Source organism: Vanessa cardui, chromosome 11, assembly GCF_905220365.1.
Source record: "Vanessa cardui chromosome 11, ilVanCard2.1, whole genome shotgun sequence".
Taxonomy (NCBI): domain Eukaryota; kingdom Metazoa; phylum Arthropoda; class Insecta; order Lepidoptera; family Nymphalidae; genus Vanessa; species Vanessa cardui.
This window is the reverse complement of record NC_061133.1, coordinates 14589264-14733442: the sequence shown is the minus strand read 5'-3', so window position 1 is coordinate 14733442 and position 144179 is coordinate 14589264. Positions and strand designations below refer to the sequence as shown.

Genomic DNA, 144179 nt, shown 5'->3' with positions numbered 1-144179 from the left:
TAAATTTTAAGATATTTAAGTATTTACTACATGTAATCTACACTGTTTATTCTATTTTATTTTCAAGTGTTTTCAAGTGTTTCAAGCGAACCAAGTTCCCTATTTCATTGGACCAAATTTGAAGAAATGCATGATGCATTTTTTTATGCATAAAACTTCTTTAGCCCTAAAATAGCCAGTGATACTTGTTAAAAAATAATTGGTAAGACGTAACTTTGAGTAATCATCTCCCATTGACAGGCCAGCTCTTAAAAAAATAATCAAATTATCTAACCTTTCGTATTATCTACGAAAATATAAAACATTGTCAGTTATATATACAAATGGAATGGTCTTTACGAGGCAATTCACTCATGTCAGCGGGGCGAACGAGTTGTTTTGCTAAATTTGTCCAAGGACTTGTACAAACACAATCTCATATGGCGAGGCGCGGAGTGTGGACGGCAAACATTTGCTCCACTTGACGCAACGGCCGTCAGCCGCGAACGCCGACCGCCGACCCCGACCGGCGCCCAGATAGACAGGCGGGCATCATGCTTGACCATTTAACCGACTCGGTTGAATTTGCACACAACACGGCTGTGTTGGGGAGCTTGTGTAATTAAGATTTGTACTAGGTTTCCCGTAAAGCGATTTGAGTTCGTTACTAATATTTATTATCTTGTATAGTTTTTATTGTTTTTATAATTTTTCTTGTATTGAAGAAATATGCTTTCTACATCATAAATAATTTTCTATAGGTATATATTGTTTACAGTTTAAACTTATAGAAATGCATAGTCAGTCAGCGGTTAGGTTAGGTTAGTTAGTTTTGTTCTTAGTTTGATTCAATCAGGATATCACCGTGAGCACCCTACAAAGGCTTTATTAGCAGTATCTTATTAAAATTCTACTACGTGTATTCTCCTATTCACATTGGAGTAGAGAATTGGAAAAGCTTTAAATCTCAATCTATAAGAAGTTCGTGAGCTAGAAAAAGGAGATTGGGACATTTATTAAGGCTCCTGTCTTTGTTTTGAATACACATTTACAAATCAGTCGAAAGCTCTTATGTAATAGAGAAACATAGTCGCGGTTTAACGAAGTGTATCGTGTAAGAGCATCGCGTTCCTCGTCCTCGTATGTGTTGTCGATATATTCGAATGAATGAATCGAATAAAGATAATCTTTCATAAGCCCCCGAGGGAGTCTTACACAACGGGAGTCTGACGAAACCCGAATAAAAAATAGGATTTATATTTTAGTTTACACAATAAGTCACTTTGTTACATACAAATATTTCGTATATATTTTTATTGACATATATATATATATATATTATATATATATATACACTATATTGTTCGAGAAACATTTAATAAAATATGATTAAAAACACAACGATTATTATCATTAATTACAAAATCAAGATTTATACAGTAACTAGTTTTAGTTCATATTTGTATATATTTAAGCATTTAATGTTGTTAATTCTTATGTTTATAGTTATATATTAAAAGTTATCAATATATTTTTGAACTTAATGTTAATAGTTCTTATGAAAATAAAAACAATATAGACATATGGTGATGGCGATGTATATTGTATAATTTACTTTGTGTAAACTTATAATATAAACAGTTATTTATATCGTGTACAAATTCAGCAATAAAACAATGTATTATAAGTCTATCATGAATTTTTATAGAGACGCGTGGCTGTTTAATATTTAAACTCGTTATTTGAAACTGTAAAACACACATCTCGAGTTTGTAAAATACAAAGTAGTTTAACGTTAGTAGTTCTAAGTATTAATCCTATGAGATTTGATGTAAGAGACATCGCTGTAGTGTTTTGAAGACTAAGTTTGCTTACAGCAATACTTGTCATAACACTGGATTACATAAAAAAAGTGAGATATGATTACCAAAAATAGGCTAACTAACTCACTAACTCACATACAGGCAATTCACAACAACAACAACAACCTGTAAATTTCCCACTGCTAGGTTAAGGCCTCCTCTCCTTTGAGGAGAAGGTTTGGAACATATTTAGGCAATTTACATATGCACACGACTATATTTTTTCGCTTGTAATAATAATAATTCGTGTGTTTACTTGGACATAATTTGACCATCGTTTTTGCTCTTTGGTTCCCGTAGAATTAGTCGTGATGAGGGCAAGAGACTTGATGAACTGACGCTGGTTTCCTGTAATGAGGACGAACTCTACTGTGGAACGCTCTATGCGTTGATACGTTGGCCCTGCCTCATATCAAAAACCACCACAGCAACAGCGTGAGAGAACAAACGATCCAAATTTTTCTTGCCTTATTCTAAGTTGTATCTTTTTTGTAAGATTTGGGCCTTGAAGTATTACTGCAAAAACATTCATTAAAAGTATAACCCCTCGACTTGGTGTCGTTGGTGGCAGGAGGACTGTTTGAATTTTGCCCCAGAGGGTCGGAATTGCGCTTCAACGGGAAGATTTTAGCATTCTGTCGCCATTCCACGTGGTCACGATTTGTACAGTGACTATTATTAAATTTTATCTTTCTCTCTGTAATCTTTCAATGGGCGTAACCTTTCAGTAACTTCTGTGATCATTCTGTGGTTTTGCTTATTGTTTTTATCATTATTATATAATGCCGCTTAGCTGAAAGAAAATTGTTTTTGATATTATTTCCTTGTTTTTTTGCGCAATTGGAACACTCACACACAGACTTAGTAAATTAGTAGGTTATTAAATGTGAGTCAAACTCGTATGCCAGTCTCGTTGTCACTTAAGGGAATTGAGCACTGGACCCTGTAGGTGCGGTCACTTCAAAGGAGCCGGGACGTATCTTCCCTTTTTGGTTTGATCTAATGAAATTGCTATTTCATTAACCCTCTAAACGGCTCTACATTAAAAGTCAAGTCCCAGATTTACATTTCGATAGATTTAAGCATTTAATGTTAAGATCTTAAAGACCCCAGTTGTATATACGAGTACATAAATGTTACGTTTAAATATTTGCATTTAAGAATGCATATGACTAATTTCATCTGTGTATCCACCAAACTGCATTTTAAGAGAATAATGGAATATGGTTCTCCTTTACAGACTTACAAATTAAATCAAAATTTACCTTATTCAAGTAGGCTTTTACAATTACATTACAGATATATATTATATAAAGAGTTTGTTCAGTTGAACAAGTTATTGCGTTTTAGATTAGAGCCAACATATTGAGAAACGTTAGTTTTATGAGGAGAGACTCCTCGCTGAACCTTACTATACTCGTTGATAGAGCTTAGCGCAAGCCTGTCTGGGTACCCAATATTCAATCATCACATGTTCTAACATTAAACAACAATACTATTGTGTTCTGGCTTAAAATATTGTCGTGTTCTGGTTTGAGATATGGTGCGTTAAGTCACGAGTTAGTTTATAAATAATATTTTACAACATGTTCTTTTTGGTGTACGTAAAAGTCGTGCAACTATAAATACATACGAAGTCATATCTGGTGTAGCGTTGTATATTTAATACATTAGTGGGAGTCGGCATACTTGAGTGAGTACTTAGCGTAGTAATAACAATAACATTCATCAAGATTACTCGGATTGATTTATAATGCCTAAGAATGTGGTGGAGTTAAACGAAGCTTTGTTTATACGTTTTCGCAGTTAAATTTTCATTAAGAGATCGATCAAACCGTTTCCTGTGGCTGGTAGGGCCGTTCGTAGCCGAATGATGCGATAGCGATATATTTAATCTTTTACTCAGAAAAAATATATTACGCGTCGTGTCGATGGCGACCAACATGACGAACATCACTTAAATATTAGAGTTTTGACGTTTACAGCACATTTTTTTATTCTTTCAATTTCTGTGATAATAGCCAGTGTAATTACAGGAACTTAAATTTGAAATGTTAATGTCATTCGAAATTAACAAATATCAGAAGCAAGTTTGCCCGGAGATCCTTATTAAAGTTCCGTGCCCCGTAAGGCCCGCCGCAAGGCTTCGTTGTTGTGCCTGATCTATCTCCGCCACGTCACATTACCGTCCCATCGGATTACGGGAGTGAGGCGATACTCAGTGGATCTGCCAAAACCTCGATCAATTTTTATTTGGTTGGCTTAGGTTTGCGTCAAGTAATCCCTCCTGTCTTGAATGTGGTGATCCTTTCGACACGGCGCGCTCTCTGATGGAGAGTGCTGCTTGGGGGCCCCGGTGCTTTTCCTTTGTGACTGTCATGGATGGAGATCTCTCGCTGCTAAGCTTGGTAAATGCCATACTCCGAAATTTGAGGAGCTGAAAGGAGATGGTCTCCTTCTATGACATCATCTTCATGTCGCAGAAGTAGACCGTGAGGATAGTAAGGAAGGATAAGTTTATGTGTATATGTAAGAGAGAAAAGTAAGGAATATGTAGTTAGCTGCTTGCTTAATTAAATTTTCTGTGACCTCATAACATTTGGGAAGCAAAGCGTTTAATACATCGCCGGTGTACTAAAGGTTGAATTTGAGGGCCCTCTCGAAGACCTGATTGTAAAATAAACAACCCAACCCGGTTAGCTATGTAGGGCAGAGTTCCATGGTGTCAGGGCTGACGGTAAATCAAACAGGATTAATGAGCCGTTGGATGAATAATCGTATTTGGAGGCGATGGAATATGCCACGCTGTCGCTTTCCAGAATGTTATGTTTGCCGCGATAGAATTCCCGCTGTCTCGACGGCTTTGATTGATCGCGCTTAGCCGTGCAGATGACGTATCTGCAAATTAATATTTTATAGCCAGCGTTTGTTGCGTCTTCAATTAATCTAAGCTTACGTAAATACTTAGATAATGCGCTCGTGGAGATGATGCTTCCGAGCTAATTAAACCTGTATTCGTTGTTTACATTTCCGTAAGAGAATTATGTAACTTTATTTGTAACTTACTATGTAACAAATTATGTTTAATACCTAAAGAATCCTCTTTAAAATTAAGCGATATAAATTTTGTTTCAATTGGAGAAAAGAATTTTTGTATGTTATCCCTTGACTGCTCAGCCGTAAATAAATGTGGTTCGGAGTATGGAATTACATCGAAGTAAATACAATTTTTCCTTACATTCGTAGAACGTTAAGGAAATAAAAAATAGGAAAATGAAATCATTAACAAAATATAAAAAAGAAATATAATTATTAGTTATTGTGCTATTGATTATATTAGTAAAAATGTACACCTTTTGATGGCTACTCGAAGAACCGGATATTATTTTTATATTCATTTTGACTTGAATTGCAAATCTATGTTTTGGAGCTGTCAGTTAATTTGCAAGTAGATAGCTGGAAGAAACACTTTTGAATAACGCTCTATAAAGTTATAATAACAGCGATCAAACTGAATCGTTTCTAGAATTTCTAGAGTTTCTAGAATTTTATGAAATATTTTTAAACCCCATTTCCAATATTAATAGAACGACAGTAATTTTTCTACCATCAATACTGTTACGCATGTTTTTCAGTACATCGTGTCTAAATTCATAAATAACTAATATATTTGCTCACATTTCGTTGTAAAAACTCTTCTTGCATCAAATAAATAAATAAATTAAAAGCAACGTCTTATAAAAGTTTAAAAAGATTAAAGTTACAATGTCGTTGAAATCTTCTAAGTTAGTCGTCGAGTTAATAATGACCGTCACACGCGGCTCAATTAGCTGCAAACTCACGGCAAACTCCAGTTGATACCGGCACTTGTGCAGTTACCAGACATTCGCTCCAACGTGTTGAGTCCCGAGATAGTGATTATGATGTCTTCTGAACTCTTTATAAAACTTTCTCGCGCGATACGTAACCCTATGGGACTGAAACAACTTGTAACACTATATATAACTTTAATGCTATCTCTCCCTTATTTACTATTTATTATAAGTTTTAAAATCTCGTGTGAAATGATCCAACTGACTATATAACAAAAAAACCTACTCCAATACACATTACACGTGAATCAATTATACTCACAAGAGTGAGTCCCGTGTATTACTCTCACTAGAAGTATAAACCATATATATACATATTCACATTGGCGCAAATAACAAAAAGACACAAGAGAGGTCTTCCGACACACATATATGTATATATATATATATATATATATATATATATATATATATATATATTATATATATATATATTTAGGTATAAATATATTTTTGCTAGTAACTTACATATTTTATTTCTAAATAGGTTTTTTTATATTTAGGTGGAAGTGTGATTGATTTATATTTTTCTTCTATTTGTTTTTTTGCTAAGATTTGTTATCATAAATGTTTGTTCCTCAAATAAATATTCTCACACCAAATAGCAATACGTTGTCTTACTTCCAATGGTCAGTAATATACATATTTCACCATTCACCAGTCACAGTACCAATATCTATATGGTACAAATAAGTAAAAAACTTTGATCTAGTTCACCATCTCAATTATGATGAATTTAATTTGTGTTTAACTAAGCACATGAGAAAACACTTGTTTGATTCAAACGATTTAACAATTAATTACACAATTACACTTGAACATTTTAATAACGACGACTTCCATGGTCGAGTGGTGTGTACACCGGTTTTCATGTGTACGCCACTCTGAGGTCCCGGGTTCGATTCCCGGCCGAGTCAATGTAGATTATGTTTTCAATGTTGTCTTGGGTCTGGGTGTATGTGGTACCGTCATTACTTCTGATTTTCCATAACACAAGTGCTTCAGCTACTTACATTGGGATCAGAGTAATGTATGTGATGTTGTCTCATATTTATTTATTTATTTATTTATAACGCACTCACACGTAAAACTTCCCGATGTATAAAACACATTTTATATATTATATTCGGCTTTTAACCGCAATCATAAAAAGTAAAATTTTGTTACGGATAATATTTATCATAAAAGTGACATTTATTTACAAAATAATAAACTCATAAAATACACGAACATGCAGTACATCTCGAATAATTAATATCTGTAGCGATTGTATTTTCATTCCATGTTATTTATTTTATCTTAGAAACGTATCTGAACAACGAACGAAAATATTTGCAACATTTGTATCGAATGCCCTGCGGCGATTATTTTAACAAATTACAGTGTGCGCTGCGTGTAATCTTTTATTTGATTTTAAATTTTCAATTAATAACATAAGCAATGTCGAGTATAAAGACATTTAAACTTTATGTAATGAAAGCAGATCCTCAATTATTTTATTCAATATTTGTATGGTTATTTTCTACGAACCGTGAAGAAGTACACAGATTTACTCCAAAGATCAGCGGCTTAATTCCAGTCATGGACCTCTGATTTTGTCTATATATTGATTGAGACAAGACGACGTTTTAAGTATACATTTTGTCTTTAAATTTAAATTTGATTGCCACTTCAGCAATAGCTTTAGTTCAATTTATTTATCGAAAAAAATATAATTTTTTAAATCAGTATTAATAATGAAACTTACAGTTATCATTCATTTTCTTAGTTGGAATTTCATCCAAGTTTCTTAACTAGTTTATCAACAAAAACCTAGAGAACGCCCCAGTAGAGGTGTCAAGGATCAAGAACATACTCAAGTGGTAACAAATGACAATCAGAGCCGACCCAATAGATGTGAGAGAGACTGCAACTTGGTATTTGAATAGTTTACAAATCCTACTACTATTATAAAGGCGAAAGTTTGTATGTATGGATGTTTGTTACTCTTTCACGTAAAAACTACTGAATGGATTTGAATGAAACTTTACCACAATATAGCTTATACATCAGAATAACACATAGGCTACAATTTTTGAGGTTTCTAATGTGAGGTCGTAAAAAAACACATTTTTTGCGCTTACATTGCAAACTCTGACTGAATCCTACAAGATAGATCAAAACAATGTACTACAGTATTGTACAACTTAAAAAGGTCTAAAAAAAAGTCCGTGATGGTATATGTTTATCATTTAGGAATAACCCACAATAACCATTTTTTATCCTTTACTTTGTACGAGAAATAATGGCTTATTTACGAAGCGATTTTAAGCGATTACTAGACTAGACGGGACGAACCTGAAGTCCACGCGAACGAAGTCGCGGGCAAAAGCTAGTACAAGATATTTTAATAAAATTATTCAAATACGCCGTGGGGTGAGTTGCAGAGTGCTAATAGAACAATAGTGATAAATATCGATGGCAGTATCACTCGGTTCGATATTGATGTTATTATAACATTAAACATGTTTGATGTTTGAATCAAATCTCAATGTTATTTATATGAAGTCAAAAGTGTAGCTAGTTACATACATTCGTTATGTTAGTCGGTTTCGGGAAACCGTATAAAACAACGTTTGCTGCTCAGTATGCGAGTCACAAATGGAACTTAACGCTGGAAACGATACGGGTGGCTGTTTCACTTAAATTCGACCTTGAAACATGAGACGACCTTCGTGGTCGAGTAGTGCGTACATCAGTTTTCATGGGTACACGACTCCGAGGTACTGGGTTCGATTCCCGGCCGAGTCGATGTAGAGAATTCATTAGTTTTTATGTTGTCTTGGGAAACACCCAGAGTGTTTGTGGTACCGTCGTTACTCCTTATTATCCATAATACAAGTGCTTTAGCTACTTACATTGGGATCAGAGTAATGTGATGTTGTCCAATATTTATTTATTTATTTAATATTCTCTCATTACGGCCGAAAACTGTGTCACTTAAAAAGTCGATCAACAGTCCGGGGAATAGTATAATGAACGATGACGATCACCCTTTCGTTAATTACTTTTCTAGCTCAAGTCTAATAAATGACTCATTCGCTCTTGTTGCTGAGTAAAGCAATTTATCTTAATCTACGGAGGTGTTACTAGCGCTTTATTATTTGTTATATATTTAGGCTGAGTGGCTGTCATATGTTCATATTGTTACTTCTGATTTATATTGTAACACATATTACAATACTGAGTTTCTTGACGGTTTCACTGGTAGAACCTGTTGCTATTTAAGCTTTATATTTAATTTAATACTGTAACATGACGTTTCAAGTGCATTTAGAAGAGCCTACTTGAATATAGAATATTTCGATTGTGATCCTTTTGCTTACAAGAGCTGTTCATGGTTTGATTTGTTTGAATTTGTCAGAACCGTCCGAGGTCCGCCAAGTTAGTAGCGGGGCGTTGTATCGATAGGATCCCACAACCTTTTCAATTCCTGTCGAAGATGTTCACGTGGTTTTAGTGTCTAAGAAGCATAACCTGTTTCAAAACAGATCAGTTACTTATTAGATGGTAAAGATATTTAAACTCAGCTACTTTTATATTTTTTAACAATTTGAGCACGAACTCTTTTTGTTTTCATGACGTTTTAAAAGATAGTCGGAGCTTGTACGTTACCCACGCCGTCAGCATAACAACTAACATTTAGAGATATATTTTGTATATTTCCAAAATGTGACGGTAATTTTTATCAATGTAAACCACAAAATTTGGTAATAAAATCCAAATAATTAGAACGCCAAATATTCTCGAAATTCTACTAAGAAATCTCTTACCTAAGTAAGATATTTTAATGTATCTCCGATGGTTCAGCCAATGGTTTGTTCACGGGAAAGATATTATTAGTAAATCCATTTTTTCGCATCAGTGACCTTGTGAAAAGTTATCCCTCTATTTTTGAAGGCATTTTTTTCCGATACAGTTATTTAATGTTTGTATTATTTCTTACGATCATTATTTAGTTTAGCTTCGAGTATCTAAAACTATAACAGACACTTTGATTTTGATATAGAAATATGTCGTTTCATTTCCACAAATATTGCACTTCCTTGCATCGCCTTCTTTGGTAAAATGATACTAGTTAATTTCTTCATATAGTATCAGAAATTAGATTCAAAAGGCATCTTGATAGAATTCATACAATCATTCACCAGAATTGGTGTCGTAGCTATTTTTCATTTTCATTTGTATAAACTTACTCGAGTTCCAATTTAAATTATTCTATAATCATATTCAGCATTCAGAAAAATGAACTTACTAAAAACCAATCCATTTTATAAGCTCTACGTGAGTCTTGAAACCCATAAGTCCTCAAAATCTGCAATAAAGCTGCTTAAATACTCCCAGATCCAAGTTAGATTCTTATTTAGAAAACATTACTTGGGTCTGAGAATATTTAAATCATTTTATTCCAGCAATAAATATTCTAAAGATTGTACTAAATACCCAAGATATCTTTGGTGGTAAGTTTTATAAAGACTTAGTCTTATTCAAACGAATTTTACACTCACGTAACACAGATAGTTATGTAGAGTCTAGAAAGTTGTCGTTAGTAGTTCTGAAATGCCTACTCGCGAATTTTCTGCGGTCACATACTTCGACTCAAGTAATCAAACTTTTAAACACGTGGGTGTGATATTAAAACTTTTGTATTACACTTACTGTCTACCACTATATCGGCCGCATCAACATTTGTGTTCGTTATCTACAGGCATTCCTTTCTCTAGTCACGTTTCGTCAATGCCAAATTTTTAATTAATATCAGTTCCATAGCTTTGTAATAAGCTAAATACACCAAATTTGTTTAAAATAATTTTATACCGTATCAATTAAGAGGAGATTTTTAATATAAGTTATTTATATAATGATACAGATCTCGAAACAGTGACCACTAATAAAATTAATAAAATTAATAAAATTGTATTGTAGGATTACAATAACTGCATCATTATGAAATATTTCGCATTACAAGTGTGTCAGGAATTACAATATAGGATGATTTTAAATTTCCTTTACACGAGCATTGATCTGTAAGATCGACGAAATACGTTTGGCTTGTTTTTATTTTTAAACGAAAAGCACTTTGTGCTCTTCGGTGGCTTCATGGTTCGTGGCCAACTTCAAATTAGATTGGCAGGAGCGTTTATGCACAAAACATGTAAAGGAAAGTTAAATATAAAATTACCTTGTAATATTAGAAAGTATCAGACCGTAATAAGGTTACTCGTGCCTGTCCCAAATTGGGCGCCAGTGGAAAAGTTCACTTTGAATTTTTTATTTTTATTATGGCATAGGTCTATGGTTATGGTAATGATTTTTCAACATATACTTTAAGGAGTTTTACAAGAAATTTTGGATTGTCATTTTACAGAACTATTAAAAGTAAACTACCCTCATTTTGGAATATAGATTCGTGAGATAGAAAAGTTGGCAAGAATCTCAGAAGTTACTCTTTCCCAAGATTTCGAATCGGTTCTACTCTTTAAGCAGTTCAAACGGAATTCGAAATTCAAGATTTCAACCGTCATATACAACATGTATAACATACAATAACATTCTTCACAGTAAGACAAAATTTCAATTTATTTGATCTCTCAATCTTTCGTTCGTATTCACGTGTTTATGAACTGCGATTGTCGGCTTTAATCTAATATTAGAGTATCGGTTGAATCGCGGTTCATTATATGCTTTACTGAAAGTGAATTCCGGTTATAGTTTACGAGGTGGAGAGCCTTTCTTATAGAAAGAGTTGTTTGTGCTCAATATTTATTAATAACTTTAATTTTACTATATAATGTAATCTTATTCCGTTACTCGATCGTAAGCCACATCGCTTTGATCTCGCGCTTAGCGATAATTTATAAACTCGCATCCTGACGAATTTAATTATAATCTATCCAGAGATTAACAGCTGAGTCATCTACATTCGCAAAAAACATCATCTATGAAATTTTATTTAGATTCGTTTCAATAACAGTGTTCTTCCCAAATGAAGTATTTAAAAATACTTTATGTTTACGCACGTCAAGTCTTCGTTATTCATAAGTGTAGGCATATTTATAAATGGATTTACTATTTGTTTTGTATTTTCTTATGATTTTCTTTATTAAGGCGAGTATTATGAGTAGTATCGGAAAATAGCAAACAAGTTAAATATTCCAGTTTTACTTGCGCTATAATTTTTGGGTATGTTGGCCGACTACGGATTAAATTTACTGCTATTCAATAGTGTAAAATGGCATCAGTAGTTACAGTGGTGAACTGGATGACGAGCTGCCCTATATTATATATATGTACAATGATATATACAAGTATTATATGTAACAACAAAAGAGGTGATTTCCAAGAAAAATAAACTTCGATACCAAAGTTATTTTTATTCCATAATATGTTTATTCATCGATGTCTACAAACATCAGCCTACGTCAGAGGGTGACGACTCAAGGAGTGGCAACAAACAACTCTACGCCGATCAGAAAATATAGCGCAGTGGACACTTGTGATTTAGGAATAATACGCCGCAGAGTGAAATGGCCCAGTGGTTAGAACGCGTGCATCTTAATCGATGATTGCGAGCTTGAATCCATACAAGCAACACTCAATTTTTATGCTTAATTTGTGTTTAAAATTTATCTCGTGCTCGGCGGTGAAGGAAAATATCATAAGGAAACCTGCATGTGTCTAATTTCATAGAAATTCTGCCACACGTGTATCCTACCAACCCGCATTGGAACAGCGTTGTGGAATATGTTCCAAACCTTCGGGAGAGGAGGACTTATCCCAGCAGTGGGAAATTTACAGGCCTGTTTTATTGTACGTCGCGGTTCGTGCTAAGATTCCGTAGAATAGGTTTTACAATTTCGTCAAAACCGTCTCGTCCGGTATCATGTCTGTCCAACACTTAAGTATTTTTTATTATTTTCTCCGACGGTTTCGATATGGTTGGACATAAAGATACAAGCTCACGGTATCCGGCGTTAGCAAAGCAAATTAATGTCATACATTTTTTTTTTCTGCTAAAAACCTGATGGACCCTATAAAGTTTTTACATTACCTATGCGTTATCAGGGTTGGGTGAGATATTATGTGCCTGTATCTGTGGAAGACATAAGATATATGATGTGTGGGTGGTATCTACTCAAACGCGGTTTAATAAAGGTCTACCACCAAGTTAATAACAAAACGAAACATAAGTATATATCAACATCTATAATTCTAGTCTATGGCAAAAAGTGGTCTGTTAATGCATGTATATTTATATTTTTGCGAAAAACAGTATTGATGGAATATTAAATAAGTACGTCGACGTTTGCGTGGTATTAAGTGGCTACCGTCGCCCATCGATAATAGCACTGCTATAGGTATGGACAACCACTCACGTCAGAACTGCTATCTCAGGTTCCGTAATTACAGCGGCACAATGTAACTTTAATCCGGAATAACAACGCTATTGAAATATAATTAATGAGAAGCTGTGTAATTGGTAAGAGATAGTCAGACGGCTGCACACCGGCGCCACGGGATGCCCTGATCGAATCACAACGAAACTATAGAAATTATTGTATACAGCAGAAACTACGGCTTTACCCGTACGAAATTTATAAAACATAAATTTCCAAACCCCGTTTGACCTTCGAGGAATTTCGTAAATAATGTCTTAATCTACACACTATAAGGACCGTACCTGCCAAATTTCAAATTTGTAGGTGTCATAGTTTCTGAGATTTCGCGATTAGTCAGTGAGGGGTTAGTTAAATAGTGTATATAGATTATACGTACTATTGACAAAAAACAAAATATTGAAAATAATTGACATTAAGATCTTAGCTACTGCTCTTCTTATTTACACATAACCTTCAAAAACGACCTCGACTAATAAATAAAAATTAAGCCAGGGCAGACAATGAAAAAACAGAGTTTATTAAGTTTAAGATTAAAGTTAATAAAGACTATTTATGTATAGAAAGGGCCCTTTCGTAGAAGTGTAGAATAAATACCTACTCAAGTAAATTAAATATTTGCACAAGAGAGGAAAGTGTTATAAAAATTGGCGAGATGTTGATCTACAGGTTGTTTTAATAAGACCCTTTGTTGAAACTTATTGTAAGAGCATTTACTCAATCGGCCAAAGAAAAGAATGTTTTTATCGTTTAAATATATTAAATTTATGTTGAATAAGTATCACCTAACAGTATTCCTCTTGATCTCTTTATTGCAAGAACACAACAAGATATTACACAATCATTTATTTATGGTAATCTGTTTTAGATGTAAATGCGAAAAAATATTTTTTATACTGTAGGTGGGAAACGAGCAGGAGGCTCCCGTGAATGAGGCTACCACCGCCTACGAACATTTTTAAATATGGAAACACAGGGGTGTTTCCAGGTGCGTGGTCTTTTCTAGAAGGTTATCATATCATATCGGTTCAAAACAACTGCGCGCAAAAACTCCACAGAAGGTAGGAGTTGTGTGAAGCAGAAAATTACCTAAAAATCGCGGTAATATGGACTTTCAGATATCTAAGTGGGAGGATCTTTGAATTTCCCTACTATGAATGGATATGAGAAAAAATATACGGGTCGAATTGAGAACACTCCTTTTTTTGAAGTCGCTTAAAAATGAAAGAAATGAAAAAACCATGACCTGAACCAAGCTGCAAACTTCTATACATAATACATTACATAGTTTTCCTTTATTTGTTAAAAATATATTGTAGTTAGTTTAGTAACAAATAAGACGAGTCGAGGCGGCTTTGTGGACACGAGAAACGTAATCGAGAATTGCCAATAGCGTTAAATAAATAAGCCTATTTAATTTTCTTACTTTTGTTTTATTTGTATTTGAGACAATCCGCATTGTAGTGCATTCTTTTATGTTATAGGTAAAAACGAGCTGGAGGCTCATCTGATGGAAAGTTATTGCCTTCGCCCATGGACATCTGCGACACCAGGGCTTTCAGGTGTGTTGCCGCTCTTTAAGGAAGGATTACGCTCTTTTCTTGAAGGTTCCCAATCCGTATAGGTTGGAAAAAACCGCCGGCCGGAGTGTTGCAATAGCTTTATATTTTTCTCTCGGCACAAGACTACTCGGGAGATTGACTATTATATTATTATTTTAATAGAAATAGGAAGGAAGGAATGGGAACGCTCCGTTGTCATGAGCGAACTACTAATGTTAGATGTTAATGGTTTAGTTTTACATAATTGAGATAGGTCAGAGACGATATTTGCATAGTTTGTCAATAACTACCCGCACTACTTACGATCAGGGCGACCACGAGGTATTTCAATTAAGCGATCCGTTTGTTATGAAATATTTGTGATACGGAGGATGAGTTGAAATTGAAGCTGAAGATATTTACTAACCGACTTCAGAAGCGTAGGAAGATTACAAGTATTCTAATGAGTTTTTTACGCTACACGATATTATCACTGATTGCTCAAAGATAGTTGATAGAATTGCTCGCTACGGCGGCGCCATTATCACAGCGAAGCAGGCCGAATTACATTTAATAACAATTTAATACAACAACAACAATAACAACAGCCTGTAAATTCCCACTGCTGGGCTCAAGGCCTCCTCTCCCTTTGAGGGGAAGGTTTGGAACATATTCCACCACGCTGTTCCATTGCGGGTTGGTGGAATACACATCTGTCAGATTTTTTATGAAATTTGTCATATGCAGGTTTCCTCACGATGTTTTCCTTTACCGCTGAGCACGAGATGAATTATAAAGACAAATTAAGCACATGAATCAGCGGTGCTTGCCTGGGTTTGAACCCGCAATCATCGGTTAAGATGCACGTGTTCTAACCACTGGGCCATCTCGACTCTTACAATTTAATACGTGTACTAAAATCAATATCAATAAAAGATTTGAATCAATACCATAATTAATGCAGTCAATTACTATCTCAAGAGCCTGGGAAGGCTCGTGTAGTGTAGCAATCGTATAACGCTATCGTAATAATATTAACTATTGTTGGTTATCGATGAATGGGGTAGATTTCTGGTCAAAGTAACTCACACGAATAATATTTGTTTCGGTCTGCGAGTTATTTTCAGTTCCGTCACGGTGCCACGAACATCGAACGGACGATCATATTTGTTATTACAAAGTTCCGACAATAATAGTTAGTCCCTCCATAGAAAAATGATTACTCTGTTTTTATGAATAGTTGGCATGTAATATAATTTATTATTATTTGAGAATAACAAATACTTCTATTAGTATTGATATCATTATTTAAAATCAGGTTTCTGCGACTATTTCCAACATGGTGAGTAGTACCTCGAAGCAGCGTGACATCAAAATTTATATTAATACTGTACAATATATGTATATATTTCTAAACCAAAATCGATTATTTGCAAACAATCTGTGACAGAACATTTTACGACGAGTCTAAACATGTCATTTGAATATAATAAAAAAAATCTAAAGTAAGTAAGAGTAAATTAAAGCTAAGAAGTTACATGAAAGCAATAATTAGTACGAGTTTTACATTAGTAAGGTGAGACGTGTCTCTAGAAACATCTGGAGGTAGTTTTACTATAAATTTTACATAGAAGATATTTATCATTGCTGCTATTCCTTTACCGCCAAGCACGATATGACAAAATGTAAATTAAGCACATGAAAATTCAATGACGGAAAAATGTTAAATATTTAAAGAAACATTTATAAAATTTTTATTTGATAAATTAAATATATCGCATATATATTATATTACCATTAACAATAATCACGAAAGTATTTTTACAAAATACTTTTTTCCTGAATTAGAACAGGAGATCGGAAAGGTACAGCTTAATAAACTAATCTAGTCATAATAATCTGACCTTGGAATCTTATAATTTTAAGACGAGAGAGATTGTAAAACGTATCAAAGGATGTAATTAAAAGGGCTTCGCCGTCCTTGTGTTACACGCCCACACCCACCCACACATACACACACGCGTTACAACTCTGCCTGTTAGGTAATTGGAAATGTAGGTGATTTTTTTGTAGACTACATAAATATATTTTGTAGACTACTATTAAAGATAAAAATATGAGTAGTTTATTTTAACCATAAGAGGACAAAAATCATAAACAAAATTTGACATCAAATTGATGCGATGTGATTGCTCGAGAGCCTGAATAATCTTTGTTACATATTCATTATGGGTTTGGGAAAAAATCGAGTATCGATCGTCGATGAAACTATTATTGGAACTAAGGAAGGAATGTCTACAAGTGAAAGTTTCTAAGGAAGTCCGCCATTTTTTAAGTTTAACATTTTACTTTATTTTTGAACTACTTATTAAAAATCTGTAGATAAGTGTAGCGTTTCTGGATATTTAAACTCTAAGGCGATAAATACACAAACCTGTTGTATACAAAAATGTTTTAAATTAACGTTATATTTTGAAATTATCGGTAATATATTCAACTTTCACATGAGCAAAGCCTGCGGCCACAGCTAGTTGAATATAAAGGCATTAAGTAAAAAACAGCTATTTTAATATTACAAATAGACACTCCAATTTTATTATATATATAGATTACGATTTATATATAGTATATCAACAATCAATAGGTAATAAGGTATAACAATAAATAATGAAAAAGAAAAGTTTCATTGCTCCAACTTTACACTCAACTGATACCAACTACCCGCTGGAAGCCCGTTATTATATTAATCTGTCCAAAAAGCATCGCTTATAGAAATAAAGTGCCGCATAATTTTCAAACTCATAACCTTAAGTATGTATTAAAATTTTATTACGGCTCGGGGATATCGATGTTAAAGGTTTCATACACTATTGACTATTTTCAATTTAGTGCAAATACTCTTGAGAATACGTATGAATTATTTTTATTTTTTTTTTGCAAATGGCTCGACCGACTGGCAAATGAACAATGGTACTATGGTAAACTAAATATTGGTTCTTTTAATAACTATAATAATCATAATCGTAATATAAATGCTAATAGAAATAAGTAGTAATATCATACGGTTAGTGCACCACTGTAAGCCCTTTCGTTACTGTGTTTTTATGTAAGTTATTTATTTATTTATTTAATAAGTACACTAACAATATACATATTAATTGATGGCTTACAAAACATACAAAAAAAGAAAAACAACTTCTGATATGTACATCGATTACAAGTGTACATAACATTCATAGTGTATCGTGTCAACATATTTGTTTAAAGTTGAAAATAAAACATATTATACAATTTAAAAAAAAATATGACCTATGCTATCGTCGTTTATAAACATAATAACTATAACTAAATAATATAACAGAAAAAAAAGAAAGAAAAAAAAACAGGAATGTAACGCACTATTTAGCTAACAAAAATTAATCCATGAGCTTTTTTTTAAAAGTAATGAAGCTATCATCAAAGATGTCAATGCCATGTATAACTTTTGTCAATTCATTATGTCGAGCACATATGCGCACTATGGGAGCCAGTTTTCCAAGACGAGTTTTCGTGATAGGAGTATGGAATATTTTTGTTATGTAACTTCGGGGATGTTTGCGAGGAACAGTAAGAGATATTCGATTTAAATGGTCGCAGCACTTAACCTTATTGTGTATAATTTTATGCAAAAAACATTGATCGAGAATATCCCGCCTATTTCGAAGAGACATTAATTTATATTCAGCTAGTCGCTGATTGTATGGCTGCCTGTGTGAGAAACCGCTGGCTTGGAAGGCCAAATGTCGAGTAAATGCACGTTGTATACCTCAACGCGTTGAGAGTTTGAGCTGTAAAAAGGATTCCAAATGACGCTGGCGAATTCAAGATGACTTCTTACGAAAGCGTTATATAAAATAATTTTAGTCCTGGAAGAAAATCCCTTAGTATTGCGTTTAATGAATCCCAAGAACTTTGCAGCTTTGTCAACAATATTGTTTATGTGTGATTTAAAATTTAACTTTTTGTCAATAGTAAATAAGTTATTGATTGGCACATGTTATCTTAAGCGTGAAGTGATTGCTTATAAGTTAAGTATAACTATAAATGCTATAACTTATGAAAAGTGAAGTAAATATCCCTGAGTAAGTTACCAAACAACACTTTGGGCTTCGCTACACGTTACACGAGAGAGTTTGACTTAAAATTAAACAAGTACAAAATTCTGCTAGGCTTCTAGCTTCATCAACCAAAGTATCAGGTTAATGGTAACATGTGTTAAACAGCTTGAGGAAATTTCTCACCATTAATGTTTCCCCGTAATTTGGGTTCTGACTTGGAATAATGCTGTACTTTTATTAAAAATACCTGGTATGGAGAGAAAGTAGATTATTTTGGATTAAACGATCTTTCTTGCCGGTCTTCATAGAAGTTTCTGCATTTATTGAAGCCCATAGAATTAGCCTTGATGATGGCAAGAGACTCATACCAAATTCGACGACTTAAGGGATCGGATAAGGATTCAAATGTTATGTGAATTTGTTATTTGTATTCATTGTAAATAATTTGTATGTAAATCAATATACACAACATCTAAGTAATTTTATAAAGTGTATTTATTGTATACTTTGTTAGCAGTCCAAGGAAGTAAATAAATATATAATGCCTATATTTGTATTTTCCATGTTACCTTTGGAAAACTAGCTTTCATAACAAAAACTGTGAATAAGCTAATCGTCCAGATCCTATTACAATCAGGATAGCTTTCGTTTTTGAATAGAGATGTTATGGCGAGCGCTCGACAACCGGTCGACAAAGCCCGACCTAATCGGCATTGTTAAAAAGAACGAATATGGGAACATATTTCCCAGATTCTGATACCTATTGTTATGGATTTGAATGCACATTATTACAGACTAATAATGTAAGATTTATGTGGACAATAATATGATTACTTTTTATTAAATAAGGTAGACAACCAAATTGACACGTTGAACCACAGGCTCTCTTAGTTGATTGATTGATTGTTTAATCAATCAATTGATGATAACATGTTTACATATATTATTGTATTAAACTGACAAATCAAATCAAATCAAATCAATTTTATTCAAGCAAACTTCACAATGAAGCGTTTTTGAATCGTCATTAATGAAATACTACCAAAACACATAACCTACATTTACGTTTGAAAGTTAAGGTTAAACAATTCAATATGAATAATTTTAGGTATACCAAAATATATATATTTTTAAGAATTCATTCAATAACAAACGTTTTAGTTTCTTAAATATTGTAGGGGTTTAAAAAGCCCCGGCAATCTGATGATAGTTATCATACGAGGTCTCAAAAGCCCCGAACCGCAATGAAAAAATAGAAAAAATAATGACGCTGTCAACGTCATACGCTACCTCTTAGATTAACGAGAAATTACAAAGACACCATAAATGCTTACGGAATAAACAGACAGCTATTGTTTTGGGAGACCGTTAAACACTATCTCTGTATCAAGTATCGCATAATCATATCGTAAAATATAAACTTGTTTTTGTCTAGATCTACTTAACGAGCCTCGACGTTGTAATTTCTGAGATCTGAAATTGACGCTAAATAATAATCTTATGAAATAACAACTTTCAATTTCCCTTTAAGAAATTTGTTTAACGAAGAAGAATTTCTGATAAAATAAACACACATTTATTTATAACAACGACTACTTATAAATATTTATTAAAGTTTTGGTTATTAAAAATATATCATTTGGCTCAAATTTCAAGTTCAAAGAATATATGTTAGGTTGGGATTTATTTACGGCACTGCTTGTGTAATATCCCCGGTAACACCTCCCTTATCCAGGATACCGCTATTCGTTGTTAGCATACAAATATTATTATTAAAATAATAATAAAGAAATAAAAAAATAATAAATACATTATGTTTTTTTTAAGAGATGCCTCTTGCGGGCCGACTTGGCGAGGGTGATTAGTGCAGCTCATTCTTGCTGTGCGTACTAGTCGTCTTCGCGTTTGGACTCCATTTCCACTTACCATCAGATGGAATGAAAAACATATCTAGGTATTTTTTACACTAAACTTTGTAGTAATGTATCGTAATTGGTAAAATGTTTATAGAATTATTCAACTCGTACTTCAAAAGACAGCGTTTTCCCGCATTATTTCCACTTTCATAAATGTACTTATAAAACTCGTGCTCCACGATGAATGAAAACATCGTGAGGAAACCTGCACGTGTCAATTGAAATGTGACGACATCGATATATATCAATTGGTACTCTCTGATTAGACATTCTACCAAACAACAATAGCTATAACTTAGTAGCTATTGTTGTCCGGTTTAAAGTATGAGCAAGTCAGAGTAAGCGGAGACACAAGGCATAAGATTTTAGTTTCCAAGGTTGTGTAGTGGCGCGTTGGAAAATAAGGAAATGGTTTATATTTCCTACAGCATCATTGTCTATGAACTCTGTTGATCACTCATCTTACACATTTAGGCATCTGTCAATTATATAAAAAAATTCTCTCCATATCGCCATCCATTCATTTTTTAAACGTTTTTTCTCATATTTGGTGGTGGGGCTTTGTGCAAGCCCGTCTAGGTAGGTACCACCCACTCATCAGATATTCTACCGCCAAACAACAGTACGCAGTATTGTTGTGTTCCGGTTTGAAGGGTGAGTGAGCTAGTGTAACTACAGGCACAAGGGACATAACATCTTAGTTCCCAAGGTTAGTGTCACATTGATGATGTAAGGAAAAGTTAATATTTCTTACTGCGTCATTGTCTATGGGTGATGATGACCACTTTTCATCAGGTGGCCCATATGCTCGCCTGCCAACATATAACATAAAAAAAAAATTGAAATGATTCGAGTACAGTGACATCGAGCATCAGTCGAAATGTACCTTTATACATATATTCGATCTGAAGCCTATCCATTCGGTGTTATGGCATTAATGTAAAATGAAGTAGATGTTCGCTAAACGCGTGAAGCGGCACAGTTGTATTCCCTCAATGTGTCGGTGCCGTGTCGGTCCGTCTGTCGGCTGTCGATCACACCCACACACGCACACACGCTCACGCACACGAGTCAGCACGTGCCTAATCTATATCTGACGTGGTTTATGTTGGTATCGCGTTGAATTATGGTGACGTTTAGAAATTGCTTGTTTTGTTTATTACGTTTGCTGATTTAACAAATGAGTAGCTATACTATATCTTATACGAGTATAACATAAACATTTTTGTTATTATTTTTGATTGTAATACGCTTTGTTGTGTTAAATAGAGTTTAAAATATGATTTCAGTTTCATTATTTTATACAGGGCCGTGTCTATGCATAAAATATTATTCATTAATTATATTTAACTCATTATTCACAAAAAAATCTAATACATATATTTTTTATATCATTCGTCTGTCAGGCTTTAGTAGATTGAAGTGGAAACTATGAAATATTTGTTAATAAGGCTTAAACCACGAGATAGCCCAATTCAAAGACAAATAAACAGTAAGTGTTACTGTGCTTGAGATTGTTAGTCATCTTGTACTACTATAGAGAAAAATATAGAGAGGAAATCTGCAAATTTCAGATTGTACCGTGTATAATTTAGTAGAATAATTACTCTTAAGAGGAGAGAGTTTTGTCGAGCAGTGTGATATACCAAGGGCTTATTTTAAGTGATTTTAATAACAATTATGTTTACTGCCCCAACCCAAGCGAAACCTCGATATTGTCGTCCTTAGAAGCCAGTCACTAGGCCGAGGCTAACATTTGGATATAACACGACGTCGCCGATATAAATATTCAAAGGATTGTCTTGTTTTATACTCGAGATGATTTAATTGTGACGATCACTTAGCAACGGGAAACCCATTTGCACACTTACCATCTTAAAGTAATGAAAGAAAAAATCTAAAAATACGCGACCGTTTAGGTAACTTATTGTTCTTGTTGTCTACTTTTATTAGTAAAAACTAGTAAAAATGTTTTCCTATTCTTAGATAACAAATAAAGTCTTCATTAAGTCCTTAAAACTGTAATTCTCAAAGATATCACTAATAGAATTGCTTTATAATCTTTTCATACACCACACAATGGAAAGAATAGGTTGGAGCCGATCAATGGGACGAGGCGGCACGTGCTGAGAATTCAAAAGAAAAATAATAAGACTGAAAAATGCATTGTTTGTGTATGACGAACGAATCAGTTATGGGTAATATTCGCCATTCGCTCATTGTATAAGACGTAGGCGAGCTACGGGGTACTGCTACGAGACCTCTACGAGTTGTGAATTGAGTTTGCAGTTTTGAGACTAGAGTCTCCAGTGTCAGTTTGCGCGGCGCGCTCTTGCAGTGAGGACGTGTATCTCGTCGGTGGAAGTGACTTGGAAACTTTCTCGACCTTAACATCGAGTCTTAGTTTATTTTAATGTTAATATTAGTTAAGTGCAAGTAACAGTTGCAGACATTATTGAATTAGTGCTATTGTATTATTATTAATAATAATATTTATCGGATTGTTCGAAACTAGTGTGTTGGAACATTTTGAAGAAATTCAAACGGTAAGTAATATTATTACTAAAAGAAATATATTTCATGAAACTTGTATAGTTGTACAATTACAAATAAGCTTACCTACTATTCGGTAGAGTAATCAACTTGTTTGAAGATGTAATGGATAGATAACACTTCAACTGATAAATATTTTATATGTTCCAAGCTACTGGTAAACAAAGGACTTAACATTAATTAGTATTTGAACATATATACTAGGCAGAAGCGAGGCAGGAACATCAAATATATTTTCTCTTATAATTCGGGTTTTTTCGAGTTTTCAAAGCCGAACGCCTGATCACAGTCGATTCGTCGGACCCAAATAATTTACATCAGCATTTCGATGTTCATTTTTATCGGTGATTGTGCAAAAAGATCCAGATCGGAACTCTGAAGTATTTCCTTAACTTTATTTCTCTCATATTTTGAAAAGTTTTGTGTGTCAGTTTTATGAACTTTGGATATGATTATACAGTTATATGTTTGGGCTCATTCGTGAGATCACGTGGATTTAAATAATAGATAATAGTGGAAATTAGAATCAGGAAGGTTAAAAAGTTCGGTGTTAAAAGTTCGGTAATTTATAGCATAATTATGTTTTCATTATAATAATGTCCAAGATGTTTAATCTTTTTAAACATATTCATATATAGACACCAGCTCGTTACGTTTTATTATACGTATAAAGTTTATTGCTAAGAGCGTGTAGTGAGGGGTCCACCTCTTAGTTTAATGGCTCTTGTGAGGAGAAATGTCATACTGAAATTGGTTTGTAAGTATTAATTGTATTAGCTTCAGACGGAAAATTTTAAATATCTTTTATATTGTCATTTAATAATAAAGATTTTTTTTACAATTTAAGCTTGTATTTATATTTTAAAAACATCCGTATTTGCTGGTCTTGTGTAGGAGAATCAAATATAAGCATAATAATTTGTAAATATGTATAATCGAACCAATATTGGATGTGTATTAATTATTAAGTCACACAAGACTTAGGAGAAAAAGCAGCAAAAATGCAGCAGGTTTTAATCAAAACATACTTTATTCAAGTTTGCTTTTACGAGCACTTTTCAATCCGACCGATACATACGTTTCTTTACGATATTTTTTATACTCTTTGCCGTCGACTAGGACATCAATTAATAAAAACAGAAAATGAAACTCGTGAAAACTCAACGTATTTTCCAGAATTATAAATCGCATTAATCGTGCTCTATCCACTGGGCCTTGGTGCTCATATAAGTCTATTATTGTTCTAAGTTTTGTATTTAATATGATTGACTTGTATTATTAATAGAACTTGTTATCTAATGTAAAATTTTCCTATTTGTCATTGTATTCGAGAAAATTCGAGATTCGTCGTTAAATCGTTTCATTCAGAACATTAACTTGAGAGAAGGCATGTCTCGCTGCTTGGCTAGTGTCTGCGTTTATACATTTTAACGTCAAGGTCGAACGCGAATAAACAATGCTGAATGCGAATAATAGCCTGTTGAAAGCCGCTCCTCCATTACTCACGCGTCCGCGACTTTGACTAAGAATAACCGCGATTTACCGAACTATGATTTATGACCACTTTAACATATAAAGCTATCGATGTAATCGCTAACTCGTTACTTTGAAATTGATGGTATTTAAAAAATTCATACGGACTTTCGACGAAAAGACTCGCCGTATGCGAGTTCTAACTGTTCAGATCTAGGTCGAAAATGTTTGTGTTCCTAGGAAATTTAATCTAATTGGCTTGCTGTATTGATAGTGTGGTCTATTAATAAATTGCTACGTCCGAATTTATGTGCGGTTAGAAAATAAATGGGAGCTAGATAACTTAATCCCACTCGTACCATAATCAACTACTAAACAGCAATAGCTTAGTGTCGTTTGTTCGGGTTTGCAGGATAAGCGAGCCAGTGTAACAGGTACAAGGGATGTAATATCTCAGCTTCCAGCGATATCGATGATGAGTGGTCAGTATTTATTTCAGCGCCAGTATCTGGGAGTTAGCATCAACGACCAGATGACTTACTTATTTTTCCACCTAGCTATATTATGAAAAAATAAAGTTATTTAATTTTACATAAAGCTAATATTTCGTCTTTAGAATAAAACCGTTCATCAAGTAACTTATCGAATGTAAAACTTTTATGTCAATAGAGTTATTAGTTTTTGCGTCAATCGTGTTCTCTCGTGTTCTTTACATTATTAGTATGTTACGCTAAAGTATCGCTTTAGACATTGTGAAAATGTTACGTACGTGTCATAGTATGAAATTAATTAAAAGTTTAAGGTATTTATTAAAATTATTTATGATAGATATACAATATTTCGTCATACGTATTTTATTTCAAGTGCATATAGTGTCACTAATTAGCTAAATAATTATGTAATTCAACTTAGAATTTAATTTTATTATTTACGTTTATTATAAAACATAAGTACGACTATGAGAGATTCTCATCATTCGCTCGAATATTTTCCCATTATAGTAGAGTTGGTGCCACGTGTAGCTGACCACATATCAGAAGCATAGTACGAAATGTGAAAGAAAAATTTAAAAAATGGAAACTTTATTTTATCTTGTTAAGGACAATAATTAATTTTTGAACAATTTTGAATCTTATGATGGTTAAATTCTTATCATAAAAGTAAAAAAGTAACAGCCTGTAAATTACTCACTCCCAGCAATCCTAAGGCCTCCTCTCCCATTAAGGAGCTTGGAGCATATTCCATCACGCTGTTCCAATGCGGGTTGTTGGAATGCATGTGCATGTGGTAGAAATCATCGATTAAGATGCGCGCATTCTTACCACTGGACCATCTCGGCTCATTCTTATCATATTATGCCGCTGTAATATTATTTGTCAAAATAAAGAACTGCAAACTATACTGATACTAATTAATCGTACGTTTGATTGTTTAGTTAAGTTTTCATATTAACGAATTGTTCACTCAAACGTGTAATGTATAATTAATAGTTTAAAAGAAGTTTGCGAAGATACGGGCAGACGTGAAAGAGACTTTGTTTTATACAATTTAAAGAAGATCGCGCTTAGTTCGGTAACTTTGATCGTTGTGTCACGCTGTCGACGCACTTCATTATTCTTAATATGAATACTTTCATAATATAACCTTGAGACGGTATGGAAACTACGGTATTAATGAATTTTACTTCATTTTCGTAACGAGGCGAGCTGAAATCAGGGCTGATCGTCGAGGCAGACGTTTCGGTTAGTAATGAATATTTACACGGTAAATCCGTCTGCATTTTGCGACACAGATTGTTAAAAACAACAATCATTTAAAAATATAAATGTGTCTGTTTCGAATTCCCGACGGTATCGCTTTTGTCTCTGATAACGGTATGCGGTTTGTTACCACGGACATCATACGAATAGATACGAATGTAAATTGGTTTAATATTTAAAACACCAGCTTATCAGAATATGTGAACATTTTTTTTGGTCAAGTACAAGGTATTTTTAATCGGTTTGAATTGTAATATTACTAAAATATGTATAGACTGCCTTCACCCTGTGGGTTCTCTTGCTACAGAATGCGCCACATTCCGTTTTCCTCGATGTTTTCGCACAGCAGAAATTAATACTGATATCATAATTTATTAAAAAAAAAAGAGAAAAAAAATTGTTCGAAGGCTCACCTGTAATAATTCACGTACTAATCAATGGGAAATCTCGGTGTAATTACAAATCTGATAAGTAAAGTTAGCATAATGTTAGTAGAGTCGTTACTGATTTCTCTTTACTGATTTCGCCCATCAAGGTGGGAAAATCTCGCAGGAGGCTACCTAAACGGATGACAAATGCACATTTGTAAAAGTGTGTATGCGATTATAAGTGGATATCTTTTGCCATACTCTTACGATCTCATTGCATGAAAAATCTGAGGCGATGAGAAAAAGTTCAGACTTAGCTTAAAGTGTTTTCTAAGGCACCACTCATGTTTAAAAAGCCCAACCTTTAATGGACCCGAATTGGAAATTGAGACTAAGACCTCGTATTCCATGCATTAATTGTAGCCAGGCCTGTGACGCACAATTAATGGAATAGTATAGTAAATATACCTATTATACAGCTCCCCTCCATCTCCATTCAACTCCTCGGCAGGAGGATAAAGTGGTCAATATATTCGAATTTGTAACTACATTTGAAGCGTCAATAAATAAATGCGCAATAGCGCAATGGTTTACAAGCCGTCTAGTGTTGTAAGAGCTGAGATGGCCCAGTGGTTAGAACGCGTGCATCTTAACCGATGATTGCGGGTTCAAACCCAGGCAAGCACCACTATATATATGTGCTTAATTGTGTTTATAATTCATCTCGTGCTCGGCGGTGAAGGAAAACATCGTGAGGAAACCTGCATGTGTCTAATTTCATCGAAATTCTGCCACATGTGCATTCCACCAACCCGCATTGGAACAGCGTGGTGGAATATGTTCCAAAACCCTCTCCTTAATGGCAGAGGAGGCCTTATCTCAGCAGTGGGAAATTTACAGGCTGTTACTTTACTTTACTTTACTTTACTAGTGTTGTAAAAGTCGTAGGATCGATCCTGACCATTCGATTCCTCAGGCTATTGTCGTACCCACTCCTAACACAAGTAATAAGCTTAAAAGGCTGGATTGGTATGTATATTAGTTATTCCTTAATTAATTTGTTGTATGTCATTGCTAGTGTTTTCAAAAAAAGACTAAGATAATTGTGCAATGAGTTTTTTTAAATACAAACTTCTACAAACAATAATTGTTTGGCGGCTATTTATATAATGACGAGGTTAGTGCATCAGTATTCATATGTTTGTGTTTAATTCCGGGATTCAGCTAACGTGCGGGCGGTTCTGCTCACATACTCCTTTTGTGTTCGTAATTGACAATTAGTCTGTCTTGATGTGCAACAAAATGCAATATCGTCTCACGAAGAGTGCAGCACATCACGAACATTTAGTATAATTATAGTTGTACTTTTGAATTGCAATAGTTTGCGTAATATTTTTTGCCAACTTTTCATATTATTTACGAGTACAAGCTATTCCCATGAAAATATTTTTACTGAAGGTAATAGTCATGAACGCTGGTCTTCGGTTGGTAGTGGAACGTTGGTTCGATGTGTAGTTTGTAAGCCTGTAGAATGATAACTTGCTAATAATTGATGAAGCTAAGAACATAGCAATAAAATCAATTGCCAGTAAACCTTACTTTGCAAAGCCTTGAATTTTTTATGTGATAGGTGGCACACGAGGCGGGAGGTGAACCTGTAAAGTGACGGTCACCGTCCCATCTGCAACACTAGAGGGCTTGCACGTACGTTACCGGCCTTTAGGGAAGGAGTACGCTCTTTTCTAGAAGGAAATTTCGGCACCAAAATTAAAAAACTATCTGATTGGGTATTAAATCGCTGATGCATCACCAACAGAGGGAACATGTGCTGTCTTATGCCTTTAGTTATATTGACTTACTCATCATTCGATGTTTCGCAACTACTCTAATTATAGTTGTTTAATAAAACCAAAAAACCAAGTAAAAACCAAATAGTCTGTCTATATTATGTAATTTTACATTTATAATTTTCACATAAGCATTTTACACCATATTGTATGTAATATGAAGTTACTAATTTTAATAACTGTTTATTAAAAAGCTCGCTATCTCTTTTACTCATACTGCATCCGTCTCTCCGCATCTTGAATGTTTCATTTCTCGTTTAGCTCACGAATTAGTAAGCGTAAAGGTCGTGAAGAGAACAAGATTATTTTAATAAAATTGTATATTTCTCCGAAATATTTTTTTATTAGTATTATATCCTACATTAATTTCATAAATTCTAATTTATTATTAAATGTATTTTCATAAAAATATATTCAAACATCCTTTAGGATAAAAACTACATTGAAATATAAATGTAAATAATAAATAATTTTGGATATGCACATGTGTAACCTTAACTAATTCTGTCTTAATGTTGTCTTAAGAAGAGGGCAAGTAAAGGTTTAAATATTGCAGTCAATGATAAATCCTTATTTTATCAGATTTCCAACCGGTAATGAAACTATCCGATAGGCGATATTGACTGTTGCGCTGGACACTTTTTCTTGCTTAAAGCTAATCTACCCTATTGTTACAGAAATAGAGCGTCACACAAGTGTATAAGTTAAGGCTGACTAGAAATGAAAAAAAAATTAAAAAATTTAAAGATTTTAAATCATTACGCAATTATTTATATTTAAAAATCGCTATTCTGATATTTTTCATCATTATCTCAACGTTGCAAATTTAGATATTACCTAGTGTATTTTTTAAGACTTTTAGAGAGTTTTGGTTCGATTGTTTTTAAGGGTTGGATATTTAATATTACTTCTTTAAAAAAAAATTGGTCGTATTTATACAATACTCTGATCTCTTAGTATTCATTGTAATTTTAACCTTTCATTGTCAAACAAAAACAAAAGAAAGGTAAACCAACAAGCGCAAGTAATCGTTGTTTAATACGTCCGTGACTTTCTTCCCAAATTTCAACACTATGCGTTAGATTATTCTGATCTGAGAGTGAGCGACAACCATGTGAATGTGAATTGATATTTTACGTTTCTTGATTGGCGCACCTTGATGGGACGACGTAAGAAATATTTTACACATTCTGCCTACTTGGTTAGGAATTACAACGGATACCATTTACCACTTGGTTTTCTCCCTGAAATAAACAAAGAATAATTCAAATAAATGTATTTATTCTGGCTGAATATGTGGTTCGAACTTTGCGCGCTACATGTAAATGTTACTGTTTAATATTTGTACGGCACAAAAGCCGCTTGAGTCACTTACACAAATAAGTTATGACCTCTATTGTCTGTTGGGTACAGAGCTTCGTTTTACCTAAAATGATTACAATAGTTATATAGTTTGCTAAGTATATTTTAACATACATTTACATAGTATGTTACAATATACTTAGTCAATTATATAGTTTAACATGCTCATTTGCGATTAAAGCTTATTAAATTATTCGTAAGCATCCGTATTTGGTAATTTTATCACAGATTTGGTGAAATTATATCAATTATATATTTAAATACGAATACCCTTTCACGTATGTAAGTTTAGATTCACAGATGTACTTTATAGATATAATAAATAACTTAACAATATTTACTTTTTAAATATATATTTCTATACTACATATTATAAAAGTAAGTAGAAAGTAACTCTGTCTATCTGTCTGACGCTCATTAACTGCCAAACTAATGAACTGAATGAGACAAAATTTGCTATTAAGCACACTTGAATCCCAAGTAAGGAAATAGGCCACTTTTCTCCCCAACATATGTAGACCAACCCCCTAAAATGCGCGCAAAGCCGAGAGTGACAACTAGTTCAAATATATTTGCTAAATGTATTTGGATATAGTCTTAAAATAAGTTTCTCAAAGAAGACGACGACTCAGGATATATTTTACACAAAGCTAATTAATTAGGTTGACTCTGGATTTGAAACTATGACTGTAGAACCTCAAGATCGGCGAATTTATAAGTTAGTCAAGAGAACAAAGAGAAATAGTTAAAATAAATTTATGCGAGTTTCAAGCCCTGTGTGAATTTCATAAGGTCATTAGAAGTGTCGGAGTCGCAAAATTCGAAAGTTCGATCTGAACCGATTAAAGCTCTCGTTATATCCGATTGCTTAGCGCTTATTTAGGGAATTGTTCGTAATCTTGAAAACTAATTGTTAGTATTTTCTAAAAGTTCTTTATTAAAGTTTGTTATTTTTAAAGTATGTAGCTTTGTAACAAAGCCATATTTATTTCATAGGCGAAATGAAATCAAGACATTCGTTTTGAAGACTTAAGGTCAATGGAAATGCGCTGCAGCGATGACTCGCGCGAACTGCGGGTTGAGTGACGACGTGTTTTGTGACATGAAACAAATGTATTAACCGATATTCCAGAATTTTTTAAAATTATATTTTCGCAGGAGGTAATGGCACTACCTCCTGCGAAATATATATATTTCATAAGTGCATTTATTTTAATTTTTTTTGAGGTACGTAGTAATATATATTTTACGAGCATAATAGGGTACCCTTAAGGAAACTTTAAATGGTATAAAGTTAAATATATTATAAATAGTATAATAGAGTGAGTAGATATATCTTGAATAAGAAGCCTACTCCCAGAAATGACGAGATAAATAAGCATGAAATAGACGCGGTCGTGATCGCAACTGCCCTTGGCTTAAAAACCGCACCGCGCTAATTGTCGCTACGCCCATTATGACGGCGGCGAGCGCAACGGGCCAGGCTGTTAGTTGTGCATCGTATGAGTGGCCGTTGCTATCGCTGTACCTACAACATGAATAGCTACATAAAGTTATTTGCTATCGGATTCGATCGAATAGACAGACATAAAAAGCTCTCCCATTTTGCAGGTAACCCCTGCATTTTGCCAGTTTTAGTGACCAAGTTTCTGAGTCGAACAAAAAAAAAAAAGGAAAAGAAAAATATGCACGATGTTTCGAATTGAATTCCTGCTCTGTTCTGTTTCCGTTGCCTCTTGCACCAGATATTTGCGGACGGATGAATTCCTCTAGGCTGTAGCTTTTTCAGTGTAGCCACGTGTATGAATATACCGAAAAATTCACCTGAAGCGCCTAGGTTATATGGTAAACTAGCACTGCGCCCTGGCTTCACACGGGTGCAATACTGATACTAAATATACTGCAGAATATCAATGTATAGAAAATTCGTAGCTTTGTTTAATTGGACAATACAATACAATACATACATACATACATTACTTTGATGTATCTTGTAGGATTAGAAACTTCTAAACTGTTTCTTTATGATATTTTCCATTATATAATACTATATACTTCCTCTCGAATTACCCATGTTTTAAAAATAAGCCGCAGATCTAAGCTTACATAGGGACGGACAGCGGTAAACTATTTTGTTTTATACTACGTAAGGATGAGTTATGTTGCTCATCGAATTGGGCACGCGTTAGCAACTAAACAATATTTTGGAGCCCGTCCCGTCTCTCTGTCCCAGTAAGGGTCGACATCAATTAAAGATTATTTATTTTTAATTATTATTATTATCTGAAAATAATTTTAATGTGGATTCTTGGCTTAGGATGTTCTTGTTTCCACTAATTTGGTCTTCATAGTATTTTATTGAAATCTGTAGGAAAGCTCGAGAGAGTAATAGTTATTTAATCGTAAGAGATGTCTGTATGTATTCGTAAGCGATACGTTGACAAATAGCTTTGAGTAGCGAACAGAATTGTGTTGTCTCGATCACGCTGACCACTTGCTCATGAAATAAAAATACGTACGTAAATAACGTAGAAGTTTCTTTTATGTTTTTAATGATTTTTTAAGTTTTTATCAAAAATATAAGGAAGTATATTTCGTTACCGAATCAAGTCTTGCAAATGCTTTCCTATCACTTTTAACTATCACGTTAACAGCTTACAAATTAGCATTATTAAAAAGAGCAGACAGTGTCACGAGACTTCTTAGTATATTAATTGTGTTGTCACGTGGCGCGCCCAACTTGTGGTCACGTGGCCGTCAGCAGCGGCGTCGGTACAATCACACGACGATAGCGGTAATTAAACGCGCATCGACCCCCTCCCGCCTCGCTGAATCGCCGCACCGCCGCGCCCCCTGAGGCTCGCCGCGCGTCACTCAGACATGCTCTAGTAATCTGTTAGCAAAACACTCACGGTACGTGTTTATTTATACTTTGTTCTCTTTAACAAACGCAGAAATTTGAAATAGTTTTTTTAGAAAGAGAAATTTTAACATTTATTGAGCTTCTTGTCGGTTCTCCTCGATAGAATCCATATTCATAATCGGCGACCACGCTTGACGATTCAAAAGCGTCGTGGTACGTTGTGGTAAGGCTTTCTTCTAGGTACTTCCATCGCCAAATAGATATCATGCAAAAGTATTATAGATATACATAAGATACATAATTATTTTAATAAAAATATTTTGATCTGCCATAAAAATGCTTGGATTTATACTTATGTGCCTAAGTAATATAAATAATTTCGCTAATTACGATTATTTTGCAAAAATCTATAGTATTTATAGCTACTATAGTATGTATACTATAAAATGTACACTAAGCTTATGCTAGCCATATAAGAAAATGACGTAAATATTTTTTAACTTACAGAGGCATTTTTAGAAGCTTAAACCATTGTTTTAGCACATACAGTTTAAGGAAATGGCTTAACAAAAGCCAGCACGCTTTGGTTTGATTGCGTGCGGTAACTAAGACTAGAGGTGCGATGGCGCATATCTTAAGACACGTAAATAGTTAATTATCACTATTATTTACAACTTCATAGACACAAACATTTTATAGAGCCTTATTTTAGCACGGTAAACTTAGACGCCATCTTAGATGTTTTATATGTATAAAGTATATTTACGAAATACGAAATACTACGGCGAGATAGAAATTTGATTAAAAATGTAATAAGGTATATACGATGGAATTCTACTATTTTTTTTACATTTATAAAGCACTAATTTTAAAACTTGCGTAGGCGTTGAGCCTCTTATGAGCATGTCTTATACCTAAAATCTTTAGTAGGTATTTTAGCTTAGAGACGTTTTTGAACTAAACCCTATATTGTACAATGAAATGCGGAGAAATTATATATGACATGAATAAACTATTAAATATCAAAATTTTAATGGAATAAGCTATGGCTGGCTTTCAATTTATTGAATTAATGAAATATTTTTATTTTATTATGAATATTATACTCGCATTGAAATGGTACCCTCGTTGTACGTTTGAATTGTATTGGTAATAGGAAACGGGCCTTGCAATGTGAACGTAACAAGTTCACACTTTTCACTGCACGGAAGCCTTTTTGTCTGTGAAAATAAAAATGAGTTGTGTCCAAAATATGAAATGTTACAACTCTGTTTTTTAACTAGCTGTTTCATACGGTATCAACCTCGTTAAACATCCTGCTCCGCCCTTTTGTGCTATAGCATGATTTTAACGTGCCTATAACCTTTCTCAACTATGCAGCTATTTCTGTCAGAAGTTAAGTGCATTCAAATAAAATTGTAAACAATCTCTTCGGTACATTATGTATTGAATCAAAAAGCGTCGAAATAAAAGGCCATCAATGAAATCCAAGTGGTCACCTCTTTTCATAGCCATGATAGTAGGTAATATATCAAATGAAACCCATCTGCTGAAACAAAAGAGGAAAGAAATGAACTTAATTAATAGGCCAAAAAAGCGCAGACATTTCTGAGCGACGTTTTAATTAAAATAACGAAGTGGAATCAAAGTATGATAAATATCAAACAAACGGACCGGTAATATTTGTCATACTCCGCGAATTAATTACAGCGGAGTTGATTAAGAGAGCCATTCCAACTGGACGACGTATCGTTACAGTAAATTATATTGATACAATGCTGCAAAGGCAGCTGCTAATTAATTATTTCTTTTTGGGCCTAGACGATGGTATTACCTTACATTCAAATGTTTTGTTATGGGATGGACTCTCGAATTATCACGATTTGTGTTGTGTCTCTTGCTTACAAGCTTAAAATAGAATTAATAAGGAGGAAAATATTGTGCACTATAGAAAAGAACGAAAAGCATGTGAGAAGGTAACAGGAATCATTAGAAGAATAAAAAAAATAAGGATTACGTTTTGATATAAGGAAACTAACCCAACACTCAAAAGGAATCAGCTGACTTCTTAACGCAAATTCTTTACCACGCTAACGCTAAATTAACCATAACTAATACCCCGAATCAAAGAAAACTAACAGGATTACAGAAGAATAGGTACAACTGCGAGCATCTGTTTACTTAAGAAGTGTGTCTAGGACTTGTTTTTTACTGGGCCCCCAAAATATCCCAGTGACGAAAGGTCTTATATGGCTAAGGAAAATTTAGGAATGTCGCTATAGTACATACTTTCACAAGTAAAGGATAATTGATAAAGATCAGTTTAAATAACTGGGAGCTTTTTTTATAATTAGTTCTACAGATATTTAGATCTGGTGTCAGCCCTTGAAATATGTTCGAGAAGCTGATGGTAAGATATTTTCTCTGGCACAGTATTAAAACTAGATGGAAATACATTACAAAATCATTCCACAGTATAAAACAAATTCGCTTACTGCTGTCTGTCCCTATGTATGCTTAGATCTTTAAAATTACGCAACGGATTTTGATCCGTTCTGGTTTAATAGATGGAGTATTTCGGGAGAAAGATTTTTGTATATAATATATGGACAATATAGTAAAGAAACAAGAAATTTTCTGTAGTATATTTAGTATCAGCAATGCACACGTGCGAAGCCGGGGCGCGTCGGTATTATTTGAATAAACGCGTGAATAAAAACCACATGGGGCTTAGGGCAATTTATTTAAGCTCATGTTTATAAAAGTCGCATGCCTGTTGCCGCTTTTTTTTATAATTACGATGAAATTAATTAGAAGTTGATTGTATGTAAGTGCATTAAAATTGTTGTAATTGTCGAGTTACGTGATTGGTCGCGTTCTAATGTGACCGGCCACACTCCACGGGTCGAGCTGTTATGGAATGTTAATTTTCAAAGTTTATCACAATGCACAAATAACACATACATGATTACTGAAAGTGTTTATAGACACTTGTTACAAGAAGGAACTTATTAGTATAATGTTTTTCAGTGTAATTTCATTAATATTTTTTCGTAGGTTTAAGATCCGATGAATTAATATGATTTTTTTTGTTATAAAAATGGGAATATTAAAATAGATAATAATAAAATATAAATTAATGGATTATTAAATAAATTTATTAAATTAATTAGTGTTCAACTGCGAATAGATATAACTGATTTTTTTTAAGTAAACTTTGTAGCTTGTTCGATAGAAATTTAAAGAATTCCACACGTAAAGGATAAGACGCAACACACTAGGTAAGTAGGAGGTTATGGTCTATTGATGTTTGACTTATTACCTCATATTTAATCTATTCCTAATTTAATTAATAAGTTTTATATCCGTCTCGAAGTTTGATATTCAAGATGTATCTTTTAATTAATTCATGTTGTATAATTTCTATTAAATCTTAATTTTTTTTTGCCATGAGGATGCCTAATGAAAAATATTAGCCATAGCGGCGGATTCCAAGGGAGAGTAATCTACTACTCTACAGAACAATTATGCTACTGAGAAATATTAAATAGGAAAACCAAACCTTTTTAGGTCGGTCGATATTTGGATTTTGAACCTAGGACCCTGAGATCCACAGCCTTTTTTGCAGTTAGATTAGCTGCTCTTTTAAGTTAAATGTTTTTCTCCCAAGCTAAAATGTAAAGAAAGCACATTTTAAAATTCTCATTTGCATACTTTGTATGACAAGATATTGAAAATGTTAGTAGTCTTTTCGTTCTATTAAAATTTTTGTTTATTAATCATTTCATTGTTGATTTCTGTAGTTTCAAAGGTATTGCTGATCGTTTTAACTGAAATTATTATTATTATTATTTTAAATGAATCCGAGGCAGAGAATTAAACACTAAGCTATATAAAAATATGTTTTCTTTATTTCAACGCTATTAACAATATTGAATAATAATAGTAGCTGGTAAAACAGGATTATAACTAAGTGTGTGTAACTATAATATGTTATGACACATACAATTATTGTACGTGTGATATGTCTCCGTTCGTGCAGCGTGTTATATAATACAAAACTAGTCTTTGTCGACTTCCCCCGCTTCTGAGGGAAATATAAATATATATAATTTTTAGAAGAAAGTCCATATGACTTTCATATTTTCAAACCCTGGGTCAGAACGCACACGCAGACCAGAGGGCGTATAGCGTCAGGGGCATGCAATCTGGATTCGTCGGTGGGAATTTAATCATGTAGGCGTTTCATCTCGCATGTTTATAAAAATATCACGTATTTTTAGACGTGAAACCCAATCTGAAAGCTTTTAACATATAACTATTCATTAATTTGTATCTATTTTTGTCAAAAAAATTAAAAACTTTTACAAAAGATATACTCTTTTCGAGATAAGATAGTTTAAACATTTATAAAAGAAATTTGTTTCGAATAAAACGAATGAAAAATCATCGCTAACGGTTCGTGTAAATATGTGTGAATATGTTAATATTATGTTAATTTTCGTTTTACAATATTATGAGAAGAAACCTATCGAGTTGCGGCTTTGAATATAGAATTATAGTTTTTAAAAATCCTTTGGAAAACGGCTTTGATATCAATTACTTCGTTCATTTTTACCAACGTGAGGATTCTCATGTCTTGTTTACGGCCTGACGAAGCACAGTACGCCCTCCGACGTAGACCTCTACTTGTATTAGACTTTTATTGCCGTATTTCTACTAAAATACCATGAAAATGCTACACTGACACAATCGGACTGCGCCAACGTTGTCGGAGGCACTTCCATTTTATGTGATATTTTTGTAGCAAGAATCAAATTTCCGTTGTGGACAAATCAAATATGTCGATTCGTCGCCGATAATCGCGGTGCGGTGTTACTGTTTATGTTCCTGGAGGATCTTGGAGCCATTCATTAGTTCGCAAAGAGCTAACTAAAGACTCTATTTCTACTCGGTGGACCACCTTCTAATCAGATATTCTACCGACAAATAGCAGTACTAAGTATTGCTGTATTTTAGTTTGAACGATGAGAGAGATACAAGGAACATAACGGGGAATGGGGATGAAAGAAATGGTGGTGACCACTTATCGTCAGATGGCCCATCTGCTCGCTCGCCTATCTATATCATGAAATACCAGTTCGATTTTTGTAACCACCGCGCCGTTCTTTGACCCGCATCGAAATGGCACGCTTAGGCGAATAGAGCTGCTAGCTAAAGTTGATCTTATCTGTGCCCGGCTTTTCACACGGAATGACATTCAATGCTATACGTAGATATTTCGTAATCTTGTTCAATGGTTTAGATAAGGAAGGATATCTTTTTTAATGTAGCGATTTAGTTTTCAATCCTTTTAGTGTTACCAATATTGGATATATTTAATCTCAAGTATTTATACAGTTTTGATACTAATATGATTGGGATATTTGCTAATTTATTTAAGCTGATTATGGCATTAATAGTAACAAACATACTTATTTATCAAAAGTATAACACCTCGCCTCATTGCCTCCACTGGTGACAGGAGCGCTGGTTCGTTTTTTGCCCAGAGGATCGGAATTGCGATTCAACGGGGAAATGCTGCTAGCATTCTTGCCACCAATCTACGCGGTCAAGATTTATACAGTAACTAGTTTTAGTTCATATATGTATATATATATTTCAGCATTTAATGTTGTTAATTCTTATGTTAATAAGTTATAATTTACAAAACAAAATACCTAGTTGCGTAAACGAGTAAAAATAATTCGCTCGATTTCACGTCATTCCTGTAGACGCATAGTCTAGAAAAGAGCTATTACCTGAGGATTTAATAACAGCTGAGAAATGCATACGTATGATAACGGGGCAGCTTCACGTAGATTAAACTCGCTGCCTTGAAGGAATGCATTAGAAAATTATCTCGCTCGTATAGACCGCATAACATTCGTCGTTAATTTACATGTATTATTCAACGATGAAATTGCGAACGCTATTTACAGTCTGATAGCGCAGGGAATATTCAATACGTATCTGTAAAAACAATTCTCTTAAACAAACTCTTAAACTGATAAGACTACTTTCAAATATAACATGTGTTTTTAGGGTTACGTAGTGAACTACAGAACCCTCGTTATTCATCGTGTCCGTTCGGCGGAGTGACGTCAGAAATATTTTGGTCGGGAAAACTATTTCGCCTGATGTTTTGATAAATTATTATTGTTAGACGTGAATTTAAATTTTGGCAAAGTTTAAAGGTCTCACTGTCAGGTTGCTTTTCCTCTGCAGTATAAATATATTCCACACGAGGTATATCTGCTGCTCGGTACATAATTACGTAACTTTAAAAACGAACAGTGCGCAGATAACTCATTTTTTTAATCCAGTTATTTTCGAGCAAAATAAAATTAAAATTAATATCTATAAATAAAATGGTTACTATTACTCTATATAAATATAAATCTGATTATTCATGATATAATAATCAAACTACGTACAGTACAGTGCCACCACCTCAAGGAACAAGAGCTGTCAGATACTTCGCCAAACCGTAAGTTAGACTCAACAAAGTAGGGAAAATACTGTCAGTATTATGTGGATTTCATTTCTAATATACTTTTATACTTTCTTTTAAATTTAATATAGAAAGGCATACTGACAAATAAAACACAATATTGTAGTTATCATCGCCAACAGACAATGTTGTTGTAAGAAATATTAACGATTCCTTACATTGCCTATGCGCCGTCTTAACAATTAAGACCTTATGTTCCTTGTTTCCTGTAGTTGCTCTGGTCACTACACGCACCTACGTACTGTTAGAATATACGATGAGTGGGTGGAACCCAAGCAAATATAAAATGAAATATTCTATTCGCCGTGGTGGGTTATATCGTAATTTTATATCAAATCATGCATTCATTGATAATATGGATCCTAAAAATAACGCAACAAAAACACACACATATATTCATATTCATTTGCTAAATATGAGTGTTATATTATTTATTTATATGAATCACTACATATTTTATTTAAATTATTAATACATTATCGGATACTGGGCTTAAACACCCTTTTTTTAGATTTGGTACAGACACCAAAACACAGAAGAAAAAGAAATGTGTAAAAAAATCATATTATTATAATATACTGTACTTGTCTCAACTATGAAAATAGGATTACATTTATCTCAGTATGTTAAAATAAGAACCATTAAATTCTTTTCTGATAAAATAAACATGATACTTAAAACATTTTGTTTTATACGTATCATGCGAAATATTATAAAGGTTGTCAAAGCTTTAAAACGCTCTTATACAAATACGGAGGATTAAGTGACACATTATAATGTTGCCATTTGATAACTTGTAATCCACTTTCGCTCGTAAGTGTATCTCCTCGACGCGGCCTTTTCAAGTTCGAAGGGTTTGTTAAGCAATCCGACGGAGACCCTTTACGGACCACATTCGATATTGCTTTGTGGTATTGCTCTACGGATTACCCTAATTTTACTTGTATGAATAGGACCGAGGCCAGTTACTGTCGGTCTACAAATCCTTATTGTGGTTCCGTCGAAAAACTTCGTCAGTCAAATTAATTCGACATCAATTACGTAATGTTGTATTTTGTGTTGTGGCAGTATTTAGTTTGAATTATTATTTTGATGAATGAAAAACCACAGGTATAATAAACAGGAATAATAAACTACAGGTAAAGAGTGTGTGTTTGTGAGCTGAGATGGCCCAATGGTTAGAACGCGTGCATCTTAACCGTTGATTTCGGTTTCAAACCCAGGCATGCTTGCCTGGGTTTGAAACCAAAATGTATTTGTGCTTAATTTGTGTTTATAATTCATCTCGTGCTCGACGGTGAAGGAAAACATCGTAAGGAAACCTGCGTGTGTCTAATTTCATCGAAATTCTGCCACATGTGTATTCCACCAACCCACATTGGAACAGCGTGGAGGAATATGTTCCAAATCATCTACTTAAAGGAAGAGGAGGCCGTTTCCCAGCAGTGGGAAATTTACAGCCTGTTACTTTACTAAAGAGTGAAAGATGCCTATTTTTAGAAGCATAAATATTTTCCCACGGTGTTTGCTAAGTCAAAGTAGCACTATCACATCACTTGTTTTACAGTTAAGCGAGGGTGATATTAGTATTTTAAATACAGCCAAAAAAATGTTTAAAATAAAAAAAATGCCTGTCCTTGAATTTGTTCCGAGACTTTCGTTTAAAGCAGATTTATATGTATCTTAAGGTTTTTCGTAGGGTTTTTACACGTAACAAAGTGAAGTTGGCATACAGGTATGGCATACACAAGGAAATACATCAGACGACGCGTTGCATTAAGAAGCTTAGAAGCAATGCGCTTATATTTGTAGCACTTAATATTATATAAAAGCAAATAAAATCTCGCTTTTAGGAAATTATACTGTGAGTCGTTTCTTTATACGAGAGAATTTTATTTGAGTTGAGAGCATCTTGCTGTAGAATGCTTCGCGGATGTAAGAAAAATGTACTCAAGTTTATATATTTTATTAAAGCAACGACAAATATATGCTGTGTCAGTATCGGTTTTAAAACTTTGCCGTTTTATGAATTAAAATAATTTGTAAAAAATACATTGGTAAATAGGCATTACAAGATAATACAGACGATAAAAAAGCGTAACCAGATAGGATATATTACAAAAATATATATAAATTTTACTAACATGACGTGAATTTTTAAATGTTGAATAAAATACTCTTTCTTGCCGGCCGATTCTTCTTGGTAGAATTTACTTTCCGAAACGTAGCTTCACTTAACATAATTTTTAAATGACAATTCACAAGTGCGTGTAAAAGCCTACTTGAATCTTTACATAGTATAAAACAAAGTCGCTTTCTCTGTCCCTATGTCCATTTGCACGCTTAAATCTTTAAAACTAAGCAACAGATTTTGATGCGGTTTTTTTTTAATAGATAGAGTAATTCGAGTAGAAGCTTTTTGTATATAATACATAGACAATAAAGTTAAATAACACTGATAATTTTAAAAGTTTCTAATGCGATGTCATAAATTTATAATTTTGTTGCGCTTATATTGTGTACGCCGGCTGAACCGTACTAGATAGATCAAAATAATGTACTACAGAATTGTACATCACATAAATGTCTACAAAAAAATCTGCAATGGCATATGTCTATCTCTTAAAGATAACCTACAATAAACATTTTTTTATCGTATATTTTTACGAGAAATAATGGCTTATTTTCGAAGCGATTATAAGCAATATAGCATTAATCCTTATCCATTGAAATACAATCATATGTTTCCGGATTCAACAAAAAGGATCTTGATAAATAAAATTATAGATGTCATGAACAATCTGCAGCCTATCGAGAACATCGTCGAAGAAGATGAAATAGATGATGAATATTATTTAAAATATTTTTTAATAATCTCGCATGATCTCGCATGATTCTTGATTTGTTCATTAATTGCAAAGTGAAAATTTAAAAATGTGTTTTGCTGTGACTAAGGTCCAGCGACCAAATTAACTGAGACGGCCCAATGTTTAGAACTGCTTAATTTGTGTTTATAATTCACCTCGAGCTCGACGGTGATGGAAAACATTGCGCTGAAACCTAAGTGTCTAATGTCGCAGCGTTGTGGAATATGCTCTAAAACCTTCTCCTCAAAGGCAGAAGAGGCAGAAGAGCACAGCAGTGGCAAATTTACAGGCTGTTAATGTAATGTCCAGCGTAGCAGGCGGGTAAAGCTAGAAATGTAATATTCTTTTTGTTTTTTATTTTGATTTTGGTGTATTTGACTTTTCGTACTTTTTTAAACAAGTTTAGCTGTTAACCACATGTAATAAATGTTGGTTTGTTACGACGGTGAACCGATTTCATACGATAGAATGCGATGCACTGACTGCAAAATTCGTGCCAAATCGGTCGAATACATACGGCTATGCGATCAGGGATCTCGTAAAAAATGCTGTCCGTTCCAAATTTTATAGCTTAGCTATTTATTTGAAAACATAAAATATTTAAGAATACGTCAATAAAGATTCATTTTCATAAATTATTTGAACAGTTTATTACCTATTTGTACTTGTGATATTTAACCGTTATTTTTGATTATTTATATTACTAATTAAAAATCAGTGAATGTGTATCATAAGTTTAAAATAATAACGACTGCATACATACAGGACTGAAGATATATTACTGTAATTATTATTGTATTTGTAACAAAACACGTATGTACTTAAGAGGGTTCGGAGAGCGCATTAATCAACGTCAGCTAATCTGACCGCGTCGGACGGACAGCAAACTTTCCTTTTGTGCCTCAAGTTAAGTCATTTTTCCACGAGACCGATGTGTGCTCCAAGTTTAGTTCTTAAGCTGAATGGGTACTGTTTGCACTTACTCATTAATTTTGTACAGCTCGTGTAATTAATTAAAAGAAAGGAATATTAGACTCGTTTTGGCTCTTGTTCATGGATAATATTTCCTGTGTAAGTCGACGTTAAGATCTCAGAACAACACTAGCGAATTCATTTGCTTCACAGTGTAGCGCGCGTCTGATTTCATTGAAGTTTTGCCACATACTCATCCACTTAACCGCATTAAAGCTATGTATAATATATTCTTAATTCCTTAGCTCAGCAGTGGGAGACTTACAAGCTATTTTAAACCACTATATGCTTTCGTTTGGATGTAGATTCAATTATAGGCATTGAACCATTCGGATTATATTGAAGAACATTTCAAGGTATTTTATATAAAAATACAGTTTACTTTACTACTTTACTACAATTACGAAATAAATAAAGTATCAACTGATCGCGCGTCGTGATATCTAATGAATGCTTCTCATCGGTAGGTACTAAAGCAAACCCCATGACCTCCTATGACCCGCGGTTGCATTTTAAACAGCTGATAGTTGACACGTAACTCTTTTTCTTGTTTTAAATTATCAAAGGAATACTATAAATAAAAATACACCCACGGAAATACTATAACTTTGAAGTAAAATAAATACAATATATTGTACAAGAATATTTGCAAAAATAGGCTTTAACTTGAGCTGTTATTATTTGTGTTTATAAATTGCTTCAGTGTCTTGTTCAGTTCTAAATGTGGATAAAATATATCCATAACAAAAAAAATAAACGAATTTAATCAATATTTCATAACTTCTCCGAGCGCTCCGTCACTGTTGGTTACCAGAGATTAAATTATTTTAAAAAGCAAGCTTATTTCATCTGTTTGTGAAATTAAATTTATCAAGCGCAGTTCGGGGCGGAATAATAAGACGAAATACAAGCGTATTATGCTAAACGATTGCAAAGCGTCGATATCAGCGCACCAGCACAATTACAAAGTGGTTGCTATCTAATCGCGCCATTACGTGATTACAGCTCATTACTCACTCGCCGCCCGTACTACCGACGTGTCGCCAACACAACTAGCAGGATAAACACCCACCGCACTGCTGCGAGGAACTTCTACTGTCGGCATGCGGCTTCAGTTTGAATGCACAAGGACTGCAGCGGTTTGCATACCACTCGCCTGCTACGGAACTATTCTTTAAGAACTATACTTACCGCTGAAATCGTGAACTGCCGAATAGCGTATCACTGTAAGTCGCTTTCAAACATTTTGCGAGTCAGATTTGAAGTGAGTATTTAGATTACAGCAGTTCAGTGCGCTTCCATAAGCCATCTGAAATATCGAAAACCAATTTATAGCTACGACATTTTGATACGTCTACTAAATTTTATAATTATTTTATTCACTGTCGCATATATTCTGAAATTTTAAGCTTGAGTGCGTTGGTTGCTATCGAGTTTATTGTTAATAATCTAACTGAACTAAATAGCAATTTTACTGCCCATTTTTTGATTTAACTCAGAAATCTTTTCACTGTAAACAAATACAATTAATGTCTATTTCTAATGTAAAAGTGTAATGGACGAGGTCTTCGGTTTTTGTCCACAGCGTCATGTGTACCCATTAGAGGACTTACAGGGAACAAATAAATAACTCGCTGCCGCCTCCTCCCATTACTAGAGCTAGCTTGATAAAGGAAATAAATAATAAAAATCGTTTCAATAGAAGGCAGTCTAATATTATTCATTTGCTTGGAATTTTCGTTATATTTCAATTAAAATACTCAGATAATTGACCTGGTGATATTGAAATACAAGTTTAAAATTATACCTAAGATCAAAATAGAATTTCAATTATGTATATTAAATAACATATTATATACGTCTAGCCACAAACACGAAGGTATAGTTTATTATTTAATATAAATTGAGTTGTAGGCTGATACTGATTACGGCTCGAAAATAATATTTTTTGCATATGTCACTTTGCCTTTCAAAATAATTTCAGTTCTGCTCTCTCCTTGTTCCCATATATATTCGTTTGGATGTAATGATCACAGGCATTTAAAGGCACGAAGCATTATAAATCAATGTTAGGTTCTGATACACCTTTTATTGATTACATTCGGTTCTACACATGATATTTATTTATCTTTATTACAAATTTGATTTTGTACAATCACTAAAACGATTTTTTATTCTATCTATAAAAGTAAAGTAAAGTAACAGCCTGCATATTTCCCACTGCTGGGATAGGATATATAGATATTTCCCACTCCTCTTCCATTAAGGAGAGGGTTTGGAACATATTCCACCACGCTGTTTCAATGCGAGTTGATGGAATGCGCATGTGACAGAAAGTCGATGAAATTAGACACATGCAACCTGCATGTGTCTAATCCTCACGATGTTTTCCTTTACCGCCGAGCACGAGATGAATTATAAACACAGATTAAGCACATACATACACATAGTGGTGCTTGCCTCATTCTATCTATGAGTACTTTAATTTATAACTATTCGCGTTACGTTGTTCAGAATAAACTCTACCTTTTTCCGTTCTCATCTCGTAAACGTTTCTCAGAGTATGATTAAGTTCATATGTATATATCAATTGTTTATACAATTTTAAATTCTTTATTCGCTCCTTATGCTGCAACACGAATAAAGAAAATTGTCGGGCGCCTCGAACTGAATGCGATATCGCAAGACACCGCAACTAACCGAACACAATCGCACTGCGTTGTAATATTTTAAATTCATAACGTGAATTGAGTTTATTTTCTTTTATCATTCATACGTGCCACTTATATCTATTATTTATATTTGATTGTAATATACGAATGGTAATTCAATTCAGAGTTCAAGTTCTGCTCGACTTATTTCCATTTATTAACGTGAAGTAGAATTGTGAAAATTGTGCTTTTTATAAATTAACAGTCCGACTTGGAACTTAACTCTGGTTGCAAATTAACTTCAAAGATATTTAATTAATTCATTAAGAGTCAATATTGATAACAGCATTAATATGATATTTTCTTTATTTTTGTATTGTAATAATATTGGCGTACCTATATTTCACATTGAAACATCTATACAATACTTTTTTATCCACATTGAGTCATATCAACAGAGAAAAGCTAAAAGTTATACGCTGAGTATTTTAGTATTCGTGAGATTCGATTTTAACATTGAGCAGTAGGTACTCAATTCAAAAGAACTTAGCATGTTTAGTTCAAAACAGTTAATGATTTTTAGAGTTTTATACTCAACATCGGAAAAAGATATAGAACCTCAATTCAATTCAATTCTTGGTTTAATGACTTTTAGTTGTGCCGGCAGGGCACAGATTATTTCGCCAATGTATACAGAACCTCTAGAAAGCAAGGAATGTAAGACAGCCAATTTAGTAACATTGGCCGTCAAAGTATCTAATAGAAAAAAAAAGCAATATCTACACCCCGTTCAAAATTGTACCATATTTGAATTTACGTTAAAAGAAATATCGCATTTAAACTATTTGTTTTACACTGTTTGTACAAACAAACCTATACCCAACAAACAATATCAAATTAATCTTCTAAATACGTTATTAGTTTCAACACAAACTTAGTTTTGAGCACTAAAGCACCCTTTTCGTATCGCTATAATAAATAGTAATCCATTAATCACATCGCTTCATCTGTCATTGTAGCATTAAGTGAAATACCATGTATTTTTTTACACGGGATCTTTAAAAGCAGCTGAAAATATTAGCGTGTGACATGGTTCCCTTTCCGGCCGTTAGTGGCTTTTTTACACATACTTTAGAATCATGTCAAATTTAACTTTCTACTTTATGTTATTGAGTTTTAAAATAAGTTTTATTTCGCTTCAGTTTTACGGTTTGTTTAAATTAACCGGAGATGGCCCAGTGGTTTATATCATCATCATCATTATCATCAGCCCGTTTTTGTCCACTGCTGGACATAGGCCTCTCCAAGTGCACGCCACTGTGGTCTTTCTCCGGCTACTCGCATCCAGCTCCTGCCTGCCGCCTTGCGTATATCGTCACTCCACCGTGCCTGAGGACGTCCTACACTACGTTTGCCGATACGCGGTCTCCACTCTAGAACACGTTTTCCCCAACGGTTGTCAGTTCTACGACAAATATGACCAGCCCACTGCCACTTCAGCTTACTAATCCGGTGGGCTATGTCGATGACTTGGGTTCTTTGACGGATCACCTCATTTCTGATGCGATCCCTCAAAGAAACGCCGAGCATAGCCCTTTCCTTAGCACGCTGAGCGACTTTAAGCTGGTGGACCAGCCTTGTCGTGAGTGTCCACGTTGGTTACCATTCATATTTACCACTCATGGTATTAGTGGTTAATATTCATGTGTTTAATTTGTGTATATAATCCATCTCGTGCTCGGCGGTGAAGGAAAACATAGTGAGGAATGTGTCTAATTTCATAGAAATTCTGCCACATGTGAATTCCACTTATCCCCATTGGAACAGCGTGAATGAATGGATGCTTGCCCAACTCGAGTTGAAATCAAAAATATCGGTCACACTTCATGTTAATACCGCTCAGCACGAACTATGTGATGATAATGGTGTTTTATTTTTGACCGTTTAAAGTAACGACGGACGTTCACAAGGGTAACCAGTTAAATTGATGTAATATATGTATGTGTGTGTATGTACGTAAGCACGCTCTAACAAAATCCGAAGGGTCAATAAATTTGACACAATTGGTAAGAGTTCAGACTTTTTGATACACGGCGGTTCGAACAGTGCCAACTTGACTTTAGACTATTCCTTAGATTTTTGTGATAGAAAAATTTACAAGAATTATTATTTAAAACATACCAACGTATAGAGGATGATTGTAAATACTAAAATATACTTCGTTGCTTTCATCTTTTATATTTGCATATTTTATACTTTATCATTAAAAAAATTTAATTATAAAAGCGTACATATTCCAATAAAATATATTTCGATTTTATTTGATAATAGAGTTCGATACACACCCCTATAATATCACTGATAGTTATTTATTTTATCCTCCACCTCCGACACTCCTGACATGCGATACGTCCCTCGTGTGCAGACGTCCTAAGACATATTGCACAAATGAAATCTCAAGGAAAGCGATAGAAAGTGCAAAGTTGGCTTCAATTCAAGCATTTACATTCTGACTTCAAAAGATTTGAAACAGATTTTCTGATCTGAAGAATTCGCGGTCTGCTTTGAATATATCGCGTTCGCTGAATTGTGTTTGAGCGATTGACAAACGCTAAGATCTATTCCATGTTGATCTCGCATAAAACTTTTGTGTATATTTTATTTAAAGTACTTTTACATGTAAATTATTATTATATTTAGTTTAAGATTATATACAGAGAAATAGTAGTATAGTTCTCGAAACATGTCGAACAACATTAAAAGCCTGTAATTTCTAAATGCTGGGCCATTGAGTAGAGACTTAAAGCATATTCCATCACAATGCTCCGATGTGGGTTGGTGGGTACACATATGACAGAATTTCATTAAAATGAGACACATGTAGGTTCCTTCACTATGTTTTCCTTCACCGCAGGGCACTAGACGTATTGTATACACAAATTAAGTGCATGAAAATTCAGCAGTGCTTGTCTGGCAAGCACCACTATAGGTACATATGGAACTGCGTGGTGGAGTATGTTCCAAACCCCTCTCTTTAATGGAAGAGGAGGCCTTAGCCCAGCAGTGGGTAATTTACAGGCTGTTACTTTACTTTACTTTTGCCTGGTTTTGAACCCGCAATCATCGGTTAAGATGCACGAGCTTTCACATATCTGTTCTCATGGATTATATTTGAATTTATTGCTTAATATATTTGTTCTGTTAAGGTTTTTTTTACAAGAGAACGTCATTACGTTGTCTTGTCAATGTCATCTAATGTATTATTTCGTTGTTTCTTGATAAATGGTAACAAAATTTCTGAGGATGTTCGATATTTACATGTAACAAGAGATGAATTATAATATAATCACACATAGATCTCAAAGCTAAGTGACGCGGTGATGACAACACTATTTCAATAGGAGCCAGCATTATAAGGTTAAGATTCACGTGTTGTAGCTTTGATTAAAGTCGCATAACACGAAAACAATAATACATCTTGAAGAGTAAACGTATAATTGTTAAAATAATTTCTTAATATATTCGTTATAAAGATTCCACTATGAGGATATTCGATCAGACAGCGATCGGTGGTCGGCGGCGTAGACGTTGGCAGCGCGCCATCGCTCGGCTCACTAATCTCCTCAGTCAGTTGTCATTAGCTCGGATAAACTGATCCCGATATTACAATCAATCACTGTTAAACGTTTGATTGCTAAACCTTCTCATGACCTGATTATTGTTGAATCGTTTGATGACTATTAAGCACATCAGAGAACATCGGTAATTAGCACGATTCACTTGAACTAATTCAAGTCTCAACCGACCATCGGCTTACAGGTCACTACATGATCTTAAAGTATCAGATTCGATCCTGTCGTCATAATTATCCGCCATTTTCTGCGTATTTAAAAGGTATAGACGAAAATTAAATCTTAATTTTATTTAAAACCAAAGACGCAATGCTGTTCTGCTCATGTAATAAATAAAACTAGTGCAATGCTGAGAAACCCCTTTTTTAACAACGAGCTCATATTTAATGTGTTCACAAAAACAAATAAACTAGATACGTACCAGTCGTCCAATCGTGTGTAAAAATTTCATCTGAATTGCTTCGGTGAGACTTGTTTAAAATCAGTCGCAAGATTTAAAGCACGCCATTAAGTACGTGCGTAGTTCGCAGGCGAGAATAACATCATTTTATTGGACTTTAACAGCGTATTCTATATTTTATCTCCTCTTTAAATCTTCAAAATACTATGACTTTATTTGTTGAAATTGTACCTCTCTATAATAATTAATTCATCTGTAAATTAAATAAATTAGTTTTCTGAAAGAGTTATTTTTTAAATGGTTAATAGTAATGCACGCGAGTTTCTTTTATTACATGTGTTATGTAAAGATATCGTATGAGTACACACATAAATGAAGCCTTCCGTTAAACGCTCCGGCGACTCTGGGTAAACACTCAAAAGAATTTACAGAACGAAGATCAGAAAACGTGAGTAACTTGTGTTTTGTATACGCAACACAAGATCTGTTTATCTCTAAATACCATAAAACAAAGTCGCTTCCCGCCGCTTACACGCTTAGATCTTTTAAAGTACGCAACAGATTTTAATGCGAAAAGTGATTTAAGTGTTAGGTTATTAACACATGTATATTACAGTAGAGAAAAGCGAATAATTTCAACTTTCCACGCCGGAATAAAGCCATGAACTTTTTATGTTTGTCTACAAACTAAAAGTTGTATATCTTTATAGTGCCTGTAATTTAAAATGTTAGGTCCCAAAGTTGGTGACATATTGACGATGAACTGAATGAATACCGGCCTTGTCATTATAGTGTAGACATGTACATATAATTACATATTATAAAACAAAGTCGCTTACCGCTACTTGTCCCTATCTATGCTTCGATCTTTAAAACTACGCTATGGATTTTGATGCTGTGTTTTTTCTAAATAAAGAATAAAGATATAGCATATTTCGTATCAGAATTGCACCCGGGCGAAACCGGAGTGGATCGCTAGTTGTATGTATTTGTTCTATCCCAAGGTATAAATCCCAGGTAGCAAGCTGGAGTTAGAAGATTGGCTGTGTAACACTTTCGTGCCTTTGAGAGCTCGTGAGGCCTAATCTCCCGGTCGTGTCGGGTGGCTTTACCGTCGGAATCTGACAACGAGGGAACGTAACCTCTTTCGGTATATCATCTGTGTTTACACAAACAGTGTAGAGCTTTAATATTTTGTCTAGTCTGTTCATAATGACTGCTATATCTGTATTGCGATATTTACCTTATAAATATGTTTAAAGTTTCTTGTTATATTTATAGAGGTAAACATTCAAATTATTTTTTAAATTAAAATGTTAAAAAAGAACATTAAGGTTACAGAATTATTATAGGTGTTTAAAAAATCATGGAGCAGAAATATACCGTGAGGTTACCCGCATGTGGCGGATAAGAACTACCATGTTTATCCACCAGCCTGCATTAGAGTAACTTGGTGGAGTCAATTCCAAACCTTCTCCTAAAAAACTAGAGGAGATCTGAGCAGCAGTGGTTCTTTACCTAAAAAAACAATTCTCGTCTCAAATTAAGTGTCGACGAAATGACGACTAAATTACATTTTAATTTTAAATTAGTCCATGACTTAAGGTTCGTAATGAAGCCTTATTATTAATGGCTACTAATTATTACATGATCTTCGGCGAAAGTGACGAAGTCAGAACGAACAGCGAACTCCTGTGTTAAGCAAAATATTATATTAGCTTCGGAATTCAACGGGAAAATATCGACTTTTAAAGTGTTTAATATTATTAAATACCTTCAGAAATTCTTTAGAGCACGATTTCGACACATTTTATAATACCTTATGGCTGTTCGTGGCATATTTGTATTGAAAGTTTTAATAACTTCCGTCTTATTTTTTGAGGAAATTGAAGATGAAACGAAATTTTGATATTGTATCGCGTTTATATTAAAACGGACTACAATTTAGTCTGCGTATTTTTATTTTTGACAAAAATTTGCAGTTACACAGATATCCATTAATAAATTGAATGAAATTTACAGATATAAATAGAATTTAATAATTCTACGAGGATATTATTTGTGTTTCATTTTACTCGCCGTTTTGATATGGGTCGCGTGCAAGAACAAAACTCCGGGGTCTGTTGCGGAGGCGGGGAAAAATGATTAAACGGCATACATATATCTATATGTCTACCGGATATATAGTATTCTCAATACTTGCCTACACGATGCTTGTCTGATAAGTAATATGTAAAGGTTTGGGAGAATTTTATGTACAATTGACCCTTCACAATGTCATCTAATCAGAACACTCGGGACAAAGGTGTCTCCTGTTGATCCTTGGCTTAACGAAAAGGAAAGCTACATTGCTCTTGTAGCAGCTTGTAGCAGCTTGTAGTAGAGTGTTCTAATTGAACATTTCCATTACGGTATAAGTATACATCATATTTAAAAAAAAGATTAAATAATCTCGCGTAACACAAGGGATAGGCCTTATTGTTTTCTCAATCCAAGGTCATTTCGGGTATTGGAGAGAACTTATCCACTCGACGTTTCGGAACAGTGTTAACTAAGGTATATTCTGGATCCGAAGATTCTATGTTAATAATAAAATATTTCCTAAAATCAGAGAGTGTTATCGCTGTAGAATTACTAAATAAAATAGTCTGACCAAGTTTGAATCGATCATATTTCAACATAGAACTAAAATAATTAGTTTATTTTATCCCTGACATGTGCAGCAAGGATGTATATACGTGTGTATGGCGTATCGTTCATTGCATTCATTTATTCGGCGGTCGTATGTCGCATAATCGATTCAACGCTTCGCTTCGATATTCCGATTTTATTTTTAAATGACTTGCAAACGAGCGATTTGTATTACTCGATAGATTTCTGCTCCATCACGCTGTATCTTTTTACCGATGGGGAGAATAATATTTTAGTGGCGAAAATGAAATGTATATTTCAGAGAGGAGTATTTATAACGTTATCATAAAAATGATAGTAATGTACTTTGGTATTGTTGAAGATTAATTAATTATAATGTCAGAAAATAATTGTGTTGTATAAAGAACAATATTTGAGTTAATATTAACAATTGCTGTGAATGAATTATATTTTTAATTTGTTGACGTTTATTTGACGGTAAGTCAGGTATCATTTGTTATTTTGAGGATTTTGCAAGAATGTATTCTGTTGTTGCGATATTATATATTACTATGTGTTTAACAAAAAGTACCTTCCTTATTAGTCTTTTCTCTAGACACACACACGTCAATTCTTCTATGTTTAAGTGACGTAACTTTTAAATGCCAATAACTTACTCTTGTATTATAGACACAGAATGTATATAAATGATTTTAAACGTTTTTTTTAGATTTAATAATAATTTAAAGACGTTAAATTAAATTGAATAATTTAGTAAGTAAATGTGAGTTAATATTAGTAATAAGTATAAAATCTTATTTTTTTAACCTATTTAATAAGACTATTTTGAGTAAAACATTTGTAAACTTAAACGTAAACTAAACTTATCTTTTTAGCTACCTACATTATTAATGCATAGAGATAATGATATAACAGTGCTTACATAGTTTTATCTGAATTTAACTTATTACGAATATAAAATTGAATTATTAGAGTCAAAACTACGAATAAAAGTATAAAGAAGCTTCAATGTAAGAATGCAGACTTCAAACTTTAACTTGTACTACTTCCTCAAATGATATTTTATTCCCAATACATAAATAAGTCTGTTAGTTTCTAAACGGGAACATTTGAGAAGTCTCATTGGCACGATTTAACTTCGATGTCGTATCAACAAATACATCTCAGGTTTTATACTTAGAACTGTTCCATAGTTCAATAAAAACTTTATGTAATAACTCAATATATAAAAAAAAAAAATTCTTATACCTGTATTATGTGTTACATAATATGATTTGAAATATCAAATTTGCAATTTGTGAGCTCTTAGTGATTCGACTAACTACAGTAACGGATCTTCCATAATTTCCATTTACAACGGACAATCTAAGTAAAAGTAAATACCACTTTCGCCATTTTTATCATACTCACATCTTTGTCACAGATATATTGACATACATCGTACTTTGTTAAATATTAATAACTTGTTTTTAAAGATCATTGGCTCATATCCGGCTTGAAGGACCTAAAATATATATTATATATAGTATAGTTTTTAATTATATCCGACTTAGTTTAGTTAGTTAGACACTAAACCTTTTACAAAACATTTGATAGGCTTTGATATTGATACTACAAATGACTATATATGTGAAACAAAAAATCTAATTCGTGAACCTAATTTATTCTATAGGTAGCGTACGTACTCACTTTAAACGTTCTGGATTCTTCATGACTCAAACAGTAGTAAACATATATTATTTTCGTAAAGACAATTATTTAAGAATCAAATTCAAAAGAATATGTCATCATAATGCTGAAACAATAAATTATGGTTAATAAATTCGTAATGTCAAAACTTAATGAATAAATTACACGGCGCTGCGCTGTCACATCCCGAATACGTAACTAGTTTTAAATAGACTAACAGAAGTACAGACATTTTATTCTCTTTAAACTTACCTCCACTGTGTGCCAACATATTTCATAAATCTTTGACAGTTGAAATTGATTTTTGGGCGGTGGGCGTCCTTTTTAAAGTTTTAAAAGAAACGGTGCGCCATTCTTGCTCTCTTGTGTACATAAATTGATTCAAAATCGTTTTATTATAAAGTAAATTTATAAAGTTTTTTATGGTATTTATTGATACTACGCACACTTTAAAAAGAAATACTTCTTTTTAGGAGAAGTTTTGGAGCTGATTCTATGACGGCCCTTTTAATGCAGGAAAGGATAAGAAGGTAGAGCTGAACCGCTGAAATGATCTTAAGTGATAAAGCAAAGTTTTTAATTTAAAGCTTATAACTCAAAGCTACCATTTATGGAAAAAACGTAGGCATTATGCATCAGCCCACAATTGCCCGCTTAGTTAGGTAAGTAAATGGGTGCTGTCTCTCGAGTTGAGCTAACACTGGTCACCTCCGCTGGGACCAGACAATAACGCAATATTAAGAAAATATTATCTGAATGAAACCGATATTATATATTTATAAATATTCAAATAAAATAAATGGTAAAAAGCCTATCTTTTGCAACATTAACAAAGGTCTTTAATAAAATGAATACTTTTAAAGAGTAATATTGTTTGTACTGAAGTAGTATATTTTCGCCGTATTTTTCGAATAAAAAGTCGATATAAATACACAATAAATCCCCAGTAGAAAGGTTTTTATCGCTACGAGCAGTCGAGGGGGATTGCATTAAATATAATATTGAAGAATACATTTCGTTACGAATATAATTGCCTACTTATCAGTAATTAAAACATTCATTTGATTTCATAAGGAATATATTAATTCTGACAATTTGTATTTTTTTAATTATTGCCTTTTTTCTGTAAGAAATATTAATTTCAAGCCTTAAATTGTCAAGCCTCACCAATCTCGGGGACTAAGATGTTATCTCCCTTGCTAGTTAGATCGGCGCGAGCAACAGAATACATATTACTTCAGCACACGATACTAAGTTTGGTGGTAGAATTAATACTGTGCGATATTTATATAGCCTATTATTAGGTATTCGTATAATTATATAAAATTTTCTTTAAAGATGATACTTTTAATTCGGGTTACTGATGGATTTATAAAGATCAAGGGAATAGATTGAGCTTTTTTAGGGCTAATATTTAAGGAGCATGTCTTCTTTGATTGGACAGAAAGACATACAAGGTTTTTCTATGCCATTATTGTTCGTAGAACAAAAAATAAATACTTAACTAAACCGATCCATTACACATTTATCATATGTGGTATTAATATTGCTACGAAGAATATATTCAGCTTGCATTGCTAATTTACGCTAATTAATACATTATGTTATGAAATCTGTCTCGAGAGGAATGAATTGAATTAACTCAGTGAGCAGGGCGTTACGGTGGCTTGTCAAGCGAGTTTAAAGTTCATCCTTTCGAGTTTCAGATGATTCTTCGTTATTAATAATTCTGGTATGCTGATTTTGATTAAGATGTATAAGTTTACAAATTGAATCTCTACCTGAACGAATAAATGCAAGGGGAGCTCCGATCATACGTGAAAACTTAAAAACTCACTTATATTAATACGATACTATTTTTGAGTCAATATCGCTCATTATATTCTGAAATTACACGATCGTGCTCGTATCGAGTTTCGACTTAGACTCGCTCTTAAAGAATGGCTCTATAGGACCAATTCTGAGCCAGTATTTATTGACAACTAAAATGTATAGCATTTTCATGCTTATGACATTTGGTATATGAATGAATTCCCTATAACAAGTATTGTATTTAAATTAGCAGTCATATGTGAGAAGTATGTTGTAAGTTAAAAGTTTGTTATAAATTAATTAAGGCCGTGCTAACTCTGCTGTGTAAAGTTATTGTATTACAACCGCACTTACCCATATTTTGTCGAAATGTATTAAAATAAGGACCTTTTAGGAAAATACTCGGATTTCTTGTATCCTTTTGATGTAGACTGTTACAAGAGATTGGAATTTGACCGATTATTAGGGCTATTTGTTGGCAGGGCTTTGTGTAAGCCCGGATAAGTACCGCCCACTCATCAGATATTAAAATAATCGCGGTAAACCGCAAACAGCGGTGCTTATTGTTATGTTCCGGTTTGAAGGGTAAGTGAGCCAGTGTAAGTGCAGACACAATGGACATAACATTAGCTCTCAAGGCTGGTGGCGGATTAGCGATGTAAGAACTGGCTAATATTTTATATGCCAATGTCCACTAAAAATTTTGATTTCATCAATCACGCTTAGATTTTTCCCACAAAAAAGTTAATAATTACATCCATAGATGAAGTCCATTCATACATCAGTCCATACTGATCCCCAAAGACTCATTGGTTGGAATACGTGAATTTTAACACCGGCTCTGGGTATCGCTTAACTTACTTTTGTAATTCATTTCGTGGTTGATGACGAGCCTGGCTGAGTTGGATTTAAATCTGCAACATAATATGTCTGCACATTCATCAAACCTTCTCATTACAAGGATATGTCTTTTCTCATAACTGGGATTATTAAAAGTTATATATATGTACTATACATATTTACTTTTCGACTTCGTGTACAATTTATTTAAAAGGTATTGTATTAAATAAGGGGCCACAAAAAGCCTTGGAATGTAACCGTTAGTTACAGTTTCGAACGTCTGGCCCGTTTCCAGCTTTAGGCCATTTTTTACGCAGCCGAGTTGGCCGTCTGCTTTTTTGTGATAGAGATTTATTGTAAATATATGGACATCCTATTGCCTCCAATTCGAATGAACAAGGTTGGAAACACGAAACACGTCCCAGAATGGCTTGGGGAATTAAATTTAAAATCGCCTTGCTAATATATAGAGCAGAACACTACCAACCTTCCTGGCATTGTGCCCCAAAGTATAAGCAATAATATGTAGTGTTTTATTATTTAAACTAAATACGTGTATAATTCTTTTTTAAATATTTGTATTTTAAAACCAGCTCAATAAATGACTTGCAATGAAATGCTCATACATATGATGACCAGTAAGCTGAACAATTAGATTACTGGACTAGACGTCATTATTTTGCAACAACAACAACTGAGTAATTCTTTGACGTGTACTTGTACTACCTCGTACTGTCCCATTATTATTATTATATATTACGTTATTAAGTAACTACAGGTTATCATAATAAGGATAATTTTGAATTGAAGAAATAGTAGCCAATCTTGTAGATCAGCTAACAGATGCACTTCTTCAATCACAGAACTCTTTCCAGGCATTCTTTCTACGGGACATGTATCCTACTAGTGACAGGGCACTTGACAGCCCTTTTTCTTCATAGAAAAAAATATTCACCTTAGTCTGGTTTGGTTTGACTATGGCACTGGAGACGATCTCCAATATTCAAAGGTTGTCATTAGAATCAGTTTATTATTATTGATTGCTCACATTAAGATGTCCCTCATTAACAAAAACATTTGGACATCGGGGAATCATATAATTTATCCCTCCGAACCTTGTTTTTCCACACACGCAGCTCCGACTGTCCTCATTAGAGGGGAAGTCTTGTATGAGAAGTTGTAAGGGTCCTCATTAGTAAGAATATCTCCGTTGTTTGGGTAAATACTTAATGTAAGTCGGTCATAAATTACTTTGTATTTCAAATTTCCTTTCGAAATTCCGTAAGTCATAGCTTCCCTAAATTTGTCTGAATGGAATTAATGGGCGGCTCGAGTGACCCTTTACGAGTCGACGCGTGTAATTGGTCACGTGACACTTCACGCGACTCACTCACCGGTTCCTTTATAACGCTTATACGCCCAATTCGGCCGAATATTCATATTTTTTTTCGCTTAGCTTTGAAGAACTAGTTCTTGACCAATAAAATGAAAATTAAAAAAGGAAAAATATATGTATATAAACACACATATGTACATATCCTGCTGAGTTTCTTTCGCCGGTTCTACGCAGGTTCGAGGAGTTAAATTCCGAAAAGGCGTTGGTAAATTTTTGACCATCAATAAGCAAGTGGAAACATTCTATATTGAATAATGATTATGTTTGCTTTTCCAAAGGACTGATATTCAGTGCAACTATTTATATTTGTTTTGTATTCTATTTATATTTATTTCGATTTATTATAATTATTTTCAATATCATCAATTACTGAATTCCAATATATCGTTGTCAGTTTTGCAAACACAATCACACGATGCTCGTTATTAAGTTCTACACGATTTAATTAATTAAATTTATATGAACTTGTCAAATATTGCATTTGTATTTTCAATCTAAACTGACAGTCGTTATGACTAATATTGACATTCGTGTACAGTGTCCGATATAATTAATTTAATCATAGCCGCCTACACATAATAATTTTAACGTTTGTATTGTATTAGATTGACGAGCAAATAGGACACCTGATGGTGAGTGACCCCTTTTTTTTCGGTGGAAAAACGCTTTATGCGCTTCCCCCACGTGTTGAAAAGTGGGGGGGGGGGGTACTCCCCGGTTTCCTGGACGCCGAGTGCGCCCAGGTCCACCGGGTTCACCCATTAAAAAACCAGCGGTACCCTCTCCGTCTTTCGGCGGGCACCACGGGATCGCTTACGCATGCTACCGTGACATGGTGAGTGACCCCTCCCACAAATACCGCCAAACTAAATATTTTGAGCCACTTTCTCCACTGTTAATGCAAAACCTCCTTATTCTTCAATAATTTCCAACTGTCTGTTTGTTTATGGAATAGGGTGCAAACTGCCAGTAGGCTTATCTCATGGAAAGTGACAAGTCATAATTACCGATAGACATTTGTAACACCTTTAGGTTGGTAAGCGCGTTGTTACGTCAGCTATTATGGAATCTGTAAAGGCAAATATGTTCAGAAAAACCGCTTGTGAAATATGTTTACATGGGGATTGTGCGAGTTGAAAAAGATAAATAAAGTAACTAAAATAATTTTGAACTACGCTACAGTTTATATATATATATATATATATATATATATATATATATATGCAGCTATACATATGTATCAACTGGAGCGTAAGTCGATATAGCTAGTATCATGTTTCTTCGTAAGTAAAACAAGGGAAAAGGGTGGTGGAATACTCAATCAATGTAGAAGCATTACACTTTCTTATTGATGGTCAAATTAAGCAGTATCACCGGTTCGGAAAAAGTAACACCCTGACCTGAGAAGAATCGGCGAAAGTAACTCAGCGGGTCTATAATAAACTCCAACCTTCCTCATTAAAACAAAAAGGAAGCAAAATCACAGCCGAATAAATAAATTACTATTAACTATTTCTAATAACAATGGTTGATAAAATAATTTCTCAATCCAAATGTTTTTGTTTAAAATAAACTTAGGTGATGTAATACAATTAAACTTTACCAATACAATTAGTAACGCGTTGTTATTTCAAAGTCCCTCAATTAAGAGTCCCTGTGAGTTGAAATTGTATTTTGTTAGTATTAATGACCACGACAACTGATTCATTTAATAACTCATTAGCGAAATTTATCATATTATGTTTAGTTAGTTTTTGAATCATTTGAATAGAATATACATATGTTGCGTTCAAATACGTTATTGATAAAAAGAGGAAATTCAAAACATCAACATGTAAATTAACAGCCTGTAAATTTCCCACTGCTGGACTAAGTTCTCCTCTCCCTTTGAGGTGGAGGTTTGGAACATATTCAACTACGCTGTTCTAATGCGGGTTGATGGAATACACATGTGGCAGCATTTCTATGAAATTAGACACATGCAGGTTTCCTCGCGATGTTTTTCTTCACCGCCTAGCACGAGATTAATTATAAACACACATGAGTATTTAGTGGTGGTTGCCTAGGTTTGAACCCGCAACCATCATTTAAGATGGAAGCGTTCTAACCACTGGGCAATCTCGGCTCAATTATCAGAGTATTCTGTGTAACTGAACAAAAGTTTTGTCATTCGTTTTGCCTCGAGTTAATAGTAGATTAAAAAAAATAATGCCAGACTAAGTACGTTATAAGTGAACATTGTTCGTCAGATTCAACCCTAAGACTATATAAATAAGACTCACTTTGTAGCAAAGTCGTGATTGCTTTTATTACGAGTTTTCCAGTTACAATATTAGCATCGGACTTGTTGACACCGGAAACGCAAACAAACCGACACACACTCGTTCAATATTTACATTACGCAAAAAATTTAGTTACGACTTGATTACATTTATGTTTTAATATTTGTACAATTATGTTATAATCTCTGTGACACTTATTTCACGATTGCATTATTTTTTTTAATAGATAGAGTAATTGAAGCGAAGAGTTTTTGTATATGATACATGTACAATAGTATAGAAACACTGATAATTTTAGTAGTTTCTGGGAATTGGAACTTTTGGGTTAATAAACTAGTTCCGTAAATACAAAAGATAATCTGTTTTCGAAAGGGCGAGTGAGACAGTTTAACTACACAAAAGACACCTTAGCTCACCAGGTTGGTGGCGTGTTCTTAATATAAAGATGGTGAAATTTTTTCATCTTCCTGACTATATAATGAAAATAAATTAAATTGCCTTTTTTTGGATTTACTAATTTCATTTAAAAGTGATATGTTTACATATGTATTCTATTCTTAACTAAATAATTGGATTAGTTCGTCATTATAACCTCAAGTGCAACAAAACTTTTTTGCAAATAATCTGAAAGGAATTGCAATGTACTAATTTAAAGAGTTCTTTACTGCCAGTTTCATTTCGACTTGTTTATTTGAATAAAAACTCTTTTAATTTGATTTACGCGTAAAGTGATAGCACATGGCATATACATCCTATGATAACGTGAAGGATTTTGTAGATCAATGTTTATGAGACTTTAAAGTGAGTACAGATTGATTTATGATCTGTGAAAATTATTCAGAACTACTTACGTATTCAGGGAGTCGCGCCGCTCTCTAATTACAATTTATTCATTAAGTTTTCACAACTACGTATTAATTAATTATTATTATCGTTTTTGGTGACCTAATTTCTTTTTTAGAACTTTTGACATTAAAAATGAAAAAAGTATATGTTTATTATATCTCTGGAATTTATTATGTAGAATATAATAAATATATTATGCAAGTATCGGGTGAAGTGAAGCGCGAAATCCGACGAGATAGGAATTTGTTGTCATAATAGCGAATTACTTGGAAAATACCATAAAGCCTTTTGGCAGCGTCGCCGCAGGGCGAAATTATGACTGACAGAAAGTAGATTGTGTCCGTATTTGCGGTCATCGTTGTGTACCGTTACATTTCTCACCCAATTAATCAGTCTCTATTGAGAAACGCCGCCGACTGTAATGCGTCCTGAAGAATATTACGTCACCGTCAACAAAAATTAAGTTCAATAGCATATAAATCAATTAGAGATTAGAAATCTATAAATATAATAAAGTTGGAGTGTCTGTTTGTAATATTAAAATAGCCCTTTTTTACTCAATGCATATCTATATATTAGGTTGGGGAAAAAGTCTTTTCGCATATAGTATGTATGAACTTGTAATAAAATCTCTTTGGCTATACCATTTGTATCTGGCTGGTTTTGGTATCATTAAAAAGTTTTAATTTTAAAGAAGGCACTTCCAAAATCAAATTAGGAATTTGTGTGATTTTCATTTGTTTTTGTTGTTATTAAAATGAGTGAATCTAAAGAAGAAATTCGATACATTTTAAAATTTTACTATAAAAAAGGTAAAAATGCAACTCAAGCCGCGAAAAAAATTTGTGATGTTTATGGACCTAATGCAGTATCTGTGAGAGTAGCGCAAGTTTGGTTTAAGCGTTTTCAAGCCGGAAATTTTGATATCAAAGATGCATCTCGCTCTGGTCGCCCTGTTACGGACAAAATTGATGCCATTTTTGAAAAAGTGGAGCAAGATCGGCATATTAGTAGTTACGATGTAGCTGAAGAACTGGCAATTGACCACAAAACGGTTTTGACTCATTTCAATAAAGCTGGGTACACAAAAAAGCTCGATATATGGGTGCCTCATGAACTCACTGAAAGAAACCTAATGAACCGTGTACTCATTTGTGATTCTTTATTACGACGTAATGAAACCGAACCATTTTTGAAGAAGCTGATAACTGGTGATGAAAAGTGGATCACATACGACAAGAACGTGCGAAAAAGATCGTGGTCAAAGGCCGGTCAAGCTTCACAGACTGTGGCAAAACCCGGATTAACTCGCAACAAGGTAATGCTGTGTGTATGGTGGGATTGGAAGGGCATCATTCATTATGAGCTGTTACCGCCCGGCAGGACCATCGATTCAGAACTGTATTGCGAACAATTGATGAGATTGAAGCAAGAAAATGAGAGAAAGCGCCCAGAATTGATCAACAGAAGGGGTGTGGTTTTTCACCATGACAACGCTAGACCTCACACATTTTTAGCCACTCAACAAAAATTACGAGAGTTTGGCTGGGAGGTATTAATGCATCCGCCGTATAGTCCTGACCTTGCACCTTCAGATTTTCATCTGTTTCGGTCTCTGCAGAATTCCTTAGGCAGTGTCAGGTTAACATCACGAGAGGACTGCCAAAACCACTTGTCGCAGTTTTTCGATCAGAAGCCCCAAAATTTTTACAGCAATGGCATCATGTCACTACCAACAAGATAGCAAAAAGTTATGGAACAAAATGGCACCTACATACTTTAGTCAAATGTAAATAAACTATAAAAAAAACTTTTTGAATTTTCATATAAAATACGAAGAAACTTTTTCCCCAACCTATTATACACGGTACGTATACCCAAAAATGATATTTTTATACAATTTTTGTCTGTCTGTCTGTTAGTTCCGGCTAATTTCTGGAACAGCTGGACCCATTTTGGCGGGACTTTCACTGGCAGATCACTGATAGAATAAGGAGTAACTTAAGCTACACAAATATTTTGTTTTGTTAAATTCAAACGCGTACAAGGTAGCGGGCACATCTAGTTGTAAATATGTCAGCCCTGGAATATTGATACCGTTTCTCAAAACATTGTTTATCTTTTTATTTTGTATATCAAAACGAGCTAAGAAGGCGTCATATTTTTAAAGCAATCTCTTACAGACAATTAATAAAGAAAATTGGTAGATCAAAATGTTTGAGCAGTCTCAGGTTTCACTTGATTGACTATCGAATAGGTTTCCAATTTATTACTTAAGAGATGTAATCGCGACTCCGTCTGCGTCTCAAGGGAATACCGTTTATTGATTATCTCTAGATCTATTTATTCACCTGAAATATCTGAATAAAAGTCTTTCAAACGTTATCTACATAAATCGTCAAGTTGCAGAGAAATAAATGGTAAGTTGCCGTCGGTTTCGTATACATTAAGAAACGTTGTTTAAAATTATATTAACAAGAAAATTAAAATCAAAAATCTAAATATACAAACAGGCTTTTACAAGAATTTCTGAATCGTCATTCTACCTAATCGTCTTAAACGTAAAGCTACCAACGGGTCGAAATGTAAATTTTACCGAGAAGATCCAGCAAGATACTCGGTAGTTACTATTTTCGAAGATTTGAAATACTATATAAAGATTTAATAACCTTCAATTGTAAAATGGTAAGCATGCTTGTCACGTACGTATTGATTTAATTTATTAACGTTTCTGAAACACTTAGCACCCGTTGACTAGCCTTCCTTGGTGACGCGACAGTTGGTTCACTTCACGCCCAGGGAATCAGAATTACGATTCAACAGTTCCCTGTTAAAGTATTTCCGTGCTGCTAGCATTCTTGCCGCCTTTCCACGCGATTACGATATTCACTCTAGGTATTTTGAATTGTATTTATTTATTTCAGTACCTAATGTAAACCACATTATGTATAAATGTTTGAACATTAAAAGTTATCAAACAAATATTGTGAATAAATAAAAAGGATGTATTTATTTAAATTAGGTTATAAAATTGATTTTAATAAAAATAAATTAAGGTATATATTGGTTTATAACACAAATGTGTATTTGACTGTTTAGAAGAGAGTATTCAGTTATTTTGTCTCAGTAGAAGTAGAGTCTCTTAATTGAAAGAGTACCATTTCATTTCATACAAATTGGAAATTTGACTTCATTTGTTCAACCAGATTGGCCTTAGGTTATGCTCATTAGTTTCAATTTTAGTAGATGGTATTTCCGCAGCTGTTGATTTAGTGTTGGAGAGTCTTTACATACTTAATATTTACAAATTACAGTAAATACTTGTTAATTTTTTTAAACTCATCTCATTTTTTCACTGCGAACGAGAGCAAACTCAAATTTATAACGTTTATAATTGTCAAATCTAGACGGAATGAACGCTACTAACACATTTAGTAGCGTTCATTGGTATACATCATATAAAGCTTTAGTCAGACGTAATTTAATTTCATCGATCGTGTATCACTAGTTAAATAGCGTTTAAAATGTCATATAAAAAACTTGATACACGGTATTTCTCTTGTTTTACAGGAGATAAAAATGAAGCTCTTAATGATGACAGAAATAACAATAATTTTTAAAATAGACTGAGAGAGATCCTTTTCATTTTGTTAAGAAATAAATGCATTGGATTAAAAAATATATATATTTATAAACGAAATATAAGAAACATAGTTTGCGTTTGCAATTCACACACAATAGAAACTTAATTTAATTAAATTAATATTATTTTGTATCTTTCTCGTGAAACATTAAGTTTCAAATCACGTCATGATTCTAAAGAATTTTCATTCCAAAACTTTTTATTAATATATTAAATGTAATTGATGAATAAATATGGAATCTCTCTTTTATCAAATATTTTAACTCAAGACCTAAGTATTACTACGAATATGACATATTTTTTAAATTGAAACATCTACCAAGTCTCGGAAAAACTTTATTTTATACGCTAATTGAATACCAATGCTAGTTTTTAAGTGTTTGGAGCGCTATTTAAACAGATCGAAGATGCAAATTCAATTTTTCTAAGAGCTCTATAACCGAGGCTTACTTTAACACAGGTTCAAAACTTTTTAAATCTTTATGTGTTGTATGTTTCTTATATGTATATATATATATATATATGACATATATACATATAAGAAACATACATCACACGATATCTCACGATTGTACACATTGGGCTGAAATAACCGCCTCTTAAAATTAAATCAATCATAGATGAAAGAATATGTAGAATTATACCGACTTTCTTGTCCCAGCTATTCTCTAGTCTGATATTTTATACTAAGTCCTTTTCAACCGACTTCAAAAAGGAGGAGGTTATCAATTCGTCTGTATTTTTTTTTTGTGTGTTTGTTACCTCATAACTTTTCACTGGGGAGACCGATTTTGATATTTTTTTTTTGTTTGAAAGGTAGTACTTCCCGTGGGGTCCTATTTTAATTTTATTTTTTTCCGATGATGGTATCCGTATGAAAACGACATAAGTCTTAAATTTGCATTATGTATATGCGCGACAAATAGGTGAATAACTGAAAATCACGTTAACCAATTTTGATAATTCTTTTTTTATTATAAAATATATACTTCAAGGGTAATTTGGTGAAAGTTTGGTAAGGTTCTGAGCATAGGATCCATGATAAAGTAACGGAACACAAACGGAAGGGAACGGAACAATTCTGAGGAGCACGTTAGCGATACACAGTCGAATCTTTTATTTATTGGTTATTTGGATATTTGAGTCACCTTCCGTTATGTGGTTATGTTTATGTAATTATCATAGTCGAATATTATAATCAACTAGCTACCCACCCCGGCTTCGCACGGGTGCAATACTGATACTAAATATACTACAGAATTTGTTCATTTACGACATTACATTGCAAACTTCTAAAATTAACAGTGTTTCTTTACTATATTGTTCATGTATTATTTATACAAACCTTCCCCTGGAATCACACTATCTATTAAAAAAAACCGCATCAAAATCCATTGCGTAAATTTAAAGATATAGGGACAGAGAAAGCGACTTTGTTTTATACTACGTAGTGATGGAACTCCTATACGGCTCACAGTTATGGTGCGATATGGCGCAGAATTTCTTACTATCTTTTATCAAATTTTGTGTATGTGATGTGATGTCATATAATGTACGACATATATTAGCTCTTTTTCAAAGTTTTTTTGTCGAAGTCGATTACAGCTCTTTCGAAGGATCTTTGTAGTTTATGCCGCATGACGTATTAGAGCCGCATTTTCGAAAGTCTATTTTTGCTTTATTCGCAAGTTTCCTTTGAAATTGTCCTCGAAGTAGTTTCTGTATCATATAAACGGAACGCTTAATCAATCCATATTAGGAAAAAATAGTTAGTCTGCATCAGCTTCACTTAAAATCAAAAAATAAATAAAATTTTAACAAAAAGAAAAACCGACTTCAAACAAAACACTATTTTAAAACAAATAAAAATGCACTAAAAAGTAATAAAAATAATTGCGTATTGAACATATTTTTTAGATTTTACGATTATATAATGTAGTTATAATTATTGCTATATTTGGAGTCGGTGTCAGCCAATCAAACCCTACAGTATATCTTACTTTAACAAATATGTTTTTTTACAAATTACCTTTTACACAATAATATACTGGATCAATCAAGGGGCTCGTATCGCTTCTTTCTTTTGATTGTTGGGGCAAGGGCACCGCGGCTGACACCGGCTCCAAATATACCAATAACTATAACTACGTTATATAACCGTAAATCGACTTTTAAGTAGTCTAATATTTTTCATTTCATTTTACTTAGGAGGACTCTAAAAATATGTTCAATACGCAATTATTTTTATTACTTTTTAGTGCATTTTTATTTGTTTTAAAATAGTGTTTTGTTTGAAGTCGGTTTTTCTTTTTGTTAAAATTTTTTGATAATCAAATGAATATTCATGCAACTCAAACATTGATTAATTTATGCTAATATGAGTTCTAAATACTTACATTAGTCATCTCTAACTAACACGTCTTGTAAGCACAAACGTGGGCCTTCGTTTAGTGACTAAGTGAATAGATACATACTCACAAGTTACAGTTACATACGTATATATGATATATATATTTATTTTATTTTCTTTATCAATTACAGGTACATTGAATCATCGCTATTAGAAAAATACGGAAAACTCTTCATGATTGGTGCAAATTAGGTAAGTAAATTACATTTAAATTTCACTCTTCGTCAGTCCTGACACGAGATGTACCAGTCCCTTTACCTACGGACGTAGACGTGAATAGAAAGGAAGAAAGAAATGTTTAATAGGACACGAGACACAATAAAAAGAATAAAAAGTAAAAAAAAAAAAAAAGAAATGCAACATAAAAAACATATAAATTAATTATAACTACTAACTTAATCAAAAAAAAACAACAAAACAAAACAATAATAATTACCGTGTCCTAAAAGGTGTACCATTCAGCTTCCAAGATGGCTTCCAAGAACCCTGATGAGAGAAAATGATTTTAAACGTAACATATTACCCATATTCCTATGGACCAAAGGAGCCGTTATAGATAATATTTTTATAGTGTAGTATATATATTAATTAACAAATACCACATCAAACTGACCACTACAACTTCATAAATAATTTAAATAAACATCTCAAATCATATTAAATGTATTCATAATTTAGTTATATCGATGGACAGACAGTAGTTTCTGATATTAAACACACCTACATAAAAATGAATGCTAAAAGAGGCTTAAAAATATCTGTATAAAAATAACCATATTGGAAAATACACATTTTATTTTAAATTTTTATTATTAATATTTATTTCTTTAAGCTTATTATAATTTTAAAAATAAATTTCACTCAAAAATACTTGATAGTTAGTTTACAATAATTACAATGAATACTTGAAATAATATTATGTATGTCGTCTGTTCCTTATTTGTAGTAACATGAAATGACAACGGAATTTAGAGCTCAATAATATAAAATATGAGAAGTACAAAGCAAAGGCAAAGGATTTAATCTAAATCAAAATTAGTTTTATTCGAGTGGTTTTGTAAAGTCATGCTCGAATCTTCCTAAACACGTGAAAAACCGTGACTGAATTATTAAGTTCGTAGGTGGTTCAAAAATCTCGTTTTATTTAATACAAAAGATAAAACTCACTGAGATTTATGTTTTTCCTATGTAATGGTATTTTTGTACTGATTTTCTGTATCCACTGTAGTTAGTGAGATACGAATATTTTTATTATTTATCTATATTTACAGTCAGGTTTTTGATTTGTTAATCAATTACATATCAATATTAGTTACTAGTGATCCGACCTAGATTCGCACGGGTAAAAATGGTTATGACTATTGTAGTGAACAAAAAAAATTTTTGGATCATTTCACACACCATCACACCGAATTTCACCTCTTTGTAATTTTAATATAGATTGAACTGCCAAACAGGATTACTCTTTATTCCAGTTTGAATAGTAAATATGTCAGCGTTATTAAACAAAACAGACAGCAGGAAATCCCATTAACACACAGTGCTGGACAAAGCCTCCTTACCTAGAATTTATTTAAATAGCTGTTCCGGTGTGGATACAGTGACAGATCATATTTATTATTACAGTGCGTTCAGGCAACAAGCTCCTAGGTTGTTTGTTGACCTTAAGCATGTCCGTCTGGGCAATTATTGGATCCACTCTTTTCATGATATTACTGTCACAGATTACTTCAAAGTGAGAGGAAAGATGTTACACTATTTTCAGAAGAAAATCTGCGAAAAATTATATAATTTTGGAGACTAATTAAGAGAGTTTAACTTCTCCTCATACATGAATTTGCATAGATAAAGATAAATGTTTAATGTAAAGATCTCAAAACGCACTGAAGCCGTGGAGTATTTCTAAATATATGCGTTTAAAAAAAAATGTTGATTGACGAGGTGTCCCAGTCGACGTCTCAGGTGCTTCATCATTTTGACGGACGACTTGACTCGCTGCGCTATTTATCTATTATTTATCCTCATTCAAATAAGTGACATCTTATAAATAACTTTCTTGTGTAATAACAATTTGTGTCTTAATTACATAGCGCAGTCGTATGAGCACGTGGATCTTAAACGATGAACCGGTTCGATCCCGGGCCAATGAAACGGAATAAAAACATCGTGTCGGAGTTGAAATAGCAGATTAGTGCAGAGCGGTTAAATAAGATACAAACCTTTTCAAATAGGATAAGATGTCCTCGCTTAGCTGTGACAAATTTACAGAAATAAAATTACCACGGAAGTCTGACTTACGTTTTATAAATAGAGAAATTTAAGACATTCTCAGAAAGTTTACACTTAAGACAAAAAAAATTAAATAGTATTGTTTAATTTTCACGTAAGATTTATGATTGAATGATTAATGTATCTTACATATGCTTCATGTCTAAGTCAAACCTGTGGTGATTTTAATTTCGCTCTGTAAATTCGTTATTTAAAAGTGCTATAGATCAGCACTTTTAAATTACAAATTTATTTATAATATAGAATACATCTGTATTAATATTATAAGTGTGGAAATAACGCTCTGCTTGTCTATCTGTCGTTCTTTCACGACCAAACCGCTGAACCGAATTTCATGAAATTTGGTACATAGGCTTCTTTTTGTCTAACATATGACAACCAACACCCTAAAACGCCAGCGAAGCCGCGGGCGAATACTAGTTACTGTATAAATGTAACACACAACAATGTAAGTAAATGTCTGTGTTAGAAGTAATCAATCAAAGTAAGCTTAGTTTAATGAAAAAAGCGCTGGAAAGAATAATTTGTCAGGATCAGTTTATTCTCAAAGTATATACATACTCCTTGGTAATACAGAGGAAATAGTGCATCAGCATGCCTCAGCAGGAATCCTGACGGATCCCGAAGTAGAGTGAGGTTTGGGTAAAGCTCTAAATCCGTCTGCTTAACAAGGGTATTTTAGTATAAAACCCTAATTACAGTTATTCTGTCTACATAACGATTCCTATCAATCTCAATCGCTGTTAAAGCGCTTTCGTTATAATTAGTGAAAAATATATTCTAAAATTAAAAGATTTTCTAGTGATAATAGATGGCGTTAGTAGTAAGTTAAATCGCACTATAATAATTGGGGTTCTTCGTGTAATAAGTTGAATAGAAGGTGAATTATTTTCTGTTTTTTTTTAGGAATAATTTAAAGTGTTGGTTTGCTTTTGTCAGATTTCAGATTTCGATTAGAGCTTTGGTTTCAATGTGACCAAGTGTTCAAAGAGACAAGTAGAGTCTTTATAATTGCAAAAACTCAAATACGTCCACTCTATACTCGAATAGTTCCGCGCCTCATTGGTCAATTTATTATAAGGAAATGATTAGGTTTGGTTTTGTTCGTATTCTATGCGTTCATGTTTTCATTCAATTAATCAATCAACTAAATAGAAATATTGTTCTTACTTTCAGTATGTTAAATGTATTAGTTATTTGAGGAAACTTATCTGATTATTGTTTATTTATACTATCTCAGTTCTATGTATTAGATGATTATTTATTTCCCAAATAAATAAGAATATTGGAAAAAGCAACAACTCAATTTCGTCGATCACAAACAATTGCTTATATCCTTTCACAAATAATATCAAATATTTAGATATAAGGCGATCAAACAAACGCAAATTGAATAAAGAAACGAAATGTCAGGCGTCTTATATTTGTTTTAAGTGGATAGAAATACGTGAGTTTGACTCTCTTGATAAAATACCTCTCATTAAAAATATAACGATATAACGAACTTCAGTAAAGACCAGAATCAATTTAAAATTCGATCGTATCATGTCAAGTTGTGTATCATATTTTTTGATTTATAAATACACTCTAATTGTTTCACGAGAAACTAAAGTAACTAGATGCTTTCATTCAGTTCTCAGAGTCTGCATAACTTACATCAACTTACCAATAATTCTTCTGTACAACAGATATTTATTAATTAAAAGAGTACTTTTTATAAAGAAACCCCTGGAGTTAGGCTCGGGTTCCATGATAGGACACTAATTACTGTAAATAACAGCATTGTAAATTTGTTTATATGAAAGAGCAACTATGCGAGTTTCTTGCCGTAGATGATAAAAAAGCATGGAATTAATACCTGTTGACTTCCAGGCAGGATATATTAATTTAATAATTGTATTAACTTAAAAATTAACTAACATGACTGTATTTTTTTAAATGTTGAAAAAGAGTAACTACTGAGTTTCTTGCCGGTTCTTCTCGGTAGAATCTACTTTCCGAACCGGTGGTAGCTTCACTTAATTGTTATATGACGATTCAAAAGTGCTTGTAAAAGCCCACTCAAACTCAAACTCAAACTCAAACTCAAACTCAAACTCAAACTTGATTTATTCTTCTCGCTAGAAGCTGCTTTCCGAAACCGTGGTAATATTTGATTATTGACGATTCAAAAACGTTTCATTGTAAAGTTTACTTGAATAAAATTTATTTGATTTGATTTGATATCTTTATTACCTTTTGAATGATGAGTGAGCCGGTGTAATTAGAGGTTCAAAGGTAATCACATCATAGATCAGATATTTTATATATTGTGCCGACATGTACGAGGAGGGATGATTATTCATAAGATACTTTTTTATTTTTGTTTAAACTACAATGGTAGTCTAAAAAATAATAAAAAAAATGTATAGACCGGTGCTTATAATATTAGTTATGTCAAGTGAAGAGTATTTTGCTTTTATTATAAATGTTATATGTTAGACTAATAAGTACAATAACTATGATGTGATTATATCAATACTACTACAGTACTACTATATATGTTCTGTTGCGATTTCACTTACGTTGTTTATCAATTAATATTCGATATGGTTCCGGAAGAATATTTATGTCGTCAAAAAATAATAATTCCTTGAGAAATAACCCACTTAAAACAATTTAATAACTATTTTTGGAATAAACCAAACACATCGCTTTGAAGAAACTATAAGTTTTTTTTCTTTTTAGAGACGAAATCGCTAACTAGACCTTCGTTCTAATAAAAACATGAAAAGAAAATGTGATTTTGATGTTTAATTCAAATGTATTTATTCAACATTGAAACTAACTTATTCATAGTCAGTCAAGTAAAAACTTACAATGATACTCAAAGAATAGTAATGTTCAATCACTAAACTTAAACTCGTTGTTAGCGCTTTTCGCTAGAAGCGTGCCGCAACACTTAGTCGGACTATTCTCAGAAAGAAGCATAAATCGCTTCAAAAACATTATTTACTTATAAAATATGTTGAAGAAGTTTTCTCATGAGTTTTGAATCACACAAATCCGCAATCCCAATTCCGAAATTTTAAAAACCTATTTCAATTTAAAAAGAACATTAAATATTTTCAGATAAATTAAAGACAATATTTGCAAACAAATTACAGCGTGATAATTATTAGCACGTGTTGTACCAACGCGCTTTTGCGCTGCATATCAATGCATATATTGTGTAGCAAAATTTTGCGTTAGGAATATTTGCGCACTTACATACAATTTGCTAACTCTTTCATATTAAATTTGTGCATTTACTTATCATTGTCAATAACAGAACTAATTACGGTTACGAACTTATTTATATGTAATTCTTATATCTCGTATTGTTGTCGAGTTATTTAAGTCGATCATTTAAAACTGAAAAAAGGAAGGACCCAAAATATCATATAGAAGTAGATATTTAATGGCAAGTTTAACACTTCTATATTTTCATTTAGTTTTCGTTCGGCTACAAGATATTTGACGCATTGTTACACTAATTTACAGCAGACTACATAGTCGTAATAAATTTGCCTTCAAAATTTTCATTTTTCATTTGTCTAAAAGGTAGCGAGGTAGTAAAAAGTTAGGTTCAAACCTATTTCAAGAGTGCAATTTTATGTTACCTTAACAAAATAATCCCTCATTTGATCGTGAAATATAAATGATAATGTTTCGCGACTTTACTTAATTTAATTAAAATCGAATAGCTTCCATATGCCACCAGACTGCAGACTAAAGGTTAGGTTAGATTATAACCTTTTTCGTATCGTGCTTTGTTAAATATTGAGTCAATAAAAATGAAATCATGCAAAGAGGTTCGAAGTACACATGAAACAAATCGAAGTATACCATTTTCCTAAGTCGAGTTTAATGATTTGACAAGATTTAATAATAAATGGATTTGTAGAAGTTAAATATATATAAGATCAATAAATTTGCTTATTTACAAACTTTTTTGCTGATGTTTCCCAGTGATTAGACCACATCAGTCTCAATCGAAGATTGCGATTCGAATTCAAACAGGGAATGAATTTGATAACTCTATTTTTATTATATTCGAAAGGAACTGCACCACATAAATGATATTATGATATTCTATTTGGTGTGTTACCATCAACTCGCACGGATCAAATCGGGTGAATCATCTGAACTGCGAAAGTTAAGAAATAGGCCTTTGTCCACTGGGACATGAAAATCCTGTGTAATAAATATTTACATACCTAATTATCGTCTAACAATAAGATGTACTCGCGAATAATAGATTGGAGCACAGTGTTTATTTTCATATAATACATTAAATATTGTTTGAAGGAAAGTTGGGATGTATAAAGCTCGTCGCTCGTTGGGCGCCTTTCATCGCGGAACAATGGGTAGTTTCTTAGAAGAACAATAATACTGAATACCCCGCAAGTTGTAAATCAATTCTGTCACGCGAATGAATGTTGTAACTTCTGTACACGCGAACGTGTCCGTTGATTACTCAAACAAATGACAGAAATTATCATTATATATTATCATTAAAGTATGAGAAAAATCTGCTGCTTGTAGTTATAGGTATTACTCAAAGAGAGTAAACTGTCTTCTGTACGCGAGCAGAGACTAGTAAGCGTATCGTGAAGCCACATTCACTTGGTATAAAATGTTTTCTCAGGCGGACCGGCGGTAGTTTTTACTTTGACTACAAAAGTGTCGTTGTCTTTATAAGATAATTATTATTTTTAGTTGCCTCAGTTGCCTAACAACATGTTTGTAAAATTTAAGACCTAAAGTCAGATTCTAATAGATACCAGTTGAGCTTTGCTTTGCTTGTATTGCTACGTTTCTGCTTAAAGAAACATTTTATATATAGTCAATGTAATATTTACATTTTATATTGCTATTGTCTACAGCTGAAGAGGACCACTTACAAATACGTCTTTCGAATTGCTCGAGTGCTTAAAATATATAAAATGTTGGGTAATAAAGTCTAAGATTGTAATCACTGAAATAAAGATATTTTTCTATTTATATCGTAACATGCCCTGAAGCTATAATATGTCCTACACACACTTGACGACATGAGAGAGAAAGAGAGAAAGATATACAGAGAGAAGCATATGAGTTGGTCCCATACCCTCAAGACATACCCTCAAGGCACACCAATAATACACACAACTCACGTTCTCAAATGGGTTTCACATTAAAGATATATTAAGAATTCACTTCCGAATGAATTCTATTTACAAAATATCCAAATTATGTTAAATAGTGTTTTTACATAAACTGGCTCGGTAGCGACAGCAACGCAAGGACGTGTTGCGCTTATCGAACGCAGACGATAACCCGCCTACGTTAGTCCTCTAATTAAATACACATGTGCGTTATCACCAGCGCCAAAACTCCACTAACATGGCCGATCAGCGTAATTACTGACCGTATATGGTCATCAGCTAAATATCATGGCTTCGATATAATTCACAATCTGATTCTGACAATATTCGTTATTTATTGTAAGGAGGCTGTTGACCGTTTTGGGAAGTAATAAATTTACCAGAAATCGGATAATGAATGGGTTTTATATGTTTACATCATAAAATAGTATAGTTTATGCTGCGTTTCATTGTATTGGATGTTAAAGTATGTACTGGTCAATATTGGTTGGCACGGTTGGCAGCAAAGCGGTGGGCTACTAGATAGTATAGTGCATAAATTGTGCCAATAGTCAGGATCAGACCAACGGCACTTTAATGCTATACGGCCGGAAAGACATCCATAGTACAACGCAAGAAATTGCATCTTCCAACTACTGAAATAATGAGAATAGCTTGAAAAATTAAACTTTTATTGGCACGATCCGAAAATTACACCTCGGGTAGTAAATAGTTAACTAGACCGAAGGGAAATAAGACCAGTTATTTTTATATCATAAACATCTTCCAGGTTTGTATTACGAGGAAAACAGAAATAAATGAAACCTTATGAGTGTCGTGAGACGAGGCCGATCGTTAAGTTGCGTATAAAAAATCTTATGATTAACTCTATTGATAGCATCGTGAGATAATATTATATATGATGTTTGCCTAATACGGCGAAATGGTCAATAGGACCGATTTCATGTGTTTTCATTAGTCGAGATAATATTCGTTGTTCCGTGTTAACGTTACTTATTCATCTTCTGGGGTCATTAAATGATCTGTCAACCTAAAATCTCTCTCAATAATTTCGTTACGCACTAATGTTTTTGTAGGCATAAGTTTATATATTATGTGCGTTTAAAGACAAGCAATATTATAAGGAGAATATTACTGTATGTATCATTATATTCCAGTTTTGTACAAAATATAAACAAATATTATTACAATAAATTGCTGTGGAGAAGCATGCTGGAACAAGCTCGAAACTATTCTTTTAAGGAGAGACTACTTCATTTGATTACAAACTACTATAACAGCATATGTCTAGTTGTACGTGTTTGTAACAATTCACATTGATGCATTTAGCCGTATAATGCGTACTTAACAAACATAACGCACTCGTAATAAACTAATGTCACAGTATTGCATTAACGACATTAACGTTCCATAAGTGTTGTTACTACGCCTCCATCGATCGTTTGTTTTTATTATCGCTCCTATCTGTATGCACTTAGGGCTTATAATCGGCTGCATCGACGGCAATATCGCTGCATATGACAACGGGGGTATTTGTTCGCGAGAGCCACAATTACTGCGGGACAATAACGTTCTAATTGTGTTTCCTATACAATATTCGCCTTCATTTGCCCCTCTTGTTGCCGCAGCGCGTCGTATTTCGCTAATAATGTAATCTAGCCTTTGATAATAGTGTTTTCTTGACAACGATTTCTTATGATATCGGCATGCGAGCCCCTGATTTATACGTAATATTTTTATATAGGATAAATTGTGCTTTAAATCTTATGTACATCACGCTGGGATGTTATTTTTAATTAATTTCTACTATTTTAATAAATATGCATTCGTTGTTAATATATTTTTTACCATCAATCAATAGACAGATATATTGGAGCCGTTAGTTACATCAACCAGCAACAATTTGAATTGCTGTCGAGCTAGTATTACAAACACAAAAATCTTCGTTTATTGACATAGTAAATAACAGCTACTATATAATATAGTATCGTTATGGTGTTATAATCATACGTCTAATTTGCTCTTCCCTTAATATAACGCATAAAAATCATTAACTCATCTTTTAGAACTGATAACAAAGAAAAATTGAATGGAGTCTTAGATACTAACAGCTCGTAATAATCAAAATATATTTATTGTTTTTATAAGCACCGTACTTTCAGTACTTAGAAATATTGAAAACATACTTTTATGCATCATTTTTAAAGCTCTACGTTGTGGCTATCACAGTACAGCTTTAAATGGATATTTTTATTGTATACTAATGTGAGGCAAATAAGAACAGCAAGCATTTTTCGCTATCGAGTTGGAAGAGAGCGTGGCTTAGAGTGCTAAAAATAAACGCATACAGAAGTATGTGACATGACAAAGGCTCCACTCTCAAACCTCTCGATGCTTCCCGAGCTGACGTCTGATACTTCGCGTCAGTATTTCCTTTGGAAAACGTTTGCGCTGTGTTCATACTTAGCATTACAAATGCAGGTTGTATTGATTTCAAATATTAATTTTGATACGAAATATTAATTCTGTAAAGAATCTAAATATGTAGGAAATGTTAAAATGAGCTATTTGTATAAATACATTTTATAAATTATTACAAATTTCTATTTAAATATTATTCATAAATTCAAAATTATGATTTATTTAATAAATGAACTAGCAATTGAGAATAATTATACACATATAATTATATATATTACATGGTAAAATAAATTTTAAGTTACTAGTTATAAACTAATTAAATCAAAAATGTTCATTGTTTCTTTTTAATATATTTCTACCTCATAAAATTTTATTATACAATCGAATTAATATAATACGTAAATGCAGAATTCGCAAAACCTTTTTACGATGCTAGTAATGCACTGCGCCAATCCCAATTATAAATGGTCCGTATAAAATGCTACTTTTCAGTAATAAGATTTATCGTAAAAACTTTAAGCTTCATTTCCCAAAAAAAGTCAACTTTGGCGCTCCAATATTCAGTCCTTCTTATTGGCGTAATGACTAGTTACTCCACGCGATTTTATCCGCATTGAACTGACGTGGGTCCTATGTAGGTCGAAGCGGGATGGTTTGTTTTTGGTATAGGTTGGCGGACGAGCATATGGGCCACCTGATGGTAACCATCCCTCATAGACAATGAAGCTGTAAGAAATATTAACTATTCCTTACAACGTCAATGTGACACCAACCTTGGGAACTAAGATGTTATGTTCCTTGTGCCTGTAGTTACACTGGCTCACTCACCCTTCAAACCGGAACACAACAATACTGAGTACTGTTATTTGGCGGTAGAATAACCGATGAGTAGGTGGTACCTACCCAAGCGGGCTTACACAAAGCCCTACCACCAAGTAGACGGCCTAAAGCCTATGTAAGTAAAATGTCTAGTATATCTTGAAAGTTGAAAGTCGGAGCTTTCAGGTGTTTAACATAAGTATATATAACTCTAACTAACTATTGCTATGATATATTTAAAGGTCAATGACCACAGATGAAGAATATTGTGTGACCAATAACTACGTGCAAAAGTATTCAGTATATATTTTAGAAAATATAAAAGTATGCCATAGTTAAGAGTCTATATACAAAACGCGAAGCTTGTAGGTAAGCTTGAAAAATAGCTTTATGTAAACATAGGCAAGGTCATGGACAGAATACGTAAGCAAAACGCGATTACCATTAAAATAATAAGTGTGTTCCAAGCTTTAATAATTTAATATCTCAAAGGAGCCATTCCGGTTAACCAGACTGACTATTAGTGCCACTTATTGAATAACATAATCAGCGTAATGGTAATTACACTGAGCACTCATGCGAGCGATACAACTATACGTATATACGTACATATACATTATACAGTAGATAACTATAAAGTGCTTATAATAAACAATAACGAATCCTTGTTTGTATATATTATGTTGTTTAAAAAAATCTGTAGGTATTTTATTTACATTCATCAATGAAAATGAACTATACTTAAAGATATTATCTGTAGCATTCACTAACATACAAATAGAACTAGCCTTAATACATACAACCATTGTCACTTTCGAACCAAAGAATTGCTTTAGGCTCGAAGCTTCATTGAAATCATCGTTTATTGTTCCAAGAACGCGTTTCATACACGTTGTGTAGAGTTAAACCATCACTGAAATTAAAATCGATATAAGTAATTCAACTTCAGATTTTTGTTTTTAACTATTGCGGTATATGATTTTGAATTTAACAACAATATCAAGAATACGCTATGATAATCATTGATTTATACACCATGTTTCGAGTACGGAAATATTCTTCCTTGAGACCTTCTCAGCGAGGTATTCTAAAATAAATCTCCGAACAGTTTTTCCTCTTTTAATTAACTTAAAAATTATGTCAAAGAAAAAACTATTTTTTTTTGCATAATATAATAATTAATGATTTTAGACTTTCAAACAAGAATAGGCTATTTTCGTGCAACCGTGAATGTTTCAACTATTAACTATTAATACATTCTTATAACTACCTCTAGTTGCTTTGATTTTTTATTTACTTGACTTTATGTTTTTAAATTATATTTTGAATATAAAAAATATATAAAAAGATTGTGGTTCCTCTTACAGTAATTGATAAAACCTTTTTTACTTCATTACAAAATCTTCAAGTGTTAACTGTCCGTACTAGTTCAGGTTATGTATTATATGGTCAGTCGTACATATAAGTTCGGTATGATATAAACTTAATAGTTGCTTTAACGCCCTGACAAATCTCACAATTATTAGTCTATACCCAAATTGTCTTTCAAACGTTTCTACTCTTTAATCTCATTCTCATAAATTATATAACTTTCTTAATTTCTTAGCTATTTCTCTATTATATATATAATTTCAGCCTTATACTAAACAGAATGAAGTACTTATTGTAAATGGGTCTCAATAAATCAGTATTTATTGGTTCCGTTGGATGCACTCCACGCGATATTTACTTTAAAATGTGTGTCGAGGCGTAACTGCTTTGCCAAATAGTTCTGGTCTTGCATTAAAATGATTGATCGCTATCGTGAATTGCAACGATTCTTTCTTTTCATATTCCAGTTATGTGGTTTTGTACAAGCAACTTCAGATTTCCTGTGTTTCATTTTTTAAAATATTCATTCAACTTTTTAGCGGTAGTTCTTGGATTATGGAAACAAATCAAGAGCCAATGATGCTAGCCAGGATTTGACGCAGTAATATTCATAGAGATACCCAAATTGTTGCCGCTTGGGTTTTTAAAAATAAATCTATACTAATATTATAATTGTAAAAGTAACACTGCCTGTTTGTCGCTCTTTCACGACCAAACCACTGAAACGAATTTGATGAAATTTGGTATGAAGCAAATATGAACTCTAAAAAAGGACATAGCCTACTATTTTTGCCTGACATATGACAACTAACACCCAAAAACGCAAATAAAGCCGCAGGCGACTACTAGTAACAAGTAATTAGTATATTGTGTGTCATTAAGTAACCGTAAAGTCCTGTAATGAACGAAACGAAAAAGGCATGAAGCACACGGACTTAAAATAGGCCGTGTCGTGCCGCGCTCCATAGACAGGCAATATAGTTTTTATAGTTTCACGAAAATGAGAGCAGCGCGTTTATAGCGCATTTATAGCGCTATGAACACTTAATTGTCAAACAAGAGCGATCGAAATGTAATGGAGTTACTTAATTAAGGCTCCGGACACACCTGCGTGGAACGGTATAAAGTCGGCAAACGACAGACCATTTGTAAAGATCAAGTCTAAACTATCCAGTGAGAAAAGTACATTATATAAACTTCGAAATCTCTTTGACTGCAGGTGTGGCCAGATCCTTACAAATGATTCTGTTATTTCTTTCGTCCTAAACTAATTTCAACATTTAATTTACTAATTATTAATAGACGACCTCCGTGGTCGAGTAGCGTGTACACCGGTTTTCATGGGTACGGTACTCCGAGGTACCGGGTTCGATTCCCGGCCGAGTCGATGTAGAAAAGTTCATAAGTTTTCCATGTTGTCTTGGGTCTGGGTGTTTGTGGTGCCGTACCATAACACAAGTGCATTAGCACACACAGCTACTTACATTGGGATCAGAGTAATTTATGTGATGTTGTCCAATATTTATAATTAAAAAAAAAAAAACGTAATACATATTTCACTATATCATTTATAATATAACTCTTATATCAGTTAAGAACAGCGATATTGACGCCTAGTTGTTGCATAGTTAGACTAGTGACTAGGTTAGAGGACCACAGTTAACGAAGTTTTGAGTTCGCTCTGCGGGTCTGGGTGGACTTTGTCAGGCATCCCGTAACAGAAAAATAACTTTCCTATTTATAAAATTAGTTATAATGTCATCATTTATTGAATCAAAGTAATAATCACTCAATAAATATGTATAATCATGAGTAAATTACGTGTAAATCCATCTTTTAACATTTATATTTTGTAACGGCTGCGCAAAAAAAACTAAACCAATATACATAAAACGTACGCCAGAATATGAAGCGCGTTTCGGAGAAGGTTTCAGTTTAATTAGTGTGTGTATAAGTGTAGCTACTTATTTTACACTAATGTTTCTGCGGACGCAATTTTTGCAGTTACATCTAATTTAAATTTAGACTACTAACATGACAAGCGTCAATGTCATGTACGTGAAATATAAATGTAGTGTCTGATGTTTCTTGCAGCGTCTATGAATTCAAATAGACCACTTCCTAGCTTCAAGACACGCTTCTATTCCGCACTCAGCTGCAACGACTCGACTGAGAACAACTTGTCTGTCGTGTGCCATTTGAGACGACCCGACACGTGCCGTTTGAAAATTGCTAAATAGGGAACAGTTTCACGAACACGCTTCCGAAACGCTTGCGTCATTTTTGAGTTTAATTACGTCACTGACATTAGTAGCGTCGGATCGTTATGGAATCATAATTGTTCTTTTGAAATTAATTAAATATAATTATATTTAAGTAGTCTCTGTGAAGTACTAACAAGAGTATTCTTTTTATATTTAGAATCTTTGATTAAGTTTTGTATACCCTGCAAGAATATCAATGAATACCATTTAGTCGATTTGGTCAAATGAGCCACTTGAAGGTAAGTGGTGACTATCTATAGACCTTATCTCTATATGAATTTTTAAACATTTCTTAATTAATCAATTAATATTTATTACATTACCAATCTTTACCTCTGATCTCTTACCATCAGGTAAACCATTTGCCAATCCGCCACCGCCATTTAAAATAGATAGATCATAATTCCTGCCAAGAATTACATAACAACAAGTACATAATCGTTACATTTGTATTTAGTGGTAGGTAATGTTCATATTATGGATTGTTAATAGTTTCAGAATGGATCGGAAGTACTGAACTAAAACTAGAACGGGCATAGATCCGTTCTAGTTTGATGCCTATGTTATACAGAGCATGTATAATTTATTTGTCGTTGTAGCGTCTTATATAAACTTCGTTATAGAGAAAACCGATGATCCAAACACTTGAAGACGTAGTCTGGAGACGCTGAAATTCATAAAAACTTTGTATCCGAGACTTGTAGGTCTTCCAAATGCCTACAGAAAAAAACTATACTAGCACACTTATATTGTAATTCGTAGTCGCTCGCAGCTTCACTCGCGTTAGAGTTTTTTTTTATGGAATAGTTTGGCGGACGAGCATATGGGCCACCCGATGGTAAGTGGTCACAATCACCCATAGACAATGACGCTGTAAGAAATATTAACTATTCCTTACATCGTCAATGTGCCACCAACCTTGGGAACTAAGATGCTATGTCCCTTGTGCCTGTAGTTACACTGGGAGAGTATTGACTGTCATGTGTTAGCGTATGTCCTGTCTTGGAGTACAAGTTTGCTCCATACCAAATTTCATCAAAATTGGTTCAGCGGTTTGGTCGTGAAAGAGCGACGTGCAGACGAGTTACTTACACATTTATAATATTAATTTAGATTATTGACATAAATGGAACTGCTGTTTATTTCTTTGTTAATATTGATGTATTACAAATACATAAGTATTTATTTATTCAAACAGATAAGCTGTATTTATATGTAATTATAGATATGCCCGCGACTCCTTGCGCGTTTCAATTGACACAGAAATATATTTTTTTAGTCTAAGATACTCCTCATTACGTTAACTTTCCATGCCAGTGAAAACCTTGTCAAAACGAGACCAGCTGTTTCAAAAATTATAAAAAAATATAAAAAAGGAAAAAAAATATTATTTTGGTATATGTAGCATATATAAATAAATATGCGTTTAGTAAAAAGAGATATTTTTGTTAGTATTACAAAAAGACATTCAAATTTTTTATTAATATAAAGTATTATCAGGTCAAGCTAATTTGTAACTCTGTGAAGGTTTGGAGTAGTTATACGAAATAGTTTAGTGGTTTAGGCGAAGAGAAATATACAGTCACTTGTGATATATAATCTGGACATAAACGAACAAATATTGACCGAATAGCGACTGATTAGTGCAGGTCACGTGCCTGTCTGCGACGGTGACGAAACGGCTTTGATTGCTAGCCTGGCCAATATTTGTTTGGCCATGGTATCTAGGTCTGATCTAAACCCAGTCTAGTTTACATGTATTTGAACATATATATCTATAACTGATATTATTATATCCGCTTTACTAGTATATTCAAGCTCCATTCTCAATAAATTAGCACTTGCATATTACTCTATGTAGGCTCTCTTATCAATTATGTAGATTATTGTTTTATTTATTTTTGTTTTTCTTCTTTAGGTATTGCATATTTTTCTATTTCTCATATTTATTGCTATATGGGAACGTATATAGTCCGAGCTCCTGTTAATAATATGAAATTGTAACTGTTAGCTGGTACCGGCTAAGACAGGCTTAACTTTTCGTGTTATAAATTTATTTTACAATTCGACGTTCTTCGAATCATGACTTAATCTTGACTGATTTGCAAAAATTTGGACTCTTTATTCTTTCATGGAGAAAGACTCATAGTATCAACTTTGTTGTAACTAGGTTAGCTAAAAGCACCTGAGGTTGAGTGCCCTCGAACATTCTATCATCACATTTGATAAATCAAATCAAAAACTAAATATTTCTGTTCAAGTAGGTTCATAAAATAACTTCTAAATCATCACGTTACAGGGTTGAATTAAATATAAAGATACCAAAATAATTCTACCGAGAAGAACCCACAGGAAACTCTCTAATTACTCTTTTCAACCACTTTACTATATAAATAGACGGGCACTATTATAAAAATAAGGTTAGTAGTAATGTCGTCCTGATCAATTTCATTCACGGCGCAAGACTTATTATAACACACAAGTCTGAGCGCAAACAAATTTACAGTCCGTATTCCGACCGGAAAGAATTCAGTCGCCCGACCAACAGCTTTATGTGCTTATCGAGGCACGGGGGTGTGCACGATTCCAACTTCCAGACTCACTGTTAATAAAATTATTTGGATCGAAAACCCAATAAATATTTTTCGGCTCGACTTGGTATTTCAACCCAGGACCTCGAGATCAGAGGCAGTCATTATATAAATATATCACAACTCACATATAAAATTATAAACATTCAATGCTTGCTATGAAAGTAGTTTCAGTATTCATTTAACATCATATCAACAAGAACACTATGGAATACTATTCACACACAAAAGAGAGCCCCTCCATTCTATTATCGGCGTGCATTAGTACGAGTGATGTTCATGCTTACAAATACGTCCTATTATACGCGAGATGAATGATGTAACAATAACGACGGAAAAAACCAAATTAGATTATATTAGTTAATGCACATTAAACGCGACGCGCTTTCGTTAATGAACAGCTCCATATTGTAATGTAATAAAGTAACGTTAGCTGATAGTCGACGCATAAAGATGAAAATATCCAGGCTTTATTAGTCTGACGGACCATTAAGAGATATGGCAAAAAGCCTTTCCATTCCGCCATCAGCAATCCATCCACATACAATGGTTAGGGTGGACAATATGACAAATGAGGATAGGCTCCGTAATGTCCGTTAGGACTCGCAGGTCATTAGCGTCGCGCCGCCACGCAGCAGGCTGATCTAACACACTCGTCGACTAGAGTGTATTATGTTTATGGACAATATTATGGAAATTGGGTACTTTTATTATAAAGCAAATTTAACTTTAATAATTTTAAATCTTGGTTCTTATGATTGTGCTCATCTAACCAACAGACAAATTCGATTAACAGGTACAAAGAAAACTATTGAAGTAGGCTTATAGAAACATTTTGGAATTGTATCAAAATTCTTCCGAGAAGAACAGAAACAAGTATAGAATTTTTCAAATCAATTATATCTCATGAAAAATAAAAGGATGAACATATAATCGTAATATTATACAGTTCAATTTATTCCCGAATTAATTTCAGCGAATACTAACGTGAAGCTCTTTTATCAACTTTGCAGGATTAAATTGAATAATAGTACCGCAATCAGCGCACGATAAAAAATATAAATGATGCAATCCAACCGGTATTATGTTATTTATTGTTATGACACAACGGAAACGATAAGATCATGCGAGCGATCATTCCGCTTATATACCCTAATATAATAGTATCCGCTAAAGTCACAGCAAATGCAAATATAAAATATAATTTGATAAGTTTTAAATGTGAAATTGTGCTGAAAATTAAATTTTGAGAGAAAAGTTTCCACGTACAGTTTTAAAACTGAAATGGATCGTTTTTGGTATTTCTTTATATTATATTTATGTGGATGGCCAAATTATATTTTCCATTTATCATCAAATATCTTACAGACATTACGCCAAGAAGCATGTGAATTAAGATGTTATGTTACATTATATAATTCATTCATTATACAATCTACGAATATTAACCCATAAAAAACTATATGTTTAAAACACTTACCATACATATAAGTCTTTGAAATGTAATAGTCGATTATATAAACCAGTTTTGATTTTAAGTTAGACAATCATATTATTACTTTCTATAATCATAATAAGATAACTTATTCAGGTATCGGTACCGTTCGTGTCTAAAACCGTCACAATTACATACAAATTATTTTTTGGATATATCTCATTCAATTGTCTATTGTGCAAGGGCAGAACCATCCTGTCATGTTAAGATCTACATCTAATGATTTAAGGAATGCCCTATTTCCTCGACCGCTTGCCGAAGTTATAAAATAATAAAAAGTCACTAAAAATTGAAGCCACGTGACAGACGTATTCTATCCATTCCTTGTAATCAATCGAAGCGACGCTTTTTCCATATCTGTAGGACATTGACTGTTTGTTACGTTTATCCATGACAGGAATACGAATGAAACATTTCATCGTGAAAAGTAAACACGTCTCAAACTAATCCCATACATCCAGACGGTCTATTGTTTGCGATAAATATTAACAAACTTAATCAAGTCCGTTTATTGAGCAATCTGTGTCATCTCACTCATCTTTATTAACGTCGCCCGCTGTCTTAGCCTTAATACTGACGTGATATTTTAAATCAATGTTTCATATGGAACATCTTTAGTCGATCGACTAAAGATGAAGTTTAGTAAGACGTTTTTAAGGCCAGTAAAGATTTTTAATCAAATTGACAAAACAAATTTAGATTCAATACAAGTTTGGAAGATTTCCAAATATAATTTGTCTTGCTTTAAAATAAGTTGGTCATCGCGCGAGTCTGCTATAAAAGATTTTTCATTGCTATTTCTAGCATAGTTAATAAAATCTCAAAATTGAAAACTGCATTCTTCCTGCATATGTGGACGAGCGTCTCTGAATTATAGTTAATTATTATTAATTCAGAGTGTACTAAGTTATTTTATTTTATTACAATATTATTTTCCTTATTTAAATAAACATACTAATCAAACTACAGAATTTTTGGGATTATTCGACCGACTTTTTTGCCAGTTCTTCTCGGTAGAATCTACATTCCGAACCAGTAGCTTCACTTAAAACAGTTTGTTAATCCAATCATATCCATCGGCCCATTTCTGGACATAGGCCTCTCCAATTGCACGCCACTGAGATCGTCGGTATTGGGTATTTTATAAAACCAAACTCAGCTCGATTAGATATAAATACATTTATTTAACATAATAGGTTCAATCGGCATAATTCCAAGTTGTACAATCAATTACCCTTAATTTTCATGATAACCCCGTTAAAAACCCCAGATTCTGACCACCGACCGCTCTCTTCTGTTTTTCTTTTTTTATTTCTCCTGTCACCTCACAATCTGTCCAGTCATCCAATTGGTCAGCCGATCAAAGTCGGCTTTCTTAGCCAGCCAACCACGACGCAACAGTGTTAGCATCTCTAAATCAGAATAACATAATTAAAATCATCACAGGTATGAGTAGCCCAAGAACGAGTTTGTTAAATGATGATTCAAAGGTGGTTGTAAAAGCCTACTTTAATAAAGCATATTCTAATTTTGAATATTATGCATTTTATATTCGTTTTTGAAAAAAATACGAAACTGATGTGTATTAATGTAATTGCTTTTGAGAAGCACAGCGGACGGAGCGCCTTCTACTTGACGACAGCGACGACGTTTGTTTAAGAGATCGATATAAAGAGGGAGGTTTATTTTGCTTTAATATTAAATTTAGTAGAAAACGAGACTATAAATATAAAATTAAATTCTATTAGTATCGCTAGTTAAACTGGATATATACTCGGTATAATCTAAAGTTGTAGAAGTGCAGTAATAAAGCGGTACGGTTAAAACACGATACCCGTAGATCCTGTTTACACAACGGGCGCGCGACTCTTTTAGTTTTCGGAGCAGATTAGTTTCCTTTGTTTCGCTACAGAGCGCATCGTCTTCTCGCAAAGTTTAGACTCCGCCGTCCGGAAAAAAGATATTAAATTTTATACGTCTTCCAGGCAGATGTGAAACTTTACCGAACAATGACTTCCTTATTATTTTCTAATGTACGTAAATAAGTCACCAATAACAAGCAACGCCTGACTTTTGATGTTCATACTTTGCTTTATAGGTAAGCTTGATTACCTCAGTTTAAGGTTGCTTTGGAACAGTATCGTCGATATGATATAAACGTGGTCCCATTCGATCGCTCAGCCAAGTTTACGAGTGCGGTCAGACCCCAGCTTTTCGTGATCTCGGAGCATTACGCTTGTGATTTTATGTTATAGTATATGTTATGTTGGATGCAACTTAGCTCAGGATTAAAATGGACGTTGGCTCTCGGCCAAAGGCTAATAGCGAAGTTAAACCGATAAATGCCTCACTATTTGGCAATGTTCAAGTCGAAAGCCTATTAGAGACGACTTCGGAATAGGTTCGCTTGAGATAGTTCTTATGTAAATTTATTTTAAGAAATATGCTAATTCAGTTTTGCTTTTACGAAATGTTGTTCTACTAAATTTATTTTACTATATTTTGCAGACCATTTTCAAAATTATATTGTGCTAGTGATGTAGATAATATTCAGGTTCGACAGGCTACGGGAACTGACTGCCAATTCAGTAGTGTGATGGTCAACACCTCTCAGGCTAAGCTTCCTATTTATATCGGAATAATATGGAGGTTTAAACTAAAGGAAAATCTGCAAAAATATTAGTTTAAAAACAAGCAATATAAAAATTGACAAATATTATTCGATAATGGAGATCAAACCGTGTATAATTTTACAGATTTATAAAATAAAAAGCTAAATTACTTATTTATGATAAGTCATGCCATCTTACAATTAAAGTGGTTTCCATATATATATATATATATATCACAAAAAATGTGATATACTCGCATATGGAAGGTATTGGTGCAAGCCCGTCTGGGTAGGATGTTATTAAATATTATTGAACATTCTACTGCTATACAGCTATACTAACTATTATTGTGGCCTCCTTTGTAGGGCTACACCTTACAAATAAGACCACATCAATACTAACCAATGTAACTGCACAAGGGACATAACGTCTTAGTTTCCAAGGTGGTAGTGTATTGGTGATATGAGATATGGCTAATATTTCTAGTACTTACCATCAAGTGGGTCATTTGGACAACACAAAAGAACTAGGGAGTATCTATATAATAAACAAATATATATGGAGATAAAGATATAGAGAAAATAGCTGCTCTGATCCCAAATATTTATGATGGTGTAAGATATAAATACGGCAGCTGTGTACAAAGGTGTGTCCACGAGCCATATATAATCTGATTTGTTTAATTAATATTAATTAACAGATTGGTAATTAATTAAGAAGCATTAAGCTTTGTTAGCAAGGGAAGTAAAAGCTGACAATTTATTGGTAGCTGTCTGGGGATCTATTCTTAGAATCCTTAAGATGTCCTCGTGTTTCATTTATACTAAATATAAATATACCTAAGTAAGATGACCTAGTCAACTGTAACGAGTAGTTTGTGTCACCCGAAAGTCCATTAAATACCTATATATAAGAAAATATTGATTACTTATAATATTAATATAATACTTTGAAAATATACATAATTATATGGATTAACCAAAATTGTTTATTCAAGTAGGCTCATCAAGAATAGGAAAATAATTGGAAACGTTATGTTACAGTGTTGAAATAAATATAAAGCCATACCATTAAAAACCTAAATTCCAATTTTCGTAGTGAATTCAAATTTACTGCATATAAAATTAAAACTATCTCCTTTATAAATATTAAATGGAAGTTTTGTGTATTTTCTATTTCGTTTTATGTGGAAAGTTGCTGTCCCTTTGAAAAATCTATTATGTGGCTGTTCTGTTTTATAGCAAGTCGCCCGAACAGCGAAATGAGATTCTCTTGATAAAACTTTATTAATCATAAAGTATACATCAAATAGTTTGGTAACATTATATATTCCAAAACACATCTTTACATTACTTCTACCCTTAGATTTCGTCGAATAGGAGTCCTTTAAAGTGGATTTACAAGACAATCTTTTCAACATAGATATCGTTTTGAGTTTTTTTTTTTTGTTATTCATGGACAAAGAAATATGAATTCTTGATTGGCTTGTGCACGGGTTTCCAAATAAAATAAACAAAAATGAAAACGCATGGATTGATTCCAACATACCGTGTCTCGAGCGTGAAAAATAACTTATTACAAAAAAATCCTGCCTTATTACTTTAAACATTATTCTTCAAATAATTTGTAATTATTACAGCCAAACCTTTGCCAAGTAGACGTTAGAATGTATATTTGATAAACCGCTGACTACATTTGAATCTGCTCTCTCGCTGGTCGCAAACAAAACGTTTATTTACATATCTTGGAATTTCTCGAGACCTATGCAGATTGTCTCGCGATGCTTCATTTCTCAGTTGAGTATTGGTAAACACAAAGTGCGCTTGAAAGTTAAAGATATTTTACTGAATGTTGATTGAATGCTAGAAGATGCTCGTAGCACTTAAATTTATTGCGTTCTTTTTAAACTTCAGGCATCTTATAAATTACGTAAGCAATTTTTGTCCCACTGATTATAGGATTATAGCTGCTCATAGAAGATCTGTTATAGTCTTTTTTTGAAGAAGAAGAACGCTATCGCTGTATAGAAATAAAAAAGCAAACAAATGTAAAACGTGTCAAGAGACATTGTTAATTTACAATGAAATGAAATCAAAACATAACCTGTCATAGGTTTTGATATTTGTAAAAATCAGTTGAACAAAAACTGTCAAACTCAAAAATCAAAATCAAAATATACTTTATTCAAGTGGGCTTTTACAAGCACTTTTGAATCGTCATTTAACAATTAAGTGAAGCTACCACCGGTTCGGAAAGTAGATTCTACCGAGAAGAACCGGCAAGAAACTTAGTAGTTACTATTTTTCAACATTTAAAAAAAATACAGTCATGTTAGTTAATATTGTATTAACTAACATGACTGTATTATATAAACATATAACGTAAATACTGTCAGACTACAATGGCATGTACGAATCGATATGTTCTGGTGAGAGTTTTGTGGAGGCCTAAAATATCGCTCTTGTTTATTAGTTTTGTAAATTAATGATACTTACAGTTTTCCACTTTGTAATGTACCCTCTACTGAGTATATAGACCTCGCAAACTATCTTTATTCTTTTATTAATTTAGCCATTTACCTAGTCCACTGGTGAGTGCCTGATGGGTATGCCTTACCCCAAATGTGATTACGCACTAGTTAGACCTCAGTATTGCTAGGCTTATAGCCTTAGAGACAGATATTGTCGATATAGGTATATACCGTCAATTCCGATAACATTCACAGTTATTAATCCATCCAATTCCATTTCACCAAGCAACCATTTGACATTATCATTTAAAACAAGTATTTGTTAGAGACCCTGAGCCCCAATAATTAGACCTGAATCTCAACTTTACATTTTAATTATTCGATTACTCTTTTATTATACCACACTCTGACATAGGAGTGTAAGCCGATAAAACACTAATAATCTGATCGAATTTCGATGTAATTTTGGGCTCACAAACTTATTTTAGAAGCTGAATTCTACGATTCGAGACACATCAAGTCAGGCGTTGCAATGAAATTATTTTATGTATAAATATTTCAGAATGTGGTCGGTACACACCGTACCAACTTCTTTGAATAACCCGGTAAGGTGGGTACTTTTGTAAATAGCTTTTTCTGAGTTTGAGTAAATGCCTTTGACTTGATTGGCCTATACAGTGTCGCCGGGTACAGGCAAGACGTCACTAAATCCCTCTTTGAAAAAGTTCACATATACAAAATGATGTTGAAGTTATGTGTATAACATACATATTAATGTTATAGTTCTATTCGGAAACTGATATATTAAGTATTAGCTGTAGTCCGCGGCTTACTAATATATATATATATATACCTAACTTCGTCAAAAACAGACGAATAAAGTTACTCTCCTATTGTAATATCAGTACAGATTGTGATGCAAAATCCAAAACTTGCTTCATATATAACTATGGGAGTATACCAAACTCCTAGCACATTTATAAAACATTTTATGAGTTATATGAGTACGAGGTCTTTGAACCTCTCTAAACAAACATTTCATTACATGATAATATCAAAGAAATTCTGTTTAATTTTAGTTTGCAATACTTTATTTACAAAACGTATAACAAATGCCGAGTAACAAAGCGAATATTTTCGCGTTTGAACGAAACTATTTGAGTATAAAAATGATATAAACTATTGCGCAACATAGTAAACTAACAGTCGGTAAATGTTTCAATCGCAGGTGGAGATGTCTTCTCTCGGGACATGAGTTTGTATAATTATTAAGACTACGTAAATCTAGAAAATTTGTTGTTGCATACTTTTTGATTTATAATTGTTATCCATATTTTTGAGGCATTATTTAAGGATAAGAAAAAAACGTATGTTTAGATGCACTTTTTTGCGTACGAATTTTAATTAGTAATTCTAATGCTATTATATTTTTCCGGGGTCCGTTACAGTAGATATTTTGTCGATACTAAAAAGTTACTAATTCAAATTGCCGTATCATTAAAAACACATTAAATGAAGAACCAGCAGTAAATTATTACGTAAGTCCTGTATGTCCTTTATTAATGAAAATACATATATTTAAATCTAAAATAATCATTCTTTATCAATATTTAGGAAATATATCTTTAAATATTACGCTTCTGCTGTTATTTTAAACATTTTTATTACTATAGGATTCGTAACGTGGAAACTATTTGTGGGCATATCAACAGCCGTCACGTATAGGTACTCCAGTAAAATTATAACACCTGCATCAAATTAAATTCTGGTACTAGTGTATCCTTAAATGCTAATGCTGGTTAGCATTGGAACAACTTGTGGAATTAGCTTCAAAACTTATTTTAGAGAGATAAATTTGGAAGCAAAGGTTGCCCAATCCCTTACTTTACAAGTAAATTTTAACCCAAATAAGTATATAGTCTTTATACCCTATTTTTCTCCTATCTAAGCATTCTTTTGAATGATTTTGTTCATAGGATCGGGTCATTGATAGATCTTAAGAATATCGTAAGCTACTACAAATCCCAGTGAATTTAATATAAGTAATTTACACGTGTTCTGAAAACACAAAACCATATCGTACAATAATAAATAGCTGTAGTACAAAAATGGGTGAAGCTGAAAACTTTCTCTTAACGGCTTTACTGTGGGATAAAAAGGCCACTCACATGAAATACGCCTAAAAATGCAAACTCGACGCGGTACTAAACATACGAAATTCACCATTCAACGCTGTTATCAAACAGAAATATGCCCTTTTGATTTGACGTTTGCGTCGATTTGCTTCACCTGTAGGTTTACGAGGCGATCTGGTCGGTCGTAAAGCACTAAAAATATTTGTGATAAAACTCACACCCGGCGTATTTATAGTTGCGGAGATAAGAGAAAAATAACGGCCGAAACTTTTGTTTTCGGTTGGTTATCAATGTTGCCATTCTGCGGAAAATGTTTCAGTTTTTTGGACTTCAAATTTATATAGAACCATTAGATTTATTTATAAAGATAAATTTTTTAAATAATTCCCATATTAAAGCGGAGAACTCTCTCATATTAAAGCGGATTCATCTTTATGAGTCACGTTTTATGCTCTTTTATTTATTTGTATGCAAAGTGAACAGTAAATAGATCATTTGATAGTAAGTGATCCCCGTCGACCACATACGTTGGCGGTAATAAATATTAGACGCCCTTAAATTTCTAATGCACAAGCAACCTTGCTAACTAAGATGTCAGTGAGTGAGCAGTGTCTAGTTACTAACTGTACAATCAACGGTCGCTTACTTTTAAAACTTACTCTTAAAGCAACTTTCTTTTAAAGCCCCTGGTTGGTTGCAGATGTCCATGGGCGGCGGTAAACACTTTCCATCAGGTGAGCCTCTTGCTCGTTTGTTCCCTATAACATAAAAAAACCCAAAGTGCAACTATTGATAGGTATTGTCATTTAGCAGTAAAATATGTATCTAATGGTCATAGAGTGGAGGAAAGTACATTTTGATTTTGATTTTGAATGAGTAGGTGGTACCTACCCAGACTTGGACAGAGCCCTCTCCCAATTAATACTTTATGAAAACGTGATCGTTTTTTGTGCTAATATTATTATTGTCTACAACAAAAGATTGGCTTGTCAAAAGTCTGCAGATCACTGAATACATTTTATTCTTGTTTTTGGCGACAATATCCCAAAGTTTGTAGTACTAAACTCTCGTACCTCGGACAAAACACAAAATCGTTGGTTCTGCCCGTTATCTCTTTCCCGTCTTGCCGTTCCTTCAGAGTATGACGGCAATTATACATGTAGATAGCATCTGTGTACACATTCGTTCCCTATAATATCTTCGACACAGTAAGGTAATGAGATTATGCCGTGGTCGGATAATAAAATTAGGTCAGGAAAATTGTATGTAGCTCGTATCTACAAATGATGTTACAGGTCGAGATACGTTTTTGTGCGTGGGTCTAATCTGATGTTATATAGTCACTAAAGATAACTTATTTAGAGGAAATATATTTCCTGATAAATATTATTATCATTAATTAATTGTGGACGGATGTTTCCTGAGAGAACAGTGACAGGACTGCCTATAAGTTATTCAAGCGTTGACACATTGACACTTCCAATATCAGGGAAATAATGACGACCTCCGTGGTCGAGTAGTGTGTATACCAGTTTTCATGGGTACGCCACTCTAAGGTCCCGGATTCGATTCCCGACCGAGCTAATGTAGAACTTTTAGTTTAGTTTTGTATGTGATGTTTTCTATTATTTATAAAAATGTTAAAGGCGGTGGACGATGATGAAGCAAAAAAACGACGCCAATATTCGACTACAAATTATACATATTGATGAAACACGGAACTTACGATAACAGTATGTATATCTTATTCGTCTGTTTATATAATATTAAAGAAATGACTTTTAATTTCTCTATATAGAAACGGATCTTGAAAAACATCAATCCCAATAATAGTTAATCAATAACCATGAGTCATTGTGTCACACGGGACAGGCAGTAAGTTGAGGGTAACCACGATAAAACCCCATAAAGGAATAGACATGCGATACACCGCTGAAATTACTCTCATGTAAATAAAACTTAAATGTATATTATATCAATAAACTTCAGCACTTAATGTTATTAGACAGCAGATGGCGTATAAAGCAGTAAAACACGGATACAATAACAGCCTGTAAATTTCCCACTGCTGGGCTAAGGCCTTGCGCTCTTCCCTTTGAGAAGAAGGTTTGGAACGGATTCCTCCAATGGGTTGGTGGAAAACACATCTGGCAGAATTTCTATGAAATTAGACACATAGAACTTTATAAACACAAATTAAGCAAACAAATTAAGCACATGTTATTCAGTGGTTTCAGTGGCTTGACTGGGTTTGAACCCGCAATCATCGATTAAGATACACGCGTTCTAACCACTGGACCATCTCGGCTCTTAAAACACGGATAAGCATTGTTTAAAAATAATCGATCAACTTGGCGTTCGATTACGCGAACGAGAGCTGATAAATTTGTTTATATTAGAACAGCGCCTGAACATGACCGCTGGGAATTCTTTAGCCAATGGTAACGAATTATTGTTTATATTATTGTTTCATATAAACACATACACTTTCAGGTATATCGGCCATATGGTAGGGCTATCGACTTTTACTTTTATTCTGGATTTAATTATTTGATGAATGAACAAATATACTTAAGCTTCTTTGTTAATTTTTAACCGACTTCAAGAAGGAGAGTTATCAACAACATGAATTAAAACTGTATTATATAATCGTAAATCGACTTTTAAATAGTCTAATATTTTTCATTTCTTTTACTTTGGAGAAATCTAAAAGATATTATGAATACTCAATTCTTATTATTAATTTTTAGTGTATATTAATTTTGTTTTGAGACAGTGTATTGTTTGAAGTCGATTTTTTATTGTTTATATTCAATTTGCTTGTTCATTATATCTAAAATGTCTTATTTCATTGGACTAGTTGCTAGTTTCCAAGCAGATTTTAAAGCCTGGTCTTATCCTGGGCGAGATAAAGAAGGGATTGGGTTTCTGTAATCACATATTATGTATATTCATTAGCATCTAGGAGCCTGGACGTCAGATGTTCATTCTCGTGCTTCAGAAAGCACAGCGTCATGTCGAATTTGCTGACCCATTAATGTGCACGAGGAAATACGAAATTAAGATTTGTTCATGCGTACACGTGCGCTATAATACGTTCAACGCAGTTAGTTATGCTACGTAGAGAACTGACGCCCTGAAGCTTATAATTATGGAAAATAAGGAACAAAGTATATCATTGTAATCTTAATCGTTGCGATAAACAAAACTAAACAAACGTCCTTAATTAAATTTTAAAATATTCAAACTACCCGAACAGGTCAAAACTCTACATGTAATAAAGAGCAGGCGTTGTAATTACGCTATTTATTTTAATTAAAAGCGGATGGCGCCTCGGATACAAACTAAAACGCGTTAATTACTCTGAAACGCTGAAACACTAGTCAGGTACCGTGTTACGTTACACGTGGACTTATTTATGACAGCAATCCTTGTTAGATTAATTAGCTTAAACTTCGTTAATGTGTTCATGGGTCAAAATGAATGAATGGAAATGTTAGAAACGTTTTCGTTTAAACGTTACGTTCACGTTGCGCTCAAATTTGGCATTGTTATTAATCCTGCAATTATTTTATTTTTTTAATTATTTAACCAAATCTTTCAATAGTTTTAATATTATGTTTTCCTAAAGGATTTTGGTTTCGGTAATTCGCACCGGATACCATTGGATTGTTTAGTAATTGATCTTAAAGGAAACAAATGTAATTATAGATTTAATGGACGTGAAATTTGAATCAGATAGTTTAATGGATTGTTTTCCTTTCAACAGTTAACAACAAAAGCGGATTAAATTTCCAGACATTATGATATCCTTCAGTTTCAGTTACAAGTCAAGCCAGCTATGCATGAAAAGCAGTAGAATATGATGTATTTTGTATTCAATTATGTATTCAATTTCGTAAGATATAGAAGATTGATTATTATTTAACGCAAATAACTTTATCTCGTGAAATCTACATAAAATAGATTTCATCGGCAGATTATAAACACAAAACTACTACTTTCAATAGTATAAGAGAAAGTTTACCCAAAACATATACATAAACTCCTACATACATACGAGTATGCATAGAATAATATGTAGATCAAAAACGTGCGCAAAGTCTTAAACAAAATATAGAATGATGAATAATTTCAATTTGAAAATGAATCTCTTCATAGTATAACACAATGTCATTGTCTGTATGCTTAGATATTTTAAACTACACAACGGATTTTAATGCGCTCTTCATAAACAAACAGATTCAAGAGTAGGTTTATATGTGTAATTAAAATATGAGTATTATAGTAAAGTTGAGAATTCCAATTATTCAGGTCAGAAAAACATGTATTTTCCATGTTATGTTTGTTCTTCAATTTAAGATCGTATGAAGCCGGGGTGGGATAAAATATCTGAATAAGATGGAAAACCAGATGAAATCTTACGAGTAGGCGGGTTACCATGGAAACGGATAAACGTGAAAAGCGATTTCGTTGAATACAATTTAAAATAAATTAATCTTACAAACAAATTCCTGTAAATTATATTATTGGAATAAAAATACGTTTATTTTACTTTGCTTATGTTTGAGGAAGCGCTTTTTAATTTGATTAATTGTAGGCAGCCAAATATTTGCTAAATTGTAAACAAGCGCTTTTTCATTACTAAAAGAAAGCTAAACAACTGTACGCAGTATTGTTGAGTTCCGGTTTAAAGGGTGAGTGAGCCAGTGAAACTACAGGCACAAGGGACATAGCATTTTAGTTCCCAATTTTATTACATGCACCTTATTCGGATTGCTTAATATTGGTTGATTCAGGATAAGCTCAGTTTTATTGATATATTGTGTATCGTGAAACACAATATACAACGAATATATATATACAAAAACAAAAGCCTATTATTATTGTTTTTTAAATAGATGTGCTCAATTTATTCTCAAAAAATGTATGACGGTTTAAACAACCATAACCATAGTAATTAATATTATTACTATCACAATTAATCAAACACAAAAACATTTATGAATTTTCTTACTCATTACAAATAATTATTTGCAGCGCACGGAATTCTGAGGGCTGAAAGTCTGGGCGACAAGTTAAGAAATCAGTGGACTATCCCGGGAACATCTAATAGCATCGCCTTGTCTGCGAGCTTGTTGATCTGCTACGGAACCCGAAACGCCTGAGATGGTAAGCAATGTTAACTGCATTCAATTTTAACTAATTTGTGCGAATAAATGTAGAGACCTTTAATTTGGTAGAACATATGCATTGTGTTATGCATATTATTACTATTAATTGCCAGTATATTTCGTATTCGCTTTTAAATTAGACTCTTGAAATGGTACGCGTGAATGTATATAAGCGCGATAGTCTTAGCTAAATAATGCTATACTCATACTCTTATATACATACAACAACAACAACAACAGCCTGTAAATTCCCACTTCTGGGCTAAAGGCCTCCTCTCCCTTTGAGGAGAAGGTTTGGAACATACTTCACCACGCTGTTCCAATGCGGGCCATCTCGACTTATATACATATACAAGTTTAAACATAATAATATCTACATCAACAGCGAACGTGAAAGACTAACCAAAATAAAGAATGTATCTAATTGAATCTATCACCCGAGTAAAAATTAACGGTGTAACATCATCAAATAATCGCGGTTCCATTAAGTCATTTCATAAGTAGGTCAGTTCTTTACAAGGCCTTACAGAAGTGCAAGCATTAAAATGTTTACCTGAGACAGTAAAAGGATATTACAGAGTTAGGGACGGCAGAGGCATCAAAGACTGACGTACGTTTGTTAAAAGCGGGTCGCGTAATAAAAATGCAGTAAAATAACGTCCCGCGTTTATAAAGAAACGTAACGTTGCTCTGTTTGCAATAAAATTGAAGTAAATGCACACAAATCTAAATGGTTTATGTCTTATGTGACAGTTATGGAACTTTTACATTGTACTCGTTTAGAAGAATGTAAAATAAAAACAATACTGTAAGAGATTGATATGCAATGATTGAATACTTTAAAAGTACGTCATAGTAAATTTATAATAACAATTAAATATCGTAATATTATATGTGTTCAATATTATTTAAAAAAAATGTTTAAATCACAATTTAATATATAATACGGGACACTATCAACAACTTAAAATTTAATTTAATTATGTATAAATAATATTTTAAAAATACTCGCAAGAGACTAATTGATAAAGCATATTTTTATTAACGTATTAATACGTTTTAAAAGATACATGATACATATTAATAGTATATATCTTACAAGCATAATTGTTTTTATTTAAATGACGTACATTTAGGTAAAAGTTCTAAAGTCATGCGTCTTCATCTATGTATAATCAACTTTCCAATCTGAGGGTTTTTTTTATTCAATTTAATTATCTAACACGATGAATCTTAAATTCTAAAACGAGTGTTACAAGATTACAAATTATTTTAAATTCGATTCGAAGTAATAATTAAAGAACAATATATATCATATTTCACAAATTGTTTCCAAAACCAAATAAGCAAGTGTTAGCATTATATGAATGTTGAAATAGTACTGTAGACTCACCACGTATGGACAGAATAATTCCAAACCTGTACCTGCCAATTGCAGAATATTCTAGATAGAAGGCGTCAGCCCTGTGGGAAATTATCAAACAGTAACTTACACGCGTGTAATAAACAATCACAAACATATATTTCCATCGACAATGAAACAAATTGTAATGTAAATAAGCCGAATAATTTTCCATTATTAATATGCATGATCTAACGTTAATACAATAAATAAATTATTCATAAACTATTTGAAATAGATGCGAACAAACATATTTGTAAATGTAATACAAGGAATATCACAGGGTCAGAGTAACAACAAAGTGTTTATGCGAGTTCACATTGGCACGTCGATACAACAGCGCGAGATCAGCACGGATACAACAATGGGTGACAATACAACAATGGATGTAAAAATAACTGAATGGGAATGTGTTTTGTGATAAAATGGGACCTTCAAGTGGGGAGCGGCATTGTGAGGCCGGCGTCATTATGCTCAGCGAAGAAAATACTCCCGTACATAATTTATGGTACATTTCAATTCACGAGCTGAGATGTCTCGGCAGTTGAACGCGAAGATCCGAAACGGTTCGTATTACATTGTCTGCGAAATTTAATTTAAATGAACATATTTAAATTTAATGAAATCTGTGTATGTCTAAATGTGTATTCGGTTCAGTTGAATACATTTATTGTTTGAAGATAATTAATATTCATTCATTGCTCTAGGAAAGCCAATATTACCCCGAGATTGGAACACCTCTATTAATCTATAAATATGAACTCGAATCTCACCGCAGAACGCGAAGGTGAAATATTATATTATTATATGATTATAATTAAATTGATAGCATACACGAAAGGCTTGGATTCGACATAGCGCATCACAACAAGTCCATTGCCTACATTTCTCGAATGAAATTCGAACCGATTGGAGCCGAAGATTGCGACTTCAAATCCAGAAAAATCCTTTGAATTTTCATGTACTTATACTTATGTTCGTACTGATACCCATTGTATCTGTACAGTAAGATAAGAAAAGAAGATATTTCCTTTTTTCATTTACATTTAAATTTAAATTAATGAATACCATTCAGAACTAAATGATCTTAAAATAAGTTAATTTAAATGATACGCAAGTCGTAATTATCAGTTTTTTATAGTTTTAAATATTTAAGTGTTTGTACACATTTCATTAGGACTAGATGAAAGTTACTCTAGCTGTGTATCTGTATGTCTGTTGCACGAAAAATGACCACCACCACCACTAAACTGAAAGCATTAACTCCAAAGGAGGCCATAGGCTTATTTTCGTACTTTTTTGCCTTCCTTCAAACGAAGTCGCGAGCGAATTATCTTATAGATTTAATTTTTTTAATCCTTCACAATAATCATCTTAAATCAATTATTCCATTGTCAAGGGTGTCGTATTAATACTAAGCTTAAGTCGACTGTATCTATGCTTATCACGTGGCTGTCTTTATAAGCGTAATCAATATTCCATTGAAATTTTCACTTAGTTACTTCGTTCGAATACATACTATCATAAATACTAATAAATATTAAAAAACAAATGTACTGAACCCTCAAGAAAAGATTACGAATCGCAGTTGCTAATAAAATAAAAGCTTATAAAAACTTGTGTAGTAATAATGAAGTAATTGATTCATTTTATGTTATGAATGAATTTATAGACCGTAAATGATTACGTAACTTCAACGATCCTACTTCTCCTCTAACTTTTTAGTCTGTGTTTTACAATCTTGTTTACGAAAGAGTATTTTATGCATTGAGAAGAAAAAAAAGTTACTTGTTTATTTCAAGCTAAATTCGTCCCGAATAGCGTTGAGAATACATATGATCTTTACAGCCTCTTACGTGCTTCGACACAAATCTATAGAGTACTTAAGTGTTAATACTGACTTGGGAAAACTTTTCCATATTTACTTAGCAGTAAAGTTACAGTCGGTAAATCTGTAGAGAAGCAGGAGAAGTTTTGGAGCTTATTCCACCACGCTGCTTCTATGTTGATAAACATATATGTATATTTGCAGATATATATTTTGACTTGGCCAAACCCATGTAAATAATACCCTAAACCGACTAATCATAAAAAAAATAATGTATCTAAGTAGTTGGGTAAGACCTTCCTTCTGGGAGGAGGAGGGTTGAAATATTTTAAAGATATTTTTTAAAGAGCAATACTATATTTCCAAATTGATTACAACTCAGATGCTTTCCAATTGTTTCATCGGCTGAACTGACGAAGTCTATAAAAATATGTTTGTAAAAAAGTAAAAGAAACGGCCTGTAAATTTCCCACTGCTGTGATAACGCCTCCTCTTCCATTAAGGAGAGGTTTTGGAACATATTCCACCACGCTCTTCCAATGCGGGTTGGTGAAATGCACATGTGGCAGAATTTCTATGAAAATAGACACATGCAGGCTTCCTCACGATGTTTGCCTTCAACGCCGAGCACGAGATGAGTTATAAACACAAATTAAGCACATATTTATATAGTGGTGCTTACCTGGGTTTGAACCCGCAATCATCGGTTAAGATGCACGCGTTCTAACCACTGGGCCCTCAGCTCTATAGGATAAAAATATGTTTGTAGTAAATGGTTATATTTATGCGAATATTTCGTTGCAATTATTCAATTAATATTATAAATTCGTCAGTTACTATTTTTGTATCTGTATATCTTACACAAATAACTATTCATATGTTAATTTTCAAATTTAATCCACAATTTATGTCACTAGACTCAAAGATACTTTATATAAATTGAAAGTTGTATCGCTAAAAAAATACACGGCCATTTTTGCTTCGGCTGAGTGTTTTCTGTGAAAGAAATCGTATTACATAGATGTAGAGCAGCAGCTAGTTTAAAATTTACAGAAACTGCATTCGTTCAAGGAAAATAAATATTAAAACATTTTAGAATTAAAAGCTAGAGATCTCAACGCAGTTAGATATTCTTTATAGGTCCTCAAAACGATTGTATGATTCCGTCTATATTAGTATGATTTTAGATCATTTTCCATATTCATTTAATATTGAAATAAATGCAGTGATGAGAAGCTCCTTACACGGTAATTACAGCACTAACCGGTTGAATTCGAGATGCTTCGCCGATATAATTTAAACTTCCAGAATGCAAGTCTTGCGTTTCACCTCACATTCAGTTTATTCAATAGATTTGTGTAACCGTTATTTTGTCAGGCCGGAGTTCAAAGGTCATCAGCGTACTCGTGTCTCGGAGATAACAAAAAGTGTCCTGCGTGCTCTCCGATCGTTCGGATAGCGGGGCCATCAGATTATGAGGTTGACAAATTAAAGAGTACTTGTATGTTATAGCGAGCAGTTGTAGACTAACATATCTCTAACGTGGCTCCTCTTATATTAGTATCTGGAAAAGCATAATTCGAGACAATTTCAAATGCTAATACAATATAGATATAAACTGTCAAGTAGGCTCTTAAGTAAAATTACTCTTGGATTGTCTTGATACAAGACGCAATTGTATGTACGTCTAGTATCGGATCGGAAGATTCTACCGAGTAGAGTCCTGGTAAGTACTCAGTAATCATTTTTTACTTAATTAAAATGTACATAATATGTATACTTCCTTTTACATAAAAGGAAAGATATAAACTCGGTAACGAAATCACCGAATACAAATTTACGATTTCTCACCATATATTCTAAAATAAAAAGTACGATTTCTTTTTTAATATTTTACCACGAGTATTAGTGAGATTTCGTTACAGAATACACTCTTATATTATATACTATACAAACAGAGTAATCTCAGTATACAATAAAACTGGAAATTTACTCATACAATTATAGTAAAACAGAATAAACACACGCGTTAACTAAAATAAGAATGTTAATTTGCATAGCTAACAAAAATAAGCTCGAGTAATACAGATAAACTTATGTATGAATTTATTAATAGCGTTTTGCTGAATGCTATTATTAGATCATTAAACATTCATGATGTGTTTACGTTCGTCCATTGTAACCGCGGCGAGGCTCGCGCCAGCATAAACATTGAGACGAGCTCCATACCGCTGACCGCGGAAAACGCACATCACTTCGCTACATACTGTACTCATGTGCAATTGTATATCAACAGTGTTCACCCTGGCTGAATTCGACCATAATAATTAAAGGGAAACTTTTTTATATGCTATCAAAAATAAACTATTCTTATAAAAGAATGATAGTTGATAAACAAAGGTACAGAAAAGTTTTGACTTTTACTTAATAATCTAATCTATATATAGTAATATAATATTATGAATGTGAAAGTAACTCTGTCTGTCTGTCTGCCTGTTGTTTTTTCACGAACAAACCGCTCAATTGAATGTGATGAAATTTGGTATGAAGCAAACTTGAACTGTAAGAAAGGACATAGGCTTTTTGCCTAACACATGACAACTAACACCCTACAGCGCAAACAAAGTCGCGGGCGAAAACTAGTAAAAAGATATTATAGTACCTAAGGCGTTTTCAGACGAGGCTTAATCACCTTTACACAAAAGAAGAACTAAAAGGATCACACTGCACAATCACTTCTACCAAAGAACAGTAAGCTAAACTTAAGCATTTGTTACATACTACACGATCTGATTCTACATGTATGACATATCTTAGAAAATAAATGCATGATTGTTCAAAATTTATAGCAACGAAATCTTAAAGTAAAAGTTTGTAAACATCCTATAACTCGATTAATCCTCTTCACGTTCTGAGCAATCTGATGTGTTCCTTCAATGATGAGGAGATGAATTATAAGAACTCTTTAAACCAATGATCGTAATCTTAGTTTGTGATGGGCGTGTTTATCTATTATCACAATTAGTCACTTTGCAACATGATTTATATTATCTATTAAGGATCTCTTTTCAACCAAAACCGCCTGACTGACCAATAGCTTGTGGTGAATATTTTGTCCTAGACTACTTAAATGTGAAATGTCATTATAATTGGTTTGTGGTTTAATTGTCACGTGAACACTAACAAACGCATAGATTTACGATATGTTTTAATGACATATTATTGACCAATTGTAACCATAACGGTCACGCTCAAGATAAACTAGTCACTTGACTAACCGCTTAAGATATATTGTTTTTCACAAGCACTTGTGCATTCTTTATTTCTTTAATCTGAATTTGATACGTAAATAGTTGACATGTCGGAATAACAGCTTTAAGTGCTTTCCGAGTTAGAGTACAAACAGTACCAAGTTTCAGACTTCGAGCTGATACTGAGAATGTCTTGATACAAAAACTTGATAACATTTTATCGGTCCGACTTGATTGATCTCTCGGATCTACAACTGAGCCAATAAACCAACGAGATAATCAATTACTGTTATATTGAAACTAATACTTGCAAAGATAAAACAAATAAAAAAATATTTATCTAGTAATTACATAAAACAAGGGCACGTACGTGTAACGCGTGGGAGAAGAACTTTATGCTCTAGAAAACGGTTAATTTAAATTTAAGTCTCATCGCAAAAGTTTACACTTCAAATGAACATCTTACAGCGTCATCTTAACGCCCTCAAGACTATTATAAAAATAAAACACATAAGCTTGTTTTAATTTAACGTGTCTACTACATTTTTGTTTAAAGTCGGTTTTTATGTTGCCACATTAATTTCACTTCCTTGAAGATACATGTAAAAAGTTTAGATGGCTTCTCGAGATTTAAGTTCGTAATCTCAGCTGTTGACAAAAATAAATCTTGGGACGTAATTTATCTAAGATGTTTGAACGGCCTGTCTCAGTCCAAATTTCCTTCCGTATCCGAACTTGTTTTGACGTTGAAGTCATTATTTTATGTCCACCTTATTTGTTTATTCAAGAGAAGCGCTTCGCTTAAAATAAAATCGCCTGCTTGTCGAATACACGAGGTTAAAGTATGCGCGTCGGGAACGTGAGGCATTAGAGACGCACGCCGTCGGAGCGCCTGACTTGATGATGAGCAACGATATTATCGATAAAGTTCTTTGATTTGTTTTAATTCTACGAGAATTTTAATTTTTTTTTATGGTATTGGTTGGTGGACTAGCAGATGGGCCACCTGATGGTCACCATTACCCACAGACAATGACGCTGTAAGGAATATTAACTATTCCTTACAGCGTCAATGTGCCATCAACCTTGGGAACTAAGTTGTTATGTCCCTTGTGTCTGCAGTTACACTGGCTCACTCACCCTTCAAACCGGAACACAACAATACTGAGTACTGTTATTTGGCGGTAGAATAACTGATGAGTGGGTGGTACCTACCCAGACAGGCTTGCACAAAGCCCTACCACCAAGTAAAATAAATAAAATACTTGGTATTCATTTATTTTATGATTGTATTTATAAAGTTCTTAAGCAACAACAATGCTCTACTTTAAACAATATATATCGTTTTGCGTGGTTTCCTAAACATTCCTTCTTCTTAAGAGGAATGGAAGCATAGTTCAGCAAGGTTATTTAAATGTTTTTTTGAGCAATAATGATGTAAAATGTAAGAGGCACTCTTATATGATACGACACTGCTATGTGACTGTTATATTTGTAACACTAATCGTTTCGGACATTCCAAACGCAATACATTTACAATAACATTTTGAAAACGTTAAATAACAATAATGCTATTCACATTTTATTTTATGAAGTATTTATGACGGGATTACTATTATAAATATGATAATAAAACTTTATGATCGACGTTTATAATTTTTTAAAGCAAAGTCGCACCTGTTTCTGTCTGTTTCTTCATCAGAATCACTCGACTGATTTTGTTAATATTTTCACTGATTGAAAGGGCAATAAACGGGAAATTATTTACATTTTATAAAGGTCTGTATATGTATATTGTACTAGCAGTAATGAGTGTGTTGGTGATTAAACCAAAAATATATTTTTACTCGCTTACATTTTTAGCGCTAACTAAACTTTACAAGATGCGTCAAAATAATATACTAGATAATTGTAGTAGTAGAAAAGTTTTTGATATTGTCTCTATATTGTAAGGCATGTATGAAATATCATAATCGCGTTTATCGTCAATTACCGATTAGTCAAATCGTTTTTATATTATTTTTTTACTAACTGCACTTCCTTTATAGATTAATGAATAGTCGCGCGGAGCCGGGGGGTTCCTTGGTAATAAAATAAAATACACTTTTCATAAATTATTTACGAAGAGACATCTTTAAAATGTAATTTATATAAATTGCTTTGTATTTGAGAGTGTGTTTAATAGTATTTTTTAGCCAACACGAAAATACGAGTGTTGTGGAACGTAATTTCATATGTTTAAGTGTAAAAAAAAGTAATATACATACGAAAATATTTCTTCTTTACGCGTCGCCTTGCAAAAATTCATAACATAAATAGCGACACGTAAAAACTGCTCACAGCCGGCACTTCTGTTTTTATTAACAGAGCTACGTTCTCCATTATTCCTCACAGTTTCCACCTTTGTGTAGCGAGGCGGGCGCCACCGACAGCTTTAATTTTAGATTGTCTAAATATATGGTTCTAGTTTTTAATATTTTCAGCGAATGTCTGTGTTTAGTGTATTATAGAGCGCTTATTATATTTGATATATACGACAATCTAAGCAATTTAAATCTTGCTTCGTGCCAGCTGTTTTTAATTCGCATTGCTTTAGCGCCTTGACTCATAGTGTTTGTTTTTTTCTTCTATTACTTTGAGCGAGCGCCGAGTTACATTTTTGTCTGATTTTACTTTTATTAATTAATATATAGTAGTAGTTTAAGTTTGCTTTATGACTAATTTCATCAAATTCGGTTCTTAACCATTAACATGGTTACCTATGTTTATTTTGTTATAGCGGGATTACTAACTTATTTTTTTAATAAAATCCAAATCATATTTATGACATCAGAATGTTTGTAGAATACACAATAACTTAGCGCGACTGAGTTTGAACCTGCTATTAAAATTTACGTTTTCTAACTCAGTAGTTAAAACCCTTTTAGTCCCTTTTAATAAAAACCTCTTACTAATATATATTTTTTTATTTAATTATATAAAAAAAAAAACTATAATATAATTAGACGATATACACTTATGAATATTGAATGCCCAAGATTGAGGTCACAGTAAAAAATTGCGTGTAAGATTGTATTATTTTTTGAACTTAACAATATTGACGGAACAGTTTATAAGTAACAAGTATTTGACCTTAAACAAGAAACAATAAATTTCGTTGATAAGGCACGGTGCTACTTCCAAACTAGATTAAATTTTCGTCCAAGTTCCCGTCACGCTGTTAATTGGCCGGTGGGGAGACAAACGATGATCGTGAATTTTATATTAAAGACGTTAATATAATCTACAAATTGTCTTGAGACAAAGTGAAAACATCTTGAGATGATCTTGTCATTTTTAAAATTAAGTAACAGCCTGTAAATTTCCCACTGCTGGGCTAATGGCCTCCTCTCCCATTAAGGAGAGGGTTTGGAAAATATTCCACCACGCTGTTCCATTGCGGGTTGGTGGAATGCACATGTGGCAGAATTTCAATGAAATTAGACACATGCAGGTTTCCTTACGATGTTTTCCTTCACCGCCGAACACGAGATGAATTATAAACAGAAATTAAGCACAATTATAATGGTGCTTGCCTGGGTTTGAACCCGAAATCATCGGTTAAGATGCACGTATTCTAACCATTGGGCAATCTCGGCATATTGTCATTTTTACTTCGAGTAAATAAAAACATGATTTTAAATGATCTGAGATAGAAATACACGTCAAATTGCTTCTTAGTTTATTGCTAACTATACTCCCCACAGCAACTCGAATAATAATACATACGATCGTCATTTATAGCATATATCACATGATCATTTTAATTTGATCGTCAACTCAACCAAGAGGAACAGTCTTCCATCTATTACTATAAAACACATGTCGGTATGTGAATAAAATATTATTTATAAAGAAAAAGGTTAGATAAGATAAAATATCAGTATAAAAAAACAATACTTGAAGCATTACAATTATGATTAAAAATAAAATGTACCCACATTTACGAAATCTGAATCGCTCGACAAAAGTAATATGCGTTGAAACGATTCGTTTTCGAATTCAAAGGAACACGATTTGTATTATTTAAAATTTAAAAATACAACTCTCTAACAATGCAAAAAAGAATTCTTGTGTAAAATGAAAAAAAATACGGTAAAAAAATATTCTAGTTACGAGCGCAAAGTCATTATTTGTTTAACACCGTCCGGGAAGCGAGTCAATTCGGGCGAACAATCAGCCGGACTTAGGGCTATCAACTCTCTAAATTTCCTAAAACCATGTATCGTAGAGATTTTCTTAAGAAAGTATAAGATATCTTAAACATCGAAAATTCTACAAATAATTACTCACATATTGTAGTCATATCATTGATTAAAATAATAATAAGAATGTTACGGAGCTTTATAAGAACAATATATTCAAAAACAGCGCATGTACTTTTTTCTCCCTGAAGATTCCCGCCCCTTCCAAAAAGACGTAAAAGCCTATGGGACAAATAAATAGAATGAAAAATATTATAAATTACTATTTACTTGATATATTAGACTTAATATGAAAAGGTTATATATAAGAATAGTTTAGCTCAACTAAAGTCATCTAATAAGTCGTACGCATAAGCCTCCAGCTATGTGACTAGCTATTTCGTTAATTAAGATGCTAGAACATCTATCTAATTGGAGAAAAGCCAATCCAAGACACTCTTATCTGAGGAGATAAACTACACAACATGCTCGAAGTAGAGAAAACCTGGGCAATTATTTTAAAAATATACTTTTAGTGTATGTTTTTTATAAGATAGATCTTAAAAGTAGGTAGGAGCTTATTTGTTACTTCAATAATTAAAATGTTATGTGATGTTATTTTATTTTCGATCTAATCTTATTTTTCGATGTCGTCGTTTCTAATACTCGATAGCAGCCCTAACAGAACCAAAGTGAAATTGTTCATTTAATAAATTCAGCTTTAATTAGTTCAGAATAATTTAAAACACGGAAAAATGATTTCAATCATTTCCGAACAAATTTTGGAAATCTTATATTGTTTTGTGTGTCACTGTACGAGTAGAGATACGTTTATTTTGTACATTTATATTTTATTATTCATTACATAGTATTAGTAGTTATTAGTAGTCATTACAAAGTCTTTCAAGCTTCTGTATGTATACTTAGATCCTTAAAATGACACAACGTATTTTGTTGCGGTTTTCTTTACTAGATAGAGAGATTAGAGAGGAAGGTTTTTGTATATAATACATATACCTACCTACTGATAATTTAAGAAATTTTTAATGTCATGAAGTAAATAAACAAATTCTGTAGCATATTTAGTATCAGCATTGCACCCGTGCGAAGTTAGAGTACGTCGCTAGCAAAAATATAATAAAATAATCATATTTTAGATATATGTATGAGAATTCGTGTCGTAAAATATAAACAGAAGCATTTAAAAGTAAAGATATATTTTTAATAACGACTGCCAATAGCAAGTAATTAAAGCTGGTACGACGCTGTCGCTAATAAGAACATCGATATAATAAAACTTTTCTCCAACGGAGACTCCGCTTGTCTATTAGAATTAGAAAAATCAGATTATCCTTTTGTACGGAATCAGTTGGCAGCGTATTGACAATAGTATCGTTCTATTGTGTTGCACTTAGTGGGGCGTGCGTGGACGGAAGAACAAAATGGCGGTTCGTTCTTACTAATTGCTTTGTGGAAATACTCGGGGATAGTATTTGTAGAGTGAAATGGATTTAAAATAAGTACATTTTAGTTTTATTTCTTGTAATAATATTTACGTAAGTGCTTGTAAGTTTCCACTGATCATGTTATGCCAAATACAAAATAGCTTTAAAAAAAAGAGGCATTATTGTTTTCAAGTGACACAGTAAGTGATAAGGTTTGCGTTGCCTAATTTAGCCTTATGTAATAACTCAACTACGCGGTATCCACGCAGGCTCTCATCAACAGATCCAACGTAATTACAAAACAAAAGTAGATTATTATTCTATTATTTATTTATTATAAATAAGATGTAGTCATATGTTGTATAGATATATTTATATAACATGTATTACAATTTAAATTTTTGCAGTTAATGAAGCGAACAAAAACAAAAAATAAAACGCGAAAAATGGCACGAACACAAAATACTGCGGAGCTGTCTACAACTAAGTCAGAATTTTTAATTGGACTGTCACCTTTCGTATAAGTATTATCTTTGTTGATAATAAATACACGTGGGAAGGCTTGAGTGGAGTCCCAAAGAGTCCCAGATCAGAGCGTGGATCGCTTGCCCTTTCTAGGCAAAGTTATCGGCACGACCTACCAAGCGTATGCAACTTAATTTTCAGTGACCACATTTTTCTCTATTAGCCTAAGTGCAGCTGTGGTGCATTTACAGACTCTTTACTTTTAACTGTTAGTAAGAGTGAAATGCAAAATGGGATAAAAATATACTATCATCATTTTCCTGCCCTTATCCCAATTTTTTCTTCTATTTCTTATTTCATACAATCCATCTTTCGTATCTTTGGTCGTCCCGTAGACCTTCCTTACAACATGTTCCTTAAAGATATGCAATATTGATTCTAATTTAAAGCTTAACTTGTATTTATTGATACATTTGTACACACTAAGTATTTCTTATAAGTCCACTAAATGACCATTGGCGGTTCTTTAATTAACCGTCTAGACAGGTGAAAAATTCCGTCACTTGCTTGAAAAATATTTCCAAGAGAATCCAATTAATACCTAACTGAATACCTATATCTTCATACCAATCTATTTAATTCATACTTATATCACAATGTTGCAGAAAATACTAAGGAAAATGATACTAAATAATACTTAATAAGCTCTTATTAATGAATATAATACTTACATATATTATTTCCTATGTTAAAATTATACCGTCGGCACTTATTGTACTTAGACGTTAATTCCTTTATTATTTTACCACAGCGACTTACGTTTATTTAACTGCCATGTTTTAATATTAAAGAAAACATAATTAGGAACACTTTTTTATTTGCTATAGTTAGGCGGTAGGAAGTAGGTTACTTAATGGTCACTACATAGACACTCCTTGTAGAATCATTGCGCTACCACGATTAAGAACTAATTTCGTATATATCTTGTGCCTTTAGACACTGGCTTACTCACGCTTCAAACCGAAACACAACAATACTAGCTATTGCTGTTGTGTGGTAGAATATATGGTGAGTGGGTGGTACCTATCAGACGCGATAGACAAAGCTCCATCAAGTAAAACATTCTTAATAAATTCTTGAAAGCTGTAACATAATAATATATACTTGTATTTAATAAATGTATCTACTTTAAACTTCGGAATGATCGACAATACATCACTTTCGACAACAATATTTAATATCGTAAGCTTGTAAGTTATAACAAATAAAGGCCTTCACCAATAAATAACACATGTTTAAACGTTCAAACTATTTTAACGCTGTTGATTATTAGTTAAACATTTATTTATCTTAATTTTTCGAATGGCAAATTAATGCTTTCTGTCATCATTGATTTGTCAAGTAGATTGAACGAATGTTGCACAAAACAGCCGCTATATTTTGCGGAAAATCTATTCTGTGAAAAGAAATTCGAAACTCACTTCAGAAAACGATCGTGAAAGATACAGGTTAAGGTATAGGTAGCTGAAATGTTAGAGTGTGGTACGCGATACAGATGTCACGAGATTTATTTGAACTACGAATGAAAAATACATTTTATATTATCCCATATTCTATTTATATAGCATGTACGCGTCGAATACAAACAATAGTAACACAAAGTTAAAGTGTAAGTTTAATACTAGTCCAGAATAAAACCCTTGTTCAACAACAACAACAACAGCCTGATGAATTTCGATGAAATTAGACGCAGGCAGGTTTCCTTACGATGTTTTCCTTCGTCGACGAGAACAAGATAAATTATAAACACAAATTAAGCACATGAATATTCAGTGGTGCTTGTGTGGGTTTGAATCCCGTAATCATCGGTTAAGATGCACGTGTTCTAACCACTGGGCCATCATCTCGGAAGAGCAAAATTTATAAGTTCATAAATTTTTAGTTGTCTTTATATTTTAACGAATCTCTAAGAAAATCCGACAAAACAAAAAAGCTACAATTTCAGTCCAAGTATCTGATTAATCACGAAAGTTGGAAGTGTGCATACAAAGAGTAGTTTTAAAGAAAGTTCACTAATACTTTACAATTGCGATTGCTTTGCAATGAGCATGATTAACGGTGCGAATATAAGTGCAAACAAATGGATCAATCTTGTACCGCTATCTCTGACAACACGCTATTGAGTAAAGTTGAATCCACACGAGGGGAGCAAACATTTGTTAAGTTGCAGCTAAACTATATTCACACCTTTATTTAATCTTTTTTTATGTAATTATGTTTTTGCAAAAGTTTATACAACTGTCACAGCCACAAATACAGCCATAGGTCAATAAACTGGTCATGCCGTCGCTTTTCAGGCCAAAAAAAAATACGATGAGAAAGGGAGGCAAAACTTGTGTAAGAGATACATTATTGGTACCATTAATTGGACTGGCATCAAAGTTGTAAGTAAGAAAACTTTATATGTGTCAAGTACTTTACAAAGTTATACCTTAATTGACTGATCCTTGATTAATTTACAAAATAAGGCAATAAAACATAATGATATATATTAAGCAAGCATGTATCACTTGGTGGTAGGGCTTTGTACAAGCCCGTCTAGGTAGGTACCACCCACTCATCAGTTATTCTACCACCAAATAACAGTGCTCAGTATTGTTGTGTTCCGGTTTGAAGGGTGAGTGAGCCAGTGTAACTACAGACACAAGGGACATAACAACTTAATTCCCAAGGTTGATGGCACATTGACGCTGTAAGGAATAGTTAATATTCCTTACAGCGTCATTGTCTGTGGGTAATGGTGACCACTTACCATCAGGTGGCCCATCTGCTAGTCCACCAACCAATACCATAAAAAAAATTAAAATTCAAAACAGGCACAAGGGATATAGCGTCTTAGTTCCCAAGGTTGGTGGCGCATTGACGATGTAAGAAATATTTAATATTTCTTACAGCGTCATTGTCTATGGGTGATGGTGACCATATGCTCGTCCGCCAACCTATACCATAAAACAAAAACATAAGATTTGACCAATGTAAAGTATTTGCTCTCTAATATAATAACACTTAAACAACGTGGGGCATGTCTAAAGGAGTTGGGTCGCTCATCAAGTGCGGACGCCGCTTTAGAGGCCGCACTGTTCCGATGTGCAATCAATCAGTGTCCTCGGCCAGCTGCTAACTAATTTATAGTTTGTATTGAGTTTAAACAGCACCCACCGTCGTTATATCTATTAACGATTAATCGATTAATCCTTTCTTGTTCACATTGAGATCGGTCCGGACAGCTATGGCTCTTTCAGAATATTGATTAAACTCGCAAGTTGATATCAAAAGCCTATTCAAACTTACGTAATATAACCAGTGACTAGAGTGAATAGGCGCAAAAACGCGCTTATGTTACAAGGCAGAGATTTGTAAATTACTAAATATCTTGTAGCGTTGTACATTGCTGGCATAGCCGTTTTTACTAAATACAAAAAAAAGGTTAGAAAAGCTGTTATGGTCACCATTTACTTAGCAATTAAACATTTCCGGTTCCGAGAAGGCATATGACTCCACTCCACCTGATGGTAAGTGGAAGTAGAGTCCAAATATGAAGACGACCAGTGCAGTCAGTAAGAATATACTGCACTAGTCGCCATGCCGGCCCGCAAGATGCCTTTTCACTTTTCGTTTGAAGGCACCCAGGTTCTAAGAAATAAATATAAAGTATGTTTAAATTATATTAACGTTTTTGGAACTAAGTTATTTTAAAAGATAGTAAAATGAAGTGCAAGAAATCACTACGTTAGGAAAATCGTCATCCGACAACCTGCCTCTCTTTTTTCTATATACGGTTCTTTTTAATTTCCTTTTTGTTATTGCTTTAAGATTTTTTAATAAAACATATATTTTACTATGCCTATTGTTATAACAAATACCGAAAGCAACTTCGTTACATCTAAGTGTCCCGAAATAACAATCGTCCTTTTCCCACTTACCTTGCCCAAACGAATAATATCAAAACGAAAACAAATTTATCTCAAAAATAAGAAAGATTCGAATGAAATTTATTAATGTTTAACATTTATTAAAAGCTCAAGTGATACGATAATCTTCTAAAAATCTTATGTCTAAATAAGGAAAAATGAAAAAGTAGTAGATTTTTGTGTTGTTGAATAAAGAAAATGATGTTATATATGATAGAGATATTTGTACAAAAAGTCTTTTATTAATTCGCACACATTAAGAGCTTTGTTCAACCACAGCTACCGTATCGTCTATTCTTTATTCCACCGAGAAACATCAATACTCCGTATTGTCTTTGAAAGTTCAGTAAATCAGATTATTGGTTCGAAAAAATTATTTTAAATCAACTTCTCGTCCATTTCGGTACAAATGCTATTTTTCATGGTGAGCAATTCGGTTTTAGAAGAGGTCGCTCGACAACTGATGCGGGAATTGCGCTTCTCAAACATATTTACGATGCTTGGGAGAAATCACAGAACGCTATTGGAGTATTCTGTGATTTATCTAAAGCATTCGATTGTGTAGAACACGAAACGCTTCTTTATAAGCTCAAATATTACGGTGTTAAAGGTAAAGCTCTTGATCTCATCGCTTCATATTTAAGTCAAAGAATCCAGCAAGTTTTCATTAATGGAATAAAGTCTTCTGGATCTACGTTAAAAATGGGAGTTCCGCAAGGTTCAATTTTGGGTCCCTTTCTATTCCTAGTATATATAAATGATCTTCCTTTCTATGTTAAGGGTATTTGTGATATAGTGTTGTTTGCTGACGATACTTCGCTGATTTTTAAGGTTGACAGGAAAAAAAATGACTATGACGATGTGAACGGTGCATTATCACAGATACACAATTGGTTTACAGTAAATAATTTAGTTTTGAATGCTCAAAAAACAAAATGTGTAGTTTTTACCCTACCTAATGTTAGCAAGCAAAATTATAATATATCTTTAAATGGTGACCGTCTTGAAGTAGCTGATACTACTGTGTTTTTAGGAATAGAATTGGATTCCAGACTTCAGTGGACTTCTCATTTATCATCCCTAACAGGAAGACTCAGCTCCGCAACATACGAGGTTAGAAAAGTTAGACAACTAACTGATATTGATACCGCTCGTTTAGTTTATTTTGGTTATTTTCACAGTATTATGTCATATGGCATATTACTTTGGGGTAACGCTGCAGATATTGAATCTGTCTTTATTTTACAAAAGAGAGCAATTCGGTTTATTTATAATCTTGGAGCTAGAGACTCTCTTCGGGATGTTTTTAACAGAGTAGGAATACTTACTGTTGCGTCGCAATATATTTACAACAATATCATGTATATTCACAGTAACATTGATCACTTTGATAAAATCAGTGATAATCATTGTATATGCACTAGAAGTAAGGATAAACTTATAACGCCAAGTTTCCGACTCCGCAAAGTCAATGGATCCTTCTTGGGGCAAGGTATCCGTTTCTATAATAAAATTCCGCAAAAATTTTTAACTTTGCCGTTTAGTAAATTCAAATCGTTTGTTAAAAATACATTGGTAGAAAAAGCATACTATTCGATACAAGATTTTGTAGATGACAAAAAAGCGTGGAGTTAATACCTGTTGACTTCCAAGCAGGATACATTAATTGAAATAATTGTATTTAATTAACATGACGTTGTATTTTTTAAATGTTAAAAAAGAGTAACTACTGAGTTTCTTGCCGGTTCTTCTCGGTAGAATCTACTTTCCGAACCGGTGGTAGCTTCACTTAATTGTAAAATGACGATTCAAAAGTGCTTATAAAAGCCTACTTGAATAAAGTTTATTTTGATTTTGATTTTGATTTTGATTAGCAGTGTAGGGTAAAATTTTCTGTCAATTTTATTTTCTAAGGACGGACATGACCACTTACAATAAGGATATCGGATTACTATTCTATCTTCTAAATAATTCGTTTATGATTGAAGTTCATTATTTTTTCAGATTTACGTAAATGTCTATTTGTCCTCCCACGTAGCAGAAAGAGTGACCAAAGTTGCAGCATAGTGTAAATATACACTACAGAATGTCTTTTGTACATAATTTTAATAGTTTCTTTAATTATAACGCAATACAAACCTGGTGTGCACTTGTGATAGTATGCATACACATTACCCTACTATCAAACATACTAATTGCACATTAAAAAATATACATCAAAAGATATAAAAATTTATTGACAGGACTCCTTCTTAGAAGTGGATTTGTGCTCATCCTTATTCTGCATTGATTTTACTATAATTAGGATACCTAATTAGCCATAATCTCATTATGGGCTATTCGATTCCAATTACCCACTTAATAAATGTTTCCGAAAGTAGGTACTAAAGGTTTCGCCTCGTCAGCGACGTTCGGTTTTCGAGTCTCAGCGAAAAATTTCCATACCTGAGCACCATCGTCTGTCTACGTCCAGTCAGCGGTAGACAGTATTGATTTCATATACCTGACGTGACCTGAGGAGCCGCTATCGATTTCGAAGTAAGGTGTGCGTAATTTCAGAATATGTCACAGTTTTCATAACCGAGGCAAAGGTGAAAGTGGAAAGGTAACAGTCTGAAAATATCCCCGCTATAAATCAGCCACGGGGCAGAGATCCTTGAGAAGGCGATTATTCCACACAATTGCTCCCATGTGTGTTTATGGGTAAAATGATGAATGTTGCTTGATTTGATGTTACTAATGCTGCAGACAGGAGCTATTTTCAAAAACTTGACGATTTTTTCAGTCTTAACTTTCCATGAGAAATGCAATTCTTAGAACGTAGGACAAAATATGTATAATAGTCACGCAATTACTACAGGGCACTTTTAAATTTTATGATTGTTTTGTACATATTAAAGTTTTTAAGAGGAAGTTTATTAAGAAGAAAACAAAGGAAAAAAAATTCTCCATGCATGCATAAGTCGCTCGATGGGATCAGAACGCTTTTTTAATCTTAACTGAAAGCCGTGTACATAAACTTACTTCCAAACGATAAGGTATTTAAAGAAATATATTTAAAATATCTTAATTTTTGCATTTTGTTTGCACTCAATCAGGCAATGATCTCATACAAGAGCTGAATACTTTAAATGAAATGATACATGTGAAGACATGTAGTGCATTTTGTATTCCATGAAGGAACATTGCGAGGAAATTGATGTATACCGGATGAATTTTTGACACGAATATCAATCACGTCAATATTAAACCCATAAAGGAGGGCCGTCCTGAAATACCCTCCTAAGCGTCCCTTCAACATGAAAGTCGCGAAAGAGAATATTGATCAATACATATATGCATAGCATACTTGTCAACTAGACCCTGTCCTACTGGGTCTAAATGTAATGAACCAAGCTAATAGGCTCCAAACACTCGAAGCCCAGACAAGGTAGAATACCTCGAAGCCCGTACCCACTTGACCAAAGGGTCAAGCATGACGATGTTGGTGAACAGCTCAAGCATAAACAATAAAAATTGGAACCATTGTAAAGTAACGAATATTATCATAAATACCTTTCATAACTAAAAGTAATTGTCATTAATTTTGTGGTAATGATGTGATAATTAATGATAATCTCTGCTTCTGTCTATTGGGCAGTAATGCCCACTCATAATAAAATTTCCCATTTTACGGATGTGAAATAAATGACTAAAATAACAACTAATTCGAATGTCAAAATATTATTTACATTCGATGGCGTTTATAGGTCATTGTACATCTATTTTTAAAATTAATTTAGATCTTACGTTAAACAATATAATCTAGATTTATATATAGAATCAAATTAAAATAGGATATTGGTATCGGATAAACTGTTTATCTCAAATATTTGGTGCAAAACTTAATTTAAGCTTGACTTTGTTTTCAAAGTGTTTCAGTGAGAGTTTCATTAGCTTTGTCTTAAAATGAAATGAAATCTAATAATATCGCAACGTCATATTCTAGTGAGCGAAAGTAAAATCGAAATGCTATAGAGACTTATATTGGTCACATTTTCACATATTGGTAAATTTTCTTTATCTTGTTTTCCTTATTCTCATAACAGATAGAATTAAATAAAGTATACACAACATTAGAGCTGAGATGGCCTAGTGGTTAGAAAGCGTGCATCTTAACCGATGATTGCGGGGTCAAACCCAGGCAAGCACCGCTATATATGTATATCCTTAATTTGTGTTTCTAATTCATCTTGTGCTCGGCGGTGAAGGAAAACATCGTGAGGAAAACTGCATGTGACTAATTTCATCGATATTCTGCCACATGTGCATTTCACCAACCCGCATTGGAACAACGTGGTGGAATATGTTCCAAACCCTCTCCTTAATGGAAGAGGAGGCCTTATCTCAGCAGTGGAAAATTTACAGGCTGTTACTTTACTATACACAAAATTGACTGCTGAATTTAAAAAAAAAACGTAAAAGTACGCTGCAAATTACAAATTGACACTATTGCAATTAAGGCTATTTGTTTTGGTATAACTGTCTGTTATGTATTCGGACATATTGAGAACCTCGTTTTGTGAAGTCTGTTAAAAATGTAACAAATTCACAACTCGTTAAAATATTTGTATAATAAACAGTCGTTTTCTGTCAACTGTAACTTTATTGGCTGGAAACGAAGCAATTACGAGTAGAAAGCCGTTATCACCAGACAAGCTTGTTGACGTCCGAATTTCGGAGTCCTCTTCAACACCCACGGGTCTTCGGGGTTAATTTAAACGGTCCTCTAGCGAGCTCTCAATATTACCCACAAATTCAGTTTGCATTTACGTCTCGAAATTATTTTTCGTATTGGACGACAAATATGGACAAAATTGGAATATTTTGAATGCAGTCAAAGTGTAATTTGCGTGTTAGCATTCTATGCAATTCGAACGAAATTGGGGATTGTCGTCTGAACAACGAGAATGCATTTACATAGAGTTCAAATGTTTTGGCGTTTAAATTCGCATAATACATATTCGATTGCAGGAAGTCAATTTAATATTTGAAACAGTCAAAAAACAGTTAATTTGTTTGCGAATTATTTTACGGTATAACTAATCAATATTAATATCAAAAATACGAATATTACTTTACCTCTTTGTTGGTCTTTTACAAGCAAATTCAAAAACTCTAAGAATGTACAAAGACACAGTAACTTTTTATAAGCCCTACCTAGCGTTCAAACTTAGGACCTGCAGCCATATATCTAGCAACTGGATGAACAAGGCTATGAAAAAGTAATTAGCCCGTATATAATGATAAGAATATCATATTCCACAAGAAATTATTAGTTACAGTAATTAAAGAAAAATATAAATTATCAACTAGAGATATAACTACGACATGAGTGAAATCAAAATATATCTTTTTTAACTTCTGCGTGTTCTAAAATAAACACCATAAACATATAAATATATCTCGTCAACAAAAGCAGAGCAGCTTAGTGGATTAAGCTCTGAATCCTTCTCATTAACGAGGGAGACGTTTGCGCAGCGGATGTTTTTGTAGAAGTGGTATTTGTTTGAGGATTTTTAAATATTTACCTTAAAAGCAAATGTCCACCAACGAATGGAGCTTATGAAGCTATTCACAAATAATTTTATTTCACGTTCAAATGTAAGCTAAGCTAAACAACGTCTGTATAGACCTTATTCATATGCAGGATGAAAACAACCCTTCAGTTTCGGAAAATGGTTTTAATTAAATGTTTTTGCGTTAGTTTTTTACTCGTTTGACGAATTTTTTTCTGAATGTTATATAAATAATACCTCGAATTTAGGAGTTCGACGTTTGATATCGACGACTATTTTTTTATATGTAAAATTCTATAGAATAATGAAAATCCTGTCAACGTCGGTTTTAGCTCTAAAATATCGAATGTTATGAATATGCTATGAAAATAATTGAAATATACATTTCTAGCAGTTTCGATATCAGTTCACAGCCAAATTTTTCTTATTACTTAAACTGCGGAGTTGGGCTTACTCAGAGATGACAAATTGGGACTCAACTGGAGCGTAGAATGCGAAATTAACCCATCAGTTTGGGTAAGTTAACAATTAGAAAATCAATATCAATTTGTCGACCTCTGTGGTTGAGTAGTATGTACATCGGTTTTCATGGGTACGCCACTCCGAGGAGCGTGTTCGAATCCCGGCCGAGTCGACGTAGAAAAGTTCATTGAATTTATGTTTTGTCTTGGGTCGGGGTGTAAGTGGAACCGTCGTTGCATTGGGATCAGAGTAATGTATGTATGTGATGTCCAATATTTATATTTATATTATTCATATTTAAATAACCTTCGCTACACTTATATATATTTTTTTATTTACAAATATCTAAAAATTGTCCCTTGCATATTTTTAATTTATCACAATTGTCAGAATAACAGAATAACGTTAATATTTTAAGCAATGTAAAGTTATTCGATGTTAATTTAGCGCGATAATAAAACGCTGTGTTTATATTTTGTATAAATTAAACGTGTCAAAAATATTCGATTAAGTTTCGTGTTCGAAGCGTAAGAAGGGAAACTGGGTTAATTGTGTTTTTAAAATATTCCTCGTGTTTTTGTTTATAGTATTCAATGCTAGCCTCGACAAATGCGTCAATAAGAAACAATTCAGGTAGATTATTTAAAAACAAAACGAATCAAAAATATTAATCACATATCTGTCGAGTCAAGATGGCCCAGTAATTAGAACCCAAGCAAGCACTACTGAATATTCATGTTTATAATTCATCTCGAGATCGTCGGTAAAGGAATACATTGTGAGGAAACCTGCAGGTGTCTAATTTTCAGAAAATTCTGCCACGTGTGGTATATGCTCTTCATGGAATATGCTCCTAACGTTCTCTTCAAAGAGAGAGGAGCCTTTGCTTAGCCCTGAGAAATACACAGGCTGTTTTTATTATATTTATTATAATCAGACCAAGCAAATATAACTGCAAATGATTTTGTTTCTTTTCAAATTTTATTATTATGTATCTATACTAATATTATAGAGGCGAAAGTATCTCTGTCTTTATGCCTGGATGTCTGTTTGAGTATCTGTTGTTCTTTCACGGTCAATCCACTGAGTCAAATTCGATGAAGCTTGTTGTGAAGTAAGCTCGAATAAAGATCTTCGGCTATTTTTATGCATGGCCTGACCGACTCGAAAGCCGCCAGCAAAGCTGCAGACGACAACTCGTGGTACAAAATATGACTAGACGAAGTTTTTATTCCCAAGTCGTTGGTCTTTTAATAAGCTTAGTGAGCTAATAAACGTTTATTAAAGGTTTTTTGGTTTTCATTGGTATTATTTATAAAGACAAAAACTCGTTATATTTCTCTCTTTATTTTATTATTTAAAATGAAAACAAGATCAACCTTTACTTGCTGTAAGTCCCGTGAACAGATATCAGTGCGAAGTAATACTTTGAAAGTTAGCAAAAATGTATTGATGTAGATTGTTTCAGGACCTACGAATTGATTGGAAACATGGAATTAATTAACGCCTATTAGTTCCCATCAAATACTATCTATTGTGGAAGAACATCAAACTCAAACTCAAACTCAAATATCTTTATTCAACATAGAAGCATTACACTTTCTTATTGATGGTCAATTGAAACACTACCACCGGTTCGGAAAGAAAATACCCTGACCTGAGAAGAACCGGCGAAAGAAACTCAGCGGGTTTTTTTTTTTGTTTGTCTTATGTATTATGTAAATAAACAATTTAATATGAGATGAAATAGCCATCTATTGCCAATTAATTAAATTATATAGTGTGGCGAACTTTGAAGACATATCACGAATGCGTTACTTTTATATTATATAGTAATATTCAATTACTTTGTTTTTTTTTAGAGAATCAATGTTCAGACGATCATGTTGGTCACTAGATAGGAAGTGGTCACCATTAGTATGAACATTAGTATTGTAAGAAATCTTAATTATTTTTGTATATAACTACAGTAAATAAAACTCACTCTTTCTAGTATTGTTGTTTAGCGGAAGAATGATGAGTGGGTGGTACCTACAAATCCGTAGGGATTTTAAAGTGACATATTATCTGAGAAAAATAATTGCATTTTTTTTTAATTTTAATATAAAAAAGAAATCAATAAAAAATAATGTATATCTTAGACGACAATTATTATTAGAACTATAATTGAACGCTGCAGTGCAAATTTACACAGAGAATAAGTCCACCACTCAGCTCGATGCTGAGGCTTAAATCACGTCCTTGTTTTTCCAGCAAGATTAATTTACCAAGATTTAAAATATTAACCATAATTCGAATCAATAACACATACCGATCGTTTGTTTTTATAAAAAAAATAATAATCAATTATATATATTTTTTTATTTAAAATATGTTAGCCGAAATTCATTTTAATTTGAATAATTTACTATTTTCTTTAGGATTATTTATTATTAATTTATAATAACAGCAATGGTGATGAGTTGTTTTATGGCTTAAATTCTGGCAAGCAAAGCTGCCTTAAATGTTATGCACTTAATTTGTGTTGTCTTTATTATTAATATTTTGCTCAATAGTGAACGAAAACATCGTAAGATAACCTACTCGATGAAAATTAAGAGTGTAGTGGAAATATTTTTACCAACTACCAAGATTTTCACATGACTCGAAAATAGCATTAGCCCACTAGTGTAAGACTTATGGGCTTCTTCTTACTACTCTATAGCACCTTCTTAAGTTTTAACGAAGAGTTACTATTAATGGATAAACCACAACCCCAGCAGTATACAAGTTAATCCTTTTAAAAGCATAACATGATAATATCCATTTAGTTTAAAATTTGAGTGTGAAAGAAATTTTAAAATGTAAGTTACAGATATAATAGATTCAACTTAGAGTGGCTTTATTTGAATGAATGCTAATACTAACGTGAAACAAAAGCAACATTGTGTTCTATTTAAACTTTGTTGCGGCCACATACACACAATAGCTTACAAAATGCATTATCAAAATGAAAGTTAGTCACGCAAATATATTCAAGCAATTTTTGGACAATGCGAAATGAAAGCCAAATATTCTGGAATTGTGATAACTATTCCAAACTTTTATAGTAGGGTCACGTGGCGATGGTGATAACTGCCTCGTTGCCTAACTATTTTTACTCTTGAAAACAAAAAGTGATTAAATTTTTCCCCTTGAGAAATTTTCAGTAGCAACTCGGAGTTTGAAAGTCGAAGTGAAGCCTGATCTTGCGCTGAACTTCTTTCCAGTCCCAACAAATTGGAGTCCCGTAGGAATATTTTAGTGAGAGCACAGCGGATTCATTATTTTGTCTCTTGACGATAGCCGCCGATATCGAAATCAGTCAGGAAGGAAACATAAAGTTGGGTACATGTTATTATTACTGCTATCATTTTTTATAATAATTATAATCATTTTTCGATTTTTTTTTAAAGTAAATATTTATTTTTAATTTAATATTTAGTAGTGAAACGACAATATAGTTTCATTAAATTAATTAGTTAATCCAAGTATATATACCAAAAGAGTTTCCACTTAAAAATAATACAGTGCAACGAGGAATAAAAATTGAAGATATATTACATATTCAAGAAGTATAACAAAATTCATCAAAACATACCAAAAATATAAACAATAAAAATAAAGCCATAATTAGCACTTTCCGACTCTTATACGATATAAATATAATATCAGTAGTCGAAGACAACCCATATATTATTCCTGTAGTTGAAAGGCCTTACGACGTTAGACATAAGTAGGGGTCCATTTTCATACTACTATTTATAACAAAGTCATATCAACGGATAAAGCTGACTTACAAAAGATGGCCCATCGACAGCCTTTCTTCCTACCTTTAAGAATCAACCGAAAAAGACCATCAACTGCTGGAAAGAATGGGTTCCAAAGGAAAAAATCCTCAAGATTACCAAGTAAGGATCCTTTGTTAAAATATCCGTAGTAAAACTTTTCATAGTCTCAGATGACGTATGAGGTTTTCCGATGTAACCATTTGTAAGCAGTCATTGTTAGCAGACAAAGCACCGGCCAGGCCGACCCCTGTTAAATCTACCAGAACAGTATAAAGGAAATGTAAGGCGATAAACATCAGGACAATCATGAGACTGTATCTGGGAATTACACGAACTCTTGCGTCTGAGACGTGAACGTAAGATTAAGAATTTACGAAGCGGAAACTGAGTTTTGATTTTAAGCTTACATTTGATATAAGCGTTCTTTTTTTAAATTAAATACGACCGCAGACTTGTTTTGTAAGAAGTATGAGCCTCACATCACTGATACCTAACCAAACTTAAAACAAAGATCTCCTATTACTGAAGTTTCACTGGCTCACTCAGCCTTCAAACTAGAATATAATGATAACATGTATAGGGATAAATATGTGATGAGATGATGTCTACCCAGGTGGTGTTGCATAATCCCCTACCACGAAAACACATAATATTTGACAGCATATTAAAGAGGGTACCCAAAAATTATATGTTAGGTTTTTAATTATTTTTGTAGAGCAAATTTTCTCATCAAATTTGTGAAGCAGCGATCAAAAATTAGCTTATTAGAGCATAAGTTTATTCCGTCACTTTGATTCTAACAAAATTCTTAGTAGACGCGACCGACATGAGAAAAGATGCAAAATAATCAGCTGTAAGTGGTTTGGTTACGATCTTTGGAACATCTGATAAAATCTCAGTAACAGTTTTATTGGTTTGATATAAGGACACGGATTGCGGTAGTTTCAAACGTTCATAATTGTCAAAAACATTGTGTAACTGAACCAGTTTCAACGAACAAATCGGAATCAGGTACGAGATTTAATACAAACAGTCAAAGTTTAAAAGTATCCAAAAACGCTCGCGCGATATTCTCGCCTCGTAAAGTTCGATCGGGACATTTTTCATTTTATCAACATTTGTCTCAGAAATTCAAGTTGCAACGAATTCTTTCAATCGAACCGCGCGATCGGCTCCATCGTTCAATAAGCACACGAGTTCGTCACAGCCAATATTCCTATTACGAGAGAAATTTTATTGAAAACGTAACCGGTGTCGTAGGAAATTTTGTGATATTCGCTTTTAAAATACGTCAATTTAAGGTTGGGATTTTGGTAGCAAGTAAACCGAAAATCTGTATCGTTGCAAAGTAAACTTTAATAGGATTAATTTAAAGTTGATTATAAATTAGCGAGGTAAGCGTGGATCAGTGCTCGGTATCAAGTGATTTGCAACAAGTTAAATAATCACAGTCTGGCTGTAAGCGCACGCTCGGGGTCGCCAACCGCCTACGTCGCCCTCTAGCCGCTGTTTTGGCAAACTAATAAAAAAAGGTTTATTGTCTATTTAGTAGGGATGAACAAAAAGATTGTTTTAATAATTCTGTTTAGATAAGATATGTTTTTAAATTAAAATATTTTACGCTTTATATTACAAAACGTTATCTTTCCGAAATACATATAAAATCTAGCAATTACAGAGAGGATTTTAAAATTAGCCTACTCATATATGATATATAAAAATGTGTTTTCCAATTACAAGGTAAATATTAGTAGGAACGTTAATATAATATATTAATAACCTCGTGGGTCAAGCAGTTGCAAAGCTCCGGGTTGGTATGATAAGAAATAAAGGATGAAAGTTATATATTCATTATCATCTTCTATATAAATTATAAATAAGATAATTTTAGTATAACTTTCCTTTAACTTCTAACACGTCATATTACAAGATTAATTTATTTATTATTACAGCATCTGTTAATCTATACATATAATAAAGTTTGTTTGTAATATTAAAATAATCACTTTTTACGAAATGCATATGTATGTTTACACGGTACATATACCATAATAATATTTTTTACAATTTTTATCTGTCTGTCTGTCCTAATCTCTGGAACGGCTAGATCAATTCTGAAGGAACATCAATGGCAGATAGTTGATTTCATAAGAAGTAAGTCCAAGCAATGTCCAAATACTATCCAATACAGCGAGCAACCGTCGAGCCGAGTTAACACAAAAGCGTCCTAATACTTAACTATTAAGTTATAATAAAATCTCCGAACTGAATAATAACTTTTTTTAATTCGAGCATTTTGTCACGGGTACAGCTAGTATGACAATATTTATAGTTACAAATACCATACCATATCATAATATTCGCGGGCTGGAGATTGTACTTACTTTTACAAATAATAGCGTTAATCTGTATAGACACACGCGCCGTTGATTAATGGGACGACTTTTTGAAACTGACATTAATTGGATATCATTTTCTCTGATTCTAGTGAACGTAATTTATTTATATATATAGCGTTAATTATTTTAGTCTATTGCTGTTATCGTTCGGAATACATAGTTATCTCATATAATGCAACCAATCGAGTTGCCTGTCGTAGTTATTATTTATTACCAGTGATAAGACTTAGTTCGGGCCCCTCTGGGGGGTAAGACTCATGAGGTGTAGTTACTCCTAACGTGTCTTCCGTCCGCTGAACAGCAATAACTTGTATCCTTGTGTTCAAGTACGCCAATCTTATTATAGACACAAGAGATAAATCCAAAATCAGAACTAGAACATTTCATTTACGATAGGATCCATATAGGAACGGAAAAATAAACTTTTGTTTATACACATATATTATTATATGCTATTCAAACTACACCGAAACACCGATGTTATCTCGATAACTTTTGTAATACAAAAATTTAATCTTATTATTGATTCGCACGCATTAACCATCGCATTAATATCATTAGACAAACATACTATTATAGAGCTTCTTAATAATTTACGAATAGCAATTCGAATAATTTTTTGACATGTTTATATTATCAATTGTCGGAATACATTTTATTTGAAACCGACGCTGATGAAAGCCGCAAAGTTGCGGGTATGGCTCGTATTACATATTTATACGGAAATACCTTACATTCTGCGTCAAGGATTCCAGGAACAATATGAAATAGTTGGGATGATCAAGTTTAAAAATAACACAAAGTTCCAGCTCTACGCGAGGAAAATTAGCAATTTAATATAACCAACCGACCAAATGTTCCTATATCACATGGAAATGTGTCTTTCGAAATATGTTTTAGACAACCTTGTCAAAAAAAATCGCAATGGTTCCGCCGTACGAAAGTTATTTTTTATAAGTATACACACTTATAAAAATTACGCTTATGTTATACTATTTTCAGAACAGTGCGGTGAAGGTATTTTCTCAATTAAAAATATAAATAAAAATTTAGAGGGAAATAGCAGATACATAGACTCAATCCTGTAATGTTATCACAGATACTTAAATAGGCTTACTCAACTCAAGATATGGTATCTAATATAAACATGAGTCGAATTATGTGGTAGGTTAGGGCATTGTCGATGTAAAAAACGATTAAAATTACATACTGTGGCAATCTGTGGGCGGTGATGATCTCTTACCATCACCATTTTCTGGACCATCTACCTAAAATAACTTCGCAGATCGCAGCAAGATCGAATTCAAGACGTTGCATCCTGAGACAGGAACGTACACAGTTCCAAACTTATTAATCATCACGCTGGACATTATGTACCAATTATTTCAGTAGCATCAAACCCTGATATCAAATTTTCCACCTGAAGATTGAAAGTTTAACTATATGAATGTCACGTTAATTACTGTACGGGGAGTATACTCGTAACGACGAAGGCTTGTCACGACATGATTACACATGTCAGCATCACGCGGTCCACGTCAAGCGACAATTAACAAGCCAGTTGACGAATTACCACATTAGTGCTCGATGTAGCAATATGTTTTAGAATATTTAAAATGTTAAATCAAATCAAATCGATTCAAAATAAACTTTATGCAAGTAGACTTTTACAAGCATTTTTTAATCGTCATTTTACAATTAAGTGAAGCTACCATCGGTTCGGAAAGTAGACAAAGTAGAAGTAAGAACCGGCATGAAACTCAGTAGTTATTCTTTTTCAACATTTAAAACATACAAATAAATATATTGTAAGGACGTTTTATGCATCGTCATTAACCCGAAGAAAACTAACTCAGAAGTATCGTGACATTTGCTTGTCATTGGTGGTATTGTACGGATGACGGTGACAAGGAGTGTTGGCCATGAGTAGGGTCACATAAGCCATTTTGATTCTACTGGATGTTATTTGATTATTGAAGTTTGCAATATTGGTTTTTGATATTCTTTTGTGTGTTATTTCGCTTCGGGTTGCTATAAATATAACATCAAGAATTGATAAAATATCGACAATCTAATATATTTAGGAATCATTTAAATAATATATCGTTTTTAATAAATATATTATACGTACATGTGTATATTTTTTATGTATAACTTTACCAATTTTAATGGTGCTTATCAGTGTGAGTCTGAGTAAGTCTTAGGATGACTTAAACTGATCACAGAATATGTGCTGCATACGTTTAAAACTGACGATCATGGTTTACTAAAATAAAGTTGCCTTCCCACAGTTGGGTTAAAGCCTTCTCAACTTTTGAGGTGAAAGTTTGAAGCTTCCACCACGCTACTCCATAGTGACTCAGTGACTTATACGAGCTTACTCACGACGTTTTACTTCATCACCGAACCTACGAGAACCCGCCCTCTCCGGTTGTCGTAATATAAGAACTGACTTAACAATATGTTAATAAAGATCGCGCCCGTGCCTTCGAATGGACATTCTCCGCGTCGATTTCATACCGACATGTAAAAGGGTTTTGTTTAGAAATTCTGGACGTTACGTATTATTATTATTATGTCGATATTTAGCTAATAAAGCACGTACATTGTACTAACTTTTAGTAACTAACCGCTACAGAAAGTTTGATTAATTATGAGCAGTTGTTTAATAATGTTCAGTATTCATATTTGCTACATATAATAAATTGTATTATTAATTTATAAATTTAGGTACAAGAGTTTGAAGGATGTCTGTTATAATGTACGATATGATTAATAAGCGTGGCTTATTCGTGTTGATTTTTATGCAATATTGTATATGGCAACACTGTGACATTATGCCGGTTATTATGTAGAAAAATTGTCAAACAGTATAATTTATAGACATTTTACTGCCAATATCAGAATAATTAATTATAAGTTGGCGTATATTCAAAGTATTGTTCACAAATTCAGTAAAGTTTTAATTAAGCAAATCAATCACAGATAATTTCACAGTAGCTATAAATATCTTTATGTTAAAATATCACAAACACATATAAACACTAAATCTATTTAAAATACAGACTGTTGGAAATTAGCGATTCGTCGCATACGTGGTGCGCGGGAAATCTTAAATGTAACTGCATTCAAGATGGCTGCCTCGCTACCAGCGCCGCGACGCTTCACTAGAGCGCCGTTCGATTTCCATTGACACTCTTTTCCAGCCAGTACGAAAAACATGATGGCGCACCATGCGCCGTCAAATTCTTAAAATATCGCTATCATAACAAAAACAGACAGTGTTTGTTATGTATAATAACATTTGTTCTATTATCCAATGAATCTCATTTATATTTTTTCTCATATTCTTACAAAATAATATCATGAATCGGGACTAAAATAGGACCTAACAAATATTTGCATATAAAATAATCTAGAATTCTAAAATTCCTACGACGTATTTTTTACAAATTCCATATATTTAGCGCTCAACTTTTTACTTTTCTTGACATATTCGAATTGGCATATTTTTTCGCGAGGCAAGTCTCCACGAGGCGCAAATGATAAGACGTATTAGGTCACGTACGAATTAGGCATTTGATGCTTGTGTCGATTTCATATCGACCTTTAGAGGTTTGCATGGAATTTAAATATCATTACAACCTGGTTTTGAGTTTACCAACTTTAGATCATCAAACCAACCACGAGAAAAGTTGTCGAAGACTGATTAAATTGAGCAATCCACGTGGCATTGAGTAATATATCCGGTAGTGTCGGATTGAGATTTCATCGATTTTTGAGAATTACCTGATAATATGTAAGTATATTAACATATACAATTCTGCAATAAATGTCTGAGGTGTGGAAAGCTGGTGTCCATAGATTATTGTTCATAATCACCCGTGATGGTAATTGGTATCCAAGAAGATGAGGCGCGTACACGTCCTTTATTAGACACAAAATAAAACTGAAGGACATCCTTCTAAATCTGTTATTTTTTAATGTTTTTCACCTTATATGTCAAAGGAAGTATTGTTGGAAGTTAAATTTGTTAAGGAAAATGTACAATTCGATTAAAAAAATTACCAAACTGGCTATCTAACCAGTATCTCCTATTTCTCGAAATAGCAAACTATACAAATATAGTTATATTGTGTTCTATTCTATGTACATAATATAACTATGTCTTCTATGTACATAGTTATATTAAGTACATAGAAGTTATTCTTGTTAAGGAAAATGTACTATTCGATTAAAAAAATTACCAAACTAGCTATCTAACCAGTATCTCCTATTTCTCGAAATAGCAAACTATACAAACATAAATAAGTAAATATAAGGGTCAATATAAAATAATTGTTCCGGGCCCACACAAAGTCGCCGCTAAAGTAAAAAAGGATGACTCATAAAAAAGTCCCAAATAATACGCCGTGCTCTCCTAGGTTACCCGTTCGCTTTTAGGGTATTAGGGCATAAAAAAGTAATGTCCCTTTGACAATGGACGCGAAAACTGAATTTATTTTCGGCGGACTTGCCTGTTTCGTTATTCACCTATCTGTAATAAATCTTTGACAAGACCGTGTTTGTACTACATTTTGGAGATGGTGGGTAGGGTACGCAAATCATAGCTAAAGGTGTCAGCGGATTCCTCTAATCCAACCTAGAATAAGGTTCTCAGTTATATAACTATGTGCTCAGGACGTTAAAATAAAACAATGTTAGAAAAATATATACTTCGTAAAATAATTTGATAAATGTATTACCTCCACCAATCGGCGAAGCCGCTTGTGAAAGATCCAAACATATTAAATGGACCAATGAAACATACAAAAACACTATTGTTTCAAAAAAAAAGTAACGAAACAAAAATATTTCATATTTCAAATTCTAAATTTGCCATCCTGTTATGACGATTGTACAGACTCCAAATAAAGACTTTCAGGCATTTTAAAATAATAGAAAGATGCCAAGGGCACGGACAATACGTCTGTTGTGATTTGTTTATTTAATATTGCGTCTCGCCGTCTATGCGAATTGATATTAACGAAACTTCACATAGTAATATCAAAGTGACATTTACATATTAGATAAAGTTAGACTTTGTCTGAGCAAATGTCCCGGGTCTGTCATACGCACGGCGTCACATAGAAATTAAAATGTTTGCGCTTGATTAACATAATAATATATAGATTTACATTTTATTGACTTCAATCTGTGCTCCATGTGTAGCATTCTATATATGCAACTAATAATAATAGTGATGTGATATCTATTTACATGACTGCCTGAAGTATAGTGTGTGCGTGTGTGAATATTTTAAAGTATTCATATAGAAAAGTATGTATTTTATTATTTCATCATAAATTTTAAATATCTAAACATTTTTGATTGATTATTTTTTGAGTCACGATTTAGATGTATAATCGTTATAACGCCATGTCAAATTACATTACCTATAAATTAATTGGTTAATTTAATTGACTACACCGGTCGATTAAGGCTATGCTTGTACTATTACAAGTGCACTATCCTTGACCTTAGTCTCATAGTCTGTTGATACGACAATACGATAACAGAGAGAGTCCAGGCGTAGAGCCCTTTACATGCTTTCTTAGGCATGTTAATTTAAACAATCCAATATCCAGCGATGTGTAATTCCACAAAAATATATAAAAAGAACTTAGTATTAATCTGTTTTACGCTTAGAAACCGAAACTTAACACTCAGATAACATACATTCCATTATAATAAAACAAATACAGAGTGTAGGATTTTAATACACCTGTACCAATAACATAGTTATATATATGTATATGATGTATCCTCTTACGATCCTAACCAAACTAATGGAGGGATTTCGCAACTTATTTGTTTAAATGAAATTAATTAATTCCCTAATTAAGAGTATTATCATCACTAGTTACACAGAACAAAAGTTAATAGAAATATTGATTTTAATATAATACATGTATTATAATACCTCATTCGTGGAAACAAAACAAGTTTCAAACGGTATAATTTCATACATATGTTAGACTTGAATCAATAATTAATCATTTCTAGGAACCGGTATGATTTCTACCTATCGACGTTTCAAATGAGCGTTATCAGCCATTGAGTGGTATTGCGTTCGCAAATGTGAAGCCTTTATTTCCCATTAGATATTTACAAATAATCAGTAATAGCTGGTAAGTGGGGTTCATTTTATATATAATTAATTAATTGTTGTGTCAAATTAAAAGTACATTGCGCTTGCTGAATCATTGTCAAGAGTACCACTCGCTGTCATGATTTATTAAAATTTTCAATTAAATCAAAAAAATAAAATCGAAATATACTTTATTTAGTAGGCTTTTACAAGCACTTTTGAATCATCATTTAACAACTGTATTAAGTGAAGCTATCACCGGTTCAACCAGGAAGAATTAGCAAGAAAAATAAGATTCATTTAACCTCCGAATCCACCAATATCTCGTTTTCGAATCGAATCGAATCTAAACAACATTTGATTCCAGCGATATTATAATCCAGCTGAGTTTTAGTACACTTTATAAATCTACGTTGTAATATAGCTGAGTTTTAGTACATTTAATAAGTCGCTAGTTTTTTCATAGATGGTTTATTTTTCATTATAATGACTTTTGTATTCGCGTTGATTTTAGTACTCAAATATCTACACTATTTTATTCTCATATTAAAATGGTTATTTGTTGTTTACATTATTCACGTATTAGTTTTCCATTGCGTATCCTATAGTATTGGAAACCTTGTACTCTTGACTAGTTTTTATTTTATTAATTCACTTTTCATCAAAATTACGGCGTGGAAGTTACGAATGGGCGTCAACATGTTATAGGAGACAAGTTATAGCCCACGGATTCGCTCGTTTTGTCCTTCCTTGAAATTCAAATTTCATCAAATGCATTTGGTCGTGAACAGACAGACAGAGTTACTATCAGATTTATAATATTAGTATAAATTTACCCCACTAAGTCTTTCTTCAGTTTTCACTCCCTAGCTCTTCACACCGACCGCCTTTATATTTCCGCGGTTTCTAGCCATGAGTTAAAACTGAGTTTGCACCTACGTTGGCATATAATTAAAACAAGATATTTGTTATTCAACAATTCCTATCCCTTTCAAAACAAACTATTTATAACAGGTTCATGAAAACAATCAGAAAATAACTGTTTGGTTTATTTGTTTATACGAATATCTATTTGAATTCTATACTATGTTATATTGAGAATACGCAAGCGTAGCCCACTCACATGTATTTATTACCATTATCGTAATAACAAATAATATTTCCGTACAAACATAAACAAACGCTTTGTTGCTTCACACGTACGCTGTGTTTAAGGTTATGAAAAGTAATGTGCACACGTACTGCGTCAAATTACCATATTACAAAATCAAAAATATGAAATTAAATATACTATATTCATATTAGCTCTTACAAATGATTTATATTTAAAATTTTATAAAACAATATTAAACGATAAGTTTTATGATTAACTAGCGACCCGCCCGGCTTCACACCGTTCAAAAATCAAAATCAAAATAAACTTTATTCAAGTACGCTTTTACAAGCACTTTTGAATCGTCATTTTACAATTAAGTGAAGCTACCACCGCTTCGGAAAGTAGATTCTACCGAGAAGAACCGGCAAGAAAATCAGTAGTTACTCTTTTTTAACATTTAATAAATACAAAGTTATATTAGTTAAATACAATTATTTAAATTAATATATCCTGCTTGAAAGTCAACAGGTATTAACTCCACGGTTTTTTAATTACAATGCTCATACTAAATATACTGCAGAATGACTTACAATGTTCACAGTATTTCAGTCATTCTCTAATATATTGTGCGTGTATTACATACATATAAATCTTCCTCTTAAGTACATCATCTGTTAAATAAAATGTTATGTAATTTTAAAGATATAAGCATACATAAGGATAAACAGCGTTAAGAGACTTTGTTTTATTATGCAATGATGATGTTATTCGAAAAATACGAAATATATTACAAAGTATCGTCAGTGTTACGATGTCGAGGACGACACGTCAACGATGGTCTTCTACGACTGACATATGCTAGAAGTATCTAATAATAGTAATGACAATTCCTATGGCTAACATATTGGCTACAATCTTAAACCTCAGTTAACGGTTAACCACAAAGTGACTTTAGAACAGTCACCCTGCATCAGATTATTTGATTACACCAATTTAGTACTTTGAAGTTCCGTGAGACTGGCTTCGATTGAATTCACGACCTTTAGACAAATTGATCTATTTCATTCGCTGGTGTATCTCGTCCAGTTAAAGGATTATTCCAGATATTTCTAGAAACATCGAAACTGAGCTCAACGTTTAAAGTCTACTTAGCATAATCGGTCAATCGATTTAACATAATCCTGTATGTAATATGTAAACATACATCTGTCGAATGCTAATATCTTCCGTGTTAGTAAAAATTGAAAATCGTAGTAATAATAGGTTATAAAATTTTCAAAAAACTTTCTTTAAGTCAAATACACCGTTACCACTATAATAATAGTAACACTATTATTTTATAGTAAATTGTCTGTATATTTCACACTACTGGGCTAAGGCCTTTTGTCCCTTTTCGGAGAAGGTTAAGAGCATATCCCACGACGCTACCCCAATGCGGGGTTGTGGATTCACATGTGGCAAATTTCGATGTAATTGAACACTTGCAGGTTTCTTCACGATGTTTTCCTTTACAGCTGAGCTCGAGATGAATTATAGACACAAATTAAGTACGTGCCTTGGTTGTAACTTGCAATCATCGGATAACATTTACGCTACGATGTACGTTCTAACCACTGTGCCATCTCGGCTCATCATGTACATACACTGTGCATATTGTATATGCACGTGCATAAAAATACAAATATCACAAGAAAAAAAAAAACCTATGTAGCCATCTATAAACAAACGCACAAATGCAATAAACAAAATGAAATATATTCAACGTCTGCAATCGTGATCTGTCCCAAATGAAACAGCCAACACTGATTTACGACGCTTTCCCGTGACCGGTCTGGAGAAGGTATCTTACTGGAATAGTTCCATACTAGATTTAATTATAAATAATAAATATTAACCATGACCAAAAAGCAGCATCACAGCGAGCGCAAGATAATAATGCTTTTATTCTCTCGCTCCGGCTTCGCAGAGGTGGATATAAGTATTTTTTTAAATATTTTTACCTTTTATTTATATTTTTCTATCGCTTTTTTCCGTTACGTTTAACAATTGTCATTTTATTTCAACTTAGTCACACAAAAAACTTTAACCGTCTTTATGAAGCCTTCTGTCTATTAGTGAAAACCGCATGAAAATTCCATTCAGTAGTTTTTGCGTTTATAGCGAACATACAGACAGACGCGGACAAAGGACTTTGTTTTATAATATGTAGTGATAAAATAAAAATATTATAAACAAGATAATGTGCTGGAAATTTTCAAATAAAAATGGAATAATGAAGCTAAGACAATATTGTCTTGAGTAATCTGAGCACTGAGTGTTCCTAACCAGTATAGTAAATAAACAACGCTTTTCATTCGCACTGATCGTGTTGCGTCACTGCGCTGTCACTCGGGTATGGATTGTGTTTATAAAATGTACTTTGGCAGCGAATCTTAAATAAATTGTTTGATATATCGTATGAAATTAAATAATTAAATGATGGGGAAAATTGCCACACTGTTTTGTTATCTGACTTCAAAGGTAAATAACCAATGTAACGGTTTTTGATGGTACCAAGGATTTGAAAATTTACGTTACAATAATTAAAAAAAAAATCGAAATCAAAATAAACTTTATTCAAGTAGGATTTTACAAGCATTTTTGAATCGTCATTTTACAATTAAAAATAATCAGATCTCAACAGGTGTTAACTCCACGCTTTTTTATCATCTATAAAATCTTGTATCGAATATTATGCCTTTTTTACCAATGTATTATGTGTTGTACGAAACGGCAAAGTTAAAAATTTCTGCGGATTTTTATTATAGAACGATGCCTTGCGGCAAGAAGGATTTATTGTTATTATAAACTTTATTTTGACGTTATTAAAATTGTATTTAAAATAATATTTTATTTCATAAAAAATTCTATCCGATATATTTTAGCACTAGTCTTAGTTAACAGAGAAATAAAATATCTATTAGTATTCGTCGAACTGTTTAGCGAGGACACGCTAATTTTTGGGTATACTTATCAAATTTGAGCGTTTGATTGAACTCGTGACTTAAAACGTGCTAGACGGTTTCGGCTGCTTTGTCTGTTGTGTTTTTTAAATAACGCTACCTAATAATGTTTTTTTTTTTATTTATTTAGTTTACAACACGTACAGGCTCGCAGATGCCCGTGCCTTTTTTTACATTACATTAAACATTTTGGCGTTAGCTAATAATGTTGCGGAAGTCCTCGTGTCTGAGTTATGGGGACCAAACAGCGTCACAAGATACAATATAGTGCCTGTCTGTAGGTTCAGAGACATTCATATAATGTATTGAGACAGTAGATCAAGTATACGTATTATTTTCGTGGCTCACTACCCAGAGCTATTCGACAAAAATCCGGTATGGATGGACTGGCCCGAACTCCGGCATAAACCTAAGACTACCCTTAAAATCTAGCCACTAAAGCAACGATTATCATTTAATGTTATGAGATAGCAAATGGATGCAAACACAGAACGAAATAGTACGCAGTCTAAATCCGTTACAACAATAACACAAACCGCGTGACGTTAATTGAAGACAAAACACTATCTGCCGGCGCCAACCCATCATCTCTGCGTAAACACGACGACTGGGAATACTATTAGCGTTAGTTTTGTATCCGTTCCTTGTCAGCAGCCTTTTAAAGTAACTAATATGCGCGTTAAATTAAATACAAATACAATTAATTAAATACAATTAAAGACAAATGAACGAAATATTTTTAAAAGAAAAGAAAAGAACTCAGGATTATATACTCAGTATTAACACATTAGTAAAATGCAAGAATGGAAGAACTTATGGCTAATTAGCTATCTCTTCCAGACAACCCAACTTGAGAGTGATTTTTAAAATCATCCGCGTAGCCGGTGCTGTCATAAAGTTACATACAAATATTTACACATTAATACTTATACTTATTACATCTATAAATATGTGTTTATAATATATATCTCTATTATATACACAATAACATACACTAATACATGTTTTGTAATGTGAAATGATTTTATCCCTATTTATAGTATAATTAAATCCATCATGATTATATATAATTCCGTTAATCTCTTCGAGTACCATTTACATCTGTTAATCTATTATTACCATTTACTAATAGACAGATTGATTCGCGAGGTACATAACATTTATGAATATTTTGTACTAATTAGGTACATGCGTTTGGTATATATTCCTATATATATTTATCGCGCTATATATTCCTCTAAACATAATCAAAAGTAAAATTTCGTGTTACTACGCATCACACACGTGTGTTCTCCGTACAGCAAAATTATTAAATAGTACTGCAGTCGTCGATATCGCTCGGCAGATCCTTAAGCCTTATAAATTGTATTTTTTTCATGGAAAATAATTCTCATTTATTTTGTTGTGCAGTTGTCACTTTATCACTAAATATTATATAACACAGTCCCCTGGCTGCGTCTGACTGTCTGTATGTTCGCGATAAACTCTAAAACTATTGAACGGATTTTCATGCGGTTTTCACTAATAGATTAGTATTCATAAGGAAGGTTTAAGGTTTTGTGTTAATAAGTTAAAATTGATCGATAATTGTTAAACATGTCGGGAAACAGCAACAAAAATATATATACTTTAATGTTAAAATATAAAAAAAACGCTTACGTCCCGTGCGAAGTCGGGACGGGCCGCTAGTTTAGTTATAAGCTAATACACGAGTACATAAACTTCTTAACAGTTCGAAGAATCTATTTCATATTATAATAAGTTAGATGAATAGAAAATAGTGTTCATATGTTGGAAAAATATATTTAAACTGTAAAGTTGAACTTTTCGCTGATACTGTTAGTTGTTTGGTGATATTAAAGTTTTGTTTTCTCCCTTGTTTCAGATACAACAATAAGATGTCGGGGCTGTCACTGTAACCGCTTAAGCAATATGTAAGTTTCAATTTAATTTTAAATATTCAGCAGCGCTCAAATAATATTAAAAGTTTATAAAATAAACCGATACCCCAAAATTTTCACGAAATGAAAATAAACTAAGTTTGGACGTCTAGTCTTTTATGTTAAATACAAAATTATAATGAAAAATATTATGATCGCTTACGCCAATTAACGAAAAATTAATATTTTTCTTCGTTATTATTACAGGTAAATCTTTGCTCGTGGACAAGATTGTTTTCGTCGAAAAAAAAAAGGGTTGATAGTACCTAACCATGGAGCTGGAAGATGTGGAAATGTATGGGCACGACAATTTCTCCTTCGACCACAATGGGACTCTAAACGGCACGTATGAAAATTGCCCGAACATCAACCTCCCTGTCGTATACGTTGTGACGCAGATCCTCTACGCCATAGTATGTGTCGTCGGCTTACTTGGGAATACGCTGGTCATATATGTCGTCCTTCGATATTCAAAAATGCAAACGGTGACTAACATGTACATTGTAAACTTGGCCATCGCTGACGAGTGCTTCCTCATAGGAATACCATTCCTTATCGTCACAATGTCGCTACGAGCTTGGCCATTTGGAAGATTCATGTGCAAGGCGTATATGATATCCACTGGGATCAACCAATTTACGAGCAGTATATTTCTTTGCATCATGAGTGCTGATAGATACATAGCTGTGTGTCATCCTATAGCGGCGCCCCGTCTAAGAACACCTTTCGTCTCACGAATAGTTTCAGCGGCTGCTTGGACGGCTTCAGCGTTGGTTATGACGCCCATTTTCATGTATACAACACTGATACAAACTGAAAATGGACTGTCGTGTAATATCGTTTGGCCAGAAAGAGAATTCAATAAAGGGCAGGCCTCGTTCACCCTGTACTCTTTTGCACTTGGCTTTGCATCACCTTTAACCCTTATCTTTGTATTTTATTGTCTTGTAATAAGAAAGTTAAAGACGGTCGGCCCTAAGAACAAATCGAAAGAGAAGAAGCGCTCCCACAGGAAAGTGACTAAATTAGTACTCACAGTCATAGCTGTGTATGTCCTCTGTTGGCTGCCATATTGGGCTTTTCAAGTTGCTTTGATATATTCACCACCAACAGAGTGCGCCAGTCGCATTACGATCACAGTGTTCCTCGTGGCCGCCTGTTTCAGTTATAGTAACTCAGCGATGAATCCTATTCTGTACGCCTTCCTATCGGACAACTTCAAGAAGAGTTTTTTAAAGGCTTGTACTTGTGCAGCAGGAAAGGACGTCAATGCGACGTTGCATGTTGAGAATAGTGTCATACCCCGAAAGAAGGGAGGAAGTGCGGCGCGTGCCCAATCTCGCGCTCTAGCGGAAGCTCGAGGACTCACGGGTCCACGAGAAGGAGCTTGTGGATCTAGGTCGGAGGCGTCTACAGCAATAACTTCGAGGTCCATCGCTGCCAGCGAAGCTCTTCACATGGAGACAAGGCCATCCACCCTGGCGCCGCTTATAGCACCAAATGGTGTTTCGCATTCGCGTCTTTGAGTGCGGGCCTCGCGCCGGTGTCGCGAGGCCTCAGCTACTCTGCTAGAGGAGGACACTTTAATTGTTTCTATAGATTAGTTTTATAAAGACTGGAATAAATGTGTGATTGTGTCTGACAGCTGCGTGAGACACGAGCCCTGTCTCCTCACTTGTCGGAGTTACTTAGTTTAGAATAAGGTTTAATTCTTAATGGTTTATATTCTACGAAAATAAATGTAATGTGTGGACCTGCGTATACGAGTACAAGTTTCTGGTAGGATATTGATTATAAGTGATTGTCTTAAATTGTATCTTGTAAAGTGTTCGATCGATGGATAAAACGATGTTATTTGGCCTAGGGTTGTAACGAAGAATTTATTAATATTTAGGTAGTTTATCGCAAGGCGAATAGTTAATTTGTATACCATTAATATTGTTTATTGTATAAATGTACATATCGTGTAAATATTCACACAATTGTCACAATGTCACAGTTATAATAAAAAATTGGATTCGTGATGAATAAATTTTCTTATTTGAATACCCTGATTTTTATTGCGGTTCGTGAAGTTGAGAATAGGCACGGTCGAAAAATATTAGCTCTCATAAAGAGTATCAATCACGTGAGGCGACATGTAGTTGGGGGGTAAGGAGGCGAGGAGGCAGAGTCGGAGACACGAAGAGGCCAGGCGACGTGGATGGATACGCAAATACAGCCACATAAGCTGAATAGAGTCGAGCCCGGCGGGGTCGCAGCCGACCACTAAGCCATAGTAATACAATTCCATCAGGATATTGCGGCGAAGGGAGCTTTGTGTCCCATATTACAAGTATTTTCATATATTAAGTTCATAACCCTAAATTTAACACCGCATCCGAATAATTTGCATACTTTACAAATTCCTTCGGTTAGGTTTTATTGGAACGATTGACGAAAGGATATCAATAATTCACTATACATATTTTAAATTGTTATAGATAAATGAGCGAGTGGTTAGAAAATGTTAACTAACCCTTTAGTCAGACACATAGACTGAGAACAACATTATAACCCTTTAGTTCTGTGGCGGAGAGTTTAAAAAGCAACACGTTACGGACTTGTAAGTATTCGGTTGCCAATTAGTCGTGATTGGGACAACTTGTTAATTAAAATGAAACATTTCGGTATAACCCTCGACTCTGATGTCAGTTAGAAACTTTGCCGGTACCAAATCTAAATATTTAGAATGGTTGTGTCACAAAACGTTTTTTTTTTTTAAATAAATCGTTATAACGAAAATAAGGTCGCAATTATTAAAAATATACAAATAATAAAGATTAAAAATATATTCATAAATGAAATGCTATTAATATAATAATTAAAATTAATATACATTTTATAGACTTTAACGTTTAAAATTATTATCTTAAGAGAACAAAATTTCCAGTAACATAAAAAAAGGCACCATGACATGACATACTTTTTTATCGACATAGTAGCTAATTGTTGCATGTGCTATTGAACAAGTTGAGCCAAATGATATTTTTGTTAATTTAACTCCCGTAAGTGACGATTTAAAATACAAGAAGGAAAAAGAATGACCTGTTAAATTAATTATGATGATTTGATTTCAGTCAAAATCGTTATTATTATCGAAGAGTAACTACGTATAAGATAAAGGTATTAAGTATTATAATGATCGACAGTAAGTCGCGTCAACATTTTGAGGCACAGGAGTGCTAACTTTACCAATTGCTAAGCTCAAGTCTACTGTTGCGAATTTCTAATCTCTGATGTATATCAGTACCATATTGAATTAATTTTTGGCATCGGCCATCGTTACATGTTAGACATAATTTAAGATTCAACTACTAAATACTTATACACACATTCTGAGTCAAAACAAATCTTCGTAGAGTAAAATGATACCTTGTATTTGCATATGAATAATGCATGATTACCAATAATGCTAAAATTATATGGTGATACTACCGAACGATAAAATAATACAAACACATGAATCAAATGTAAGCTTGATAACCAAAAGTCACAGTATGCGAATACTGTGACTTATTTAACTTTTCTAAAATTTGAAGTTTATCATCTGATCTTAACAATGAGAACATTAATATTATATCGTCTCGAAACATGGTTTGATGATATTGGACGGCCAATTGTAGCATCGAGCGCACTGCGGGTGTTATATACTTTCGTCCTTTTTTGCGAAATCGCTCCTACAAATTACAGGAAAGCAACAGAAATGAGGTTACACGTAAATATACAATACGTCGACTTACACAACTTCACAGTTACAAAACAATTAATTACGGCATGAAGGCTGATTAAAAAAATTTTGTTCGATTATGAGCGACTGAAATCAATTAATCAAGCTAATCGACTTGGTATCATAAATAGAACATAATGAGAAAACGAATTAAAGCTTTCGTGTAACCGACAGCTCGTAATATTCAAGTTATAAGCATTTCCACTCCAATGAGTGGTTATCACACTGCTTGTGGGGCAAATTGAAATCGCAGGAAAACTTTTAATTGGCTAAATTCGTAAAACGTGACTTTCCTTTAATTCAATTTTGTTAACGTCTGTATGATCTTGGTATTTCGTTTAATTGTGTACGTTATTTTAGCTGCAATACTTCTCTCAGTGCAATAGCGTTTTAGGGTTAAAGTAACTGTTTTTATCGTCCCGTTAAATTGTTAGTTTATTGTAACGAATCTGACTCATCTTACCCCTTCCTCCAAATAATACTTTAAAAGCAATATTGTGTTCGTTAGAATGTTCCAGAGAATAATGGAACCAGAAAATTTATTAAGGTAATTTATAACCCGGAAAAATATACAGAAATAAATTATTACGTCGCTATTAAATGGTTCAAAATAAAACTTCAATAATGTAACAGTATTTTATGCTCCAATACTGGGCAAGGGTGTAAAATGGCGACTTTTCTGTAAATAGAATAAGTAAAGCATGTTTCTTCCTACTTTTGTCCTAATGACTCAAGAAGACATGGAGCTTGTTTCCCTATGCCGCTGCAATAAAATCAAATCAAAATAAAATTTATTCAAGTAAGCTTTTACAAGCACTTTTGAATCTTCATTTGACAACTATTTTAAGTGAAGCTACCACCGGTTCGAAAAGTAGATTCCACCGAGAAGAACCGTCAAGAAACTTAGTAGTTGCTCTTTTTCAACATGCCAAATATTCATTGGACGAAAATTAGAACTTTCCTTTAATTTTAAACTAAAGTTAAATTATTTTACGTATCTACGACTGGTTCCAATAGTTTTTAACTCATAACAACTGCTAAAATTA

General features: G+C 33.2%; 1 protein-coding gene across 1 annotated transcript; it reads left to right on the top strand.

Moving 5' to 3' along the window:
• The first annotated feature begins 23034 nt into the window (after positions 1 to 23034).
• On the top strand, positions 23035 to 141381 carry LOC124533844 (somatostatin receptor type 2-like). The gene is made up of 5 exons (XM_047109381.1): positions 23035 to 23249; positions 67706 to 67766; positions 98250 to 98381; positions 139310 to 139358; positions 139572 to 141381. The coding sequence occupies exon 5, from the start codon at positions 139637 to 139639 to the stop codon at positions 140888 to 140890; it is 1254 nt and encodes a 417-aa protein (XP_046965337.1). The 5' UTR covers positions 23035 to 23249; positions 67706 to 67766; positions 98250 to 98381; positions 139310 to 139358; positions 139572 to 139636; the 3' UTR covers positions 140891 to 141381.
• Positions 141382 to 144179: the final 2798 nt, after the last annotated feature.

Bases quoted from the DNA above. Each gene is read 5' to 3' on its own strand.
- LOC124533844 (XM_047109381.1), top strand. From the start codon at position 139,637: ATGGAGCTGGAAGATGTGGAAATGTATGGGCACGACAATTTCTCCTTC.